The sequence below is a fragment of the Ipomoea nil genome, unplaced genomic scaffold, assembly GCF_001879475.1.
Source record: "Ipomoea nil cultivar Tokyo-kokei standard unplaced genomic scaffold, Asagao_1.1 scaffold1043, whole genome shotgun sequence".
NCBI classification, from domain to species: Eukaryota; Viridiplantae; Streptophyta; class Magnoliopsida; order Solanales; family Convolvulaceae; genus Ipomoea; species Ipomoea nil.
In genome coordinates, this window is record NW_017617471.1 from 2,206,085 (window position 1) to 2,343,810 (window position 137,726).

General features: G+C 35.6%; 20 protein-coding genes and 1 long non-coding RNA gene across 40 annotated transcripts in view; 8 read left to right on the plus strand and 13 right to left on the minus strand.

Annotated features, from left to right (window-relative positions):
• The first annotated feature begins 10,490 nt into the window (after positions 1 to 10,490).
• Positions 10,491 to 16,691, plus strand: LOC109180981 (transcription factor TGA2.2-like). Of its 4 annotated transcripts, XM_019330715.1 has the most exons (12): positions 10,491 to 11,220; positions 11,393 to 11,492; positions 11,788 to 11,791; positions 11,850 to 11,929; positions 12,192 to 12,335; positions 12,421 to 12,498; positions 12,675 to 12,734; positions 13,050 to 13,127; positions 13,222 to 13,294; positions 13,391 to 13,662; positions 14,113 to 14,352; positions 16,306 to 16,691. In XM_019330715.1, exons 1-12 carry the CDS (start codon positions 10,835 to 10,837, stop codon positions 16,453 to 16,455), a joined length of 1,665 nt encoding a protein of 554 aa, XP_019186260.1. In that variant the 5' UTR covers positions 10,491 to 10,834; the 3' UTR covers positions 16,456 to 16,691. The 4 variants fall into 4 exon arrangements, with proteins under 4 accessions (XP_019186260.1, XP_019186259.1, XP_019186261.1 ...); XM_019330714.1 differs by lacking the exon at positions 11,788 to 11,791 and having other exon boundaries at positions 11,393 to 11,496; XM_019330716.1 differs by lacking the exon at positions 11,788 to 11,791 and having other exon boundaries at positions 11,393 to 11,496; positions 11,850 to 11,924; positions 12,190 to 12,335.
• A 7,734-nt stretch (positions 16,692 to 24,425) lies between these two features.
• On the minus strand, positions 24,426 to 25,800 carry LOC109181950 (polygalacturonase inhibitor-like). Its single transcript, XM_019331934.1, has 2 exons — positions 25,258 to 25,800; positions 24,426 to 25,095 (listed from the first exon to the last, which is right to left on the minus strand). The coding sequence occupies exons 1-2, from the start codon at positions 25,742 to 25,744 to the stop codon at positions 24,569 to 24,571; spliced, it is 1,014 nt and encodes a 337-aa protein (XP_019187479.1). The 5' UTR covers positions 25,745 to 25,800; the 3' UTR covers positions 24,426 to 24,568.
• On the minus strand, positions 24,426 to 30,855 carry LOC109181952 (polygalacturonase inhibitor-like). 2 transcript variants are annotated; one of them, XM_019331936.1, is made up of 3 exons: positions 30,308 to 30,855; positions 29,265 to 29,805; positions 24,426 to 24,568 (listed from the first exon to the last, which is right to left on the minus strand). In XM_019331936.1, the coding sequence occupies exons 1-2, from the start codon at positions 30,792 to 30,794 to the stop codon at positions 29,282 to 29,284; spliced, it is 1,011 nt and encodes a 336-aa protein (XP_019187481.1). In that variant the 5' UTR covers positions 30,795 to 30,855; the 3' UTR covers positions 24,426 to 24,568; positions 29,265 to 29,281. The 2 variants fall into 2 exon arrangements, with proteins under 2 accessions (XP_019187481.1, XP_019187480.1); XM_019331935.1 differs by lacking the exon at positions 24,426 to 24,568 and having other exon boundaries at positions 29,128 to 29,805; positions 30,308 to 30,854.
• On the minus strand, positions 26,818 to 35,841 carry LOC109181949 (protein ABHD18). 2 transcript variants are annotated; one of them, XM_019331932.1, is made up of 6 exons: positions 34,944 to 35,841; positions 33,705 to 33,789; positions 33,378 to 33,547; positions 32,999 to 33,276; positions 32,001 to 32,168; positions 26,818 to 26,936 (listed from the first exon to the last, which is right to left on the minus strand). In XM_019331932.1, the coding sequence occupies exons 1-6, from the start codon at positions 35,365 to 35,367 to the stop codon at positions 26,925 to 26,927; spliced, it is 1,137 nt and encodes a 378-aa protein (XP_019187477.1). In that variant the 5' UTR covers positions 35,368 to 35,841; the 3' UTR covers positions 26,818 to 26,924. The 2 variants fall into 2 exon arrangements, with proteins under 2 accessions (XP_019187477.1, XP_019187478.1); XM_019331933.1 differs by lacking the exon at positions 26,818 to 26,936 and having other exon boundaries at positions 31,889 to 32,168.
• A 1,591-nt stretch (positions 35,842 to 37,432) lies between these two features.
• LOC109181122 (protein STRUBBELIG-RECEPTOR FAMILY 2-like) lies at positions 37,433 to 39,407 on the minus strand. Its single transcript, XM_019330876.1, has 9 exons — positions 39,317 to 39,407; positions 39,072 to 39,213; positions 38,902 to 38,973; positions 38,683 to 38,757; positions 38,535 to 38,606; positions 38,352 to 38,423; positions 38,022 to 38,087; positions 37,815 to 37,880; positions 37,433 to 37,526 (listed from the first exon to the last, which is right to left on the minus strand). The coding sequence occupies exons 1-9, from the start codon at positions 39,405 to 39,407 to the stop codon at positions 37,433 to 37,435; spliced, it is 750 nt and encodes a 249-aa protein (XP_019186421.1).
• A 4,259-nt stretch (positions 39,408 to 43,666) lies between these two features.
• On the plus strand, positions 43,667 to 45,244 carry LOC109181123 (ribonuclease-like storage protein). The gene is made up of 3 exons (XM_019330877.1): positions 43,667 to 43,909; positions 44,002 to 44,116; positions 45,189 to 45,244. Exons 1-3 carry the CDS (start codon positions 43,667 to 43,669, stop codon positions 45,242 to 45,244), a joined length of 414 nt encoding a protein of 137 aa, XP_019186422.1.
• A 37-nt stretch (positions 45,245 to 45,281) lies between these two features.
• On the minus strand, positions 45,282 to 47,469 carry LOC109181047 (cytochrome P450 93A3-like). The gene is made up of 2 exons (XM_019330801.1): positions 46,197 to 47,469; positions 45,282 to 45,938 (listed from the first exon to the last, which is right to left on the minus strand). Exons 1-2 carry the CDS (start codon positions 47,106 to 47,108, stop codon positions 45,330 to 45,332), a joined length of 1,521 nt encoding a protein of 506 aa, XP_019186346.1. The 5' UTR covers positions 47,109 to 47,469; the 3' UTR covers positions 45,282 to 45,329.
• A 1,054-nt stretch (positions 47,470 to 48,523) lies between these two features.
• LOC109181023 (3,9-dihydroxypterocarpan 6A-monooxygenase-like) lies at positions 48,524 to 50,539 on the minus strand. 2 transcript variants are annotated; one of them, XM_019330773.1, is made up of 3 exons: positions 49,476 to 50,539; positions 49,250 to 49,381; positions 48,524 to 49,207 (listed from the first exon to the last, which is right to left on the minus strand). In XM_019330773.1, exons 1-3 carry the CDS (start codon positions 50,493 to 50,495, stop codon positions 48,731 to 48,733), a joined length of 1,629 nt encoding a protein of 542 aa, XP_019186318.1. In that variant the 5' UTR covers positions 50,496 to 50,539; the 3' UTR covers positions 48,524 to 48,730. The 2 variants fall into 2 exon arrangements, with proteins under 2 accessions (XP_019186318.1, XP_019186317.1); XM_019330772.1 differs by having other exon boundaries at positions 48,524 to 49,381; positions 49,476 to 50,538.
• A 331-nt stretch (positions 50,540 to 50,870) lies between these two features.
• Positions 50,871 to 52,748, minus strand: LOC109182111 (ras-related protein RABA4d). Its single transcript, XM_019332167.1, has 2 exons — positions 52,019 to 52,748; positions 50,871 to 51,502 (listed from the first exon to the last, which is right to left on the minus strand). Exons 1-2 carry the CDS (start codon positions 52,246 to 52,248, stop codon positions 51,061 to 51,063), a joined length of 672 nt encoding a protein of 223 aa, XP_019187712.1. The 5' UTR covers positions 52,249 to 52,748; the 3' UTR covers positions 50,871 to 51,060.
• A 99-nt stretch (positions 52,749 to 52,847) lies between these two features.
• LOC109182108 (transcription factor bHLH130-like) lies at positions 52,848 to 55,606 on the minus strand. The gene is made up of 6 exons (XM_019332163.1): positions 54,942 to 55,606; positions 53,864 to 54,195; positions 53,590 to 53,763; positions 53,437 to 53,502; positions 53,288 to 53,356; positions 52,848 to 53,218 (listed from the first exon to the last, which is right to left on the minus strand). The coding sequence occupies exons 1-6, from the start codon at positions 55,393 to 55,395 to the stop codon at positions 53,147 to 53,149; spliced, it is 1,167 nt and encodes a 388-aa protein (XP_019187708.1). The 5' UTR covers positions 55,396 to 55,606; the 3' UTR covers positions 52,848 to 53,146.
• Positions 55,607 to 62,249: 6,643 nt separating this feature from the next.
• LOC109182107 (receptor protein kinase-like protein ZAR1) lies at positions 62,250 to 65,375 on the minus strand. Its single transcript, XM_019332162.1, has 2 exons — positions 63,833 to 65,375; positions 62,250 to 63,011 (listed from the first exon to the last, which is right to left on the minus strand). The coding sequence occupies exons 1-2, from the start codon at positions 65,157 to 65,159 to the stop codon at positions 62,377 to 62,379; spliced, it is 1,962 nt and encodes a 653-aa protein (XP_019187707.1). The 5' UTR covers positions 65,160 to 65,375; the 3' UTR covers positions 62,250 to 62,376.
• A 2,686-nt stretch (positions 65,376 to 68,061) lies between these two features.
• LOC109182109 (OTU domain-containing protein At3g57810-like) lies at positions 68,062 to 71,556 on the minus strand. Of its 3 annotated transcripts, none has more exons than XM_019332165.1 (6): positions 71,344 to 71,556; positions 69,363 to 70,021; positions 68,932 to 69,053; positions 68,822 to 68,862; positions 68,558 to 68,656; positions 68,062 to 68,451 (listed from the first exon to the last, which is right to left on the minus strand). In XM_019332165.1, the coding sequence occupies exons 2-6, from the start codon at positions 69,943 to 69,945 to the stop codon at positions 68,277 to 68,279; spliced, it is 1,020 nt and encodes a 339-aa protein (XP_019187710.1). In that variant the 5' UTR covers positions 69,946 to 70,021; positions 71,344 to 71,556; the 3' UTR covers positions 68,062 to 68,276. The 3 variants fall into 3 exon arrangements, with proteins under 3 accessions (XP_019187710.1, XP_019187709.1, XP_019187711.1); XM_019332164.1 differs by having other exon boundaries at positions 71,230 to 71,556; XM_019332166.1 differs by lacking the exon at positions 71,344 to 71,556 and adding an exon at positions 70,363 to 70,619.
• Positions 71,557 to 72,360: 804 nt separating this feature from the next.
• Positions 72,361 to 76,401, minus strand: LOC109181835 (UDP-N-acetylmuramoylalanine--D-glutamate ligase-like). 3 transcript variants are annotated; one of them, XM_019331765.1, is made up of 13 exons: positions 76,262 to 76,401; positions 75,994 to 76,101; positions 75,766 to 75,906; positions 75,359 to 75,475; positions 75,135 to 75,242; positions 74,935 to 74,997; positions 74,729 to 74,855; positions 74,558 to 74,640; positions 74,275 to 74,491; positions 73,942 to 74,066; positions 73,751 to 73,825; positions 73,519 to 73,639; positions 72,361 to 72,614 (listed from the first exon to the last, which is right to left on the minus strand). In XM_019331765.1, the coding sequence occupies exons 1-13, from the start codon at positions 76,358 to 76,360 to the stop codon at positions 72,511 to 72,513; spliced, it is 1,488 nt and encodes a 495-aa protein (XP_019187310.1). In that variant the 5' UTR covers positions 76,361 to 76,401; the 3' UTR covers positions 72,361 to 72,510. The 3 variants fall into 3 exon arrangements, with proteins under 3 accessions (XP_019187310.1, XP_019187311.1, XP_019187312.1); XM_019331766.1 differs by lacking the exon at positions 72,361 to 72,614 and having other exon boundaries at positions 73,523 to 73,605; positions 73,662 to 73,825; XM_019331767.1 differs by lacking the exon at positions 72,361 to 72,614 and having other exon boundaries at positions 73,535 to 73,626.
• A 123-nt stretch (positions 76,402 to 76,524) lies between these two features.
• Positions 76,525 to 78,754, plus strand: LOC109181838 (protein cornichon homolog 1). 4 transcript variants are annotated; one of them, XR_002054283.1, is made up of 5 exons: positions 76,525 to 76,786; positions 76,973 to 77,154; positions 77,626 to 77,748; positions 77,834 to 78,480; positions 78,617 to 78,754. XR_002054283.1 is itself a non-coding variant. In XM_019331772.1 (5 exons), the coding sequence occupies exons 1-4, from the start codon at positions 76,712 to 76,714 to the stop codon at positions 78,451 to 78,453; spliced, it is 471 nt and encodes a 156-aa protein (XP_019187317.1). In that variant the 5' UTR covers positions 76,525 to 76,711; the 3' UTR covers positions 78,454 to 78,480; positions 78,617 to 78,754. The 4 variants fall into 4 exon arrangements, 3 of the variants coding, with proteins under 3 accessions (XP_019187317.1, XP_019187315.1, XP_019187316.1); XM_019331772.1 differs by having other exon boundaries at positions 78,363 to 78,480; XM_019331770.1 differs by having other exon boundaries at positions 77,834 to 78,689.
• A 12,755-nt stretch (positions 78,755 to 91,509) lies between these two features.
• Positions 91,510 to 104,714, minus strand: LOC109181840. 2 transcript variants are annotated; one of them, XR_002054284.1, is made up of 2 exons: positions 104,686 to 104,714; positions 91,510 to 91,776 (listed from the first exon to the last, which is right to left on the minus strand). It is a non-coding gene; the product is annotated as an uncharacterized LOC109181840 (long non-coding RNA). The 2 variants fall into 2 exon arrangements; XR_002054285.1 differs by lacking the exon at positions 104,686 to 104,714 and adding an exon at positions 96,915 to 96,927.
• Positions 91,783 to 97,072, plus strand: LOC109181837 (transcription factor bHLH48-like). The gene is made up of 7 exons (XM_019331769.1): positions 91,783 to 92,637; positions 92,736 to 92,867; positions 92,964 to 93,029; positions 94,932 to 95,000; positions 95,496 to 95,567; positions 96,401 to 96,581; positions 96,672 to 97,072. The coding sequence occupies exons 1-7, from the start codon at positions 92,143 to 92,145 to the stop codon at positions 96,707 to 96,709; spliced, it is 1,053 nt and encodes a 350-aa protein (XP_019187314.1). The 5' UTR covers positions 91,783 to 92,142; the 3' UTR covers positions 96,710 to 97,072.
• Positions 97,368 to 99,638, plus strand: LOC109181836 (probable polygalacturonase). The gene is made up of 3 exons (XM_019331768.1): positions 97,368 to 98,084; positions 98,386 to 98,717; positions 98,983 to 99,638. Exons 1-3 carry the CDS (start codon positions 97,486 to 97,488, stop codon positions 99,468 to 99,470), a joined length of 1,419 nt encoding a protein of 472 aa, XP_019187313.1. The 5' UTR covers positions 97,368 to 97,485; the 3' UTR covers positions 99,471 to 99,638.
• A 632-nt stretch (positions 104,715 to 105,346) lies between the features above and the next one.
• On the plus strand, positions 105,347 to 110,803 carry LOC109182259. 3 transcript variants are annotated; one of them, XM_019332384.1, is made up of 9 exons: positions 105,347 to 105,614; positions 106,821 to 107,009; positions 107,178 to 107,893; positions 107,977 to 108,244; positions 108,577 to 108,786; positions 109,230 to 109,403; positions 109,621 to 109,818; positions 109,914 to 110,027; positions 110,133 to 110,803. In XM_019332384.1, exons 2-9 carry the CDS (start codon positions 106,845 to 106,847, stop codon positions 110,481 to 110,483), a joined length of 2,196 nt encoding a protein of 731 aa, XP_019187929.1. In that variant the 5' UTR covers positions 105,347 to 105,614; positions 106,821 to 106,844; the 3' UTR covers positions 110,484 to 110,803. The 3 variants fall into 3 exon arrangements, with proteins under 3 accessions (XP_019187929.1, XP_019187927.1, XP_019187928.1); XM_019332382.1 differs by having other exon boundaries at positions 106,821 to 107,893; XM_019332383.1 differs by lacking the exon at positions 105,347 to 105,614 and adding an exon at positions 105,994 to 106,178 and having other exon boundaries at positions 106,821 to 107,893.
• A 14,502-nt stretch (positions 110,804 to 125,305) lies between these two features.
• On the plus strand, positions 125,306 to 128,907 carry LOC109181124. Its single transcript, XM_019330878.1, has 4 exons — positions 125,306 to 125,391; positions 125,492 to 126,187; positions 126,359 to 126,493; positions 128,304 to 128,907. The coding sequence occupies exons 1-4, from the start codon at positions 125,306 to 125,308 to the stop codon at positions 128,905 to 128,907; spliced, it is 1,521 nt and encodes a 506-aa protein (XP_019186423.1).
• A 5,578-nt stretch (positions 128,908 to 134,485) lies between these two features.
• On the minus strand, positions 134,486 to 136,815 carry LOC109182331 (zinc finger A20 and AN1 domain-containing stress-associated protein 8-like). 4 transcript variants are annotated; one of them, XM_019332482.1, is made up of 3 exons: positions 136,650 to 136,804; positions 136,481 to 136,498; positions 134,486 to 135,381 (listed from the first exon to the last, which is right to left on the minus strand). In XM_019332482.1, exon 3 carries the CDS (start codon positions 135,369 to 135,371, stop codon positions 134,841 to 134,843), a length of 531 nt encoding a protein of 176 aa, XP_019188027.1. In that variant the 5' UTR covers positions 135,372 to 135,381; positions 136,481 to 136,498; positions 136,650 to 136,804; the 3' UTR covers positions 134,486 to 134,840. The 4 variants fall into 4 exon arrangements, with proteins under 4 accessions (XP_019188027.1, XP_019188026.1, XP_019188024.1 ...); XM_019332481.1 differs by having other exon boundaries at positions 136,481 to 136,501; XM_019332479.1 differs by lacking the exon at positions 136,481 to 136,498 and having other exon boundaries at positions 136,650 to 136,815.
• Positions 136,816 to 137,618: 803 nt separating this feature from the next.
• The window catches only part of LOC109180943 (chaperone protein dnaJ 6-like), a 2,992-nt gene continuing 2,884 nt past the window's right edge, over positions 137,619 to 137,726 (plus strand). Inside the window, exon 1 of the mRNA XM_019330666.1 lies at positions 137,619 to 137,726. This exon is cut by the window's right edge and continues 135 nt beyond it. The gene's annotated coding sequence lies outside the window, so the exon portion shown is untranslated.

Consider the following 137,726-nt stretch of genomic DNA (forward strand, 5'->3'; position numbering starts at 1 on the left):
ATACATAATTTGAGTAATTATGTTAAACCAAGTTGAAATTAAGAAAAGCATGGCAGACTATATGAAATTAAGGGTTTATTACAACTTGATTATTGAAGCGTAATCCTTCTCAACTTTGACCTAATCCCTTTCTAGAAAAATTCATTTGGTCAAATTTATTATTGAATTCAAGATAACCCTCAAATAATGGTGAATTTTAATTGTTTTTTCTCAAGTAAATTATAGTAGTTAATATAATGAATACACATTGTAAAAAACAAATTGAGATTTTTGACAAATGAAAAGTGATTAAAAACTTAGAATTTTAAGTTGAAAGTGATATTTTTGGCCAACTTTTTGATCACTTTGGGGATTTAGAAAAAAATTTGTTGATATTATAGACCACCAATAAAGATTATTGAAAAACTTCATTGGTTAAACCTTTTCGAGTGCTTTCTGGTAATTTTCAACCACCAGCAGTTTTTTTTTTTTTAAAAAAATTAAATAGTCATGATTGCGAGAAGTTCGTTTCTAGGCCATTGGGTTGATGTTTATGCTTAGGGTTGTGTAAAAAAAAAAAAAAAAAAAAAAAAAAAAAAAAAAAAAAAAAAACCTACACTTCTAAGGTTCTACTTTCATCGAGGGGTTGTTGAAATTTTAAGCCATCTTTATTAGTGGGTGTTCAAAATTTTCGATCATTCTCTAACCACCGTCAAAAGTTGAAAGTTATAATAATTTTCGTCTAATTTTTTGGTTGGTCAAAAAAAAAAAAATGATCGGTAATACTTAACAAGTTTTTCAATAATAAGTAGTAGCATCTAATTACATGTTAATTAATTAATTAATACTTTTCTTAAATATAATAGATAACTATTTTCGTTTAAAATAATGAAATGAAATTACTCAAGAATTAATATGATGATTAAAATACTTCACACCTGATTATTATTATCTACCGATTGACTTTTTTTTTTTTTTTTTTAAAACCATATTTATTAATTAGTAATTAAAAACAAGGGCGGCTGCAGGTTACCCAATTTGAGTCTGATTATATACATTCAAGCCAATTGTAACTGCTCTTTCAGATCTATCTGAACATTTCCTTATTCTCCCTTGTGCTTGAATTGAAGAAAGACAATTAAAGAAAAAAAAAAGTTTAAAGACTTTGACTTGATGAGAAAGAGGGGAATTTTTTGTTTTTGTTTTTTTTTTTTTTTTTGCTTTTGATATTATAATAATAAATAAATATATAATAATAATAATAATTTGGGGTTATTTGGGAGAATACTTCGGTTCCTAATCCCCTCTCTTTTTGGGGCTATTAATTTATTATTATTGTTATAAATAAATAAGCACTTTTAATTAAAGCTCAATTTACTATTCAATGGAAGATAGGCAGTTGGGTAACCTAAATTTTGTGATGTAACAACTAATAGTATTGGATAATAATCGCAATTATAATTTATATGTTGTTTTACATAGAGTTAAAATTTATATTTTATAAATTAGAACCTTACAAGTTAAATTAAAATGAGTTAATTCCAACAATGATCCGCAGACTATTGTGATTTTTCAAAATTAGTCATCGTCTTTTAATTTGAATGAAATAGACTATCAGATTTGTTTCACCATTAGAGAAATAGAGTAAAAAAAGGGAGTAATATTTATTTGTGATCCGTATATGTAAATTTAATAGACTAACTAGCTTAGATTAAAAGCCTGCAATTTAAAAATTGATAATTTGGACCATAATAGACACATGCATTCATAGAAGATTTTGTTGATATACCTAATCCAAATAATTTGTTTTCTTCATTAAATTTAATTCCACACAAAAGCCTCTTTTGAAGAGAGAGGTTGAAGTGGGGCTAGCTAGAGGCCTAGGAAAGAACACTCAATTTTATTTATATTATAAATAAATATTTTAAAAGCTGAATTCAGCATCTTACCATCACAATGTAAAAGTAATTACTACTTAAATATAAAGAAATAAAATTACACATTTACTTAATTATAGATTTCGGTATAATTGTAAGTATTTTATCCTAATAATTTAATTTTTATTTTTATAACAAGAATGAACTATAATTAAATTTACATTTTAATTAGATTCTAATAAATAATTTAATTTAAAAAAAATGATGAATATATGTTTCTTCCCCCACTAGCTAGTCTGCTTTGCTTATTTTAAACCTAATAAAAAAATTGATGATAATGACGGTTGAAATTTTAAAAATATTATTGCTATTAATTTATAATAATTAATTATAAAATAATTGCTCATATATAGCCTAGTGTTGTTGCTGTGCCATAAAGTTATTTGCTTTCATTTCCTTTTATAGTAATTAATTCATTTAGGTCAATTGATATAATATATGCATTATATTGTGTGAATCTCACCCAATAAAATTTATATTGTATATTATTAATTATAATAAGTTTAATTATTAATTATTAATTAATTAATTAATTAAGGGCAGACAACATAGCACAAGTGTCGATTTCATTATATTAAAATTTGTGGCTGCGCATGACATGTCGACCATGGTAGATTAATATTAATGATAGTGTTTACCTTCAAATTTTCAACTTTAGAATTAATACTAATTGTTCACGAATAAGATAATGCTCAAAATGCCTAATGATTATTTTAAATAAGTATTTCAAAGTATATGAATATAATGTATTATAAGAGATGTTCATGCATATGTAATTAAATGTTAAATTTGTTTATTTAAATCAGTAATTTAATGTATATGAATGCAAGATAATATATGAGAGATTAATTATAATTATCACTAAAATAAATATTTATAACTTTGTAATAATGCTAGTTTGATAACAATAGTCTAAATAAATACTACTTTTGGTTTGAATTTTCCTAAGTCTACTTAATTCTTTTTTAAGTAGCATTGTCATTGACTTAATCTTTAGTAATATTCTTAAAATAACCCAAAAAAAAAATGTAATATTCTTAAAAGAACCCTTAACCTCTTCTAACATGCATCTTTTAACATTTATAAACTTAAATTTTAACAGAATGAGAGAGATGAAATTTCATCAAGTAATTCAGCATTTATAAATCACTAATAATCACGGTGAGTACCTTATGAAATTACAAATTTTCCAAAAGGCTGAACCCCAACCCTAAGGGCCCCCACACTCTGGCCCGACAGAGCATTTGTGAGGATGTAAATCATGGTGACTCAACTGAACATGAACCATAGAGGCTAGATCGGTGCTCACTGCGCACAAGGAGCCCCCCTCACTTTGAGAGGTTACTCTATGAATCAACATTAAGAATAAATTATTTATAACATTTACCACATTTAATTAAAGTCCAAAGATTATTATTTTTCACATTGCAAATGCGTTTTTATCACCCTAAAAATAGAATAATTAAGATTATCACCACAGCATACTATTGTGATCCGCAGCTGGCCTGCAGGCCGGTAACTATTGCTCTCGGAGTTGTTGAAACCGGGCAGTTAAAATAACGCGAGAAAGGTGGGGGACCGGTTTGGCGTGGCCCCACAATCGGAGTAAATTAAAATAATGTAAAAATAAAAAATAAAAAATAAAAATCCACAGCCCAACAGCATAATTAAAAATAATAATAATAATTAGTAGTAAATCTCACTTAAGGGTCCCACCGCTCAACTCCCAGTGGAGATGACGGGAGCTCGGAAACTGTATCGGCACGTGTCCTCCGGCGAGGATTTCGCTCGTTTGGTCACCGGACAAAGCTGCCCCGGATCTGCCGGTAACGGCTTCCGACCCGCAGGACCCGGATGATTTGAGTGTTCGCTGCCGGACTTCACAACCGCCGTGAGTTGACCCTAAAATGGTATATGAATTATGAACCGACTTTATTTTATTATAATTAAAAAAAAAAAAAATTGATACAAGAGAATAAAAGAATACACAAGTCGAAAAAGTGAACGACTTTAAATTTGATAATCTTTAACATGTAAAAAGGGTTAATCCTTTCGGGAGGAGTCTCGACTCTCGAGAAATCCAAGATTATTGTGTCAAATTTTTAGTATAAAATAACATTTAAGTGACAATTTTTTGATACAAATATATGTAGAGTTCATTTTTTATTTGGGTAAAATAAAAGTGGATTCATGTTAGATGAAGAAACTAATATATTGTATGTTCAAAACGGATAATAGGTGAATGAAATATTGATTCTTAAAATAACTAGATACATCTGAATTGGAAAATGAACGTGGAAAGGTTTGGAAGAATTACGTGTCCCACATTAGTTTGGAAAGTAAATTTGCACTAATATATATACAAGGCCCTTTTAAAAAGTGGTTGAATTGTATAACATCGAGGTTCTTTATCGCATGCAAGAGTGTTACTAGTGCTTGGAGTATTTTTATTGTTGGATTTTGAACACTAAAAAACTAGTTGTTTTTCTCTTGCTCTCTCTCAAAATCTTTTTTTATGTATTTCTGCCAACACTTTTATAAAATAGTTGAAGTGTTCTCCTTTGTTATAGTTCACTGGGTTTATTCGTTTCGATCAGTGCTCAAACATTAAGTTGTGATCCATTTTATCCTGAGATATATATATTATATCGACTTATTCACCACCTACATATTGTTGATATGATCATGAAAGTTCGTCAATTATAATTAATATAAGTGTTAGTTTCACGATATAAAAATGCTTTATCTTCCACACTTTTTTTCTCATAATGTGCGTCTCCATTGATATCTATGAATTGACTAACCACACAATTAATTAGAAAATAAAGTTAGTACTCAAAAAAATAATGTCATGTAATGAGGGACAGATTCAAATTAAAGGAAAAGAAAAAAGAGAAAAGAGATACATCCTGCAATTACTTATACCATCAATTTCATACTATGTATATGTAACTCTTTTATAGGTTTATAAATTTAAGAGTTAATACCCAAAATGGTCCCTCGACTATGCCATAATTATCAATTTGGTCCTTAACTACCATTCTTACCCAATTAAGTCTTCAACTATGTAACTTTTACTCAATTAAGTCCTCAACTATACAATTCTTACCCAATTTAGTCCTCAACTATACAATTCTTACCCAATTTAGTCCTCTGTATTAATTTGACTGTTTGTTGACTGTCAAAAGTCGGGATAAAATTATAATTTTACAAGATTTCTCCTTCCTCTCCATTTAGCAGTGCCAAACCATGCAGCAATACACTCCGATCAGATTTCGATCGTCAAAAAATCGTTGAAAATCAAATTCATGGGCTATCCGATGCATAACCACTACTTCGATACTGACAGGTTTAGAACCCAATCGGAGCTTATTGCTACATGGTTTGGCGCTGCTAAATGAGGAGGAAGGAGAAAACTTATAAAATTACAACTTTATTTCCACTTTTGACAGTCAACAAACAGTCAAATTGACAAAGGACTAAATTGGGTAAAAATTGTATAGTTGATGACTTAATTGGGTAAGAATGATAGTCGAGGACCAAATTGATAATTACGACATAGTCGAGGGACTATTTTGGGTATTAACTCTAAATTTAATTTTATATTTGTCAATTGAGGTACATCCCGTAATTTTTTTCATCTATCCATTTTTTTTTAGGTATGAACGGCGAGTGACCAATAGGTTTGGAGCATAAACTTATTAAATTTAATAAATTTAATTTTATACCTTTTTATATTAATAGTAATTTGAATTTAGTATGATTGCCAATGACCTTGTGGTTTAATGGCACCAAGTTGCTCCCTTATTATGTGAGAGGTTGTGAGTTCTATATGATTATTTAAATTCAAATAATATAATTGGATGAATAAATTAGGTTGGTGAATGCATGCATATGTTTATGATGAATTGAAGTATAAGGTTCTAAGTTCAAGCTAAGCTTGTGTTATTCATGATGTTCATGGATGCTAGACAAAATATGAATTTCAGTTCCAACTTTTTTTTTTTTTTTTTGGTATACTTAATTTCAAGATAAATGGAAATTAGGGAATTTTATATAAATATTTTTATTTTAAATAAAAATTAATATTAAGAGACCACATGTAACTTTATTATACTATTATATTACACAAGAAATACGCACCTTACGATACTTTTTGTGACGTTAATCTCACACACACACACACACACACACACACACACACACACACACACACACACACACATATATATATATATATATATATATATATATATATATGCTAATTACTTGGTAAATTAGATAATATCAATCAAATTTATATGTGTGAGTCAAACTTTATCTCCGTCAAAAGTTAAAACGTTTCAAGAATTTGGTCAATTAGATAATATCAATCAAATTTATACGTGTGAGTCGAACTTTATCTTCGTCAAAAGTCAAAACGTTTCAAGAATTTGGTACCTTTACATGTCTTTAAGGCGAGAATAGGGGGTGAGATTTTAAGCCGGCCTTTTGCTCGTGTTTTCGCTTTTTGATATACAAACAAACAACAATCTAAACAAAATAAACAAAATTATTGAAATTGTGGATATAGAATTGTATGAATTGATTAAATTAATTGAATGAAAATAAACAAAATTATTGAAATTTTAGTTGAAACAAATATATAGAAAAGTACTTTTGATGGCAAATAATCATATTTAATTTATTTGTAATATTTTTTTTCTCAACTCTAGCGAGTTAATTAGTTTAAGGAAAAATTACAGTTTTCGTCCTTAAGTTATAGTGTAATTGTAAAATTCGTTCCTAGTGTTGGTCATACTCACTTTTCGTCCCTAAGTTATTATTGACGTTGCATATTTCGTCCCTTTACCAATAAAGCTGCCAATCTCGTCATCACGCAAGCGTCCCAGAATGTTGTGCAGGGACCTGGATCAGTAGTTGATCCTCACAGTGTTCGTAGTTCCAAAAAGCTGTCAATCTCGTCATCACGCGAGCGTCCCAGAATGTTGTGCGGCGCATGTTCAATGATCCGGTGCTCCTCTTCCTGATGTAAAACTTCGTTGGCAATTGCATCAGCAACCCTGTTCTGTTCCCTAGGATGTGTGTGTGTGTCTATATATATATATATATATATATATATATATATATATATATATATATATATATATATATATATATATATATATATATATATATATATATATATATATATATATATATATATATATATATATGGGTGCGTGCAGGTGAGAACGACCGCTTAGGAGAGGAATGAGAACTAATCACAATCGTCCATCTGTCAAGATCTAATGCATCATATGTAATTTTTTTTAAAAAATACGGTGACATTTTTGTAAATAATAATTCAAACTTTAGTTCAAGTAACATATGTTAAAAGTACAAGTAACTGATGCATGTGTGCAAGTAAAATCACTTAAAAGTGTATTATTTTCATTTAATACTCTAAGTAATTTACCTTTTCACATTGGTACACATAATGATAACGTTATATACACTTAATACTTAATATTGTTAGCTAATCCACATAGAAGCTGCCAGTTAGCAACTTCAAAATTTCAATGGTTGAAATTTTAAGTGTCAGATAAGCTATGTAAGTGGATAAAACCAACAACTTATCCCATATAGTAAGCCAAAATTATGTAACTTGCCTAATATATATAGCTTCAAAAAAGTTGGTCACGAGGTTGCGATAATATTGGCAAGAAAATGTCGAATAGTTTCCTCATCTTACGTAGGAGGCAATGTTGATGAATTTGAAAACAAGTTGTATGTCAGATCAATAGCTAGAGCATTCACAATAGTTGGAGATTTTGAGGAATTTTTGCAGGTTTAGAAAAGAGAAGTTAGGAGGGAAGAGAAAAAGAAAAAAAAAATCAAAATCTGAAAAAAAAAAAAAAAGAAAGGAATATTGTCAAATTAACGCGCCCAACGGGCACGTGGATTGCACACGTCCGGTTGGGCGCATTCTGTGCACATCATGCGGTAAATGTGGCAGTTTTTTTTAGGTAAGTCTTACTTTGTAGACAAAAAATCAGGTCTGTAGCTACCCAGCTCCTTCTCTCTCTTTCTTCCACATAAACATTGTCTCTTCAGAAATCATCCCAAATATTACTATTGTGATTGCCCTAACAAATTTAACATTACAAATTTAAAGTGTCAGATATGCCATTAAACTGGATTAGAAGATATTGGAGGCCATAAAGTTCTCTCCCTTGACATAGGAAGCAACATTATTGAGTTGCTTTAAAATTCAAAATCATAAATTTAAAGTGTCAATAATTTATTTAACTGGATTATAGGATATTAATTGGATTACATGATATTATAGACTACTAAGACAAGTTTCACAATTTTTGCACCCTAGATGCACGTGGTCTACTTTTTATAAATTCAATAGTCTAAATACACTATTGTCCTAATATAGGATGCCGTGTTAACAAATTTGTAGAGAAGTTGTTTGTCAATTGCTTTAAAAGTTAACATTATAAAATTAAAGGTGTAAGGTATTTAATTAGATTACATAATATCACAGGCTATTTAACAAGTTTACAATTTTTGCACACTAGATGTGGTCCACTTTTTATAAATTCATTAGTCTAAAATTATACTATTGTCACTAACATAGGATGCCGCGTTAAAAAATATGTACATAAATTATTTGTCAATTGCTTTAAAAATTAACGTTATAAACTTAAAGTGGCAGGTAAGGTATTTTATTGGATTACATGATATCATCGACTATTTAGACAAGTTTCACGATTTTTGCACGCTATATGTGGTCCACTTTTTATAAATTCAATAGTCTTATTACACTATTGTTACTAACAAAGGTTGCCGCGTTAACAAATATGTATAGAAGCTGTATGTCCATAGTTTCAAAAATTAACATTATAAACTTAAAGTGCCATGTAAGGTATTTAATTGGATTACATGATAACACCAAATATTTAGACAAGTTTCACGGTTTTTGCACGCTAGATGTGGCACACTTTTTATAAATTCAATAGTCTTATTACACTATTCTCACTAACATAGGTTGTCGCATTAACAAATATGTAGAGAAGCTGTTTGTCAATAATTTTAAAAATTAACGTTATAAACTTAAAGTGCCATGTAAGGTATTTAATTAGATTGCATGATATAACACCGACTATATATTTAAACAAGTTTCACAGTTTTTGTACACTAGATGTAGCCCACTTTTTTATAAATTCAATAATCTAATTGCACTATAGTCACTAACATAGAATGTTGCATTAACAAATATGTGGAGAAGTTCTATGTCAATAGTTTTAAAAATTGATGTTATAACATTAAAATGCCAAGTAAGATATTTAATTGGATTACATGATATTACCGAATATTTAGACAAGTTTCACGATTTTTGCACGCTAGATGTTGTCCACTTTTTATAAATTCAATAGCACTAATTACACTGCTGTCAGCCTGTCACTAACTAACATAGGATGCCGCATTAACAAATATGTTGTCAGTCAGTAGTTTTAAAAATTAACATTATAAACTTAAAGTGACAAGGTATTTAATTGGATTTCATGATATCACCGACTATATATTTAGACAAGTTTCACGATTTTAGCACGCTAGATGCCCGTGATCCACTTTTTACAATTTCAGTAATCTAATTATGCTATTGTCACTAATTCAATGATTTATTCAACCAATTTTCTCAACTTATTTACACAATTTGAAATAAAACATCTTACTTACAAGAATTAAATTCCTTATATCAGTAATCTAGTTACACTATTGTCACAAATTCAAAGAATTAAATTCCTTATATCAGTAATGTAATTACACTATTGTCACTAATTCAATGATTTATTTCACCAATTTTCTCAACTTATTTACACAATTTGAAATAAAATATCTTACTTACAAGAATTAAATTCCTTATATTTAGACCAGAGTTTGTTAGTGTGTATACAAGGAAATTAAACTAAGCATGCCAATACAAAATTCTCTTAGAATTGTCAACAAGCAAGGTAGAATAAAAGACTTTTAAGTGCAAAATATTTCACCTAATATCTGCCAAGTAAGTCCTAAGGCAAATAAGTAAAAATAAATAAAAAAAACCTACTCCTATACACACAATAAAATTTTCCCCACTAGATGAAAAGTATTACTTAAATTTATTTTTAGATACATGATCCCAACCAATGATCTTGTGGTCTAGTATTCTCTTAAATAAGAGGTCATGAGTTTGAGCCTAATAAAAACGGGTATTGATTAATTGTGTTTCAGTAAATTGAGAAAGTAACAGATATATGATCCAATTATTCCAAAAAAAAAAATGAAAGATTAAAAAGGGGAAAAAGGAGTCGCCTCGTCACTGTTGTACGTGTAAGTTCAAAAAGCTGCATGAACTTGTCAATGGTAATAAGCAAGGGAGAGCAAGGGCTTTCTCGTCATTTCACTATCCTTAGACTGAGATGGTCGGACAAGGAAGCCAGATGTTAAAGATGTTTTCTTTAAGGAGATTATAAGCATCTCTCCCTCTCTCTCTCTCTCTCTCTCTCTCTCTCTCTCTCTCTCTCTCTCTCTCTTCCAGTCTTGGATGGTTTCGCCGAGGGGCCGGAACCGTTTTCTTATATATTCTTTCTTATTATAGAGCGAGAGAGAACAAAAGTCGTTGCAGCAGTGGCTAAGTCTGCACGTATTGAAGTCTCTCGATTATCTTTTTGTTATCTCTGCTAGCTTTTGCTGTAATTCTTGTCTGATCTGATCTCCTGCAGCTTTTAAGCTATGGTGTTCTTCTTCTTCTTCTTCTTCTCCGTTTCGTTTCAGACGGCGGGGATATGGTCGTGAGGAGATTCTCGACGCCGGCGACGAGGGGTAGATAGAGTAGGTTTCATCAGTTTTGGTTGTGGGTATCGTTTTTGTTAGGGGTTTGATATATGGGTTCTGAGAGAGCTCTTTTTGAGCTGCACAGCGATCATCATCACCATCACCATCACCATCACCATCATCAGGATAACAGTGGAGATAAGGTGTTTGTTGGAGTTCCTCTAATGGCTTCCGGGAAAAGCAGCGATCCAACGCAGCAACAGCAACATCATCATCATCATCAGCAGCAGCAGCACAGTAGCGTTGGATGCAGTAATCAGATTTCGTTTGCTCAGCCGGCGGCGGTGGCGCCGCCGCAGCTTCATTTCCAGCTTCAAGATCACCACCACCACCAGCCGCCGCCGCAGCCGCAGAGTAATCAGATTTCGTTCGGAATGCTCCACTCGCCACCTTCTTCTTCATCCGCTATTCCTCCTCCCCATCCTGGGAATTTCATGTAATAAAATCCTATCTTTCTTCCTCTCTCTCTCTCTCTCTTGATTTTCATGTTTTTTTTTTTTTTTTTCCACAAACTATTTGACTTACAATCCGAACTAACCATTTGAAAGTAACATCTGAATTATTCTCAGTATTCTTTAATGATGTTTTTTTCTTTTTGTGATCATCAGAAGCAAGGACAGCAGTGGAGCATATGACCTGGGGGAGTTAGATCAAGCCCTTTTCCTCTACCTTGATGGCCATCAAGAATCCTCATCCATCCAAGATCACAGACGTTAGCTCTCTCTCTCTATCTCTATTTTGGTTTTGTTCAAATTTGGGTCTGGTCAGATGAGATGAGATTCTGTGGAGGAATTCTTGTCTGGCTCATGAGAAATGAATGTTTCCTGACAAACAAATATCTCACAGTACTTTCTTATTTGACCAGATCCTGATTCTCTCTTCTCCAGAACCCAGAAAAAAAATAATTTTTTTGTTTCAAGAATTGATTCTGTGTGTGTTAGTTTCTTGCACTCCTTGTACCATGAAACAAACTTGATGCCAATCTTTATCGTACTAACGACTGTACGGTTCACTGTTTTCTGTAAATTTTGTATGAATATTTGGCTCTTTTTGGGATATTTGCAGAGAATTCTGGGATGAGGCCACCAACTCTGAACATCTTTCCTTCACAGCCCATGCATGTCGACCCATCATCGACCAACAAGGTATTATACTATTTATGTATGTATATATGTACATGAATCTTTTTTTCTTTTTTAGTAACGAGAGAAACACTACTAAAAGTGTAATCTATAGGTAAATTCCGTCTTGTGATCCTAGCCGGATTAGGTTGTGCAGCTATGTTATATATGTATGAATATATATATGAATCTTGGGATGAGGAGTCGTTAAGGATGTTTGGTTTTTCCAAATGATTGTTAGAAAATTTTGGATTTTTAATTGAATTTTGAATGGGGGGTTTGGTAGGGGAATGCTGGGTTAGTTTCGCTGGAGACCGGGAGTTCCAGGAGAGCATCTCAGCCGTCCATGGAGGTGTCAGCCACCCCTAAAAACGACGTCGTTGCCGGCGCTTCTGCGTCTTCTACTCCCGAACCACCCAAGCCACCTAAGGTATGTACGTGTAAGAATTAGGTTTGTATATTTTGTATTTATCTTTCATTATTATATCACCTTAATCGTAATTGTATATCTGCAGCGGGAAGGACACCGCCGGAGTTCCTCTGCCGGCACCGCCGCTGACCCGTCCGACGGTCCAAAAACACCAGATCCTAAGGTTTTCATATTATTATTATTATCAACAGTTGTTATTGTTGTTGTTGGGTATATATGATTGTATGTATAATGGAGTAGTTGTTGTTGTTTTTTTTTTTTTTTTAGTAGTTTTTATTTATTTTAATATTTATTCTTTTGCAAAATCAATTTGGATTTTACTCTTGTGTATATGTGCAGACACTCAGAAGGCTTGCTCAGAATAGAGAGGCTGCCAGGAAAAGCAGACTTAGGAAAAAGGCATGATTTCTTTTTTTTTTTTTTTTAATTATTATTATCTGGTCTAGTGACACCAAATGACTCTCTCAAATAGGAGGCTATAAGGGGTGTTTGTGCTTTAGTATGTTGAAAAAGTAACTATAAACAGATACTACATTATAACAGAGTCAGTAGTACTGCATGTCTGTTTATGCCAGATATTGCAGAGACTAAGTTGACTATATCAACTATAACTAAAATAGTATATATAATTGTATTTGATAAAAAAGCATTTGCATTTCCGCGGTTGTTATTATTATTATGAAAATGAAAATTTCTCACTCAATATCATTACAGGCTTATGTTCAACAATTAGAGACAAGTAGAATCAAGCTGACTCAATTAGAACAAGAACTCCAAAGGGCCAGGGCTCAAGTAATTTAATTTTCATTATATTTATATATACATTTCATAAATTAATTACTTTGTGTTGTTAATATTGGGAATATGTATTTTAAAAAATTTGTAGGGAATTTATTTTGGTGGGAGTGCCATTATAGGTGGAGAGCAAGGGCTTCCCGTGATGGGCAACATAAGTTCAGGTAAAATTATATTTAATCTTATTTCCAATAATAATAAATTTAAATAACATTGGTATTTATATATTGTGCCGTTACGATACGTTTTGGGGGTTTCAGATGCGGCGGTTTTCGACATGGAGTACGCGCGGTGGCAGGAGGAGCACCACCGGCTGCTGTGCGAGCTGCGGAGCGCGGTGCAGGAGCACTTGCCGGAGAACGAGCTGAGGATGTACGTCGACAACTGTCTGGCGCATTTCGATCAGATGATCCACCTGAAGAGCATCATCGCCAAATCCGACGTCTTCCATCTCGTCTCCGGCATGTGGAAGACTCCGGCGGAGCGCTGCTTCATGTGGATGGGCGGTTTCCGGCCATCTGAACTTCTCAAGGTATGCACATTGCATTACATTACATCATATCGCAGAATTGAAAACCCTAATTTACTTCCTTGCCTGTATCATTGTATGCGATCAATTCAAAACCGATCGGGAAATCAATAATTAATGAAAAATGGGGGAAAGATTAAAAGAGGAAATTGAAATGCATGTACGATTTGTCGGAGAGTGAGAAGATCAGATAATTGAGTGTTATGTAAATCAATTGAAGCTAGGAATGACGAAACGGGTCGATCATATGCTGAAACTTTCTGTAATCGGATCCTGTTAGGTATTATTCCCCGCCCCATCTTAAAGCCATGTCTGTTACTACCCTCTTTGGTTTGTTCATGTCACTCTGCATCCCTTTTGCTTGTACACATACAATTAAACTAATAATTGATATATAATCGCAAATTAATTAGATCTGATTGAGTTATGATTTTTGGTTATTTTTTGTTATAGGTGATTGTGAGTCAGATCGAGCCGTTAACGGAGCAACAATTGATAGAGCTATGTGGGCTGCAACAATCCACACATGAAGCTGAAGAGGCTTTATCACAAGGCTTGGGAGCTTTGAATCACTCACTTTCCGACACCATCGCCGCCGATTCACTCAGCTACCCTTCCAACATGGGCAACTACATGGGTCAAATGGCTGCCGCCATTACCAAGCTCTCCACTCTCGAGGGTTTCGTTCGACAGGTACGCCCCTGACCCTATCCAACTTATTATCTCACGTCATCATATAAGATATTACTCACTAACTATACGTGTCAGTGTCATAAATTTCTGGTTACACGTGTATGTCTATACCTAACCTGTGCCGCGAATGTTATACCATTTGTTCTTCTCACTTGCATGCTTCCCAAGTGTCGTAACACACACGCACATATGCACACTCGTAACGCACGCAGATATTACTTGACAATAAATATATGTAGACCCATGAATTCCGGATACGTTAAATTTATGTAGACCCTAAAATCAAGCATAAAGTGCCACCATTTAGTCAAGGCAATTAGTAAGCTTTAATAAATCATAACTACATATGAATACACACTAATTAATGTAAATTTATAGTTAGAAATGTATATATATGCATATGCATATAGAGTATGTATATATATAAAGTGAAAAAGGGAATAAGTGGGGACAAGGAGAACATGAATTTGATACTCCAAAGTCCTAACTGGGGTTGGGAAACCTACTCCATCATATCAGATGACCTATCTCAGCTCCATTCCATCTCCAGCTCACAGTCTCTCTAGTGAAAATAGCCAAATATAACAGATAAAGTTTGTCATGCCATATTGGCTTTCACATGTGGGTCCCATCATATCAATCGTATGTTGTTGGCCCCACTAATATTTTCTTTTGTGTTTTTTTTTTTCATAAGAGTGGTCCACCAAATAACATACATCACCATAATATATTGCATGAGTTTCTGGGGAAGAATTGAAGTCACACCAGCACAAACTTGTAGAAATGGCACTTCCAAATTGGAGTGGAAAGCCACAAATACATCCCTTTCATAGTTAATTTTATGCCCATATTCCCATGATGTCATAGTCGTCATAACCATTTGACTTGAACAACTCCTTTATCTTATCTTATTTTATTTTTAGGAGCCCATCCAACCCATCTGTAAAAGTTGCTTGCCCATCTTCTAACGATTTGATATGACTTCATTTGATTATGAAAAATCATAAATTTTCGACTAACTTTTGATACTATATATCTCAAAAAAATTAAGTATATGATCAGGTCAAGAGAGAAAGACTTTTATCTTTAGTAAACTTTCTCTAGTAAAGCCAAAGACGTTCCAAGACAAGATAAAACTATTGAAAAAAATGACATTTTTCAAAATTTCCAACCACCCTTGATGATGGCCCAGAAGTGGTCAAAAATCCTAATTTACATTCACTTTTCAGATTTTTTTAGATCCCCAAATTAGGTGGAAATGTCATTTCTGACTGAAAACCCTAAGTTTTCAATCACTCTTTGATGATTAAAAATCAATTTTTTTTATATAGTAGATGTTTCATTTGATTAACTCACAATTATTAACGATTTGTCAATGGACATTATAATAATTGTAATACTTAACTTAAACACATTAATTAGATGTTACAAAATTTGATGCTAGCAGCACGTATCATACTTCTGTAAGATCTCATGAAGTTCATATAACTAGTCTAGATTATGTCATTATCCGTTCTCTAACAACGATGAAAAATAAATTTTAATTAAGTTGGGTTAATCATGTTTTTAGTTGGTTAACTGTTGATTATTATATCTATTAATTAAAACTAACTACTTTTAATTATTTATTTGGTTACTTATAACATTTATTTAAGCTATCCTATATAGATATCTAAATTAAATTTCTATATATATAATTTCTTTGGTTGAAACAGAACCAGACGATGTACAGTGTATCTCATAGTTAATTCAAATAAAGTATAAACCAAAGTCAACAGAATTATGTAGAAACCCCACCAAAGTCAACGATAAAATGCATGAATAATTCTGAGAAGTCATCGATGCTATTAACGTTTTTAATTATGTCTTGTTTGTGGAAGAAACAAATTTGTTTATTTATTTATTAGGGTTTTAATTAATTAATTAATTAATTTAATAATATTATTATTGCAGGCTGACAATCTGCGACACCAGACGATGCATCGGCTTCATCAGATTCTAACGACCCGTCAGGCGGCGCGGTGTTTACTCGCCATTGCTGAGTACTTCCACCGCCTCAGAGCTCTCAGTGCTCTCTGGTTGGCTCGCCCCAAGCAGGAATAAGGACAAAACCCTAGTTTATTACTGTGTATACATCTGCTGATATGATCTTCACCTCCCAAAATTACTTGTCTTTTTTTTTGGGGTTTTAGCCTTTGCAGCCCCCCCTTTCGATCTTCACAGATGTTTAGATTGACGAAAAATACTAGTTAGATTAAAATGATAAATGTAGAAGTTGAGTTAATTTCCTGACTTATGTGTTAGGTTTTGGTGCAATGCTAAAGAATTAACATTTGATACTAATTAACAACTTACGACAGGTGGCATAAAAGGATTTGTGTTTTTTTTTTTTTTTTTTTTTTTTTTTTTTTTTTTTTTTTTTTTTTTTTAACATAGTTTTGGTAATGAAATATAAAGGTGTTAGGAAAGAACGAAATATCTTATTACGGGACAATGTTCTTATTTATAGGACAGACATATGCTTATTTTAGTTTTATCTTCACTCTTATTAGGACTCAACACTATTTTACCTACCCTTATTAAAGTGTTGTAAAGGCATGTTTATAAGGAATAAAATAGGGTTGTAGACTTTCTAGTAAAATTGTCCATCTGTTATGAGAGGGGGTACATGGATTTGCTTGGCCTCTCCATGGTCTCGTGAAGATTAGTTTGTTCCTCTTAAGTTAGTTTTAGAGGTGGTAGATAGGTTTACTTAAATTTCGTTTGCGCTTTTATAGATTTTCTGTCCAATTGATGCCAAAAAATAATTATGCCTACTCCTTATCAAAGTGTTGTAGAGACATGTCTATAAGGAACAAAATAGGGTTTTAGATATTCTAGCAAAACTGTCTTTGAGGGAGAGGGAGGCGGAGGGGAAGGGGGGGGGGGGGGGGGGTGTTAAGTGTGCTTGCCTAGCCTCCCCATGACCTAACAAAGATTTTGTTTGAAGACTAATTTGGCTTTCCTAAGATTCATAGGGTGGTAGATAGGTTTAATTAACTTTTATTTATCCTTTTTAGATTTTCTCGTTCTACTGATTCTATAAAAGGAAAATGGTCAAATAGATTCTTGAACTTTACCTAAGAGTTCAATTAAGGCATTTCACTTTAAAAAGGTGTATTAAACATTCAAATGTGTCAAAATGGGTCAAATATGCCATGTTTACCAGTAACTAATAGGTTATCAGTAACATTATCGTTATTCACCGTTGACCGCCGTTAACCAATAGGTTTACTTCAATTTCATTTTCTCTTTTATGGATTTCACGTTCTGTCTAACTGATTCCAAAAAATAACTATGTCTACTCCTTATCAAAGTGTTGTGGAGGTACGTTTATAGGGAACAAATTAGGGTTGTAGACTTTGTAGCGAAATTGTCCTAAGAGGGGGTTAAGTGTGCTTGCCCTGCCTCCCCATGGCCTAACAAAGATTTTGTTTGAAGACTAGTTGACTTTCCTAATAAGTTTCAAGGATGGTAGGTTTAATTAACTTTCATTTGTTCTTTCTGAATTTTCTCGTTCTACTAATTCATAAGGGGAAAATGGTCAAATAGACCCTTAAACTTTACCCAAGAGTTCAATTATGCCTCTTAACTTTAGGGTCCGTTTGGAAAACAGAAAAATGACTTCTGAAATATGTTTTCTGAAAAATGAGTCATTTTCTGAAAAATATTTTCCTTTCATGTGTTTGGCAGCACGACAGAAAACAGTCTTTGTGTGTTTAGTTCATTTTCTGAAAAATGAGATAGAATTGTATAATTAACCATTTTATATAATTAATAATTTTGTTAACAATAAAAAAAAATTATAATAAAATTTATTTTTTAAAATAAAATAACATTAATTATTAAAAAGTTAAAAAAAAATTTAAAAAAAAAAAGAATACGGAAGAAACCAGAGAGAAGGACTTCTCTCTGGCCTTCTCTCTGGTTTCTTCCGGTGAGGGAAACCAGAGAGACTTCTCTCTAGTTTCCGGCGAGGGAAACCAGGGAGAAGTTCTCTCTGGTTTCTTACGCCCAAAGAGAACTTCTCTCGTTTTTTTTTTTAATAAATGTTTTCGGCGAAAACTAGTGATCTGGTTTTCGCCGGAAACCACAGCTGTTGTTTCCGGCGGAGGTTTCCATCGGAAACATTGTTGGTGGAGACGTGGAGTTGTCTATGCGTTGAAGGAGGAGGGGGAGTTGAAGTGAAGCAAGTGTGTGGAGAAGATGGAAAATGATTTCTCCCAAAAAAAGGGGAAGTCATTTTCCAGAAATCTGGGCTCATTTTCCATTGACATCTCTTCATTTTTCTATGACTATTCATTTTCAAACCTAGCCAAACACTCAAAACCCGGAAAATAATTTCCAGAAATCATTTTCCGGGTTTCCAAACAGACCCTTAATGGAGAATACAATTGGATTCTTCAGTGGCAATGGCAGCGGCGGCAACCGACAACCGTTCGTCGATCGCTGAAATTGTTGACAAAATCCTAATAACCGATTATTCCAGGTGATTGACTGGTTATTGGATTTAATTTAGATGTACCAAAATGACAAGTCTAAGTGTCTAATTGCACTTGTTTAAATTTCAAGAAATTAGTTGCACTTTCAGGTAAAGTTTAAGGGTCTATTTCACCCTTTTCCTTTCCATATATAAATAACTATGTCTACTCCAATGGTTCCTATCCCAATTATTATTGTGTCGACCATGGTCCACACAAATTGTATGGACCATATTTTGTATAGTGTAAAATAATATACATTGTATTCAGGGATGTACATTATATTGTATAATGTACATGTAATACAAAAATAATGTATATTTAGTATATTAAAAATATACGTTTTGTTATAGTCCATATAGATGATGTGTCCACACAATAACTTGCCTTCCTCTCCTTTGCCGGCCTATTACCGTGCAAATTGGGAATATTCCACCACCACCACCCATGCATTCTAGGTCGGCTGATGCCACACCCCTAGCTAGCTTAACCCTAATCCCCCGGTTTATAAGCATGTTGTTCCAATCCAATAATACGTTTCGAGGGAGTTTTCTTATGAGGCCATTTCATAGATCTTTTTCATGAGACTAGTTGGATCAAAATGAAAATGTAATACTAAAAGAAAAATGTGATACTTTTAATGAAAAATATAATACTTTTAAATCAAAATTTAATAACAGTGGTTAAAGAGTTACTTACAGAAAAAATTAAAATACCTATAAGAGAAAGTGTAATATTTATTGAAAATATGTACTATCTCAATTCTTACGGATGAGGATCTGTAAAACAGTATAATCTTATAGGAGATTTTGCAATATGCTTAACCCAATGTCCCAAACATCATAAAATCCAACACCATCAATATGATTCAGTATGTTATATAAAATGAAACATTTTTTCGTGAATTAAATATTACCTCAAAACCAAGTCATGTCCGGGCGTGCGGCAAGTCTAAATTGCACGAAGATAACGAGGAACTCGACTCATCATCTTGAGATTAGGTATTTCACATGAATTAGGTTGCAAAGAATAAATTAGCATACAAAGTCAAACGATTATCAAATATTTTAAACGACTAAAATGATTGGTTATGACTTGTAGCCCACCCCCCCCCCCCCCCCAAAAAAAAAAAAAAACATGATTTTATATATGCGAGAGAGAGAGAGAGAGAGAGAGATGAAGTGTAGGGCAGTTCTACCCATGATTTTGTTGATGGTGTATAGTAGTTGGTAGTTGTTGTTATGCAGCACTCAAAAGGGAATCATTTCAGCAAACTCTTCCTCTACTCCCTTATTTTTCTCCTTCAATTTCGTTCAAAACCCGCATGCTAGCTTGAGTGTTTACTTTTGTTTCCCCTTTTATTTTTTAATTTTTTTTTAATTTTTGAGTGATAAGGGAATTGAAATCGCAACCACTATCTGAGGTGTGCATTGAGTAAATTCCACCATCCACATAATTTTAGTCGAAAAATGACAACAAGAAGGTAAAACAACCTATGTTTACTCCATAAACCACACCATCCAATATCCATGTGATTTTAGTCTAAAAATAACAACAAGAAGGTAAAACAGTTTCATTTATTATTTTCCTTCTCCCAAAATGTTGAATCTCCAAAAGCTCCCACACCCTGACCCAACAGAACATTTAGGAGGATGTAAATCATCAGGAATCTGTCCACTTTGGGCATAATTCTCACACTGCCGCCACTGAGGTTCAAACATTGGTCTCTTCTCTCAAATACTGCCTACTGAACCATTAAGCTAAGCCCGTGCGGACTTTTATTTATTATTTTATGATTATTATGAAATGTATGATTAAATTGAAAGTTGAGGATATTATTACTTTTTTTCTTTTTTCATATATATGGGATGATAAGCTGCTCTAAGAGGACCTAATGCGACAAACTCAGCCAAGAAAGTATAGGCAAAAATTGAACGTGTAATTATCAAATACGAGAATCATGCTTTATCTACTTGGCCACTGTTTTTGGGGTGAAAGATCAGATTAGGATATAATTTATTGCATTAGAGAGAATATTGTCAATGGCAAGATTTGTTTTGGTGCACCAGCCTAGCTACACTAGTACACAAATAATAAGAAAAATCGTGGAACTCTTTGCCTATTCGATGGGATTATGTAATGACACCAAGATGTGTGTTCAGTGTTAATTACGGTAAATACGGATATTATGTTTTAATTTGAAAGTGAATGTATTATTCAAAAGTAATTAATGTATAATATAAAGTGTTGAAGTCAAGAATGTCATTTAGTCTATTAAGTCCGACACTATAAAGAAAACATTAAAAAAAATGTTATAGATTTAGCTATGAATTAAATAGTTTCAGGTTAAATACTTACAAATTTCAATGTTTTACCTACGAAAATTCATTGACAAATTGATTACCTACAAATTTTAATAGTTTAACTATAAATTTCTTATAATGCAAGACTATCTTTTAATTTTAGAGAAGACAATTCCCTTCTAATTATTTCATATGTAATGACGATTAATAAAAATTAATATGAAATTTTAGACAGTTATGTTGTTGTTTTAATGGCCACTAGTAAAAATATTGATTTGTGATGAAAATATAATAGCAACGGGAGGTAAATGGTGACGAACTCTCACATAATTGAAAATATAATCTTCAATTAGTGTGTACATACTCACATAATGAACTTTATGCACACAAATAATGAACCCTCAAGTTGTTTTCATACTGTTTTGTACACATTCAAATAATGAACATTATGTATACATATAATGCACCTTATGCATAGAAAATAATGTACCTTATGTATAGAAGTAATATATGAATATATCCTATGCATGATCCACCTAATAAACATTGCATGCTTCGGCCTAACACCTTCCGTGATTACTTTTGGTAATTAGTTACATATAAATGTATATAGTGAAGGTAGTATATATACACTATATATATGAAAAATTCTAAAGTATCTATTGACACGCATGACTTTTATTTTCAATACTGCATAAATGTTAAGACTTTGAGTTTATACCAAGTAGAAAGTTAACATTATTTCCATACTTTTTGACTTTAAATTTTTTTTTTTTCAAGAGTCACTGATACAAATCAACACTGTTATATATATATATATATATATATATATATATATATATATATATATATATATATACACAACATACGTTACTACAACTACAATGTAGAAAGTAATTTATGCTTACAACTACAAAGTGGAGAACATTATTGAATTGGGCTGAACTGGATGGAGATGGACATCAATAACGTATGGGCTACATTCAATCTGAAAATTATATATGGGCTAAATAATTGCCCAATACAAATCCCATGGCCCAATTTTCTAATGAAAGAACATATATAAAAGATTTCCTTGAACGTTGAAAATAAATTTAACTTTTTATTATTAAGAAAAAAATGTCAAATACATATTAAACTTTACACAAATAAGTACTTATGTGTTTAAACTTTTAAAAGGTTCAATTAAGCATTTTAACTTATACGAAGTAAAAATAAGGCAAATAAATCTTATTTACGGATAACCAACATGTTACTGGTAAAATTATGATGATGTGACCGCCGTTGATCATTGAATGTCACGTTGACCACCGTAAATTGGCATTGCCACTGGCTAGGGAAAAAAAAAGTGACCAAGGCGACCAATGCTAGTCGTCTTTTCCAGTGCACCAACTAAGCTGCCCATGTGAACTAAAGATTTAATTATTGAATTGATTTGATGACCGACTCACCTTTGACAAATCAAGTTTAGGCTCGTAAGTTTTCGAGCATCCTTTAAAGGGATCCTTGTCATAAATATGGTGTTGCTAAGACAAATTATATTGTGGATCATGGTCCATACTGTAAGATAAATCATGTTCATTTTTAAAAAAATAAACTAAAAATAAGTTTGTATTACTCTAAAAATGAACTTATGTCAAAATATAATGAAGCTAGTTATTAAAGATGAGCATATATAGTATAGTAAAAATGATTCAATAAATATGCAATGGAGGCTACTCCGGATAAGTTTGTCAGGTTACGTTGTTGACTTCATAATCACAACGTTACAAGTTTAACTCGTAACGAAAGCTCTTATTATGATGTCTTTTGTCCACTTCATAAGCCAAAGTTTAGTTGATATTCTTGTACACATTCGCAGTTAGTGACTGTAATTTTTTTTTCACCAATAATAGATCTGCAGTATACTAAAAATAAATCCTCGGAACCTTTTTATAGCATACACGAAGCTTTACCGGTCTCGTGTTCGGCTGTCCCAACGTCAAAAAGGGCCTGTCATAGTCGTCGGAGCCGCCGCGTCGGCATGCCGCTTTACACGCCGTGAACAGTGGACACGTGAGGAAAATATGCATGGCTCCTATTATTAATTACTTCGTATAACATACTTATCCATATGTGCTGGCTTTCTTGTCTTTATTCACACCTTAACTTCGAAAATAATAACGTTGTAGTTTGGACACTTCATAATTGCCAAATTATTCTATATATGGGTGGACCCGAATTCAAAATACATCATTTATATATTAAATATTTATTAAAAAGAGTAAATTGTGAATATTTAGTATATAATTTGTGTATGTAAAATGTAAATTGTAAACCTTCAGTATGTAAATAATATATTTTGAATCTGAGTTTACCTTACAAAGTGAACCTTGATCCATGGTATGATTCAAGTTCATAAATAGATCAAATAGTTTTCTTCTTGAATATAGAGTACATTGACTTGAAAGAAATATCTAAATACAATATATATATGATACCTGACAAAAGATTCAAGTTTCAAGACTTATATTATAAGTTTAGTTTAATAAAGGGGTAATACGGCCTTGAAGGATATGATGAGTGGGTAGGAAATGATGATTTATTATGAATTTGTACGGTTCAAAGTCTTCACAATTAATGGCTAAATTTTGATCTATTATTTACCCCTTATGTATAGTTTACAGGTGATGAGGATACATAGAACGTATATGATAATTACTAGTTATATAGGACTTCAGTGTTGTGGTAATTAAATGTGCTTCCCGGCCTTTCAAGTCGGGGGAGTAAACCCTACCCTAACCAACAAGCAACATGTGAAGCGCCTTCTCAACCATCACACTCGCTCGAGTATCTTTAACATCATCACATAGCATCTGTAGGCCAGAGGACCACATGCACTAGTCAATTTGCTCTACAGAGAAGAGGGGACTTTGTTGAAAGAGCCGAGTATCTTTAGTATTTTTTTGACCCGCTGAGAACATTTCGACGTTATAAACTTCATCAGAACTTTGTGTACTAAAAATTATTTATATACACTATAATATTTCATTCACAATTACACATTTAAACTTAACATTATTAGCGAGAACAAATCGGTCAATGTTGCCCATCACAAGTGTTGTAAAGATTAAAATTGAATACTGAATTAGTAATAAATGATTTTAGTTGTAATCATTAGAATTAGAATTGAATACTTCTTAGTAAAAGTATGTTTTGGTTGGGGAGTAATATAATTAAACAAGTAGAGAGACATAAGTAGTCAAAAAAATAGAGTGCAAAAAACATACCAAACCAAATTAAACTTGCAATTCTTGCTCAAATGGCTACCATTACTTCACATGACATGCAATTCAACCCCTTATTACATAGATATTAATGCACTCTTATTCTGCAGCAAACCGGAAAAAGACACTAACACGCCGGCAATGGCGGACCGCACAAGCACTTGTTGTGAAGGTAGACGTATTTGTCGAACCTCTGAAGCTCCCCACCTTGCGGGATCTCGCCGCAAAGTCTGTTATAACTCACGTTGAACTGCTGCAAGTGTTCTATCTTCGTCAGTGCCGCCGGCAGTGCTCCGGTGATCTTGTTATGGTTCAGATCCAGCCAGATTAAGCTTTTGGAAAACCCCTTCACTTTGGAGAAGTCGAATTGGAACGCGTTTCTTGACAGGTCGATAATCTGGGCAGTCTTCTTTTTCCCGAACAAGAAGGACGCGTCACCTTCCAGCTTGTTCCGGGACAAGTCTATCCTCACGAAATCAAGATTGGCGAAGGACGCCGGCAACGTGCCGGTGAGTTGGTTGTGGGAGAGATAAAGATCCGGCGGCGGCGAGGGGAATTTCCCGAAAGATTCCGGGATAGTTCCGGTGAGTTTGTTCCTGTCTAAGTGAAAGGCCTCCAGCTTTTTGAGCTCACCTAGAGACTCCGGGATAGAACCTGTTTAACGAGAACATAAATTAATACAGAGTAATAATTAGAAAATGTGTGACAGTATAAAGAAATACTAATAGTTTGATTTTAAGAAAAATATTTAAATAATTAGACAATGTAAAAGTTATTTTTTTAATATAAATATGCAACCTTAAACATGTAACGTACCGCTAAAATTGTTGAACGACAGGTTGAGGTAAGTAAGGTTCTTGAGCTGGCTGAGGAACGCCGGAACTTCGCCGGAGACGTTCGTCCAGCTAACCTCGAAGAACGTGAGGTGGGTGAGCTTCGTGACGGAATACGGAATGTTTCCGGTGAGTTTCGCGACCTTGTGGAATACCAACGTCTTGAGATATGTAAGGTCCCCGACGGACGCCGGAATTTGGCCGGCGAAATCCGCGGTGATGACGTTGAGGGTAATGATCCGGTTGGTGATTTCATCGCATTTCACCACGTACCATTCGCAGCAGTCTGTTTCGGGGTCCCAAGAGGCAAAATGGTAGGGGTTGCCTAGATCCTTCTTGATTTTCAGGAGAACTTTCTTGTCGTATGGGTGGCAACGCTCGCCGGCGGCGGCCGGGGAAGGGGACAGTAGAGAGAGAAAGAGGATGAGAGAGAGAGGAAGGAAAGGGAGACAAGAAGAGATGATGTTCATTATCAAAGTACTGTGTTTGCAAGCAATAATTTGTGTGTGGATACTAAATGGAAAAATTGATTGTATTTATAGCGTAAAAAAGTAGTCATAGTAACATGCACATGGAAAACGCAAGATTTCTTCTTTTTTAAAGAATACTTTTATTGGTAGGAGTAAATCATATCTGAGTGGTAAATTACATTAAAAAGATATAAGTCGGGTACAAGAATTTTACTCTACACTCCACTTAATCAGTCATCATTTTTGAAACAATCCAAGTCAAATCAGTCAGCTTGTTAACTTGGTAGTCGCTAGGTTTCATGTGTAACAGACTAGACTAGGAGAATATTGACAAAAACACGAGAGTTATGCTCACCATTCGATAACCCTTTTTGCGTCGCATTTTGGACCCCACCCCACCCCTTCCTCCCCAATCTCATATGTTAGAGATATATATAAGATAAAGAACAATTTCAGTCAAGTTGGATAAATTATTAATTTGATAATCACAATATTTTAAATTTAACTTCCGGTAAGAGTTGTATATTGACCTTTTTGATTTGAATCAATTAATTATGTACAATATAAACTGGTTTATCTTGAGCTTTTCCGTAATATATATATATATATATATATATATATATATATATATATATATATATATATATATATATATAAAAGTGCTTAAAGAAGGAAAAATGCTTGGAGTGATGATGATGATGATGGGGGCTGCCAACACTACCATGGTGGGGATGGGGCTGTGCAAATGAGGAAAAAGGAAGACAATAATTTCTTCCCTTTAATTTGTCTTCTTCTTTTCCATTCCCCAAAACCCCAAACCAAATGCCCCACAAAAGAAAGCCTTGACAGCCAAGATCCCATGCCACAATGCATATCATCATACACACATTTCAGATTTGACAATTACCCTGAAATTTACATTTGTTCAACACAAGAAAAATTATTCAAATCACTGTTATGGACCAATCAGATATCTTCGTGAACAGGCCAATTGATGAAAACATGGGTACAAGTTAATTGACAGTTTTGTATATATCAACATCTCCAACTCATCTTTAATTTCAGAGTTTCAGTATCATCTATCAGGTGGTTTCAGGTATCAGCAGCCATGATCCAGTATACACACAAGGGTTAACTAGTCATTACATGAAAACGTGTCTTCTTACCGAGTTTGTTATGGTCATACGGGAGATTTTTTCCACAGTAACTTGTGTCAAAATATAACGAACTTATTAAAAATAAACATATATATATATACTAGGGTAAAAATGAATATGCAATGGGGGCAACTTCGGACAAGATTGTTAAGCTATTGACTTGGTAACTACAACGTTACAAGTTCAATTCCCAGTGGTAGTGCCTATTAGGAGGTCCCTTGTTTGCTAAAGTCACAAGACGAAGTTTACTTGATAGTCTGATACACATCCGCAAATAGTGATTACTAAATTTTTTTCCCACCAAAAATAGATATGTAGTATACTAAAAATAAATACTTCATCTGTCCTACTTACTATTCATCAGTATAATTTCTAAATATATCAATTTTGTATACTAATACTAAACTTAATATTATGAAAAATTATATTTAAAAAAACTTCAGTCAAACCTCATCAACCGAATCAAGACACGGAGGAAGTACTTTTATAGCATACACAATAATGTATATTAATTATAACCTTTGATGTGGATAAAACCACCGTAGTTCAGTACAGTAGAATTCTAGGTTGACCGATCGAATAACGTGACCGGAAACCTCTTAAATACCAATTCTAAGGTAGGTAAAAAGTCCTTCCCTAAGGCAATAAATGCAGTATTTATAGGAGACCTAGGGAGCTGCGCTCGGCCTTTCGGCATGGCAGACACGTGGCGTTCATGCACCGGGTCTTGAGAAGGCGAGCATGCAGCCGTGCACGTGGCGTGTGTCTTCCGACAGTTGCGGGAGCCTTTGACCCGAACGGTCACCGGCCACCACCGGTGGAAGACTCCAGAACAACGGGTACGATGAAGATGACCAGGCAACCGGGCACAAGCTAGAGCATGCCGCTGACCGGGCAAGATAACCCATAAACAACAGGTACAGAAATAGACGAGCGGGTGACCGGGCAGAGTCTAAGGGCGCACATTTGACCAGGTCGGATAACCCGTACGTGCAGACCGGGTATAATCCCCATCACCTTAAAAAAAATCTTTAATGCTTTAAATTTTCGCTCTGACTTTGATTTTTGACTACGCTCTGACCGTATTCACATGTAACAAGTGGAATCATTAATGGAAGACAGACAAAGCTTTACCGGTCTCGTGTTCGGCTGTCCCAACGTCAAAGTGGGCCTGTCATAGTCGTCGGAGCCGCCGCGTCGGCTTGGCGCTTTACACGCCGTGAACAGTGGACACGTGGGGAAAATGATGGCTAGCTCCTATTATTACTTCGTATAACACTATAGTCTATAACATACTTAATCCATATATGTGCTGGCTTTCTTGTCTTTATTCACACCTTAACTTCGAAAAATGATAATACGTTTTAGTTTGGACACTTCATAAATAGATATTTTTCATCTAAATACAATATATGATAAATTTAAGGTTTAAGACTTATATTAATTAGAAGTTTACTTTAATAAAGGGGTAACATGACTTTGAAAGATACTTAGTGAGTGAATAGAATATGATGATTTTCAATTTGTACAGTTTAAAGTTTTTACAAGGTCTAAATTTTGATCTATTTATCTCTTATGTATAGTTTGCTGGTGATGAGGATACACAGAGTGTATATGTTAATTACTAGCTAGTTATAAAGGACTTCAGTATAATGATTCACTGATTCTCGACCTTTCAAGTCGGGAAGTGAACTCTACCCGAACGAGCAAGTAGCATGTGAAGCACCTTCTCAACTCTCACACTCACTCGAGTCTCTTTAGCATCATCACATGACACGATCAAATCAACTTAACTGACCTGTAGGTGAGCGCCACATGCCCTAGTCAACTTGCTCTACAGAAGAGGGGACTTTGCAGCTGAAAGAGTATCCTTAGTATTTTTTTAACCCGATGATAATATTTTGACCTTCTAAACTTCATAGAACTTTGCTTGTGTACTAAAAATTATCTATATACACTATATATTTCATTCACAATTACACATTTAAACTTAACGCAACAATAACACAACTAATTAACATTATTAGCAAGTTATTACACAAGAGCAAGAATAAATTTATCGATGTCGTCTATCGCAATTGTTGTAAAGATACCCTGATGGCCCCCACGCCATATCTAGGAATGATGGTGTAAATCATGGTAACTTAGTTGAACACAAAGGCTAGACATTTGCTTACCCCGCACAAAAAGCTCCTCACTTTGAGCGATATAAGTATGGAAATAATAGAGTGCAAAAAACATACCAAACCAAATTAAACTTGCATTGCAATTCTTGCTCAAATGGCTACCATTACTTCACATGGAAATTCAACCCCTTATTACATAGATATTAATGCAAGCTTATTCTGCAGCAAACCGGAAAAAGATTTGCAGATCGACACTAACACGCCGGCAATGGCGGACCGCACAAGCACTTGTTATGAAGATAGGCGTATTTGTTGAACCTCTGAAGCTCCCCACCTTGCGGGATCTCGCCGCAAAGTCTGTTATAACTCACGTTGAACAGCTGCAAGTTTTCTATCTTCGTCAGCGCCGCCGGCAGCGCTCCGGCGATCTTGTTATGGTTCAAATCCAACAAGGTTAAGCTGTCGGAAAACCCCTTTACCTTGGAGAAGTCGAACTGGAACGCGTTTCTCGACAAGTCGATAACCTGGACAGTCTTGTTTTTCCCGAACAAGAAGGACGCGTCGCCTTCTAGCTTGTTCCGTGACAAGTCTATAGTCTCGAAATCAAGTTTGGCGAAGGACTCCGGCAACGTGCCGGTGAGTTGGTTGTGGGAGAGATAAAGAGCCGGCGCCTTGGGAAATTTCCCGAAAGATTCCGGAATAGTTCCGGTGAGTTTGTTCCTGTCTAAGTGTAACGCCTCTAGGTTTTTGAGCTCACCTAGAGACTCCGGGATAGAACCTGTTGAGATTAAAGAGAACATAAATCAATAATATAGCTAAATTATTTTTTAAAATTGAGAATTTGGTAAGGATGATAGTTGATAATTAAATCGGTAATTTTACTATAGTTAAGGACCAAATCAGTTATTAACTCTTTAAAAAAAAAAACAAGATTCTTGGGTTGAGACGGCCAAGTCCAACAATCAAGGCAAATTATTCCGTGCACTCGGGTCCATAGATACAAAATTTACATACTAAATGTTCACAATTTATCTTTTAAAAATTTATAATTTGTGATGACACTGTTTTCAAAACTTAGAAACACAATTTATATTCTAGAACTTTACAATTTCAATACTAAAAATATATAATTTAGGACCAGGGTCCACGGTATAACAACTGAGCAATCAATGTTTCAAAAATGTGTGACGATATAAAAAAAATAAATTTAAGTAATTAGACAATGTAAAAGTTGTTCTTTAATATAAATATGCAACCTGTACATGTACATACTAACATACCGCTAAAATTGTTGAACGACAGGTCGAGGTAAGTTAGGTTCTTGAGCTGGCTGAGGAACGCCGGAACGGCGCCGGAGACGTTCGTCCAGCTAACCTCCAAGAACGTGAGGTGGGTGAGCTTCGTGACGGAAGACGGAATGTTTCCGGTGAGTTTCGCGACCTTGTGGAATATCAACGTCTTGAGATATGTAAGGTCCCCGACGGACGCCGGAATCTGGCCGGCGAAATCCGCGGTGATGACGTTGAGGGTAGTGATCCGGTTGGTGGTTTCATCGCATTTCGCCACGTACCAATCGCAGCAGTCTGTTTTGGGGTCCCAAGAGGCAAAATGGTAGGGGTTGCCTAGATCCTCCTTGATTTTCAGGAGAACTTTCTTGTCGTATGGGTGGCAACGCTCGCCGCCGGCGACCGGGGAAGGAGACAGTAGAGAGAGAAAGAGGATGAGAGAGAGAGGAAGGAAAGGGAGACGAGAAGAGATGATGTTCATTATCACAGTTCAGTGTTTGCAAGCAGTAAATTTTTGTGTGAATACTAAATGGAAAAATTGTTTGTTTTTATTGCGTAAAAAAATAGTCACAGTAATGGTATGGAGAATTTTCAACAGTAACATGAACATGGAAAACGCAAGTTTTTTTTTTTTTTTTTTTTTTAAGCATCTTTTCATTGGTCCGGTAACCATATTTGATAAATTACATTAAAAAGATATTCTTTTAAAAGTATTTGACAAAAATTAAGTCTTTGACCTTCAAGACATGAGAATTTTACTTCACCCTCTATTCAATCAGCCACCCCTTTAAACAACCCCGGTCAAATTAATCAACTTGTTAACTTGGTAGTCGCTAGGTTTCATGTGTGATAGACTTGACTGGGAGAATATTGACAAAAACACGAGTATTATGCTCACTATTCGATCACTATTTTTGTGTCACATTTTGGTATTGTGAACCCCACCTCACCCCTTCCTCTCCAATCTCATGTGTTAAAGATATATAAAATAAAGTTGGTTGAATTATTAATTTAATAATCACGATATTTTAAATTCAACTTATGTGAGAATTGTATATTGACTTTTTGATTTGACTCAATTAGCTATGTACAACCTAAACAGATTTATCTCGGACTTTCCCCTTTAAAAAAAAAAAAAAAAAAGTTAAAATAAGTGCATAAAAAGGAAAAATGCTTGGAGTGATGATGATGATGATGAGGGCTGACAACACTACCATGGTGGTGATGGGGTTGTGCAAATGAGGAAAAAGGAAGACAATAATGATATATTCCCTTTAATTTGTCTTCTTCTTTTACATTCCCCAAAACCCCAAACCAAAAGATACCCTTGACAGCCAAGATCCCATGCCACAAGGCATATCATCATATACACATCTCAGATTTGAAATTTACATTTGTTCAACAGAAGAAATAATTATTCAAATCACTGTTATGGATCAATCAGATATCTTCATGAACAGGCCAATAGATGAAAACATGGGTATAAGTTAATTGACAGTTTTGTATCAACATCTCCAACTCATCTTTCTAGTACAGAGAGTTGGAGGGTAGCTCACTTTTCAGAGTTTCAGTATCATCTATCACGTGGTTTCAGGTATCAGCAGCCGTGACCCAGTATACAGACAAGGGTTAACTAGTCATTACATGAAAACACGTCTTCTTACCGAGTTTGTTATGGTCAGACGGGAGATTCTTTCCATGGTAACCGGTTAAGCCCGTCCACTATTGCCCTGCGGAACTCACCATTATGGAGCAGGAAGGACGAGACGTGCCCTCCAGTAACCCATCTCACTTCTGAGCCAGGCCACGCCTTTTGAAGTTCCAACACAGAGTGTTTTGGGATATATCCATCGTCCTGTAATAGTAGGGATCGAAACAGAAGATTCAAATTGGTTAAATTCTCGTAAGATAAACCCTCGAAGGGCTAGCAGAAGGCTGCATTCGAGTCATTTAGATGGTTCTAAATGCCTTTGACTCGGTGATTGTCAAATTGGCAATGCTAGCATAGGCCAACATGTGGTCCGTGTTGTGCCAACCCAGGTTGTACCGGCCTTAGAGGGTGGCCCTGCACCAGGCAAATTATACCATGGACCAGTGGTTCACCTTGCATTATGGACCATGGTCTAAAATGGCATTCAAATTATGTGTCAGCAATTAACATATTATATATCGTAATAGAAACATAATGGAGGTACATAGCCCTGTTTGGTAAAATAGTTAGCCTATAAGCCAATTTTGGCTTATTTGACCACTATTAGCTTTTGGATTTGGTTAAAAAATCAATATAAGTGTTTGGTTAATTAGCTTTTTGTAACTCCAAAATGCTAAAATTCAAAAAGCTGCTCAAAGCAACTATTTCAATTAGCTTTTTGAGAAAATAAATTATACCAAACAGCTATCAGCTAACAGCTAATTTACCAAACACATTTCTACAATCAGCTAATGTTATCAACTAGTTATACCCTCAAATTAACCCAATCAACTAACAGGTAACAGCTATCAGCTAATAGCCATTTACCAAACAGGGGCAATATGTTAACTGCAGATACGTAATCTGAATGTCGTTTTGGACCAAGGTCCACAATGCCCAAGTACGGTAACATGTGGATCTAACCCACATTGTCATTTCAAATTCAACTCTCCACAAGAAACATATGCAGACACATACGAGGATTCAGAACTTACTGTAGCTGCTACGAATATAACAGAGCTTGGATTCTTGGGGATTGGAAACCGTGTGACATCTGTTAGAGACAACACATTCCGCATCCGTTCTCTTACTTCCTCGAGTGTCATGGCACTATTATCCTGCACATCAAGATCTTTTCTGAGTGCTTCCCAGGCCGTGCCATACTTTAATATCCCTTCACAAAATGCCACTACAGCTGAATGTGGAGAGAGAAAGGGGAATATAGCAATAGGTGTAGGGTGCAAGGATCCGACCATAGCTGCATGTACTCCGCCTAGATACACCATAGAAGATAAACATACTTTGAAATGATAATTGTTTTCCAGTTTTATTCAACATGTTCTGTATGTATGCATAGGTACGTGTTTGCCTTACCCATACTAAGACCACAGACGCCCATTTTCCCGAATCCAGCCTCATAGTCTAGCCAATGCAATAGACTACGGGCCTCTTCTATAGTGACTCTTCCTAGCAACAGCAGATCACTCACGCACAAAAGTTTTGCACCACGCTGCAACATTGGGCGTCTTTTCCCATAGAAAGGGCTGCACAAACACCACATTTATACATAGGTCAGATGTCACTTAATCTTTCTTCCCTTCTTCTGATAAACTGATGAGATAACACTTGATCACGAAATCATTAAAAACTCGGGCATTTATTTCTTGAAGATACTATTTGTTTGCAGAGTTGGCCCGTTACCTCTCAAGGACCATTGTTGCAATATTCTCTTTCAGTAACGGTCCACCTAGGCGTAATCTTCGCTCAAATGTATGATCTCCTGTACCTGTAAAAGCAAATCCAACAATTCAAGAATTCTTTTTGAAACATTTAACCCGCATGTTGACTGAAAATAAGGGGAGGAAAGGGAATCACAATAAAGACAGTGTCCTTGATCAAGAACCCATTTCCACCATTTGCCAAAGAGAGTAGTAGGTAGGGATGAATGAAACAAGAAGACTGCCTGAACTTTTATTTATAATTTATTTGAATTCCTTTATAATGTGCCCGAACCATATCATTCTTCTTTTTAGTAATTGAGGTCCATCTAATGGGAGTAAGGATAGAACCTAGACCTCTTACACAGTCTCAAGCCAATACCATTGGACTTATAAAGAAAATAAATTTCACTATATACTTCCAAAACTCTTAATAGGGTGAGGCTATGCATTAAAATGAGTGAAAGGGAAAAGTAAAAAAGAACATGAAGCCCAAAAACTAAACCAATAACACATTGTTTATATCATTCTTACAAGACCTAAAGAGACAAGTGTTTCACTTACTAGGGAATAGTCAAGGCAGTTTTTGTGAATTGGAATGTGCAAGGAAAAGGAAGGAAAAAAGGTTCATAAAGATTGCGTTTTTAGCACATCACTAATTAAAGAATTCACTGATGTGTGCTTCTGATGTCGGGAGCTATAAAATATTAAAATCAATTTAGAGTTTTTCTTTCTTTTTATGGATGCACCTACCACATATCCTTGAGAAGTCAGTACTAAGTGCATCTTATCCTATCTATAAGTAAACAAACAACAATAGACCACCACAAAAGAATTCAACCTTATCTAAACAGAACTATATGTTGTACAAAATGAAATTTTCATTTAGGATCTTGTTTCTCATTACTGAATCAACTGCCAAGCAACTAAGTTACCAACTAAACGCTTCACAATTTATGGCATGCTTTCAAACTTCAATTCTCAAACCAGGTAGCTTAATTTGGGATAGGATAGTTAAAATAGTGAACTACAAACTGCTACTAGTGATGAGAATTCAACCCTAGAAGGCTAGAAAGCCATCTCAATACAATTATACTGTTCTTTAAAAGCTGCAAATCAGAGAACAGGAAATTTCTACTAAATAAACAGATTGAGAATTAAGTCAATTAACCAAAATTCAGCATCAAATAAAGAAACCATAAAAGTAATTCAACTATGCTACCTGCTAGATGTACCACACAGGACATTCTATCTGGAGGCACACATTTGGGCACAAGAAAGGCAACCCTGCCAGTATGACTCTCCTGAGGCAAGGCACTAAGAAGCTGCTCATCACAGGGAGTCTTAAACACCCCTTCTCTCAGACAAGCAGACTTGGACTCCCAAACTGTTTTCCAACTGGGCTGCATCAATGTGGGGGGCCAGTTCTGGCCTTCCACACCAGGGAAGAGCTGCTTTACCATTCTTTCTATAAGCTCAAGCTTTGAGCCACCCCACCCTCTGGAAAAGAAGGGAGGGCTAATATTTGTTCTGTGCACAAATGCTCCATACACATGATCCAGCACATAATGGAGCATCCCAACATTCACACTAACCGTCTTCAATCCAACCATTTGATCCAACCACCCAAGAAACCTCACAGACATTGATTCTTCCTATCAATTTACACCAATTCCAAATATACCCAGATTAGAAAACCTGAAATAAAACCCAAAGTATCGATATTTTTTACACCTTCACACAAATACCACAATTCCAGGCAATTTTATTTGTTTTCAGCCTGTCAATTTCAATTAAGCATCAGTAGAAGTTAGATCTAGGCTATACAAGGTTCAAAGGATAGCCCACAACTAGATGCGCGAATCCGCGGTTCCCAAAGGATGATTTAGTATAAATAAACAATGATGGAAAACGAAAAGGTTTGTGAATCTATGGGTATATACATTGAAACTGTGTTGGATTGGGAAAAAAAAAGGAATTGAAAGCTAAAGAAAATTTGGAGAAATATGCGGGAAGAAGAAAGAAGGAAGGAGATAGCTTTCGGATTTGCGGAGAAAAACAGTGGGCAGAGAGGATACCGGTGTGGAAGACAGAATAGTAATCCGTAGATTATAAGATTATTGGGTTCCTAATCCTATAATTTATATCCAAAAAAGTTATATTCCCACTAAATATATTTAATATATAAATTCATGTATAAATTTGTAGCGTTTTCACAAAATAAATAAATCCAATTTGTTGCGTGAAACATCCAAAAACAAAGGATACGGATAAGGATGTGAGGAATGGTAACTAAATTTGAAATTACCACCAAAACAATGGACTTTCAGTGGAATTAACTTTTAAAGTTAACCCAACAGGGTAGTTCAAGTGGTAAATGAGCTCTCTTTGTGGGGGAGAATTCTGGGATAACTCGAGTTTTATTTTCACAAGTGACGATTCCTTTTGGGCCAACTTCTGTGCCTCTCGGAGCAAACCGAGTGGACCTGGACCGTTAAACGGACAGAGAAAAACCTGGACCACAAAGTGTGGTTTACACCAAAAAAAAAAAAAACTTTTAAAGTTACTACATACGTAGAATTCGAACTAAGTGAATTTGAAGACCCATCTTTCAATGTTCATGACCCATTCCAAGGCATCCACGCAAGGGAATCCTTATCCAATTCGTTCCATTTTCATTAAAGATGAATGAAGATTATATTTATAATTAAAAGAGTAAATACCAAAAATGGTCCTTCGAGTATAGCTAAATTCATAAATTGGTTATCGATTTTTAATTTCAATTAATTAAGTCCTTAACTTTGTAATTTTAACGCAATTTGGACCTCTGTCTATTTGATCGTTTGTTGTGATTTTTGAGGATATATATGTAATTTCATGGTCCATCATCGGTTTTTTAAGGTTCCGGTTGCATTTTCAGACCGCACTGTTACATTCGAATCTATTGCCGAAAGCAATCTACCAAATCCGGTCGCCTTTCTTCATCCTCCATTTGGATTCAATGTATTTAAGTTCGTACCAGAGCAAAGAAGACGGTGCAACGTCATCCTAGAGGCCTCCACGTGCTCCGACGAGAGCTGAAGGTTCTTCTGGAGATCGTCGATCACGGTCAACAAATGGTCAAATAGATGGAGGACCAAATCGTGTCAAAATTGCAAAGTAAAGGACTTAATTGATTGAAATTGAAAATTGAGGACCAATTTGTGAATTTAGCTATAGTCGAGGGACCATTTTGTGTATTTACTCTAATTAAAATTTGCATGTTTGTTTTTTTTTAGTTTTTTGTTTTTTTTTTATTTAAATGAAATGCTTGAAAATTGATTATTTTGATTGTTTAATGTTTGAAATCTTGTATTATAAATTATTTTATTTTTTAAACATAAAATTCGTCAATTCGATCCACATTTAATCCGCTAAATTGTTATTATCAGATTGAATTGGATCCACACCCTTTGTAACTTTACAAATGCCGATGAGATTTTTCAAAACTGTCTTTAGCGAATGGGATATGAATCCTCCCTAAATTTCACAGTACACTTTAATTTCCAGCAACGGCTTCCGAAAATTAAAGAACACAGTCACAGCAATTCAGCAAGGGCAAAGAATGAAGCATCATATGTCATATATGTAAGGAACTTTAATTTGTTAGAACTATCTTCTTCAATCTTTCAAATGTTCCCTTCTTTGCAAGATCTACAAATCCACACACCATCAATGCCCACAGCAACAACTACTCGACTGCTGCTTATTCTTTTGAATCCTTTCTTCTTCTTCTTCTATGTCATCAAACATATTACCCCCAATCCTGCAAATTGATTGATTAAAGAAGACAGACAGGCAGGGAAGAAAGCTCAGCTCCTTAAGTGGAAAATGGAATAAGGTTCAAATTGGCCACTGAACTTAACCTGAAAATGCAATTAGGCCACTGAACGGAAAAAAAGTGCAATTAAACAACTGAACACTCTAAATGTATGCAATTTCACCTGATAGCAGGTTACCATCAATTTTAACAGGTTACCTGCTTACGTGGCAGTTGAGTTCGCATTTTAAGATGCCTACTTAGCTAGTAGCTAGCTACAAGTCTACAACTTACCATGAGTGAATAAGGTCTTTAAAATTTTCTGGAATCACACCACTGAACTGGTTATCTTCAATGTTGCTGCAGGCCAGGAAAAGTAATAAGTAAACAAATAAACTCCTCCTCGTTACGAAATTCCCAAAGTTATTAGCTAGCTAACTAATTAAGCTTAACTTGCTTCATATATATATATGGAGATGGATCATATCAAAATTAACTCACAGAACTATTAGTGGGAGCTTTGCCAAAATAGTGACCGGTCCATTAAGTGAATTGCCCTGCAGAAGCCTATGCAATATAATATAAGAGAAACATACATACATACAATTCTTGCATGCATGCAATTATATATATATATATATATATATATATATATATATATATATACACATATATACACACACACACACACATATATATATATATGTATATATATATATATATATGTATATATATATATACATATATATATATATATATATATATATATATATATATATATATATATATATATTATATTGTAAATAATAAAAAAGAGACATATAAACTTACAAATTCCTCAGACTTTTCAAAGCACCAAATGAAGTAGGTAATTCTCCGGTGAGTTTATTGTGTGACAGATCCCTGCAGGTCAGACCGAGATATATAATTAAAAAATACTTTCAATTTACTGATTAATAGTTAGTCGGCCTTAGCTTGAAAATAATATCTGATTGTTTAATTTTGTACACATACAGCAATGCCAGATTCTCCATGTCACTAAAAAAATCTCCCACCCGTCCAGATAATCCGTTGTGGCTCAGATTCCTGCAATAATAAGTGTCTCTAAAATTTTATTAACACCAACCATACCAGCATATATACATAAAATATGTGGGCTTACACATATCTAAGAAGTTTGAGAGGTCGAGATAAACGATGTGGGATTTCACCTTGAATGTTATTGGCGCTCAGGTCCCTAATAAATAACCACAAACAGCAAACTAATAAGCAGCACGTACAAGATAGATATTGATTATATATATTATTCGATCCACGCATATATGTGCATTATTAATTGACAGAATGATAGATAAATGATGATTTCAGTGATTAAACTTACAGTTTTATCAAATTTTGAAGATTTCCTAACTGGAAGTCCAATGTACCAGTAAGGTTGAAACCGCGAAGGTTACTGCAAATTAAATGATGATCGAGCTTAGCTAGAAAGATAGAAGTAACATTATATTATCAAAGGAATATATATTATATTATATATACATATATACATACATGCCAGTCACGGTTGATCGTCCCTTTGATAATGTTACACAGGTAATTCCTACCCACATATCCTCGCATGGGTTACCTTTATACCAGTTTAACATCTTCCACGGGCGGTTCAGGGCTGTGTACATATCGCTCAGAGTTTGAACTGTAATGGATTATATTATGGCAACCAAATTAAATAAGGAAACTCATCTTCTTATTCTTAGATTAATATAATCAAAGAGGTGCATACATAATTACATATATACCTTCAAGATCATAATCAATCGCGCGAGCAAATGATAGAAAAACCAGAACACACAGATTGAGGAGGCAAAAAGATCTGGTCTTCTTAGACATTTTGAACGATATATATGAAGTGTATCAGTACAGAGAATAGCAGAATTTTACTTACTAGGGTTAGTTAGTTCTACAAGGAAGAAGAAGAAGGTGGACTTCTTTCAATGGAGGCCGTTTTACACTCGGAAAAATAGGGAGGGGAAGTGGAAGAATGGGGAGTTATGCCATGGAACCGTGTTCACCATTTAATAAATATTTTACTTTTATGGGATTATGAATTTTCTGTTATGAGATTATAAATTTACATTACATTCATAATCTCATAACAGAAAATTCATAATTTGATCAAACGCGCGCCGTTAATTTCACATCCGCGAAATTTTATTTCATTTTTTTTTTTTTTTGCGTAAAAACGACGTCGTTTGGACTTGTGTTCACCATTCACGGTGAACACGTTTCCAGGGCATAATTTGCCCAGCTTAATTGCTAGACAGTTATAAAATTGTTACGAAAATATGTGGACTCTCAATTTTTTAGGCTCATTCTCATTTTCTTCATGAAGATAGTTTTCATGAGAGATGAAAAGAAATAAATCATCAATTCTTATTTGTCACATTATTGATTAAAAATAAGAGTGTACATAGAACTTTGGAGTATATATATAATAGAACACCATGTCCTAGGGTCTAGTTTGCATTGTGGACTCCGGTCCAAAACAATTATGTCACGGGTACCGTTAATATAATGTGTCTTTAGTTAATAAATTATGCACCTATAAATAAATTGAGAATTATACTTGTGTAACAACAACAAAGAATATCTCAATTACATTATAAACTATCAAGCCCAAACGCCCATGCACCCCTAGTTGTAGCAATCCTTTATAATGTAATTGAGATATTCTTTGTTGTTAATAATGTTGTATTCATCATGTCTTAAAAAAAAAAAAAAAAAACCGAAATAGATAGAAGTTCTAAAACTTTATAAACTGAGATAAATTGGTAGAAAGCTACTCTTTTCCACTCAATGTCCTTTATCTTCACCTAATATTGTTTGCCTCAACTTCAATCTTTCTGGCAAAATTTATTTGATGAAGGAGTTTCCGGCATTTAGTACAACCAGAAACTTATTTTGGGTTGATAACTTAAAACTTTATTTTCAGTAATTTAATTTGGTTGTTTATGGAAAGTTCTAAGGCAATGTGTTTCACATTGTTTTACAAGGAGGAATTTGAGAAGATTGAAGCATTCACTTCCAAACTACCATTTGAGAGTTGGAACTGTTGCAAGCCGCCGGTGTTAAACAGACCAGGCCATTGGCTCCTGTACTTGTTTCTATTTAAAAGATGAAGGCTTCAAATTATAACTGACAGGGACAAACAGATATTTAAAGATCCCTTAATCTTAATCAGTTTATTAGTACAACCTAAGCAACATTGGCTCTTATATTATTTAGTATAGTATAGTAGATAATCTTTATATTTTAATCCTTAATCTTATACTTTTTGGCAAATTATACTATACAAAACATGTTCTATCATTTTACCTATCAGCCAGTATGACCATGTTAGAATTTTGGTAGATAATGGTCCAAGAAAAATCAGCAATTTGTTAGTTTCTGGGCACTCTAAGACTTATTTTTACGGTAATAGTATGAAAGGGTTTTAAGTACTTTATATTTAGGCCATGTTTGGTAAATGATTGTTAACTGTTAGCTGATTGGGTTAATTAGAGAGTATAATTAGTTGATAACATTAGCTGATTGAAGAAAAATGTTCGGTAAATTAGTTGTTAGCTGATAGCTGTTTGGTATAATTTCTTTTTTTTTTTTAAAGCTAATTGAAAAAGTTGTTTTGAGTAACTTTTTGAATTTTAATATTTTGGAGTACAAAAAACTAATTAATCAAATACTTATATTGATTTTAAACCAAGTTAAACAACTAATAGTGATCAAATAAGTCAAAATTAACCTAAGGTAATCATTTTACCAAACGGGACCTTAATCTATTTTGTCTTAATTAAAATAGTTCCACACACAGTGTTTTCTGGTGTACTATTGGAGGTTGATTTGAAAAAGTAGTTTGAATGAAGATAAATACCATATCACCTACTGTTATATAGCATAAAAATGTATGTGCTTGGTAGACTTTGGACTTGAATATATATTGCTTTAATTAAAATAGTTGCACATAAAGTGTTTCTTGTCCTATTAGCTAGGTTGATTTGCATAAGTAGTTTGGATGAAGATAAATAGCATTTCCCCTAGGGGCGTTTGCTTTACGAAATCTTGGATTACCCCAGGTAATAGGATTACCATTAGGGGGCGTTTGGTTCATGGAATCTTGGATTACCCCAGGTAATAGGATTACTTCTGGAATGTATTGTAAGATTTTGGGAATGTAAGATTACCTTGTGTGTTTGGTTTGGATGGTGTAATATAATATTACCTTGTTTGGTTCAGGGTTATATTTTAGGTTATATGGATCAATTTACAATAATGCCTTCAATAATATATATATATATATATATATATATATATATATATATATATATATATATATATATATATATATATATATATATATATATATATTATGTGTGTGTATTTATTTATATCTATGAATGTATATCCAAGCTTAAATATTAAAAAAAAAAAAAACTACATATATAAATATACACATGTATATTTGATTATATAAACATATATTAATGAGAAAATGACACTTTTTGCCCATGAGTTATATATTTAAAAGCACTTTTTCCCCCTCAATTATTCTAAAAGTGGTGTTTTTCCCCCTGATATATTAAATTGACATTTATACCCTTAAAGTAAACATTTTATTTATTTTACTACTCCAACAAATTATTGCGTATACGTAGGGATGACCACGGATCGGTTTGAATTGAACCAGATACTAAAGCAATCGAATTAATAATCTTCGGTTATAATTCAAATCTAGAACCCAATATTTTAATGTCAATTTATTAAAATTATGTATCAAAAAAATTGAATCTTGAACCGTGAATCGGCGGTTCCGGATCCGATTCGCGATTTTGAACCGTCGTTATTTTAAAATCTTATTTTTTATTTTAAAATAGTATAAATTCAACAATAAATGTATTTTATTTTTTTAGTTCGGAACATGAATCGTCCGTTCCGGTTCACGATTTTAATAAACTCTAAATATCGAATTTCGATTCTAAATTGTAATTGGAATATTTCGGTTTGGTTGCTATAGTGTTTGTTTAGTTTGAACCAAATTATGGTCATAATTTATTAGAGAAAAAAATAAATTAAATATTTAGTTTAAGGGTAAATATGTCCATTTAACATTTCAGGGGGAAAAACAACCACTTCAATAATTTAGGAGGAAAAAATACTATAGGTATATAACACAGGGGGAAAAAGTGCCATTTTCCCTATATTAATTTCATTATTATTATTATTATTATTATTATTATTATTATTATTATTATTATTATTATTATTATTATTATTATTATTATATAAGGATTAGTTAACAAGGGCAAAATTAGAATAATTCAATGTAATCTAAGATTACCTAAAAAAATGGGAGTAATCACATTACCTTGAAACATTACCGCCACATCAGCTTTCAGGTAATATAATATTACCTGGTAATCTCATGACTTGAACCAAACAAGGTAATATAACATTACCAAACTCAGATTACCTAGGTAATCTAAGATGACCTGAACCAAACGCCCCCTTAGGAAGGTAATGTGAGATTTTGAGAATGTAAGATTACCTTATGTGTTTGGTTTGGATTGTGGAATATAATATTATTTTGTTTGGTTAAAGGTTATATTTTAGGTTATATGGATCAATTTATTATAATGTCCTCAGTAATATATATCAGGTTATATTTTAGGTTATCGCCACATCAATTTTGAGGTAATAGAATATTACCAGGTAATCTCATAATTTGAACCAAGTAATCTCATAACTTGAACCAAATAAGATAATATAACATTACCAAACTCATAATCCTAAACCAAACGCCCCTAATGTAACAGCCGGCGCTTGTACCTTTTTTGCTTCGAAGACTGCAGATCAGAGTTACGCACCATACATATTGCATGCAAATTAAAGCTGCGCTGTTGCCACCAACTCCGCATGACCCTCTCCCGGCATATGCACTGCTCAACCACTCCGATCCGCCCAACTAACACATCTCTCCTGCTGGAAGGCCTGCTTCCTCTATAAATTCTCTCTCGGTGTAGTTGGGAGAATTCCCTCACCTTCCTCCAAAAAAAAAAAAAAAAAAAAGCCCCAACACTACTATACCTACGCCAAAAATGAGGATACTACTTGTTGTAATTTTGCTCATCTTTTTTGGATCTATTCCAAAAACTTATGAGCTACCATGGGATGAGTTTTACCTATCACTATATTGGCCTCCGGGCTACTGTTTCACTGCTAAAAATTGCTATTACCATAGAGTTACAGAAACATTTACCATTCAAGGGTTCTGGCCTATCGATTATGCTGACCGAAGTCCACCAATACCATGGAATGGTCACAAATACGACCATAGTCTGGTGAGTTTATTCTTCCTGTTGTTGTAAATAAATATAATATTATTGTTATAACTTGCTAATTTTGATTTGAATTTTTTCTTTTAAATTTATAGATGTATGATGAATTGATAGTCCAATTGAGTACATCATGGCCAGATTATCAGGTGAATAGGCTGAAAGAAGCTTTTTGGGCCGATGAATGGAACAAACACGGCATCATTTCAGAAAGTTTGTTAAATCAAACTGAATATTTTGAGACGGCCATAAAACTATACTACAATTTAGACATATCTCACATACTTTTATATATGGATGTCCTTCCTAGTCCTATTCCACAAGATTCTACTCTGTTATATATGGAGCTCATGAGAAGGTTAAAAATTGGTCCTTTGTTTAGATGCCATGGACTCTACTTGATAGAAGTTAGGATATGTTATGATCAAACAGCTACAACTTTAATAAGTTGTAATAAGATGAACTATAATTGTCCAGAATATTTTATTATTAAAAATGCTTAGCTTAATTATTGTAATCAGATGGACTGTAATTGTACGTCCACATGCAGTATTTTATTTTGAAAAATGCTTAGCTTAATTAAAACATGTTTTCATCTACGATATTACATTCACTTTTTTTTTTTTTTTTTTTTTTGGTTGGGATTAAATAACGCGAATTCAATATAATTAACTTTATTACCTTTTTATCTATATTATACATTTATACTATTAATTAATAAAAACAAGGAATAAGTGCCAAATAAGCCACTCAAGTGCACACTAAATTGTAATTAGGTCATCAAATTCAAAAAAAAAATACAATTAGGTCCTTGAACAACACAAAATCATGCAATTAAATCCAAAATAATGATAATTAAGAATTGCAATTAGGACTAAGCTCTACCTTGCATTGTGAACCATGGTTCAAAAATTATGTGTCACTCAAATATTTTGTGTCTTCAGTTAATAAATTTTATGCCTATAAAAAATTGAAGGCACATAATATGTTAACCCCATATTATGTGTCTATAGTTAATATATCATATGCCTCTAATTTATTTACAGACATATAATATGATAAAGACAGACACATAATTTGAATGTCACTTTGGATCAGGGTCCACAATAACTTTAAGTGACTCGAGCTATCAGGTTAATCCGTTTAGACCACCAAGTTAATCCGTTTCAGACTTATTGAGATATTTTTTTTTATCAGATTAAAATATTTCAATCTTAACACTAAATTTTTTCTTGTCGGATCATCAGTTTCAGGCTAAGATTGATATTCCTTGAGAATGATGCAGGCTTGATGTCTACCATGGCTGCAATTTTTAAGAATGAAGACTATGTATCACCTTAGTTATGAATCTTTTATGAAGTGGTGCAACTATTGTTTATTTCAAATATTGAAACTTTTAACAATACTAAAACACTGAAATCTGAAACTATGAACTGAAAGGGTTGATCCTAGCCACTGGGAGACAGACTAAAGGGTGAGCTCTGGGGAGAGTAAGCCCAGGCCCCTCTTCCATGTCCACTCTACCTTCATTAACTTCCCATTTAAAGCACTGAATCATGGCAGCCAGGCTGGTTTGAACTACTTGCAGAGCTAATGAGGTTCCAGGGCAGCCTCTCCTCCCACTTCCAAATGGCAAGAACTCATAATGCTGCCCTCTAACATCCAATTCTCCACTCAGAAACCTCTCCGGTTGAAACTCGTGTGGGTTTTCCCAGTGCCTCGGGTCTCGGTTGATGGCCCAGACGTTGACGAAAAGCCTCGTCTTTGCAGGTATATTGTAGCCTCCGACGATGCAGTCCTTGGTTGATTCCCTCACTATCATTGGCCCTGTGGGGTGAAGCCTGAGAGTTTCTTTCACAATGGCCTGAAGATAGGGGAGATTCGAAATGTCTGATTCTTCTACTAGTCTGTTGGTTCCAATGATAGAGTCCAGTTCTTGTGATGCTTTTTCCATGGTTTCTGGATGGTTTATTAGCTCTGCAAGTGCCCACTCTACTGTAATGGCTGATGTATCAGTTCCTGCTGCAAAGATGTCCTGCAATTCAGATGTTCAAAACAATGTTTGTTTATAAGTTTTTGATGTCATCTATGAATTAAGAAAGACATCATGGTTATAATCTAAGACTGGGCTAGTGTCTGATATCGCTCAACTGGGCTATAATGCACATGGGCCAAACAACGCTAAAAGACTGAATCCAATCAATTAGCTGGTCTAATCCATGACCTACAAGAACCTTAAATTATTCAAAAATCAGTTTTGAAATTTGGGAACTTCTAAGTAGTTAGCATTTACCAGAGCAAAAGCCTTGATGTTTTCTCTGGTTAATTTCATCTCTGAGCTTTCATCTTCTGCTATATCCAGTAAGATGTCAAGCAGATCCTTGACTGCTTCATCTCCAGTAATATTGTTTTGTTGCCTTCTCCTTTTAGCATCTATATGATCATGTATGATCTTTTCCATCATTTCATCGAATCTCTCGTGCACGTCCTTAAGTCTCTTCCTCAGCCCCTGCAAGTCCAGATTCTTACAAAACCAAATGAAATCTGAGAGGTTAAACTTCCCTGTCAGTTCTGCAGTTTCTTTCACCAGCATTCTTACACTCCCAGCTTCATCTTCATCCTCACAGCACCTCACACTCATAAGCATTCTTGATATTACATTGTTTGTTACCCTTACGAGCTCGGCTCCAACATCGACTTCTTCACCAGCTTTAGCCTTCTGTGAGAGGCGTGCCAGAAAGCGCCTTATCTCATCGCGCCTCACAGGAAGCAGAAGGTCTAGTGTTCGGCCTCCTAGAAGCTCAGACATGCAGAGCTTTTTCATGAACTTCCAGTAAGGTCCGTAGGGAGCAAACGAGAAGTCCTGTGAGCCATATGTTAAGTAATCCACAGCAGCTGATGTGGGGCGATCGGAGAAGGAATGATCGTGAGTTTTCAAGAACTCTTTGGCCATTTCAGCTGATGAAGCCACCACACAAGGCACAGAGCCAAGCCAGATTTGCATCAAGGGTCCATACTTGTTAGAGAGGGTGTGAAGTGCTTGGTGAGGTATCGGGGCGAGGAGATGGAGATGGCCGATGATTGGGAAGGCTAGCGGGCTTGGAGGAAGACGAGAATTGGTTCTTTTTCTGAATAGAACTCCGAGTAAGATGGTGAGAATTAGGCAAGAAAAGAGAGGAAAGATGAATTCTTGAAATTCTTCCATGCCTGTCTTTGATCTTGGTTCTGCAGCTTATGCTTGGGCCTATTTAACCATAAAATTGTTTGATTTTTGTGTCTGTTTGATTTCAAAGGACCTCTCTGATGTGGTTTTAGTAGGTGCAGGCATTGACTCAGTATCAAATGAAGACAAGTTGGAGTTTTATAGTTTATGTATGTAATGACAAACAGATAAGTTGTGATGATGTTTTCTTTTTACTAGTCCTAAGGTTTATGTCTTCTGTGGTTTAATGTCTGCTTCAAAACCATTCCTGGAGAATAAGACAGATGGAAAGGGACAAAAGAGTGGCATAAAATTTGAAGTCATATATGGGAATAGGAATCTAATCATATCCCTTTGCAGTATTCAAGAATCCATATCGACTTTGACCCGATCCAAATCGAGGGTGAGTCCAAGTGAAAACATTGCTTCAAAATGATCACTTTAAATGTCATTTTTAACTAATTTTTTTTAGCATACTATGATTCTGTAGTTGTAACATTTTTCAAACATTTAGTACTATTATCTCTATTATTGTTAGTTTGTTACATATGCAATAGACATAGTGATTGCCTTTCTGCTGAAAGATAACATTCTTTAAATTTTTTTCAGTGACGAGAAAAATCCGTAGTTATTATCAGAGTTTGCGCGTAGGGTAAACCCGCTCCTGTATAGTAATTCGCAAACCGCACAGGAGAGATGCTAATGTCATGCTTTACCCACTTTGCCACCTCTTTCGGGGCTGAAAGATGGCATCATTTATCTGCTGTTTTCTATGTGAGATTAAGATGTTATTGTTTAGCCGTTTGCAGTATCTGTTGTTTTCTATTTACATCACTCTTTGCAGTATCTTTTATTCTGTATGCAAGATGAAGATGCTAATGTTTAACAATGATTTTGCTGTTTGTAGCATCTGTTATTTTCTATGTAAGATTAAGATGGCATTCTTGTTTGTAGTTTCTGTTACTGTCTTTGGAAGATTAAGATAAGATACTATTTAACCAATGATTTTGCTGTCTGTTTTCTTTCTGTCACCCTCAACTTCTCATCTGTTTAAGAAAAATGGGATCAAGATATCAAGAACAAAAAGCAAAAACGAAGAAAAGTTTTTACGGGGTTCGAATAAAAGGAGTTTTTTTTTTTTATTTTTTAATAATATTTTGGTGATCCTAATTTTGGTGGACTAATCTCAAATCCACAAGACCTCGCCCTTAAAGTCACTGTAGAAGTAAACCGCAAGTTGCACAATCAGCCCACCAGTCAGACCCTAGCTATTTTTTTACGTGATTCGTTGAGTTGCTTTTCAGTCAGTACGCTCCAACACCTGTTATCTTCCAGTAACATATGAGACTTACACAACATATCCTAAACTACATAGAAGACAGCTAGAACTAATAGCAGATTGATTTGTACATCAAACATAGGAGAAACAACTTCAACTTCATTATTTTTTCAGAAATACACATATGGAACAGATAGCTAGAACCATACCAAATGAGTCAAATTTGCATTGAGCATCTTGCCATATCATAATCATGATGGAAACTTCGCGTTTACTAACTGGAGAAATGAAAAACTGGGGAAAGGAAAACCGGAGAATTGAAGTAAACGCATGCCAAATCACTTTCCTATGCAATTTTCAGCGGATTAGCACGCGTGACAGGATAACAGATGAGGGGATGAAGCATGGCAGCAGAAAATCCTACCCCTTCTTCCATGTTAACTCTTTCTGCACCTTTGATCTTCCAATCGAAGCACTGGACCGTTGCCCCGAGTGTGCTATGCAACACAGCTGCTGCAAGAGCAGCCCCGGGGCAGCCCCTCCTCCCACCTCCAAATGGCACATAATCGAAAGTTTGGCCCTGCAGACCCTCCAGTTCGTCGGGCTGAATCAACAGATTCTCCTCGGTTGTGTTCGCCAGATATCTCTCGGGCACAAACTCTGCAGCGTTCTCCCAGGCCTCGGGGTTCCTGTTGACTGCATAAAGATTCACCACAAGCCTGGAGTTCTTGGGTATTTTGTACCCATTTATCATGCAATCCTCCCTGCACTTTCTGAAGACCAGTGGGAGTGATGGATGCAATCGCAGTGTTTCTTTGACGACGGCTTGGAGATATGGAAGGTTCGGGATGTCTGAATCCTCGACTAGCCTGTTTATCCCCACAACCCTGTCTATCTCTTCTTGCAGGTTCTTGAGTGTTCTTGGATGGTTCAGGAGCTCTGCAAGTGCCCATTGCAGTGCCACACTCGTCGTGTCGGTTCCTCCCAAGAAAAGATCCTGTTTTTTGGCACCAAATTTCAAGAATTTGAGTTAGAAATAAAGATACAGAATTGCAGAAACAGAAGGGGTTTTGAAATGGTGAATGGCATACCAAGAAAAGGCCTTTGATGCCATTTCTAGTTAGCTTCATTTCTGCATTAGGATCATCTGCAATTCCCAGAAGAATATCCATCATGTCCTTCTTTTCTTTCTTCCCAGCCTGCAATTCGTTCTCGTGCTGCATTATAATCCCCTCCATGAACTTATCAAATCTCAGCAGCAATGCCTTGATCTTCTTCCCAGCCCCAAACAGATCATATTTCTTCAAAGGACCAAAGATCTCACCTGCACTCACCTGCCCAGAAAGCAGTGTTATCCCCTTTGCAATCTCTCTTATCTCTGAACTCTCATTCTCATTCGTAGAACACCTAGTGCTCATCATCAGCCTGCAAACCAGATTATTCGTCATCGCCATGAACCGAATCCCCACATCACAAGACTCCCCCTTTTCTGCACAACCCAGAAAACATTCCAGCAGCTTCATCATCTCTTCATGTCTCACATCACCAAACCTATTGATCTGCTGGGGTGAAAGAATCTCCACCATGCAGATTTTCTTCAAGAAAATCCAGTACTTGCTGTAGTCCAGAGTGGAAAACAAGGTGTCTTTGTATATCTGATGCTCTGAGGATCCAAATTCAGGCCTGGCTGCAAAGCTGATGTCATGGTGTTTGAAGACTTGTTTAGCTATGGCGCCATTAGAGACGATGTAGGACGATGACCCCCCGGTCTTGAGCCATATAAACGGCCCGTATTGGAGGGCTAGTTTCTGAAAGGATTGGTGCCATAAGAAACTGAGCAAATGCAGATGGCCAATTATTGGTAATGCCGGTGGGCTTGGAGGAAGATGGGTGTTTGGGGTTTTGTGTTTGATGATGAAGGAGAGAGTGATAAAGGTGATGAAGAAGAAGAGTAAGATATAGAGAAGACCATCCATGGCTGCTTTGACGTGCAAGAAACTTAACCCACTCTGTGTTTTTATATACACAATTGTGAGTAAATTCAACTTAGTAGTTAATTCATCAATAGTGTTGGCATCAATTTTTTTGACTATTTTTGTTTTTACCTGCATTTTGCTAGTGGTCTATGGTTCTATCCTTGTTTTTATCTTCATGATGTAGTTACTTTGGATAGAGATGTCAAAACGGTCCATCTTGCTAGGTTGGGCCTGTTTAACCCGTTTTAGGTCGAGTTAAATTTTTTGTTATCTATTACAAGGTAGTATATGTTCTATACTTTCTCTATCTGTTGCAGACCAAAGAGTCAATACCCCACCACCGAGGTTCGATCCTGTGACCTTTCCTCAAGGAGAGCCACAGAGGTGGCATCTGAGCACAAAGTGCTTGGCACGCCGAGTTAAGTTAGAATGGAAAAAGCTCAACAATATTATTATGCAATATGTATGCTATAATAACATGAGACATGAAATTAGAGTTTATGATTTATTCATGACATCTGAGCACTTCCAATGAATTTGTTTTACATACAAACTAGATTGTATATCAACTTACAACACTCTCTCTATTTTGATCTGTCTTACAAAATCATGTTCTGTTGGGAGTAACATTCTTTTACTAACAAAAACCTTAACTTCCTACAATGCAAAACAGTCTTGTGTTGTTCCAAAGGGATGATGATCAGCCACCACAACAACCCCCGCCCGCTTTCGCAGCAGAATTCGAGTCTTGATCCGCAACAATGATCCTAGTACCCTTGAGCGTTCCCTGCCTCCCAAGATCACCATCTGCACTCAATGTTTTCTTGCTTATAATCCTATATATTTCGGTGAGGATGTTCATGAATGCGGTCTCCACGTTGGTGGCTTCTAGGGCCGACGTTTCCATGAAGAACAGGTTTTCCCTTTCGGCAAACTCCTGGGCGTCCTCGATAGGTACTGCCCGCAGGCTCCCGAGGTCACACTTGTTCCCTATCAGCATTATCACGATGTTCTTGTCCGCGTGGCTCCGAAGCTCTTCCAACCACCTCGCCATGTGGTCGAACGACTGGCGCTTTGTCATGTCGTATACCAGCATCGCCCCTACCGCCCCTCTGTAGTACGCACTCGTTACTGCTCTATACCTGACACAAATATAAACATCATCAGACATCACCAAAATATATAGTTGTTGTTTAGAGTATGTTTCAAGAAACTGAAAGTTGTTTTTCTTTTTTGAATTTTGAATACTATTGACTCTGTTACAATGTAGTATCTGTTCATACATACTTTCTCAACCTACTGAAGCACAAAGAGTCTGCCCTCACACTGGGGTTCGAACCTGAAACCTCTCATTGGAGCTATGCCGCTCCACCAAGGCCTTTAGTAAAGTTGACGAGTGAAACCCGCAACTACTACCTGAGGACCCTAGCTGGCAAGGACCACCACAAGGAAGTAAACTAACCTAGATTGTCTATAACTGCCCAGCTCAAATCAAGAAAGTCAATAGGTCGCTCCTGTTGGGACAACCTAACATTAAAGACAACCTATGATGTATCAACTTAAAGGCAACCTAACCTTAAGCTTAGCATTGACATAGCCAACAAGAATGAGAAGAAAAATATGAAATAATCCTGGAAATAAGAAGAAAAAGGGCAGACCTTTCTTGGCCAGCAGTGTCCCAAATCTGTGCCTTGACTGTTTTCTGATCAATGATGAGAGTTTTAGTCTGGAATTCAACCCCAATGGTGGCTTTTGAATCCAAACTGAACTCATTTCTTGCAAACCTAGCCAGGAGCTGAGATTTCCCCACCGCTGAATCCCCAATCAACACAACCTTGAACACATAATCTATCTGCTTGTTGAACTCTCCTCCATACAAATTCGTCATTATCGCGAGATCCCCTAATCTGATCCAATGATGATTTCTTTTTCCTCAACCCACGCCCTTCCAAGATTTGGATTTCAACATCTGATTGAGGAAAAAGGGAACCACAATCTGCGACGATTGATGATGACCCAGATCCCAATTTCTCATGAAATTGGAAAATGATGGCGAGAGTGTCAACGGGAAAAAAAAAAACAAAACAAACAGAAAAAAAACAGGAAAATGGGAAGGGATCAAATGATGTTTTGAATGGATTTAGAGCTAGGGTTTGTGAAGAATGAGGATAGAGGGAATTTGGGCATGCTGATTTTTTCTTTGTTTGAATGGTGTTTTTGCTCCTGAGGAGAGAGAGAAAGGTTAGAGAGGACCAACGGCCAGTGCGGGACCAGTTAACCGTTTTTTGATGAGGTTAAGGTTGTCTTTGTTTCAGCCTAATATTTCTAATGACTACATTTTGTAATTGTATTTATTTACAAGTCCCTCCTCTATAGTCTTAGTAAAAAAAAGTTAATAACTTTGCTTCGCTATTCTTACCAACGAAGGCACGAAGTTAGCCATGTCATATAAACAGAGTACAAACACTTTATAAAATCTGTAAACTGTTGAAACTCGTTAGACAATTTAAACTATAGGGCAAAAGTAATACATGATCGATCTTTCTCTCTTGCATCTAATCTATGCTTCTTTCCTACTAATTCTATGCTTATAACATTGTTACTTTGTGGCATCTATATGTATCATCTTATAGGTATAACTAATCACTATCCCATTAACATGCTAGTTATTATCATGGAAAAAACAATACAATACTACAAGAAACATAAGTTCTAACTCTTGTATATTTCCTTCCCTCTTTCTGTGTCGCGAATCCCATTCTTCTCTGCTCTACAGAAGTGTTATGTCAGACTCTCTGATTCAAACCCGGTTTTTTCATAGCCGAGCATTTGCATTTGTCTCGACAGTCTGCAAGGGTCTGCATCCAAACGAGACGAAATCTGTGAGGAAATGTTGATGAATATATATCAGTATCGTTTGCTTGTACCTTGTATTGTCTTTGCAGATCTTTAATGTACTCGACCGCAAAATCTAGCATGTCTGCTGTGTTGGTTTGCTGCAAGAAGAAATAAGCACAAAAAACATGAGAGAAATCGAGAAATGCAGATGAAGAGAAATGAAGAACAGCCTAGCTACCTTGTCCATGTTTGGGACGAGGTCCTGTAGTTTCCTCATTCTTTCGCTAATTCGTGTTCTTCTTACCTGAAACATAGTACGAAACGAACATGTGTTGTGTGTGTAGGTTTAATATCCAAGAATTATAAGAAAGATCATATATTCATATCCTACCCTCTCTGCAATGCTTCTTGGATGAGTAGCACAGCCACGTTTAGCCCGGATGTTCCAGGGAACAGTATCTGGGAAGTTTGATAGCTTCTCCATAGCAGATATTGCAGAAGAATCAGTCTTTTGTGAACTTAAAGGGTGTGACAAACTTTGGGGTTGAGTTCCCATGTCCCCAACCTGTTTAAACGCGAGAATTCTAGTTTAGAAATCAAAACCAGAAACTGATCTAAAAGACTAAAACCAGTATTTAATTTGCATATCAGATTCATTGCCATACTTGAGTATTAGCAGCAGCAAATAGGTTTGTGTCATTATCCAGCTCCCTTTTAAGGCCATTCAGGTTCTCTGCAAAGTTTGGAGGATCACTCCACGAGGCAAATGGAAACCCATGGCCAAAAAATCGAGTGTCTGCATTGCCATTCCCGGGTTTCTCATCATCATTCTCACAACTTTCTGCATTGCTCTCATTCTCAACTTCTGTGATTTGAGACAACATCCCTACACAACCAGATGAGTAGCTCAAAGGACTCTTCAACTTGTTCGAAGATAGGCTCGTGTCTCCATGACCACCATGCACCGCCATTCTGTATCCCTTCATCGCGTCATAACCTGCAAATAGATAATCATTCAAATCCAGGAATTGGGGCTATAGCAAGAGAGAAAGTTTGGTTCAGTATTTCACTATTTTGCCATCACAGATCTTCAACAAGCTATTTCAAGAAACCAGGCCTTATTGATACTGTGTTTCAATGATGTGGAATCCTAAGATTTGATCTCTAGCTGTTTAACTTCCCATCAGCATTAAGAAATCAACTGAGCAGACAATGGGATGAAGATAAACTCCACCCAACAAAGTAGATGCAAAGCAGGACTTATCAACTATAGTAATTATCTGTATTTCATTGATAACTTAAACTATTAATTTTCCTATATGATACTATTTCCATGAAAATAACTAGCACTAAATGAATGAAAATGAAAACAAAAAACCCATTATTGTCATTGATTACACCACAAACCAATAACAAGGGCAACTAAGAGCTAAATTCCAAGCTACTCTTTCATATATGCTTTCTCAGAAAGTCAAATCACGGTTAACTGAAGGCAACTCCAGTCAAGTTGGTTACTGAGAGAGGCCTATTGACCTTCTTAGTTTGAACTGTGTATACCTGTGTAGGCTACAAGTTTCCCTCGTTACTCAAAAAAAAAAAAAAACATGCTCAACTTGCATATGTTGATCCATATACACAACTACACAAGTCAAAACCACTTTCCATCAAGGACAAAAACAAAAATGATAAAACACAGAAAGCAAATGTAAGAGATGATGACTTCAATAAGTTTCAGGACAGTACCATTTTGAGGGGTGAGATGTGAGAATAGGCCAGGAGGTGAACTGTTCTGTCTCATGAGATTGGACCCCAATAGCCCACCACCATCCACCAATTGGGCACTTGAACTTTGCCTTGGATACTGAGGAGGCAAACCAGAAAACCCATTAACAAAACCTTTATACCCACTGTCCTCCAAATTCAGACTACCCTGAGAGACCAACCCCCCATTTGAACTGCCAAGATTGAATCTTGAACCAGACCCATCACTCTTTTCAACCCCATGAGTGAAATTCTCAAGCACAGAGCTTGGGGCAGAGCGAAACCTGAGCAACCCAGAGTTTCTACCAAATTCTGTGTTACCAGAAGGGTCCATGAACACCTCCCTGCTCCTTGGAAACAACCCTTTTCTGGCTCTGGAATTCTGGGAAAAAATCGAGCCGGAAGAAGGAGATAACTCCCGGGAATCATCAAACATTTCTTTCAACTTTTGTATGAACAACTGCTTGCTTGTTAAGCAGTGTGTCTTCAATCACAAGCAAGAAAGAATAGTTTTTTCTCTTCTTTTTTTTTTTGGTTTTCTTTACATAAAACTTTTTCCCGTTTCACATAAGAGGTGAGAGCCTTAAATCTATGCTATTTTTAGGACCTTGACATGGAAATATGGAATCAAGTGTTGTAATTATGGTAAGTTGATGGAGAATTTGGATTTATTTATTTTTCGTAGTAATTAATGAGGTGGGTGGGGGCTGGAAAAGGAAGCATACAAAAATATGTTAACTTTTCTGGTTTGGGGATAAGTAGAAAAAGACTATACTTTTGCGTGCCTGTGGGGTTGGCGGCTTGGCGCCTTGCCGTCAAAGGTGAGGTGAGATTTAGTGAGAAACCTATGTCCTATGTTTGCTTGTTTTAAGATTAACTATCATAACCGAAAAGACTAAAAATGTTATTTTTCTTTAAAAAATAATGATACTTTTAGGCCCTGTTTAATAAAAAATTGGCTTATAGACTAATTTTGGCTTATTTGATCACTATTAATTGTTTAATTTAGTTAAAATATCAATATAAATATTTGGTTAATTAGCTTTTTGCAACTCCAAAAGGCTAAAATTCAAAATGTTATTCCAAGCAACTTTTTCAATTAGCTTTTTAAAAAATAAATTATACCAAACAACTATTAGCTAACAGCTAATTTACCTAACACTTTTTCACAATCCGCTAATGTTATCAACTATTTATACCCTCTAATTAACACAATCAACTATCAGCTAACAACCATTTTACCAAACAGGGTCTTAATCTTTTGAATGTGATGAAATATAGACGATAGTCTTTTGAACATTTGCTTTAATAAAATTTGTGTCGCAAATACTTGAGAAATTAAATCTACGCAACGATTATAATGGATGAATTAAAAATACAGACGTTTTACACTCCCACATGATTGAACTAATATAATTCGATCAACCGTTTTAAACTAAAATATTTCAATTAAGTGAATGATTGAATTCAATGCCCATAAACCCCAGCCTTAGTTGGTCTCTTTAGGAAATCTTGCAGCCGCTACCCTAAAAAATGTGTTATGGGTGAAATCTGTATTGTGATTCTAGTCTACGAAAGACCACAAAAATTTAAACCAACATATGTTAGCCTTAGCTTATCAGTTCAAATCGAGAAGGTTAATAAAGAGTTCCCACGTAAAATCAAACTTAAAACTTTATAATTACCAAACTAATTGTCCAACTAATTCGACTTTGGTTGCGTCTAATTGCCCTAAACTTATTAGGTATTAATCAGTAGGTTTATTTCCCTTATGAAATATTGCAAAAGTTTCTTTCTCTTTCGTCATTGATGAGGTTTTTACAATTTAGAAGGAGGCCATGGGGGATATTCACCTTTCCTCTGCTTCTCTATATATGCAAGGATAGGACCCCATCCTCTCTAGATATTTCATAAAGTTGACCTCCTTTTGGTTATACACAAAATTGAATTTGTTCTTTATCCCTTTGCCCTTTGAAAGCTTATTCGGATGCCTCTAATCAACACTATCAACCATTAAATAATGCTTCAATAATGGCTAATGAAGAACATGAATCTATAAAGCTAAGCTAGTCAACAACAAAATTATTAATTTTCGTTCTATTATCATTCTCTAACTAATTTTTACTTCTTAACGTGACCAACTGTACGTGTAAGTCTTTTAAAATTGACCATGAATTAGTTGATCGCACCACAAATTAGTAAAGATCAGTAGTTAACTGGTGAGTACCTCATGAGCCTGTTCTGAATTGTTTAAGAGTGTGATGGAGCATCAATGCATGAGAGATCACTTGATCAAACACTATTTCTGTGAAACTCGTCACACATGGTCTATGGTCTTCCTAGTTTGATATATATATCTCTCGTGTGTGGTTTGCTAGTTATTATACGTGACTGAAGTATTACCCAGTGCACACTCTTACAAAATGATTGCGGTTTTTTATCACCCGAAAAATATATATATCACTCGAGAATCAATTATATTACCAATAATGCATATCATGATGAGAAGAAATCGCAAAAGAGAAATGGAATTAAAGATAAGAAAAGGGAGGAGAATAAGGAAAGATTGGGCGATATTATTGAAAGCAAGAATCCAAGTAAGTATATATGAATATGATGATTCCCGATGGTGTTTAGACTTTAGATGGAGGAACATAATATATATAAATCTTTGAAGAATAAAGTTAGTTGTCGGAATACATAGGGGGGTTTGGTCGCTAAATTCAATCCTATGCCGTTTAAGGATACATTTGATTAGCAAAAACTGTTTGGATTTGTGCTCCCCTTTCTTCAGCACGCCACGTGAATCATATCTCCTTTTGGATCTCTGCTGTCTGCCTACTCTAAATATTATATTAAGATTTGACAACTTAATCAAAGGTCTTGGATTTAAATTTTGAGGTCTAGTAAAATTAGTTTTAACTATTATACCTTTATTCCAAATGCATCTTAGATGGATTGAAAATTAATATTTTATTTTTTGATTGACATCAAATATCGTAGTTTCGTCAGAATAATTTTGATCCTTCAAGTTCTCAACACATATTGTATATTTTTGCGCACAAGAGGCTTCCTCTATTCGGATTAGTCATCTCTTTTATTGAGTCTCAGGGTTGATTGGGCATCCAATTTGAACATGAATAGTTGAGGCGAAAATCAATATTTTAGACAATTCATAAAAGGGAAATATTGAATTAGTTTTGTTCTTGACAATAATGTATAAGCATTTTAGGAGTTCTGAGTTAGTTAAGATACATTTCGCTATTCACTTTCTTCACTAATACTTTAAGATAAAAATACTACTTAAACTTCAAAAATCTACTCTTAAACTTTTACTTTCACTGAATGTTCAAATTTTATTGAAAAAAGAATGAATAAAAATCATGAACCTTCTTATATTAAGTAATCAAATCATCAAAATGGTACAAGTGAAAATAACATTTTTACTGTTTCTTTTCAGAAAAAAAAAAAAAAAAAAAAAGACATTTTTACTCTGAGTGCTCACTTAATTCACCCGTGATTGTGGTGTTGTGTGGAGGGAAACATGGACACGTGATCCCACATCCCCTTCCACGTCCTATTATTTATTTACTTATTTCTATTTTCATTTGTATTATTATATTAAGTTTGAACTTAGAGAAAATAAAATGGAGGTGTTTGGTAAATAGCGATTAGTTGATAGTTATTAATTGATTGGATTTTTAGGTTTAATTAATTGATAATATTAGTTAATTGTATAAAGATGTTTGGTAAATTAATTGATAGCTGATTATATGCAAAATAACTATTTTAAAAAACTAATCGAGAAAATTGATTTGAGCAATTTTTTGAGTTTTAGCCTTTTGGAATAATAAGATGTTACAAAAAGTTAATTAACCAAACACTTATATAGTTTGTTTAATCAAGTCAAACAACTAATAGTGGTCAAATAACCCAAAATTCACGGATAGGTTAACTATTTTACCAAACATAAAATGGCTTTCTCAAAAAGCTGATCTAAAAAAATATTGTTTTGAATTTTTATTGTTTTCGAGTAGTAAGTTGTTACAAAAAGCTAATTAATCAAATACTCATATTGTTTCCAAGTCAAACAGCTAATAGTGGTCAAACAAACTAAAATTGACTGATATGTTACATATTTTACCAAACAACCTATATGTACTCCATTCTCTATTCCCATTTTTATTCTCATATTTAAAATTTTGATGTAAACACTTTTACCGGGCTCACATAAAGAAAATAGGCAAATTATGCTATGCATCCGTATGCACCATGGATGGTGCATACGGATGCAAAAACGACGTCGTTTTGCATCAAAACGCGCTTCTTACTTTTTTAAATTCGATTCCCAGCAACAACATTATGTTATTCATTTTTTAGTTCATTCATTCAGGATTTTTACTTATGAAATTCTGGATGTATAGTTATGCAATTCTGGATGTGTAGTTATGAAGTTATTGATGTGTTGTTATGCAATTCTGGATTTATAATTATGAAATTATGGATGTGTAGTTATGCAATTCTGGATGTATAGTTATGAAGTTGATGTGTAGTTATGCAATTCTGGATTTATAGTTATAAAATTATGGATGTGTAGTTATGTAATTCTGGATGTATAATTATGAAATTATGGACGTGATGAAATTATGGATGTATAGTTATTCAATTCTAAATTATTATTTTTTAAGTTAGACGTCAAAACGACGTCGTTTTTTGCATCCGGATGCACCATGCATGGTGCATACGGATGCACAGCATAACGGTCCAAGAAAATAACATATCAGCGTTCGTCACATCATTAAGTAAATTTGAGGGAGTAAGATTTGGGAGTACATGGAGTAAATAAGTAGAACTGTAAACTTAAAGCTCCTTATCACTCTTAGGTGCGGTTTAATATACTTGGCTTGAAGTTAAAAGTTGAAAAGCTAGTAGCTAATAAATTAATTAATTGAAATTAAAGTATTTGATCAAATTAATTGTTGAATTAATTGATAAGTGTAAAAATACATAAAAAGATAAACTAAGATATAAAGAATTTGATTAAAGGGTAGATGATGTTATTTTTATAAATTAATAAGGATAAAAAAAAAAAAAAAGAGTCAAGTATTTATTTTGAAACGATACATGGGATAGCGTATCAAAATAAATTACAGAGTATTATTTAAAATTTCCTATGTTTTACTAGAGCTAAATAACGTATTTATAGTTTAAAATATATTATAAGCTCTACCAAACAGAGCATTAGTCATTATAAGCTAACAAATTATTGAATTAAGTAAATCATAAAATGTCAAATACCTTGTTGTTTAGTGACATTAGTGTTGTTTTTCACTATTGAAATAAGAGTTCATGTAGTATTTACTTTATTATATTACTCTTCTTCTTTTTTTCTTTTTTCTTTTGTTGCAAAATCCTTTTTTTTTTTTTTTTTTTTTTTTGAATACTAGAACCCGGGTTTAATCTTGTGACCTTCTTTTAAAGGAAGTTATAGATGTGTCATTTGAGCCAATCGTTATGCTATGGATATGTGTCCAGCATGCATGCTGGACACGGTAACGATGCGATTAGTGGCATCGTTCTCTTCCACTTTTTTTTTTTTTAATTTTATAATTGTATATCACTTTGTTATATGAGTATATGTTCATAATTTTATCATTATATGTTCATAATTGTAAGTTTATAATGTCAGAGCTCTGTGTTCATAATTGCATAACTGTACATTCATAATTGCATAACTGTACATTCATAATTCAATAACTGTAAATTCATAATTTCCGAAACTCTTTGTTCACAAGTTTAGAGCTCTATGTTCATAATTTTATCACTATATGTTCATATTGTAAGTTCATAATGTCAGAGCTCTGTGTTCATAATTCCATAATTGTACATTCATAATTGCATAACGGTACATTCATAATTCCGTAACTGTACATTCATAATTCAATAACTGTAAATTCATAATTTTTGAAGTTCCATATTCACAATTTTAGAACTCTATGTTCATAATTTTATCACTATATGTTCATAATTGTAAATTCATAATGTCAGAGCTCTGTGTTCATAATTTTATAACTTACATTCATAATTTCATAACTGTACATTCATAATTCCATAACTGTACATTCATAATGACACAAACAAATAACGACGAGACAAAATTAATTTTTTTTTTAAAACTAGAATGACGTGTTTTTCCTGAAAATGACGTCGTTTTGGACTCGTGTCCATAATGTATTGTTGACACAGATCCACAACATAATTTGCGCATTTGACAACAAAGTGCATAGCTGCAAAATTCTTATTATATTATTTGTTTACTTTTCCTCAATATAGGGTCATTCACACGTGACTCCTTTCATTAAAGCCTAGTGTCCTTGGAATTCGTGGGTCTACCAGCCTGGACTATTGCTGTGAGCCCAAATCGTGTTTATTTCCAAAACATTTTCATAGTTTATTGGGCTCCAAAAATTTATACCATTTGTATTTTAACTTATTTTAATTGTTTATTATTATTTTTTTATTTTGTTATGCTAATTCTTTTTCTATTGGGAATTAATTATAAAAGGAGTAAAAATGAGGAATAATATATACAAATTTAATTCAACCCTTTGATTATCTTTTGGAATGGATCAAGTAATCTTCTCTTCAAGGATGTGGTTAGAGTGACTTTTTGGTGGACATGTAGTTGCTTTTGTGTATCTTTCTTTAGGTTACCAGAAAATCCAACAAACATAACTTGAAAATGTGGATTAGGTAAATTCTTAAGTGATCAGAAAAATATATAACCATTATCCAAGAATGTGTATTGAGTAAACATGCTCATGTTTTTTTCTCATGATTATATAATTGCCCACTTTGAATATTTGCTACTACCACCAAGATCTGCATCGATGGCCGTTCCGCCCAGGCTCGCACCCAAAGTTTTGCAACAACCGCTGCGCCATAATTCTTGAAGTCTTGAGTGGAGTGGAAGTCCGATTGTCGCTTCAAGATTGGAGACGTAGACAAAAGACCTAGGGTTTCTGTCTCGATTGGATAATGAAGTCTGAGTGGAGTGGAAGTCCGATTGTCGCTTCAAGATTGGAGACGTAGACGAAAGACCTAGGGTTTCTGTCTCGATTGGATAATTTGGGCGTCTGCTGCCTTCCATGGATATTGTAGCCGTTTCTCAGGCCCCCTCCCCGGAATTAACCCTAAATCTCCGTCCATGTTTGCCCATTTCAGTCAAGATCCTGCTGGGTTATTGCCAAGATTTTCTCCCCCCACCCAAAAAAAATTGAGTCTTTTCAATCCAACCAACACTAATTCAAATCACCATTGATGTTTCAATGTAGTACAAACAAGAATCACATACATCCTAGGAATACCTATAAACATTAGTTGCCAGCAAAAGAGAAAGGCCAGTTTCATGTTCTTCTTATTGCAAACCGATGCGTTCTAGGCTTTCAGCAACTGTTCTCATCCTAGGCCGACACTCCGGATCAAACTCTGTGCAGTTTAAGGCAATGTGAAACGTTGCGACAACCTGTTTCTTGGACTGAACCTCGTGCAGGAGCGCGGGATCTATGATCTCCGACAGCGGCCTTTCGTCCTGGAAAACCTTCCTCACCGTGTCCTCTAGCCCCTTGCCATCCTCCTCGGGACCTCCCTCTGGCACTCGACCGGTCAAGATCTCCAGAAGCACTACCCCGAAGGAGTAGACATCGCATTTCTGTGTCAGCTTGCTGCCCGAGACACGGGCTTCAGGCGCCTTGTATGCAAGGGATGGCGAGGCCGAGCTTCTCGGGCTTACCGTGACCTGATTGCTGGAGTTCATCTTTTTCGAAGCTGAGCTCGTGAGCCTCGAGGCATTCGACACAAGACGGGTTAGCCCAAAACCGGAGACGTAAGGCTGCAGCTCGTCGTCAAGGAGGATTTTCGAGGATTTTATGTTCCCGTGAACGTATCTCTTGGGACTGCACTCGTGAATGTGCACCAGACCCCTAGCAATGCCTTGGGCGATCTTCAATCTGGCCGGCCATGACAGTGTTGGCAAGGAAACCCCAGGTCCTCCTGCAACAGTTAAACACGAACATAAACAAACAGACAATATGTCGGGGGAAACAAAAATACCTCAATCTTTAATTCTTTATAGTACAATACAAAGATAAACCGGGATTTCAAGAAAACATTTACTCTACAAGGTTTATATTCCTAAACTATACACGCAAAGTCATCCCATAACCATAACAGAACGAATACTTTGTCAAAAACGGAGTACCATTTTTTCCACTTCCAGCAATACTCCCATCTCATAGCCATTTTCTAATTAACTTACCCTCCCAGAGAATACTTTGTCTAAGGTACACAGGTAGTAAATGTCAGCGGTCCGACAGGCAATTGATGTCCCATTATGAGGCATTAATCTAAAGTTCCAAACTATACAAGATGTGGGCACTATGAATTTAATATGCACCTCTACGAAATCTTATCTCGAATGCCCAGAATCAACAATGATGAATAACAATGCAGCATTCTTCGAGATTTCAAATAATGAATACAGAACAGTTAACAGACATCAAAACGCATTAGTCTTATATCAATCACAATGCAGCATTCTTCGAGATTTTGAGTAATTAACACAAAACAGCAAACAGTTAACACACATCAAAACGCATTCTTGGAGATTTTGAGTAATGAATACAGTCCAGTTTGTTTAACCATTAATGTGCAATTCAACTATGAGCTTAGGCTTTTTTAGTTGAGATGGAGCACATGCGTTCAATTTGGTTCAATTTGGTATCAAAGCCAGATCAAAGGTCATGAGTTTGAATCTCTACGTCACCTAAGAGCGAATGTTCGAAGAACAAGAAAGAAGAGGAATGATGTTTTACCATGTAAAGCATTGTGCAGGCTTCCATTGCAGATGAAATCAGTAACCAGAAGCTTCTCATCACTGGCATAGTAATATGCTCTGAGTCTGAGAATGTTTGGATGGTGGACTCTTCCAATGGCTTCAACCTCTGCTTCGAACTCTTTGAACCTCCACGTGGCGTCTCCTTCGCTCAGCCGTCTCACTGCGACCACGGTGGCGCCGCCGCTCGCCGCCGTGGCCCTCCCGCCGCCGGACACCACTTTGTAGACTATCCCACTCCGGCTCTTCCCGACTACATACGCGGATGCCCTCAGCAAATCTTCTAATTCCAACGCGAACCCTTCGTCTACGGCGATGTATTTCCCCTTTTGCCCTTGTTCGCTCGCCGGCGCCTCTGTTGTCATGCCCAGAGTCTCTTTCCGGATTTTGCCCTCGGTGAGGTTCCATTTTTTCCGGAATACCCAGAGTGAGACAAACGCCACGCCGATCACGATGGACACGCCGGAAATTAAAGAAACCGTCGCCGACCTGAGTCTCTGTTTCCCTCTATCTGCATGCCCATTTGGGGAAAAATCCGGGTTTTGTGGGTTTTCCGGGTTCGGGAAAGCTTTTGGGTTTTGGGCTTCTGGGTCTGGGCATGGGGTCGCCAACGGGAATCCGCAGAGGTATGGGTTGCCGGAGAACGCGGTGGGTCCCTGGTTCAACAGCGACCCTTCTGCCGGTATCTTCCCGGTGAGATTGTTGTGACGGAGGTCCAGGCTCAATGCTACAGGGAACAGTCCGTACGACGCCGGAACTTCCCCGGAAAACCTGTTATACGAAAGGTTCAAAGTTCCGGCGAGGTTGGAGAGGGCATTCAGCTCCGGGGGGAGAGACCCGTTGAGGAAATTGGAAGAAAGGTCGAGGTGAGTGAGGTTAGTGAGGGCGGCGATCTGAGGCGGCAAGGGCCCGGAGAAACAGTTGTGGGAGAGGTCAAGGGAGAGAAGAGAGGAGGCGTTGAAGAGATTCGCCGGAATGGGGTCGGAGAAGTTGTTGTAGGCGAGGGAAAGAGAGGAGAGAGCGGAGAGAGCACCGAGCTCCGACGGAATGTAGCCGGTGAGGTTGCCGTTGGATAGGGAAACGGCGGTGACTCGGTGGTTATGGTCACACGTCACCCCAGCCCACCGGCAAGGAGACGAGTCCGATTCCGACCAGCTCCCTAGAACCTGAGATTCGTCGGAAACAATGGCAGCTTTCAGAGCTAAGAGAGAAAACCCATCTGAACTGAGAGCCGAAGATACAGAAACACCCACCGCCAAAAAGAAGATTACACCCAGAAATGGGGAATCCCCACTGAAATTCCTCATATCAGTGAATCAAAGATTGAATCTTTCTCACACCATCGAATTAAAAAAAAGCGAAAAAAGATTCAATCTTTTGCATGGGAAACCAGATTTCTAGGGATTTTCTGCAACCAAGAGCAGGTTACTGCGGAAGAGAAGAAGAGAGTGAGAGTGAGAGTGGGTTATTGTTTGTCCTAACATGTGACGTATTATGGTTTTTTCTTGAACTGACTACAAAGATTTTGAATTTGGTTCTGTCTGTAATAACAGTATTATAGGCTTAATGCTTGTTTCTTGTTGTTTATGATGTTTGGTTTAAGATTAAAATTAAAGATTAAAGATTAGTAGTTCTTTAGTTATTAGGTGTTGTTTTCAATGCTATCACTGCAGGGTTTTAGAAATTGGTGAGACTATCTTTGCTTTGTTTCATTCATTGTCTCAACATGCTTAAAGCCTGTTAAGCCTGCCATTTCCATACACTTGTTCAAATTTCCTTACCTTTTTCTTTTATCAAATGAAGCATTTTTGAATTGATAAGACAGTTTTTTTTTTTTTTTTAGAGGAAAAAGATAATAGGTTAAATCAAGAATTCTAAAATAGAGTTAGTAGAGACAGTGTCCCACTATAAGAAAGAATCCTGTGAAATTAAATTACAAACTTTCGCTAGAGTATGAACCATAACATTCGAAGTACGAGGAATGGAAAAAATGGAACAAAGTTCAAAAGAAATCATCAAAGACTTGCAGTCCATAATAGCAAAACCAAGATCATCAAAGACTTGCAGTCAATGCTTATGGGAAAGGAAAAAATAAAAGAAATGATAAAAGTATTTTTGGTGATTGTTATTATTATTATTACATACAAACATTTTAGTCTTTATACCACTTTTTTTCTTCTCATCTCTAATAATTTTTACAATTCTTTCTTTCTCCCAACCAAACATCCCATCACTTTGCTAATACGTAGAGATTCGAACTCTCATCTTACCGCTCAAAGTGAGTTTTAATTACAGTTTTTTAATTACTGAATAATTGTATTATACTCCATCTAACCCATTTTACTATCATATTTACTTGATCAAACTAACTTTCTTTTTCTTTGCTTATTTTTTTAAGTAATTTTTAATTATTTTTATTTTTTTATATTAAATAATATTTTTAATGTTAGTTTTAAGTATATAAATTTTATATGCTAATAATAAACTTAATATTATGAATAATTAAAAATTACACAGGATATTAGTAAATTTTTGGTACAGTAGTGTACCAAATCCAATGGGAAGGACAATAGGGTGGTGACTGTCTGTATCTAATCCTTTTGTTTTTTAATATGTCTCATAAAATTTTGGCTGTCTTTTGTGAAACAACTGACAATAGAAACCTGCTCAAATAAACTAACAAGCTAACTTTTTGCTTTTTATTATTTATTTTTAAATTAGAAAAATATTTTTAGAAAAAAAAAAACCATTTTTTATTTCAAATTGTAGACTGCAACTCGAGTGCATGGAACTTAAATTATTAGTAATCGCTGATAATTATACGACGAATAAAATGTCTTTGTATTATAACAATAGTAATAATAATAATAGTATTTCATTGTTGAATTACAATTCTATAAATTGTGGAATTGCAATTTATAGGGAATTCTAAGAATTGCAATTCCATGATTGCAGACAATTCCTTCCAACCAAATCATGAAATTTGGTAGAATGAAATTACAATTTTATCCTGCCGAACAGCTCGTTAGGCATTAAGGGTTTGGGATCTTGTTCCGCCTTGTATTTGTGATTTAGTTTTCTCTCAATCAAAATCAACCAGGAATTGGACTTACATGAAAGTTGGTGCAGTTGTATTTAACCAAAAGATAAAAAAAATACAGTGGCAGAAACCACACATTGATGGGAAAAAGTTTCACTCATTACTGCCTTGTGGTCCATTCAATTAAAGATAGGGTTTGAGCTCTTTTGAGCTGCATTGCACATAAATAAACTCCAAAAGAAACATGCAAAAAGGCATCAAGTCAACTGCTAAACTACAGCAATGAATCAAAGTGCTTAATTATGAGACCTGATAAATGTAAAATCATGGGGCTTTTTTTTTTTTTTTTTTTGTTTGTAATGGTAGGGTTGAAAATTCAAGAAAGACACATGCTTTGGTGCTGTTTTTCATAATGTCCAGTATCCACTAATGGCAATTGTGTATATCTAATCCTCTTTTAATGGTGGGACAGCTAGCCTGACTGAAAAACTTGCTTCACAGATTTTGAAATTGGGACTTCCTTACCAATTTTGATGCTATTGATGGTGGTAGTATGACCATTATGTGGAAATGCTCCAATTTGGTGTTTCTTGAGATGAAGCATTCATCTTCTTGGCCTTTTGGAGATTATGCATTCACAAATTTTGAAATTCGGAAACTCGCAGCCACTATTCGTATGCATTGGTTAAACTCCACCTTGTAACCCTAGCAGGTAAAGGATCACAAGGAGGCAAACCAACCTAAGTTGCCTATAGCTGACCAGTTCAAATCAAGAAGGTCAATAGGTTGCTTCCATTGGGAGTCGAACTTAGAACCTTGTGGTTACCAAGTCAACAGTCCAACCAACTTGGTCGGGGTTGCCTCTTTTTCTACCAGTTTTGGTGCTATCGAGTTAAACTTATAATCTTATAGTTACAAGTCAATAATCTGACCAACTTGACTTTGGTTCCCAAGGACTATGTAGTTATAATCTCATGAGATATATGCTTTAAACAATGATAAGTTGTTTCCTTTCTAAGGACATTTTAAGTGGACCAGAAGAGAAAAATGGTCCAGGAGTTGCAATAAGACAATCAACCACTACATATACACTGAGAAAGCCAAGAAATCCCCCAAATCAAGTGCATAGTTTTGGCATAATGTAGAGATAAAATCAACCAAACATGTCATGAAATGAAAAACATCATAGACAACCATGCATTTGTCTGAACTATCACAGAATTCACTCTTATTATCAAAGAAGATCTGACAATTACTGATATGATTGGCATTTGTAAGGCTATATATATAATAAAAATGTGAAAAAGAAACATATAACTAGTCAGCCAGCTTGGCTGTAAGGTCTTTCACGACTTAAAAACAAAACGGGGTGTGCTGTTACATCTTACAGTTTCGATCTCGTGCCTTTCGTCCCAGGAATCTGCAGTGCATCGTAATGACCAGAGCCATTATACAAGACCTTGATAGGGTCGTCTTTGCCATACTCTTCTTGCCCGTACTCTGCAATTGATATTAGGCCGCGGGATTTTTGGTCATAGATGTACACTGTGATTGGCATCCTACAATTGTGAAAATCATTGGGATTAAGTTCAATATCATCAATCTTTTCGGTTTTGCTTGTGGAAATATAATTCATTTCTAATCATAATACACAAACGAACTTACTGGAGAACATGAGAAGCCATTAACAATTCAGGTTCACCTCCCCATACATGAGGTTTCCTCATTTGTGCAACGTATTTGTCGAAATCACCTTCAATGAACCTGCAAGATTTTTGAGTTTGAACTTTGAATCTATACGTAATTGGCAAAGATTTGTATATATTATAAAACAGAATCCTTTGTAACAGGAAACTTAATTATAAAAGTTGCATAAAAACAGAATCTTTGTAACAGGAAACTTAATTATAAAAGTTGCACCATACTAACCATTCTGTCTCTTCCCGTCTCTTAATAAATTCATCTGCCACCTGATCAGAGTGAAGGGCACATTTAGATTATGAATTGTTAATCGTTAAGTATATGAAGAGCAGACATACTTTTTCTCTTAATTCATCTGCTAATTGCCTTTGAAGTTTTTCATCAGGGGCCGCCTTTCCTGATCTTAGACAAGCTCCATGAACAACAGATCGAAACATGCATCTTCCATCCCCGGGTATACCTGCACAGGATGGAATAATTATTATTAATTTTATAAGTTGACAGATAACTAAAAAATATATATTTTGAGCTAAAAGCCTATGCCACGTGGACTGTAGTCGCTTATCGGGTGACGTAGAGATTCGAACCATGACCTTTGGTCTGGCTCTGATACCAAATTGAAACATGTGCTCCATCTCAACTAAAAGCCTAAGCTGATAGTTGGATTGCACATTAATGGTTATATGCTCAACAATGAACACCATCAAAGACTCATACTTTTCCCTTCGATAAATACAGGAAGTATAAAAGTTTTGGAACATGAACTCACCAGTCACAGAATAGTCAGTATGAACCTCCTTTCCATGTGAATAAGCGAGAAACGAAGAATCGGACCCATCTTCCTTATTTTCAATATGGTCAACGGATTTGGCATGCACCCGTCCAGAATTCGAACAGCAAACCAGCAATCCACTAAACAAACCAACAGAGGTAAAGAACTGCGGCCAAGAATTGGGTCCCAAATTAAATTTGATACCGTGACTCTTTGCTTGACTAGGTATCAAAAGCTTCATATTCATGTTTTGGGTCCCGGTTGAAATATCAAGACAAGTCTTCCTGGAACCAGCGGAGTTAACTGTAGATGTAAATTTTAAGGACTGATTGCCATCCTTCGACTTGGAGATGGTCGGTCCAAAGCTTCTTCGGAACGCTTGAAAGGTGATTGGTGCACTGCAGTTGGGCTTCGATGAAGAAACAGTTGCATAGTTAAACTTTGGATGCCATACAGAGATACGGAAACAGCATGAACTGCGAGCTGTATCACAGAATTGGCTGTTCATCTGTCCCTCGAGGCACCCTCTTAAGCAGACTATACTTTTTACACAAGATTTGATAGAGGAGCAGATACTCATGTTGGCATACCTCCCGTAATAGTAGAAGTCACAATGGTTGATCGGGTTTTAGTACAGATGCAAAGTATTATATAGCCTGCAAACACACATTGGAGATTAGACCAAATTCAGAAAACTATGCATCTCAAAAGCCATTCCGCTTACAATGAATTTGATTCTCATTTTGGTATACTAATTCTAGAAAGAGAAATGCAAAATATATATAGAAAACTCCTTGTTGATCTATCAACAAATGCCATTTCAGATCAACAATAGCGTGTAGATCTAATCTAAGCGGATTGCTTTTAAGACATTACTTGCCAAAAAAATACTCATTACAGCCACCGTTAAAAAAACAAACACAATTCTTTCACATAACGCAATCCATCGGAGCAAAAGCAACTTCTAGCGGATCAAAAGCAGCTTCTTGCGGATCACCTAATCAAAAGGAAACTTTGATTCATACGCATTTGCTTGTTTTTCTTGGGCGTGATGGGCACTTGCGTGACGGATTCAACTGAGAGAGCATTGGCAAGAATCAAACTCTTGACTGGACCTCAATGTAAGAGAATCGTGTTTCACCCAGTCATCACTTCCGGGGAGTATTTTCTTGTTTATTTGGGAATTGGAACCAATAACAGGACCTCTAATTACACTGTTAATCTGAACCCTGCCAGCTCTAGAGTACCCCCCAGATACACTTTCTCCTCCTCATCAGCAAAAAATCTTCTTTCTTCACCCCTCCCCCCCCCCCCCCCCCCCCCCCCCTCCAATTCACTGCTGGAAATTCTGAAATTTCCGACCACCTGAAAGTGATTTTAAGTCGAAAGCAAAAAGTGATCGGAAATAGCAACAAAGATTTTTCCGTATACCAAAAATGGTCGGAACAAGGCTTTCGGCCTTTCGACTTGATTTAAATCACTTTCAAGTGGTCGGAAATTCCATAATTTCCAATAGTGATTGTACCTATTTACCCAATTTTTAAATGCATCATGACCATCTATGAAGAAAACCAGCAAAACCCTTATAAAACCCTTAACAACAGAAACACAATTACCACCTAAATGACATTCATTTAAGGTATCATCATTTCTTTTTTAAAGATCATCAACTGAAACCAACCACTCATAACTCATTGCATTCAATTAATAACAATAATAAAACCAGACAGAATCTTCATATACATATAAAAAAGACAGATGGGCACCACAGAAACATACAATTAATTAAAGAGGATTACGTGAAAAATAAAAGCAGCTGAAGCTCCAAAAGGATATGCATTAGACACAGAACAAGAAGACATACCCGGGAAGAAAAGAAATGAATGTAGAGCAGTAATAGAATGTTGGATCAAACATCAACGAGGTTAAGGCGAATATCACAAGTAAGAAATGCAACGTTATTGAAGCAAAGAATCACCGGTTCATATTCGGAATATTGATTGTTGAAGCAGAAAGGGATTTTTTTTTTTTTTTTTTCCGTTTTTCGAGTTGTACTCGACAGTAAATAGAAGATGAAAATGAAAATAAAAAAATTTCTACTGGGAGTTTCTTCAAGCTTCTTGGTCGTCCTAATCGGTGGTTGAAGATGATGTGGCTTTCAGTTCACAGAAGACAGTGAGATGGAAAACTTCCAAACGCTGTCGTTTTTAACGGGAAACCCGAAATTTAAAAAACCATCTTTTAGATTAGGGTTTAAATTAAAAAAAAAAAAAAAAAAAGTCAAATTCATCACTAAGTCAAGTGGATAGTGCAATTGGATATTTTAAGTACAAAAAGTTTCATTCAGATCTCTGTAAAATTTTCAATTAAGTTCAAATTAACCTATTTATTTCTTCAAAATTTTGACATGCGTCTTTTTTTACATAAAAAAAAAAAAAAAAATTACAACACCGGCTATCATCGTCGAACTACCGGTGTTGTCTAAGTATGACGACCATGACTGTCTAGAATGAGAGAACTACCGGTGATGTCTAAGGATGATGACCGTGACTGTCTAGAATGAGGGAACTACCGGTGTTGTCTAAGCATGACGACCATGACTGTCTAGAATGAGGGTGGCGGCCATGGCCGTTGTCGCCGCCCTCGTTCCAAATCTGGACCTCAAGTTTGATCTAGATCTGGAAGACGGACGACCGTTGCCGTCTGCCCGTCTCAGACAACAATTAAAAAATTAATTATACAATTATACATATTTTTCAGAAAATGAACTTAACACACAAAGATAATTTTCTAAAATGCAACCAAACACGAGAAATGAAGATGTTTTCTAAAAAATAACTCATTTTTCAAAAAATATTTTTTTAAAGTCATTTTTCTAGTTTTCAAGCACACCTTTAAGTGATCTCACAATCGTCTAAGTTTTTCAACACCAAATGTTGTGTATAAACAAAACTTCCAAATTATGTAATATATTATTGTAAACTTTAAAAAAATAATGTATTTAAAAACAATGAATATTATAGTAACAAACAATTTTTACATTGGAGAATCATGATATGTTCTCAAATTGAAACCATTTGATACTACAAAAGACATTAGATTAGTGGCAATACAAGAACTTGTATATGCAAATCCCACAAGAAAATCACTGCAATGAGAAAGCCAGTTCTTGAAAGGTCTCCCCTCTGTGCTCAAAATTTCTAAACTCATCAAAGCTAGCACAACCTGGACTCAGTACAATGGCATCACCTGTACTTGAACCAAGAAGATGCAGTTACATTGAGAAACAATCTGGCATTCATCTAGAGGTAGATAAATGTTCAAGATTCAGGTTAGCATGTCTATGCGTTTTTTTTTTTTTTTTTTTTTTTTTTTTTTTGCGTATAACACCCGGTTTTCCCACTAAATATTAATTCAGGTTGAGTTTGACTCTTACTCGAGGGTAAGGCCTAATTCAGGAGTTTTTAACATGACGCACACGTACAAGAGTCGATCCTCTGATCTTGCAGTTGCATTAGCATTGTCTAGTGACCATTGGGCGAGGGGAGTTCCTTCATGTAGCTGGGTACAATTGTACAAATAAGCCAGTGGGGTATGTAAACGAGGACAGGTCACATTGTTTTGTACTGGTTAGCTTTGAGCTGTCGAGTGAGGATTACTCTATCTCTTAAGAAAGCGGCTTTGGACAACCCTGCTTTAGTAAGTGTTGGGCCAACCCCAACCAAGTTGGTCATGCAAGATAGCCACAAGTTGCAAGTCGACTCTCAACGGGAGCTGTCAATTGGTCTTTTTGGTTTATTTGAGCTGGTCAACTATGGGCAATCTAGATTAGTTTACCTCATAACAGTGTTGCAAAAATCGCGCCTAGGCGCCGACGCTAGGCGGTCGGCCTCCTAGGCGCCCGCTTAGGCGCCCTAGGAGGTCGGCCTCCTAGGCGCCCTAGGAGGTCCCTAGGCGCCTAGAGAGCGCCTAGCGATTTTTTCAACATTGCCTCATAGTGCCCTTTGCCGGCTAGAATGACAAGGTGGGATCTACCCGGTGCACACCTTCAAGTAGTGGTTACAGGAAGTAATCTCTGATGTGCACTCTATAAGCTTGATTTGGTTTAGAAGCAGACATTAGAACAAAGGGGTAGCAGAGAAAAAGGACAGACCTTGTTGGGCAATTTTCTTTGCCAGGCACACTGCATCCTTGAGATGTTTAGTGTTTAAACAAGGAATGGTTACACCATTAGCATAGAGTGTCTTCTGAATCATCATCCCTGAAGATCCAAACTACAAATGAACCAAAAACTTCTTGTTTATGATCCTCAAGCAATCATTAAAAGCAGAAGTGAATTGCATACAGTATTCATAAACTGATAAAACCCAAAAGCCATTACATACAGTGATTACGCCTCTATGGCGCTTCAGAGGCTCCACCAGCTGTTCGAAGCCATCCAAACCTTCCATTTTCGTATCCTAAAAAGAAGGAAACGAAAAACGAAAAACGAAAACATAACCTTTTAGGCACCAAACATCATAAAAAAGAAACGCATTTGGTGTAACGAGTGACTAAACCAGCAAAGTTACAAAACCTTTGCAACGCCACCAAGGAGAAGAACCGCCTTCTGGTTGACACCCATCACCCCAGAATACATAGCTTCAACGTTCGTTGCCTTGCTATCATCAATCCAGGTTACGCCATTGTTATCAACATGAACTGCATGGCAAGACTGATAAATTTTCCTAACCACAAAAACTTCAGTTTGGGAAGTAAAACCTGTGGCCTGGCTCTGATACCAAATTGAAGCATGTGGTCCATCTCAACTAAAAGCCTAAGCTGATAGTTGGATTGCACATTAATGGCTATATGCTCAACAAGAACTACTAAAGGCATATAGTATAAGAGAGAATGCTCTCTTACTTACCAACTTGCATTCGGTGACATGGAACCCGTAGTTTACTAATAGTTGAAGCTATGGATTTCGCATTGATACCAATATCCAATCCAGTAACTGATAGTGCAGCAACTGCAGCATTGATGTAGTTGTGCGTCCCGATTGCCCTTAGTGCACTCAAATCCACCTCTGAATCGCACCCTATTGCTGGAACCTTTAACTTGGCAACCTTTGCCTCCATGCTTACCTGCATCATCAAAGTTAAAACAAGATTCAAGAACAAAAAGGCATTGTGTTAAATACAGTATCTTACTTTGACACCAGGGCAAGTGCCAATCCAAGCAGGATTGAAGTCGTGTGTATGAGCCCTTAACGCTTCTAACAGATATTGATTTCCTGAAAGATGCATCGGTTATAATGATGAACCAGAAAAATGGAAAATGAAAGAAATAATAATTACTGAACAAGAACATTGAGTGTATACCAGGTGGAAGAATGCCAATCTTGTTCCCTTTCATGTGTGAAAAAACACGGCACTTGGTCATTGCATAGTTCTTCATTGTTTTGTGCCTCTCGAGATGGTCAGGAGATAGATTTAAGACCACAGCGACCTATATACGCTTTCAACAAGGCGAAAAATATAAGAACAGCTTTCTGGACGTACATTGCACCTTTAAAATGTGGACTTACCGATGGGAAAAAGTAACTGTTTGGGACTTCTAACTGATAGCTACTCACCTCCACAACTGCCACCTGAGAAAATTTCATTAAATCATTGTTAGCATTTTCGAGAAGTGGCAAACTGGAATGATCAGAAAACTAACGATAATTGACATTTTGAGCATAAACAACTGTGAAAGATGTGAAGCTTAGTTAATTCTCCGACTAACCTGGAATGGGCGTTGAGGAGAAAGAGTTAAGTACTCAAAAGCAGCATCTGAAAGCGGGACTCCTAGGTTGCCCCCAACAAATGTCGGGATGCCCAAATGGTTGAGCATCTACCTTCACAATCGTTGAAAACACCTATCCTTAGTAACGAGAAACCAGCTTAGAGGCATTTTCTTCATCTGTTTCATACAGCACTTTATAAATATAACAATTAAACGAGAATAACCTGCCCAGCAAATGTGGTAACCGTAGATTTTCCATTAGTTCCTGTAACTGCTATGATCTCGGTGCATGTTGGAAGAGCTTGTGCAGCAAAATCCAACTCAGACATCACACACTTCCCCTATATTTGAAACGAGAGAATAGTTTAGTTCTTAGTATTACGATTCAAGATATATTTGTGTTTACTCAAAATGGATTATACTATGAAGATTGTGGAGTTTCTATCATCCGATTAGCTAGAGAACAAGAAAGAGTGGCAACATGAAAGATGCATCTATATCAACACCCTCTAAATTTGTAATTTCCTATTGAACAAGAAAGAGTGGCAACTCGAAAGCATCATCTATATCTACACCCTCTAAATTTGTAATTTCCTCTATTGAACAAGAAAAGGCTTAAACCATGCTTTACCAAAGCTAACAGCGAGGCGAGACCATAGTTTTGCAATGGAACCCCGGGGGAAACGACTACAATATCTGCATCTCTAAGCAGCTCGGTGTCAAAATCACCAAGAATTGTCCTCACACTATCTTTCCCAAAGGCAACACTTTGCTGCAAACAATCACAACATTAAAATCTGCAGAAACACCTTAATAAAATTAAGCTTCATAAATAATTTCACCCCCATGATAATAATACCTCAAGTAGTGAACCCACATTCAGATTTTGATCAATGGCCACAACAGAAGCCCCCCTTGCGAGAGCTAGCCTTGTGGCCGCTATTCCAGATTTTCCAAGCCCTATAATCTGCAACTCATTCACAAATGCTATCCCCATAAGGCCATGAAAGCTTTATCTTAATAATAAGCAAATAAGACCAAAAACAACAATGGGAATTGGTTGAATTGAAGGAAAATCAAGAAAGGAAGCTTCTTTTTTTCTTTTTTTTTATCCTCCTTGCACTTACAGCGACGGTTTGACCTCTGAGATCTTGTTGGCGATGGCAAGATTGAATCTTTAGGCATGAAATAGCAGTGCCTTTCAATCTGAAAGATTGAAGCTTCATCGCTTCCGCCCTGCTCAACTACTATGGAGACCTGAGTAAATCTATAAATAAATTAAAAAATAAAATAAAATAAAAAAGAACCTTTTTAATTAAAAATATTGAATAATAAATTTTTTTTCTTTAAAAATAAAAAATTGGGAAAGTTCCTTTAGTTGCCTACTGTATCTGTATGTTCTCTGTCTATAAAGTCGCAGCAGCAACTGGGCAAGTTATCACTATCACCCTGTAAAAGTAAAACCCTTTGTGTTAGGGTGATAAGTTTTTGACCTAACTGTATGTTTATGTAAAAAAAGCTTTCAATTTTCTGGGAAAGATTAGACAATTAATAATTAAACTCCGAAAAGCAAGGCAATGGCTTGGGAACCCATTCTCTGGCTAATCTTCTTCCTCTTGAACATCGCCCTTATCGCCTTGATTCTCTATCAGGTACGCCTCTTTTCTCTCGTTTTCCAAAAGTTATCATGATTTGCTGTCAAATTCTTTGATGAATTATGTTTTGCTCATCAATATAGAATCTTGAGCTGCTGCTTTGTTCGATTTTATGCTAATTTGAACATCTTGATGAATTGTGTGTTTATTTTGAACTGCTTGGGTTTGAATGGTTTGCTGCAGATTGTATGTTTATCGGATTTGGAGGCAGACTACATGAACCCTTATGAATCGTCGTCTAGGATAAACAATGTGATTCTCAAAGAGTTTGTGTTGCAAGGTGCATTCTGCATTTTGTTTCTTGTGACTGGGCATTGGTTCTTGTTCTTGCTCACAGTACTTCCCAGTTACTATAATGTAAAGAAGTAAGTAAGGTTTCCTGCCATTTTTCCTCTTGATGAATAATGTTTCTTCAGTATTCATAATCTGCAATTCCTGTCTATGATGAGTATGTTGTGAGTCTGTGAATTCGGTTTTCTTGATGCTGTGTTTCAAACCATTTAGTTCCACTCTAATTTTTTCCTCCCTCCAAACGTTTTGATGATAATGTTCGGGCTTAGCTCACTGGTTCAGCAGACAGTATTTGGGAGAAGAGGAGAAGATAATGTTCATTTAGTATTTATAATCTGCTATTTCTGTCTATGATGAGTATGTTGTGAGTTTGTGAATTCGGTTTTCTCAATGCTGTGTTTCAAAGTTCAAACCATTTAGTTCCACTCTAATTTTGTCCTCCCCCGACGTTTTGATGATAATGTTCGTTCAGTATTCATAATCTGCAGTTTTGATGTGGTTGCTCGGGTTTTCTGAAGCTGAGTTTTGACTCGAAAAATTTGCAGGTTCTTGTCACGGCAGCACCTCATTGATGTGACTGAAGTGTTCAGGGTCATTGATTTTGAGAAGAAGCTTCGGATTGCCAAGCTAGCGTTCTATTTAATTTTTTTCATCATAGTCCTAGTCAGGTCAGTTATGCACTTAAATCTACTGGAATTATGGGCTTATATTTTGGATTAGGCTAATGTTAGACTTTATTTGATCTGGATATAGATTTTCCAAAGCGGGGGCATTTTCTACTGTTCTTTCGGTTCTCAGATCCAATAGCAAAGATTTAGATGTTCGCTCCTCGGTTCTTGAATTTTAGAAGCACAACTGTTTATGCATATCCCACCGAGACTTCAAAAAACTCTCCTTTTTTCTCCCCATTTCTTGAACCAAACAAACCATGCTGTTTTTATATCACTTTGAGAGTACATTGCATATCATGCTAGTGATCTTTCGTTTTTCAAATACGATTGATCCAAAGTTTTCATGCATGCTGGCTGCAACCGGGATTAGAAGTGATGGGTTTCTGGTAACTTTCTGTAACAAGTGAAAAAAACATCTTTGTCTGCTGTAAGCCTGTAACGCGTTTTCATCAGTCAAATGTAATGTTTAGAAGGGAATTCTGTGATTCTCCCATGAATCTTGATGGTTTTTGTTTGATGCACTTTGCATGCTGTTCCTAGAATTCTCTTCTCTGTCTGTCTCTCTAACATCATCATCATCATCCTCGTCCCAAATGGCAAATGTTTGGCAGGCTGGTGATATCTGTTATCAGATGTCTAATCGACGATGAACATGAAGATCTGCATTTTGGTATATTTGGCAGCAGTCCTGTTTTCAGATGAATGTCTGTTCTGTTCCATCTTCATTAGGTATGTTTTCACTTTGGAGCAGAAGCCTGATCAACCAACATTGACCACCCCCCCTCCCCAACCAAAAAAAAAAAAAAAAAAACCTAGTATTTGAGGCAACATAGTTCAGTTTCCACTGATCAATTGTAGTATGCAGGAAAACAGTATATCAGCTTGCACACTCTATGTTTGTCTTGTGTGACCATTCTTTTCAAGATGAATTTGCCAAACTAACATTTTCAAGATTTGGGTTTTTTGTCAATATTCTTTTGTTAAAGAGTTGAAACTCAAAATGGTGTTTTGACTAGGCCTTGTTTGGTAAATGACTGTTAGTTGTTAGCCGATTGTGTTAATTAGATGGTATAACTAGCTGATAACATTAGCTGTTGTAGAAAAGTGTTTGGTAAATTAGCTGTTAGCTGATAGTTGTTTGATATAATTTCTTTTATGAAAAAGTTAATTGAAAAAAGTTGTTTGGAGTAGCTTTTTGAATTTTAGCATTTTGGAGTTGCAAAAAGTTAATTAACCAAACACTTATATTGATATTTCAACTAAATCAAACAATTAATAATGGTCGAATAAGTCAAAATTGACCTATAGGCCAATTTTTTACCAAATAGGGCCTACGTCATACTTCTCAATTTGTTCCTTGATTACTAATTCTGTAACTCATCCAAAATGATATTGTTGCTGTGCAAAATTTATTCAATTTAGTCCTTTGTTGTACTATTTGGATAAATTTTGCTTAGTCGATAAATATTTTGATTGAATTAATAGTTGATGATCAAATTTCTTAAAATGTGGTCTGTTCAAAGTTCCGATTGAATTAATATCTCTTGTAAAATAAAAATAATAATATATGAAGTAATATTTAAAAATATTAAAAGTGAAATAAACTCATGAAACAACCACTTTGGTACCAATGGGTTAGATATATCTCTCCAATATTGAGCTATGGTGAGCTAAATTATTTTGGGTGACGGGGAAAATTTAATCATTACCTATGCATTAGGTAAATCTATTAGTATATTTTCAAGTTTGAGCCAAGGTGAACTCTATTCAGTTGTTACTTGTTTTACCATGGACTAGGATTTACATTGCAAGGTGGACCCTAGTCTTAAATTGTGTATTTTTAGTATTGGAATTATGAACATTTAGAATATAAATTGTGTTTTTAAGTTTTGAGAATTTGTGAATACAATACAGGGCTTTCACTAATTGTGAATTTTAAAAGATAAATTGTGACATTTAGTATGTAAATTGTGTATATTTAGACTCGGGTTTACAAAATAATTTGCCAGCTCTATTACTTTGGACGACTGGAAAATCCATAACCATTATTCAAGGGTGTATTGTGTAAACTTTATTCATATGTAATAGCTCGCAAATCACACAAGAGAACTAATAAAACCTTATGTGACAAACTTGAACTAGAAACTATTTTCAAAGATTGAAAATTTAAGATTTTTAAGTATAAAAATTATGTTCTATTCACCCGGCAACTCCTTTTCGGACAAGGTGTGTTCTTTTGTCTATATAGAGAGTTGAGAGCAACATATAGTGGGCCGGAATGTGGGTTGGGCCTGTACGAGAGAACAAAACATAGAGTGTCTGATATGTAATTTGGGCCAGGATCCAACAGCAGCGGTGACAGCGACAAATGTGTTGTTTTGGGCCCCACATTATCTTACAATTGTCTGACAAGTGAAATTCAACACACACCCCGACATACGATAGGATACAGCACAGCTGTGCAGGTCAAAATTGGAAAATAATTGTCAGTATGGCCCATTCGGGTCATCATATACCCGGATTGAGACATCTGGCTTTCTTATGAGTTATTGCTTTCTTACTTCTTAGGCCATCTTCAATAGAAGTTTTTGGTATGATTTTTGTGAAAGCAATGCTTATATGAAGGAAAGAGGGTGAGAAAAAAAAAAAATCTTCCTGCAAAATATTAATTTTTATCATAATGGTGGGACCCACCAAAAAAATAGATTTTCGTGTCTTGGTCACGTGAAGCGCAACACAGCGCCCAGTCGGGCGGGTTAATGACGCTTTTCTCCTCTTTTTTTTTTTTTTTTTTTTGGTTTTAAGCTTTGTTTCGCTCCCCCCCCCCCCCCCCCCCCCCCCCCCCCTTTCTCTTCCCTCCCATCTTCTCTTTCCTAGTTATTTCTGCAAAAACTACAATTATTAGCGATGCTCTTAGATACATTATTGTCAACAAACTCATCATGAGGTTTTGGATCAGGGTGCATTATGTGCATCATAATTTTATTTAGATTTGCAATTAATACATTAGACATAAGGTTGGAAGTTCAAATTAATATATTTGGAAAGTTATTCCAAATGGAGTCAAGTTAATACTCAATTTAGTCATTGACTATAGTGATTTTTCTCAATTTAGTGCTAAACAATTTTTTGTATTTAATTAAGTCCTTGACTTTGATGGCTTTCCCAATTGAGTCATCTGTTAAAATAATTTGGTAATTTCACCTCTATTAATACCCAATTTAGTTGTCAACAATAGTAGTTTTAGCCAAGTTAGTCTTCGAATATACTGAATTTCTCAATTTAGTCCTTGATTCTAATAATCAATGACTCAATTGGGTAAAACCATCAAAGTCTATAACATAAATAAGCACAAAAAGTCATTTAGAACTAAATCATAAAAAAAAAAAAAAAAAAAAAAAAAAAACTATTATAGTCAATGACAAAATCAAGTATTAACTCAAATGGAGTCCGATTGAAAGTTGATTGGATTATTATCATATCTTAAGAAATAGATTCTAGAACAATATATCTGATAGAATAATTACGGAGCGAAGCAATATGGAGCATATCACACCCGGCACCGAGTGGACTACACACGCGACCGGACAGACCATGGAGGTCTACTTATCACGGGGTCCCCGACTACTATGCACACGGAGTGACGAACCACCCCGGGGTCGACCGGCACACCCGGTGTCGTCCGACCACCCCGGGGTCGGCCTGGCGTGAGGTCAGCTTGCCGTCGAGCCGAGCTCCGTGCTCGGCCAAAGACCGGGTCCTCGCGTGGAGCGAGTCCCGCGGCTCCTCCCACGTGACCCGGGCCTGATCCGGCCGAACGTATAAAAATACTCCTCAGTGTCCTATTTAAGCATCTTCTACTTTTCCTATAACACTTGTATCGTTATTACACGTCTCGAACCTCTGTAATAACATTATTTCATCCAACCAAACACTTTCTATGTGTAAGTATTACTCGGTTAGGAATGGGCTCTAGATGAGTGTGGCCTTTTGTAATGGGCCCACAGATTGAGACAATTATGTCCACTTGAAGGACCATATGAACCTTGAACCCCACCCCATTGCCTCATGTTGGGTCGCTGTCCCAAAGCTTGGGCTAGTCTGGAGTTGTCTTTCCTGTTCCCTTGGTAGGCCATGGGCCTTAACTATTAATCACCATTTTTGTAAAAAAAAAAATAAAAAATAAACAAAGTGTTAATTAATAATGGTACCATTTGCATTGAATATAATCACTTATAGTATGTCTGGTTGTATCATATATTGTATGTGTAGCAAAGTGCATGAGTGTACTTGTACAATATAAATAGGAGACATAATTATATCCGATACAAAAGACACCAGTGAATCAACACAGTATAAATTCCATATGAATTAATATAGATAGATTAAACTTTTAACCTACTTTGATAGAGGGTAAACAATAAACTAAAAGCAAATTATATATACAAAATTTAACTTAAACTCTTCGTGATTTACTGAATTTATCTGGTGCATACTTTCAAATAGTAATCAATGGTTTGAAAATCATGCTTAATTCGAAGTACTATAGAAATAAGGCTTATTTGACAATCAACGGTTAACGGTAAAGGATTATGTTAGCAGTTATCAAACAGCGGAGCGGATTGTATTAGTGGTTGGAAAGGATTGATATTTTGTTGGCATTAAGGTATGGAATAATGGCTATGGCGGCGAGTATTAGTGGCAAACGAGAGGTGGTTGGCTATAGAAGGTGAAAGTATTAACTGGTAGATGTGGACTATTAATTAAGAAGTTTGGAATAGGTGGTCGCGATTTGCAATTTATAATGCACGAAAATTTGTAAGCGTGAATATTTTCATATTTTGAAGATGTTGTTTTGAATCCCTAAAGCCAATGGCCCTCACGTTCTGATCTGACAAAAATCTACACTGATGTAAATTATGATAACTTAGCTGAATACAGAGACTAAACATTTGTTTACTGTGTACAAAGAGCCCTCTCCGTCGATGAGACTCGATTCGGGTCATTATTATCAAACTTCACTTATATGACCAACTGGGCTGTTCATGCGGACTCCAAATTTTGTGTCATGGTTTTGTGGTAGCTAGGTGGCTAGTGCCTAGTGGGTGGTAGTAAACTAGTACTCCGTAATAGAGTAGCAGTGGTAAATGAATAGATGCTTCTCCATAAATGGAAAGTAAAATTGTTTTTTTTTTTTTAATTGAAAAAACAGTATACTTAACAATATGGAGTATTTGATTAACGTGTTACGAATACAATTGGGAAAAGTTAGAGGTTAAAGAGTTCTTATTCGATTTTTCTTCGAATAAGAGATAAATTCTGTAAGCACAACTTAAACCAAATTCATATTAATTTTAGTTAATTCATATTAACTTAATTTCACATATAGCATGATTATGAAACTCCAATAGAATATGTGGCTAAAAGAGAACGAACGCCAAATAATTACAAAAGTTCCTCAAAATTCAAAATCTAAATTTTGAACAAATACCGACTTTCAATCGATATAATAATTTACTTCATGATAGATATAAACAAATTTATACTCCAAATCCCTTCACAATAATTCTCAAGTTGCTTCCAAAATGAATTCACTATATATATATATATATATATATATATATATATATATATATATATATATATATATATATATATATATATATAATTGCAACCTCCCAGTATTCAATAGTCACCTACAGAATATTCATTTGATGAATTACTCCAATTGAAGTTTGAAGTAAATGTTAATGTAGTCAGGACCATTCTACGGACACGTGAAGAGCACGTGGATTACGGTCCACCACGGTGGCTATATAAAATTTTATTTATTGATTTTCTTTTTAGGAAAATTCTTTTTATTGTTGATTAACATTCAAGAATTCATAAAATGTGGCATGAAATTTGTGGTTCAACCCCTTGAAAATGATGTGTGGATGCACCCTGGCAAAGAAATAATAATAATAATAATAATAATAATAATAATAATTATTATTATTATTATTATATATTATATATATAAATAATATATCCAATTCCTCAATTAGTGATTGGGTTGGCAAGCCTATAATTCTCTTGAGACATTGAATGACATATTTGACATATCTATTCCTCTCATTTGAGAGGAGCTAAATGATAGCAATATGTATGTGGCATAGTTCACACTACTTTTTATGATATTTCAATCAAACAATTATTGTTTATCAAACTTCCATCTCCAATTAAATGAGAAAAAAAAAACAGTTTAAATGAATTTTGAGAAAATAAAAATTAAGCTTTCGTCCAAACTTTTATTGTTTGAGTTGAAGTTTAGCTAAAATTCAAATCGTATTTAAAGTGGTTGCGTAAAAGATTAGACAAGAAAATCCAAGAGAATATATTTCCATATGATTGAAGTAGTTATAGAATTACGTGTTGATTTAATTGTTGTTGAACATAAGGGATTGTATAGATATATAATCATGTGAGAACAGTACTATAAGAGAGAAATAGGAATCAATCTAAGTCTTACATCTTGAAAAATTGGAGGGATCAAATAATTTTATTTTTTATTTTGTTAAATGTGGTGGCATTTTTGTAATTATCATCAACTTTACTATGCAAACTTGAACAATAAAATCTGTAATTTTCATACTTTTCTAAGTTTGCACATTTTGTATTAACATTTTTCACATTTAGTATTAAAATATTGCAACTTGAAAAAAATGCAAGGTTGCAAAAAACGTTAGATCGGCGCCTGATTTTTTTTTATTGTAATTTTTTATTTTCTTTAAATTAAGTTTAAAAATTATGAAATTCACTAATAAAATATAAGGTTCCTCTAGTTTTTTCTTACAAATTATTTACATAAGTGGTTGTAAAATCGTTTTGAATATTGTTGAAATCATCTAAATACATAAAAAAAATAAAATTAAGAGCAAAAGAAGTATTTTTTGGAGAAATTAGAGGGCCAAACCGCCTTTGGAAAAATACGCGATTTGAAAAAAAAAAATTGTCCAAAACGGACAACCGAGCCAAAAGTTATGCCTTCCCAAACTTTTAACACTTTAAAACTAAAAAAAAATAATTATATTAAAAAAAATAAAAAACGGCCGAACCGGCCGGCTAGACGATCTAGGTGGCCGCCTAGCCGGCTGGTCGCGGAGGAGGCCGATTCCGGCCTTCCTCGCGGCGGCCGGCGGCCGCCTAGCGCCTAGGCGCGATTTTTGCAACCATGAAAAAATGTGAAAGTGCATTACACTTAGGGGGCGTTTGGTTCAGGTTATATAACATAACCAAGGGAATGTGACATTCCAAAGCTCACATTCCTCTGTTTGGTTCATATTATCCCAGGGAATCTAACATTCCCAAGGAATGTCACATTCCCTCCACACAGGATTTTGAAGGGAATGTGATTCCCTTCAATTTCTAAGGTTATGTAAGATAACCTTGGTTATGTTAGTTTATTACACATACACACACACACAAATATATAAAATTATTTTTGTAATTATATATTTTTTATTTTTATTATGTTATGTTAGCATATAAAATACTCCTAATTTTGTTTCTCAAGTTCAAGATTTTAGTTAATATTTTAAAATCATGTAATTATATATGATACCGTTTTCTTATTTATTTATTTTAATTTTTAAATTTATTAAAATATATGAAAATATGTTAAGGATATTATAGTGTGTGGATAAAAGATAACCATAAACCAAACATGATTATATTACATACCCCAATTTTAACCAAACACAATCTAACATTCCCAGCAATCTAACATTCCCTAAGGTAATCTGACATTCCGTGAACCAAACGACCCCTTAGAGTTTTGATTTTAAAGTTTATGGTTTTTGATTTTATTTGGTTTAGTGGTTCACGTTTTACTGCTTAGGATCTAGCATTTACGGTTTAGATTTAAAATTGAGCTTTTTCATTAATTTTTTAAAAATTTATCCATGTTTGCATATTTAGTTGTTAAAGATTGCATATTTAAGTGTTCAAGTTTGCAAAGTAAAATTGACAATAACTATGAAAATACAACAGTGTTTTTTTTTTTTTTTTTTAATATGATCTAAGATTTCAATTTAAATTTTTAGTTGAGATGGAACATATCATTTAATTGGTGTGTTTTGTTAAACATAATCACGAAGAGGCTAACACAAGTGCCAACCCCAGCTGAATTGGTGGGGCAATCGGCTTGATAACCATAGAGTTTCAAGTTTGGCTCATTGTGAGAGTTGTCTATTGATCTTCTTGGTTTGAGTTGTTAAGTTATGAATAGTCTAGCTAGATTGGTTTACCTTATTGTGGTCTATTACCAGCTAGGTTACAATGCAAGCGGGCCTCAACCAAATGCATCTTCCAATACTAATAACTATGAATTTTTTGTCAATAGAATTCAAAGTCGATACATTAAAATTTATTGATTCATCAATAAGGTTCAAACTCAATATCTTACTTACAATGAATAATGTCCTTTTCACTTAAATCACCTATTATTGACATTCAACATGGGTATTATTATGTTTCATGTATATATATATATATATATATATATATATATATATATATATATATATAATTTCATTTGGTAAGAGCCTTGTGGGCATTGTTCGTCACATTCTTGTACCAGATTCATTGTTTATGACTCATATATATCAAGGAACTAGCTTGTTTTATTTATAATTATAAGTATATTTTATCAAATTACTTATGTCGTTTGTCCACCAAAGACAACTTTGAAGCTTATGCCACCAACTATGTTTGCTAGTACTAATTAAATTGCAACAATCAATTATTCATAATTATAAATATATTTTGTAAACACGATATCATAGATGAAGTAATTGGAATGATATTGAATGATTTATTTTATCATGTTAAATGTGATAAGTATAAATCTATCATAGTTTTTTTAGTACGATTTACTCTCATGTGTACTTGTGTAGTTTGCATGTAATTATACATGACTATGATTTACTCTGTGCACATCATAGAGTAGTATAATTATATACACACACGTCTTCTCATATGTGTTGATCAAATGCTTTTTAATGGGCTATATGCAACATGTGAATATAGTGTCTTTTTAACCGAGTGTTTCTGGTACCAACTTAAAAGATGTGTTCCGTTTCAACTAAAAGTCTAAGTTAATAGTTAGACTATACATTTATATTTTATATATATTGTATATTAGTAGTTTACTTACAAATTATCCTAAGTTTTTTTGTTATTTCTTTTTTATTTACGAGAAAGTTCACAACCTGACCGTTCGTTTGGGTGAAATTTTCATTGTGACTCTAACTAGCAAGGATTATAATGAGGGAAACTAGCCTAGGTTGTCCATAACTGACCGACTCTCTACCCAAATTTTAAACCCACAATTATTTTTATTATTGATGATTTAATTCAATTATATATTGCTGTGTTTTTGGTTTTTTAAAAAAAAAAAAAAAAAAAAAACTTTTTGCATGATTGCAAAAAACCAAAATTCTGGGCAACTTCTGCCTCTTTGCTCCCACTGTCGTCTGTGCTCCCTCTCAAATTCAAAATGTCCCAAAAAAATTTTGAGTCTTATTGTTATTTAGTTTTTTGAGGGTAATTTTTTTTTTTTTTGTTATTTCTAGTAACTTGTGTAGTGACATATTCTAGGTTTGAGTTCTGAATTTATATGATCAAATTCCAATCATTAATTGATTATTTGAGCTAAAAAAGTTTGTGAAAATATATAACATATATTATCTTGTAAATAATCATAAGTGTTTCAAAAATAATAATATTATTATTTCTTTAGAAAATAAAAAATTGGGTTTGAAAATTTATTGGCTTTTGAGAAAAAAAAAAAAAAGAAGAAGAAGAAAATCTGGTTTAAAGTTCATATATTAATTTTTTTTTTTATTTACTTCATCTATCGTTATATGATTGGACATCATCTGAATTAACATAATGAAAGTTTGAAACCTAACTAATTTTTCGAATTGCGAGTGAATTTGATTAATTATTGGTTCAAATAGTTTAATTACGATATATTTAAATATAAATGTTGCCAACTATTATTATGTAGTGTAGTGATATCTCTCTGTTACCATTTTAATTGGATGATCACAAGATCAAATCTCGATAGAATCATGAGTGTTTAAAAAAATTATTATTTTTTGTTTGGAGGTTGAATGTTAAAATTTCACCTACGATAGAATCATGAGTGTTTAAAAAAAATTATTATTTTTTGTTTGGAGGTTGAATGTTAAAATTTCACCTAGACTTAATTAGATCCAAAACTTATTTTCAAAAAAAAAAAAAATTAGATCCAAAACTTGAAATTATATACTCCGTAGTTTATAAATGCATATAACAATAACGTATATATTAAATGAAAAAAATAATCAAAATAAAATTCCAATATCACTCATTCAACCTAAAATTTAAGTTAAAAAAAATTAAAAAATAATAAAAGGGGAAAAATCCATAAAACAAATATATATGGGGTGTTTGGTAAACAACTGTTAGCTAATTATAGAAAATTGTTCGCTAAATTAACTATTAGCTAATAACTGATTATATGTAAAATGACTTTGTCAAAAAACTGATCGAAAAGGCTGCTTTGAGCAGCTTTTTAAATTTTAGCATTTTGGAGCAATAAGCTGTTACAAAAAAGTCAATTTATCAAACACTTATATGAATTATTTAACCAAGTCAAACACTTAATAGTAATCAAATAAGTTAAAATTAATCGATAAGCTAACTATGTTACCAAACAGAGATAATATAGTTACATGTCTTAATCAAAATGAATTAGATCATGGAAAATTCAAGTATGACTTCTTCTTTTATATATTTGGAAACTAGAAAACTACTTTAGCATGCAATGAGAGAAACCAAAAGTTGCTGAAGAAATGATCCGATATGTGAAACATGATTTCGTACTTAATTATTACGAGTTTAATTTTATTAATATCATTTTGATCGAGTATATCACATAAGGTCTTTTTAGTACTATTAATGTTTTTGATGTGATTTGTAGATTATTACACAAAAATAAACTTTATTCAATAAATATCATCACATAATAGTGTACACGCTTAAATAGTGATTGCCAATTTTTCATTTAAAAAAAAAAAGGTGAAGCAAAAGTATCTTACGAAGAATCTTTGGAAATCGTTTTTCCGCAGCCTGTATGTGTAGGGTGTTGCTATTTGCACCCCCCTTTGACTAAAATGGGGTAAAAAGTGCATTGAAAATATAAAAAGTTAAAAACTTACAATAAATACATAGGTGGTGCAAATAGCCTAATGGGTGGTCAAAATGCTATTTGCACCACCTTGTCAAACTTGCATTTAATACTTTGATAATTTAAAATTTAACTAATTAATAAAAAAAAAAAAAGAAAAGAAAATACTCACCTTCTCCGGTGAAAAGGCAACTGCCTTCTCACCGGAGAAGGTAACTGGGTTGCCTTCTCCGGTGAGAAGGCAGCCCAGTGGGTCGCCTTCTCACCGGAGAAGGCGACCCAGGCAGATTTCTACCTGGGTTGCCTTCTCCGGTGAGAAGGCAACTCACAGTGGGTTGCCTTCTCACCGGAGAAGGCAACCTAGGTAGAAATCTGCCTGGGTCGCCTTCTCCGGTGAGAAGGCGACCCACTGGGCTGCCTTCTCACCGGAGAAGGTGACGACAAGTTTTTTTTTTTTTTTTTTTTTTTAATTAATAATTTGATTGTAAAATAAAAATAAATATAAAATAAATATTAGACTTTTGACCACATTAAATGATGGGGTGTAAATAGCATTTTTTAGTTAGCACCACCTATAAAGTGGTTTGACCTATTATATAGGTGGTGCAAATAGTAAAAATGGGGGTGTGAATAGAATTTCCCTATGTGTAGCGTACACGGTACACGGACATAAAAATCTTTTTAAATCCTTTATATTTGTTATTTAAAATTTTATTTTATTGAAATTTTACATTAAAAAAAAAAAAAAACTGTTGGTATGAATGTATGATAATGATAATGTTATAACTGCCATACCAATGAAAATAATGATTAGTTTAACAATATTAATTACTATCATTCATTTTATTAATTTTGGCTATTTTTTAAAATAAAAAATAAAATAATAAAATAACAAATGATACGCTCAACATTCACCTAAGCATTATTATAACATGCTAAGTCTAGTTATCGCCACTTTAGCGATAACTTGCTAAATATGTAATAACAGGATTATAACATGTAATGCGCTCAACATTCCCCTAAGCATTATACACATGTATTATTTTTATTAATTTAAAATACTCCATTAAAATTTTATAGTTAAGAGATCAACTGCACTGTTTATTAGATTTAAGTAGAGGTGACACAGATTGACCATGACTGAATCAACCTTGAAACATATCAAAAGAAAAAAAAAGTTTGCCCTTGTTGACGAACGTTCTAACAAAATCTTTAATCTGATGGGCTTACTCTAAGTTGATATTGGTCCTAGTCTAAGTGGGCAAATTATGCTGTGCATCCGTATGCACGTGCATACGGATGCAAAAACGACGTCGTTTTATTAAAAACGCGTGTCTCCCCTTAAAAAAAATATCAGGTTCGATTCCCAGCAACAACATATGAACTAAAATTCCAGAATCGATGAACTATAATATCAGAATCGATGAACTATAATTCCAGAATCTATGAACTAAAATTCCAGAATCTATGAACTAAAATTTCAGAATCGATGAACTACAATTCCATAATCGATGAACTATAATTCCATAATCAATTAACTAAAATTCCATAATCTATGAACTAAAATTCCAGAATGAATGAACAACATAATGTTGTTGCTGGGAATCGAACTTGATTTTTTTTTTAAGGGGAGACGCGCGTTTTTAATAAAACGACGTTGTTTTTACATCCGTATGCACCATGCATAGTGCATACGGATGCACAACATAACTACTCGTCTAAGTGAGTCTAACCATTGGAAGGCCCGCAAATTATGCCCTGGAAACGTGTTCACCATGAACGGTGAACACAGGTCCAAACGGCGCCGTTTTTACGTAAAAAAAAATAAATTTCGCGGATGTTGTGTTAACGGCGTGCGTTTGGTCAGATTATGAATTTTCTGTTATGAGATTATGAATGTACTGTAAATTCATAATCTCATAACAGAAAATTCATAATCGTATAAAAGAAAAACATTTATTAAATTATGAATTTTCTGTTATGAGATTATGAATTTACAGTACATTCATAATCTCATAACAGAAAATTCATAATCTCATAACAGAAAATTCATAATGTCAAAACAGAAAATTCATAATCCCATGACAGAAAATTCATAAAGCTTGCATTACAGAGGAACAGTCATGGTTTCGGACGGGAATGTGTAGGCATGGGTCCAAAGTGAATGTGCAGGCAACAGTCATGGTTTCGGACGGGAATGTGTAGGCACGGGTCCAAAGTGAATGTGCAGGTATGGATTCATAATTTATGAATGTCCGAAATCATTGCTCACCTCAAATTAAAGTGAAATCGCGAAATGTGAAAATGAAGAAGAAAAGTCACGCGATTAATTTAAAAAAAAAAAAAAAGAAGAAAAGATAAAGATGCAATAACACCGTTGGATGGATAGTGAACACGGTTCCATGGCATAACGATTGTGGAAGGCCGGTTTAGGCCTAAGATCGAGAAATTTGAAACATATTTTAATAAAAAGATTTTGTTACGAGATCAATTTGATAATTTTTTTCTTAAATTTATTTATTGTATAAAAAAGAAAAGAAAAGTACGGAGTATCATTTTTTATTTGAATGAATTTTATGCCATAAAAAATAAAAGGGAGGTGGTATATGCATAAATGCAAAGAAAATGACGGATCATCCGATTTGATGGAAACAGTGTCGGGGCGAGTACGTATCGGGGCCCCAGTTGACTGCCCCACCCGTTTCACATCACTGTAGTCTGTAGGTAGCTTCTTCTCTCCCATATTAACTATACGCAGAGAAGAAAGAAAGAACGTTGGTTGCTTTCACCATCTCTCTCTCTCTCTCTCTCTCTCTCTCTCTCTCTCTCTCTCTCTCTCTCTTATATATATATCTATCTTTAATGCAAAAAAGAAAAGAAATATCGAAAACCCCTTTTCGGAGCATACATAAAAACAGAAAAAATATATGTGCACTTGACCGACCGCCATTGAAGCTGTGTGTACCAAGCAGTTTGTGCTTCTGACAATGATAATAATAACGATAATATAATAGTTAAAGAAAGTTCACCTCCTGTTCTCTCTGTGTCTCCTGGTTCATTGTCTTTCTGGGCAACTGTTTCTCTTCAATAGTCAGTTCCTTCAAGTCGAATTGGTTCAGGAAGTGGAAGTTTTCGGGGTTGGGTTTAAGGAAATAGTGATATTGGGGATTGAAGGAATGGAATCGATTGAAGGTGCTCAGGTTAGATCCATAATATGCGGAACGGAGCACGGAGAGAATGGTGTTGGGGCCCAGCAATTCGGCGACGACGGGGGGCTTCACAGCATGATGACTGTGCCGCCGGAAACAGGGAGTTCGTTCACTGCACTGCTGGAACTCCCGGCGAACCAGGCGGTGGAGCTCCTGGTTCACTCGCCGGCGACTAAGCTACCGGAAATTGAACCTCAGAGGAATTTCTATCCCCGTTGTCCTCCGCCGCCGCCGATTTTCCCTTCTGACATAGCACTGATTGACCGAGCCTCGAAATTCTCGGTATTCGCCGGGAATTCCCCGGAGACGACCTCGATTCCTTCGAATTCCAGCTGGAAACCGAATTTCGTGAAGCCCGAGCCCTTGGATTCGGATTCAAACCCCAACTCTTCTCCGGGCGTTTCCAATCCCACTGTCAATCAGAATCAGAAATCAACCAAGCGAAAGGACAGGGAGAAAAAGGTAATCTAACATTCTAACGAATTCCACTTCTCAGAAACGGAAATTGTATGATCAAAACTCATATTCTTATCTATTTTGATGATGAAAATGAAAATTAGGTCAAAGAATCAAGCAAGAAGAACAAGAAATCTGCAAACAATACCTCAGAAGACGGCGACGAAAGGTGCCCGTACGTCCATGTCCGAGCTCGCCGGGGCCAAGCCACCGATAGCCATAGCTTAGCTGAGAGAGTAATCCTAATCTCATGATTAAGCTCTACCAACCTTGTTATTTATGGTTAAGTAATGTTGTTTAAGTGGCTAATTATAGTGTTTGTCTATGTATAGGCTAGAAGAGAGAAGATTAATGCAAGAATGAAACTGTTACAAGAGCTGGTCCCAGGATGTAACAAGGTGAGCTGTCAATTCCTCATTAGTACTAAACAATGTCATAATGCTCTCAATAATTAGATATTCTCTTGCATACCGAACACGTAATCTACTTCAGTCGCTTTATGTCAAGATAAAGAAATAAAAAAGCTGATTGCTTTTGCACCAATAGAAATGGTCTCCTTGTCATTCTTGCTGATGTTTCAACTTTTTGCTTGAGGAGCTTATAGTGTATTAGTGTAAACATAGGCTTGAACCTCGAGGGGTCTTAGGTTTAATATCCGTTACTTTTTGCTTTACATGGATTCCCAGCTTTGTGTCATCTTGGAAGCCATTATTGTCAATTCAGTGACATATGAAATCTTGTTCACACTTCTTACTCGATGTAAACCAAAGAGAATTCTGCAGTCGTTCCTTGTTCGAAAATGGACTGATGCTTTTGGTTGAATAGGTCCCTCATCTGGTAAAACATAATAGAATTAGATAATCTTTATAGGAATTTGAAAGAAATTATGGGGAATTGTTACGGTGAAAAGGGATTAGTCAACTAATCTAGACGGGTAATCTTTGGGGCTCAGGCTGTTATCCATATCATTGATTGTTGCCCATATCATTAGGTGATACAGCAGGTTTTGGTCAGGCCGTGCTCTTAAATTTGGTCAAACATAGGTTGAATAGTTGTAGTTGTAGCCCGGTGCTCTTAAATTTTGAAGACCTTGCTTGTAGATATTGTTAGCTGGCATTCAAATTAGATGTAAAAGGAGGTTAAGTGTGAAGAAATTTCACTCTCTGTGGTCCTGTGGAAACACTCTTTGGTGTATAAGATGTGTGACTGTGTGTGTGGGCCCCAATCCTACCTACAGATGGAATTAAACTCCTTTTTCTTATTATATATAATCATGATACGTTTAATTTTAAAAACAAATGTGTTTGGTTTAAATGCATAGTTAGAATTTTATTGTGCGCTGAGATAATGTAGTGGTACCCGTAAAGAAACCTTATGTATGAAGTTTGGCAACATTAAAGAACCCATGCCTAGAAGGGGCTTTTCTTCTCTTGATTAGCTGCTAACTAGTTATAGAATACTAAGACTGTGCCTACCTGAGCCTTTTCTTCGTTCTGATTTGCTCTGAAGTCCTTTATTAATTGAATATAATGCTTTTATTGCCTCTATTATCCTCAGTCTTTTTTATTATGTGAAACCATTGCAAAGAGAGGGACGCTTCCCAATGATGCTACAGAGATAATCATTGCATGCTATCCAAGCCATTTCTAAGGCACCAACATGATTTCTCAAGTCCATTGATATTTAATGAAAGGTTTCATTGATCAACTGCAGTGATATTTAATGTTAGTACTTATTCCAAGAATGTGAAAATACAATTCGATGCTTGAATTGTACTTTTGTGTAAAAACATCACTATTTTGTAGGGCAGAATCTTGGTCAAAAATAGTAAACTAAATAGTATAGAGTACAGCCATCTGTCTTTAGTAGGTAGAACAGTGTTTCACTTTGGAAAAAAGCTTAGTTGAAGGAATCCTGTAGTGGCTTGTGGTTCTGCATCTCCCTGGTGAATTATTGCTAGGTCTCAAACTATGCTAAGATTCAAATTCAACCTTATAAGCTATAGTTCACAGCTAAAGTATATTCCATTGTTTCTCCACCTTGAAAGAAGCTTTTAGTGGCCATTCCATAATAAGGATCAACTTGGTGTAGTACCCAAGTGTTCATCCCTGGGATCAAATTCTTGGAAACCGGTTATGTTGCATACATTTTCTTCCACAATCCATGCATGGGAGTCGTATACACCATCTCTGACCTTTATAATAGGTCTTTAGGACTTGCTGAAAGTCATTGCTCCTTTTTAAGCCTATAAATCCATTTCCCTTCTAAATTGCTAATTTTGTGATCATTTTTTTTTGCAGATTTCAGGTACTGCAATGGTGCTGGATGAGATCATTAACCATGTCCAATACCTACAGCGTCAAGTGGAGGTTAGACTTAACGGATCATTCATCTAATTTATCATTGATGAAATGTGTCTTCACTAAAATACAACTGTCTCAGTTACAAAATTGATGAAATATGAGGCTTTAAGTATTCATTTTTGGTGAGTTTTTCGATAGTTGTTACTCTTCAAGAGATGGTATAGTTGCTGTAATGCTATAACAATCCTTGAGTTGTAGTGGAGGTGGGTGGTGTTTCTATATCATAGATGGTTCAGGTAATGCAAAATGATGGAGGATGGGGGGATATTTGATGCTAATAATCGGGAAAAGAATATAACGTCATTTAGTTAGGCCTCATTGTTACAAATCTACTATCATCTAAGGCTACAGTGTTTATTTCTTCGTTCTTTTGATAAGTGGCTGTTGCCTGTTGGTAATCCTGCTCATAAAATTTAAACTTTACCATTGTTGGGTCGTATAGTATTTAATGCTTTGTTGCTTTAAATTTGTTTTCCTGATCGAATGTTTATTTGTCTACAGTTCTTATCAATGAGACTTGCAACTGTTAACCCAAGAATTGATTTTAACGTTGATACTCTCTTTGCTGCTGAAGTAAGTACGATGAAACTCTTTAGTTGTAATAGCTATTTAAGAACTCCCGATTTTAGATTAGATCAACGACACCATTTGTGATGATATTTCACTATGTTAGCTAATATTGCAATTTTCAATAAGCACACTGGAAATCGTTTACACTTTAATATTAAAAATTATTTTAACTAATCAGGTGAATTGTGGACCACCTATTGCATCAGCCATCTGTAAACATTTACACCCTGACATGTTCATATGAATATCTCTCACCATACCCATACTGTTGCTTGCCTTTGGAGTTACCTTCCGTCAGAGTCTGAATAGGTGGGTCCCTATATTCATAAACCGCAATACAGGAAAGATGTAAAACATTATCACGAGTAAAACTATATTCAACTCGTGAACATGCCTAGGACTGTTGTTTTTCCCCAACAAACTTACAGACTCCCATCCTCGTCTAATTGGAGATGGATGTCTAGTGAGCATCATTCTGCAGTTTCTGTCTAGATGCTGGAGATCAGATCTCTTGCAAATGTAATTGAGTTTAGTGCCGTGTTTTTAACTTATAAGCATGATAACCAAAAGCAACATAACCTGATTTTTCTATGTGCATAGTGTTGAGCATATAACCATTAATGTGCAATCCAACTATCAGCTTAGGCTTTTAGTTGAGATGGAGCACATGCTTCAATTTGGTATCAGAGCCAGACCAAAGGTCATGGGTCCGAATCGTTGAGCAATCCAACTATCAGCTTAGGCTTTTAGTTGAGATGGAGCACATGCTTCAATTCATATTGCATAGGTTCTATTGATTTCCATGCACTTTATCGTTTGTGTATAAACATTTGCAGACTGGTTCCCCAGTAGAAAGTAACTTTCCGGGCATGATCATGCCATCGATGTGGCCTGAGGGACAAGCCAACGGAAACAGGCAACCTTATCAACAGCTATGGCATTTCAATGGACTTCATCGACCTGTGTGGAGTAGGGAAGACGAGAACTCACTATTAACTTACGACTCAACAAATCCAGGTGCATACCAATCTAGTACCACCATATCTTAGATAGCAAATTAAAGTATTCCAGACAACACTAGTAATTCTGTATTCTTTATTGGCACAGCTTCTTTGCATGCAAATCAGCTAAAGATGGAGCTATGAAGGTAAAACGCGAAGCTTTTGGCTGTAGTTAGGCATGTATATATGACGACGCAGTAGTAGATTGCAGGGAATTTGAGAAAGGTGGTCACAACTCACAACAACTGGAAATCGGGTTTCCATGATCTCTAAATTGCAGCGACCTGGAAATCCTAGTATTATCTCGCCTGAAGGGATGACTGCTTGCTAGTCTTGATTACATATATACCCATATATATATAAATATATGTTTGATATATATATATATATGTATATATACACTGGTGTTTTGCATCTCTGTGAATACTAACAACTTGAGAGACTCGTTCAATCTGATATTGGGTGCATGAAATGATTGATTGATTCATAGTTGAGACTTGGGAATTATATTAGACCAGAATCGCTGCAGATTATAAGTGATTACTTATGATTATGGAAGTCTGTTTTCTGTTATTATTTAAAACTTCTTTCAAACTATTTCGATTGCATCTGGTGTTAACTGGTGTCAGATAATAAATTTAATGTATAGTTTAAGTTAAAATATCAATGAATTTTATGCTAACTTTAATTTTGGACAAAATTAATATCTATTTCAGAATAAAATAATATGAAAGTCAGTTATAATATATTTATAAAGTTTGTTACACTGAAGTTATATATAGTAAGAATACAATGAAGCCAGTGTAGTAGAGTCGTATACGGCAAATTCTTGACTTATCCAAAGATTATAGGTTTGATAGTTCGATTCTCTTACAAGTGACGAAGTCACCGCTGTTCGCCGAAGCTTCACCGGTCGGAAAATGTTGTCAATCCGGTTTAGTTTTGGTGTCCTCGTTCTCTCCCTCGCCTTCCAATTATATTCAGCCACGTCACGCTTCTCCATCCTCCAGGGGTCCCACCTGCCGCTTTCCTTCTCAGTCGTCCAGTTCGGAGCCACCGGCGACGGAGTCCACTACGACACCGTTGCAATACAGAAGGCAATCGACGAATGCTCTGCTGCCGTGGTGTCCAGCCGCCACCGTCCTTGCCACGTCACGTTCCCGGCGGGGAAGTACTTGACTGCAACGGTCCACCTGAAATCGGGGGTCGTTCTGGATATTAGTAGAAATGCGACGATTCTGGGAGGTTCGAGACTGAGGGACTACCCGGAGGAGCAAAGCCGGTGGTATGTGGTGCTGGCGGAGGGGGCAGACGATGTCGGGATCACCGGCGGAGGGGAGATCAACGGACAAGGGCTGAAATTCGTGCAGAGGTTTGATGAGCGGAAGAATGTGATGGTGAGCTGGAACCAGACGGGGGCGTGCTTGGGGGACGAGTGCCGGCCGCGCCTCGTCGGATTCATTGGTTGCAGAAATGTCAAAATCTGGAATGTCAGTCTCATCGAGCCTGCTTATTGGTGGTTCGTATTTCCTTCAAATTCCTCTAATTTTGCAACAATCATAATCCATAAGAACTGAATCTGACTGCAAATGAGTTCATATTCCCGTTTGAAGCTGCATCTTTCACCTGAACCCTAACTGCTTTGACTAGCTTTACGCATTCTAACTCAATTCTTTTGAGTGATGAGGAAACCACAATCACTATCCATAAGAACTGGAACTGGTTGCATATGAGTTCATATTCCTCTTTCACCTTGAATCCTGCTTTGCATTTACTAGCTTTCTGCATTTGTCTCAATATTGTGTTTCATAATCTTGTAGCCTGCATCTCGTACGAAGTGACAGCATATCTATCCATGATGTTACAATCTACGGGAATTTCAATTCGCCTAATAACGATGGAATTGATATAGAAGACTCGAACAACACGTTGATCACAAGATGCCACATTGATACAGGTGATGATGCTATCTGTCCCAAGTCATCCACTGGACCTGTGCACAACCTTACTGCTACCAATTGCTGGATCAGAACAAAATCATGTGCTATAAAATTTGGCAGTGCGAGTTTTTACACTTTCAAGAACTTCGTCTTTGACAATATAACAATCGTGGAATCACACAGAGGTCTTGGTCTGCAGATACGAGATGGAGGTAAAGCATTTCAATCCGTTCTTAGTCAATTTGAATCCTAGTATGTCTAGACAATTTTGTTGAAAACTCAAGTAATTTGGTGGTTTATCTAATTGCTCATAGTATACATCTCAGTTTAGTAATCACTAGTTGTGACTAGTTGGAACCAGTTATTGTTTCTTGCAACCTTCTCCAAAACATAACCTAAAACCTAGTCAAAATGTTAGCCCTTGGTTCATCAAAACTAGCATTTTGAGCCTCTACTTACTTTCATCGTTTTATGCAGGAAATGTTAGTGACATTACCTTCTCAAACATAAACATAAGCACGAGATACTATGACCCGTTGTGGTGGGGAAGAGCAGAGCCTATCTACGTGACAACGTGCCCGAGAGATGCAAGTTCAAAAGCAGGCTTTATCTCCAACATGCAGTTTGTTAACATCACAGCAACCTCTGAAAATGGCGTGTTCTTATCAGGATACGGAGGTGGACTGCTAAGCCATTTAAAGTTCACCAACGTGAACCTCACGTACAAAAGATGGACGAACTACTCAGACGGAATGCTGGACTACAGGCCGGGATGCAAAGACCTTGTTAACCACCAAACAGCGGGGTTCATGATGGAGCACATTGACGGTCTGGAACTCGAAAATGTGTCCATGAGGTGGTCCAAGGATCCAGCACTGAAGTGGAATAATCCCTTGGATTTCAGACCTTCAACTGTGAATAATATTTCTTTGCTGAATTTCGTCTCGAAACCATTCCAAGAATGAAGATGACCTCCTGCAGGGAATATATAAGCTGTTGTTGTGATAATGATTAGATGACTCATGAACCTTTCTTCCCACTATTGAAATTCCCAGTGTGTTAATATCCTCAATAAAGTAGAGAATAAGAAATTTGGAATTTTTTTGGGGGGGAAAAACTGTGCTTTTTATCGTTTTCTGGCAATTGTTGAGTATATAGTATGTAAAATATAAATGTGTTGTGTTGAAAAATATTTGATACATTAATTGTGATTGAGAATCGATCTTTTCAACTTTGTGGTTATGAATTATTATTATTTTATATTTTAATTTTAATTACTGTTTTTTTTTTGTTTTTTTTTTTTGGGATTATAGAATTTTAAAATTTCAGTACCATATATAAAACATAAACGGGATCGCAAGTTCACAGCTCTGTTTTCGCAGTTAAGCAAAGATGCCGTCCGCGAAACCCTTCGCGACCGCCGCAGGGATGCTGAAATCCAGATTGAGCTCGGGCCTTCGAACCCGAGGAGGGCATGGCCCGAACCCATTCCTTACTCCCGGCCACCAGGAGCGCCCTAATGGCTACCTCTTCAGCCGTACGCCGCCGCCGCTGGGGCAATCCCGGAAATGGGAGGACTGGGAGCTGCCGTGCTACGTCACCAGCTTTCTCACCATTGTGATCCTCGGCGTGGGGCTCAACGCCAAGCCCGATCTCACTATCGAGACCTGGGCCCATCAGGAAGCCATCAAACGGCTGGAGCTTGAGTCCGAATGACTGATCGGATCGATCTATCTATCTTGGTATGCTTTTGATTCGCCCTTGTTTGGAAATTTTCTAAGTTAGGGTTTTGGAAGAGAAGACGGGGAAGTCTTTGTTGATATTTTCTGGTGCAGTTGTTGGAAAAATAAGCATTGCTGTTTATTAACTCGTGATTTGAATTGGTAGCTTACGACTTTTTTCCGGAATAACTTCAATTTCTTGCAATGTTTAACCTGGTAATATTGTGTTGTTTCAATGATAATACATTAATACATTTCCTCGGTATACTACGAAAAGTTGAAAATTTTCCCATTTCCTTAAGTTGGTTGTAGTGAGATTCTGCAAGAGCTTAATTAAATTATCCAGTATGTGTTTCATGAGGTTAGAGAGTGATCTTTGTGGTTGGGTATGTTTTGAGCCCAAATGCTTTGCATAGGTTTAAGTCAACCACATTATTTAGCAGGAAAGTGAATGCAATGTGTTCATTCATTGGTTCTAGTTTAAAAGCCTAGAAGAGTTGTTTGCATAGGATTTTGAAGGCTTAATTATGAAATGATTGTTAGTCTGGTGTAACCTTGTCCCATTGAGATCAGCTATTTCTACTCTTTGCAAACCCCTTCTGCTTTTGAGCTTTTCCTATGACCTCAACCAAAAGTAGAGCAAACAAATTTGATTTTGCATAATAATGGGGTAGTATATCTGCTGTAATTTTGGTGTAATTTCCTTCATGTTACTAGACCTTATGTATGATATATTGATATTTTGCCATATTGGTTGGTTTCCTTGACCATTTAAAATAATACAAACAAAATGGCATTGGAGAGCGTGTAAATAATAGAGCTTCACGAACTTCAGTCTGACAAAGAGAATTGAACTTGATAATTGTTGTTATTATTATTATTGCTTTGTTTTTAGTTATTTATTTCTTTATTTTATTAATTTTTTAGAGGTGATAGTGCTCAAATTGTGACATCAACTTCATGTGTTTTTTTCCCTGTAAATTTAACTTTAATGTTTTCCCTCTCCCTCCTTGATTAAATATATTTGTTCAAGGAAATGGACAATCTAGGGTAACTCCCTGCACTACCTAATGTTCTGTTACCATTAGGTCTTTAATTGAATGTTGTTATCCTGCAATCTATGCACATAATCAATGTCTTACAATTTGCTTATAAAATTTCTCATATATAGTAGTGTTTTGGTTTATGAGGGGTGGGGTAGGATATTAGTGATGATTGATGAGAATATTTGTTCCTTGTGTAGTGCAAGGATAAACAAACCCTTCCCCTCCCCACTGTTTAATATAAACTTAACTTTCGAGATCGGTCGAGGACCACGATTTACAGTTTTACTCCCATTGTAGCAAAGTTGAACCACAGATGGGAGTAGTGGAAATTTCTAGTCCAAACCCCTCTAATCCTATGAACTAAATGAGCCTTCATTTCCTCAAGCCTAACCATGTGTTTTGTAGAGAGTTACCTGAAATTAGCATGGTTAAACAACTGGGTGTCTTCTAGTCTTATAGATCAGACTATAATTTATAAGGCTTGATCAAGATGGATCGAACTGCTGGATGGGCCAGTGGAGAAGTGTTCTACAAGCGATGAGACGTATGTTGCACACATTGTTCACTCTTCCATCCAATGGGTGCATTGAATTCTACTAACCTAGTATGAGGAAAAGAACATTGTCATTCAGGTGTTAAATTATTTGTGTTCATGTTGTGAGATTTAGTTTCTTCCAGTCTTGCGAAGCCAGTCCTATTTTCAGGTCTTCCTTCTGAAACGCGTTTTAGCATTGAAATATAATGAGTAGTAGTAGGTGAGAGTGCATTCATTTTCAGCTTATCTTTTAGAATATGCACTTACATACAGTTTTACTTTGTTTGAATTGGCTTATGAGATTTTGAAAAGTTGTCTTGACCTCATTTCCATAAACCAATTTAAGGAGTTGATTAAAATAAGCTGAAAACAGCTTTTAAAGAAGATGTCAGTTTCTGAACTTATTTAATCTATTTTGATCTTTTCTTATGGAGAGTATTTAAAAAGTGTCCATCATAAAAACACTTATGTAAGATCTTTATCCAAACTTGGCCTTATTCAAGAATATATCAATCCAGACCCTAAAACAAAGCAGTTTGCTACTTTGCTGTTAAATATTCCAGACTATAAGCTTTATCTAATGGTTTTCACTGAATTCTAGCTGCTTAATGAACAATCTGGTACTATGCACAGGTCTCTGATTCTCCACACATTTATTTCCTCTTTTTTTTTTTTTTTTTGGAATTTCATTGTGGCATCATGTATTGTGTTAATACTATATACAATGAAATGAACTTTATTCCTCTTGGCATGCATTTGTACTACTCACTGAATGTGAAAACATGTCAGTCCCTCATTCTTTTGGGTGTAAGTAAGCTGTAAGGTTATCATTGCAGTCTTGCATAGTTGATATTATTTGTTTGAATAATTCATTTGAGTTGGCTTCATCATTGGGACTTGTAGGCAATGTGTGGACCTGAAGCTACTTCTTTCTGAAGGAGGAGGTTATATAAGGAATTCCTTATTTGTTACTCCTTCATATTTGAGTATATCAAGTAATCTAGGGATAAAAGTCTCCATCTTTTTGAGATTGTTTAAAGTGATCTAGTCAACAATAACAAGAGAAATTCTCCTTTTTGTTGGAGAAATGAAAAACTAGAGAAAGGAACCTAGCAACTTGTAATTATATTGATCTTCTTCGAATAAGTGTCAAATTACATAAACGTGATATGAGCCGAATTCAAATTAATCTCATACTTATCCAAATTAACTTTGTTGTTGTTATTGGAGAACTGGAGTAAATACAATCAATATACTTTATCCTATGCTGGTAATAATTTAAAAAGAAGGGCATCATATTAAAGTCAAGAACGGCATTTTCATCCCAGCAAAACAGGTCCCCCACACAGAATACATGAGGAAAGCAATACACACTATAATTTTGGATGCCAACCAATACATGATGACATGATGTACCTACCCATTGTACTCTGAACAATCCACAAATCATATTGATGAGAAGTTTCCTCTTCACTCATTCATTCGACCCTTCAATGTATTGTTTTTTTTTTTTTTTACAACAAGTTTCTTGATTTTTGTTGAATTATATTATACACTTTATAAACCCACATTCAGGCTCATAAGAAAATAAATCAATGTTAGTTTAACTTCGAGACTCTTACCCCACACCTATGAAGAGGTAAATTGAATCAATCTAATTTTAAAAAGTTAACATTAAACTATACACTTTTATGCAGAAAGAGTCCAATCTAAAGGCTAAAGCCAAACCTTCCATAGTCATAGCAGGAATTGAACTTCCATCTTAGTGCTGAAAACAAGTATTTAATGAAATTTTTTATTCACTAAATGAATGTCATGATACCAAATAAATATGGTTATTGATTTGATATGTGGGGAAAGATTCTCTTAGTAATTAGGATATTTGGTGGGTAGTAATGGGCTGTGCAGACAGGGCCATGGTTGAAAGGTGATTGGGAAATTAAAAGAGCAGTCTTGTGACGGCAATGGCGACAAAGCTTAAAGTCACAATCAATCATCCTGTGATCAATACATTTTGTATTATGGCGGTGGACATCCTATCCTTGTTTATGCTAATTCTATTCACCACCCAATCATCCATAAATCTATACCAAATAATGTCCTCATGGACAGCTCAGTTGATCACTCAAAATCGAATCTTACCAGTAATATTGTGAGAGCATCCTTTCAAAGTGAGGGACTCAATAGTATTTAGTTGAGTTACCATGATTTATATTTTCCTAGATATTCTATTGAGACAGGATATAGAGCCCTTAAAGTTAGAGATTTAACATTTTAGAAACAATTTATACCAAATAACTTTTGTGAGAGATATAATAAATAAATAAATAAAAGATAAAGCATGTTGGCTTTCACTGTTTGTTGGTCAAATATGACCGGCGAACTGATAGCCTCCACCGGCAACGCAATTACTCCTTCCTCTTACCGACATGTTTGTCACTCTGTTTTGCTCTCATAAACATGTTTAACCAACTAACATGAGATTGGGGTTCGATCTTCACCTATGTGAATAAAGCAAATTATTTGGTCAGTCCCTTATTACTTAGTATACTGACAATAAGAACGGTAGATTAATCTTCTAACTATCAGCTGTAGGGATACCTTTAAGCAACTAAAAAAAATAAAAATGTTTAACCTCAATCTCTTAAAATGTCATCACCATATTCCGCTATCCTTGATTTTAAGGTACTTGGATTTTTTAGTACAATACTAGAATGTGAACATTTTAATGGAAGTAATAGTAAAGTTGAAGAGTTTGGAAAGGTTCATGTGGTGTCACATGTGGTCTGGCTGCCTCCCATATTTTATTATGATGACTCTGAATTCTGAGAACGTGAGCACCAAGCCACCAACTTCACTTCATTCATCCCATCACCACCAATATATATATATATATATATATATATATATATTTTCAACAAAAAAAACAATAATAAAGAAAAATTGAATTAATGTCAAACATTCAATTACTCAACAATAATAAATAAAAAACCCGAACCGAACAAACAACCAATAATGGCTTAAAATAGGAGCGGACAAGACATCAAATTTAAGCCGTAAGATCAATATCAATTCACAATTCTTATCTTCAAATTAAGATAAGATGAGGAGAAGGCATGCCAATTGTGATCGATCTTAGGGCTTAAATCCATTTATTCTATTTGGATCTTAAAATTGAAAATGATAAAAATACCCTTAAATTTTTAAAATTTCAGCACGTCTTAAACAGATGGGTGACCATAAATTTTGACACTAAAATAATATTCCTGAATGAAAATTGATAGAAATTAAATATGTGGACAAAAACTGTCGTTTTGTTAGTACTCATGAGATCAAAATTGGTATTTTGCTCTAAAAATATATACGGAGTATTAAAAAAAATTGCACAACCACTTATGGTTTGGGAGTCAAAATCCATTACTGACCTCCCACCTCATGCACTTAACCACATCACATCAGCCGCGTAACGTAATTAACCGGGAATCGCCGGTCACTATCCTCCACCGACAACAACGTAAACCCCATGTTTAACTCCTTCTAAGTTCTAATCCCATTTTTAACATCATTAGCTCATTACTTAGCTGCTCTTTCTTCTTCTTCTTCTTCTTCTTCCTCGCACCACTACACTACTCCCCGCATTGCATTCCGATCGTTTCCCTCAACTACATATTTGTTTATTGAGGAGAGAGAGAGAGAGAGATAGATAGAGAGAGAGAGAGGAAACGTTTTTTGTACGAGAAGAAATGGCGGCGTTTTGAAGTCGGATCTCTTTCGAAGTTTGCGTCTAGGGAAAAGCAGGATTGCTCTGTAAGTCCACGTTTCCATTGTTGTCCTGTTAACTAAGCAGTTTTTTTAGCTCATTGTGTGGATTGTTATGCATAGTTGGATTCGAATGTGATTGTAGAGAGTGCGTTTTTTTGTCGTTTCTATTGGAGTTTTGGAGATCGGGATTTAGCATAGCCATTTGGAAACATGTGGATCCTTGCTCTTTCTTTATTCTCTCGTCTTGTCGTTTTGGCCTGCAGTTTTCGCTATCGTCTTTATCACTTTCTCTGCTTTGCCCTGTTCTCAATGGCAGCATTCTTTTGAATTTTTTACTGTTTTTGGACTTTGAGTTTCTGTTTCCGTTTTGCTAAATTTACTGCAGTTCTGGTTATTTTATTTATTTTTAATTTTTAATTTTAATGAATTGAATTTTGGAGATACGGTAATTTACAGTTACCCTTTTGCGCTCTGTAACCGTTTTGTTATCCTCAATCTGGCCTCTTTTTATTGAACCGCCTTTCACACCCCATTTTGTCTCTGGAACTATTGCCTTGGTAATGCTTTGAGGTTAGAGGCAGATTTATCATTTTCATCGAAAATTCTAAGGTAAAATTCAGTTTCCTGCTTGTTGATGGATGATGTTTTTGATGCTCTATGTTGATAGATTAATAGTATTTTCTGTGTTTGTAAGTTATATTTGTATGCTGTGTGTTCTGTACATTATATGACTGATTAGATATTCCTGTCTGTCATTAACAACAATGACAAGAATAGGATTGATGAATTGTCTTAAAATGTCTATGATCGAAGTGGAACAGAATTGATGAATTGTCTTAAAATGTGCATGATTCTAGTGACTCTGACTTGATTTGATTTGATTTCCTAATGGAGTGGAGATGAAACTATGAAAGGGAAAAGGAAAGAAAAGTAACTAATTCAATTCTGATCTGCAGTTTGTATGAATATGAAAATATGGTAGCAATGGTTTATGACACTGAATCTTGCTAATTATGGCTTCCTTATGGATGCTATATTGTGAAAAGTAAAGGTGAAACATATTAAATTCTGTAATTTATTTAGTGATTGATCGGAATTAATGATGTTAATGTGATGTTGTTTCAGTAGAAGGCTACTGGCAACATACCATTTCACGTTTGATATAGTTATCATCTCAACATTAAGTTGGTTCAAGTGTGCATTTATTCTTTGAGTGATTCTTGCTAATTATGGCTTCCTTATTTGCTTCAGTTTATAAGGTGAAATATTTTCAGCATGAGGGAAACTGAACGGAAGCAAGTTCAAAAGACTAATCAAATAAAGCGTGCTTCAAAGCCTGATAAAAAAGGTCAGAAACCACAAGAGAAGAATGGTGGCAGAATCTTGAAAGGGAAAGAAACAGATATTAAAGCCACATCTCCTACAAACTCCCGTACTTTAGTAAGTGATCCAAACACGGGCCCTGAACCCCCTGAAGTTTATGAAAATATGGTTATACACTATGTGGATGATGCCAATAGATCTGGTGATACAATTCAAGATTCAAAAACAGTTAAAATGGTTGAGAAGGAGAGTAAGAATAAACTAGAGGGTTATTCACGTGAACAGGGAAATGATTCAAAGGAGGAAGTGGAAGAGGAATCTGATCCTGAGACAGTTAACGATTCAGTATCATCTCAAGGAGATCCACAAACTGTAGAAGACGAAAAACTAGAAAGAGCTTCAAGAATTTCCAGAAATGGATCCTCTGACAGCTCTTCGCATGCATTGCGTGCAAATTCTGATAACGGTGTGCAGATAAAGACATCAAAAAGTGCACCTAAGAACACTACTAAGCCCACAAAAGGTCCATCTAAAGTGACAACAAAAAGTGCACCTAAAAATATGAAAGTCCATCCAAAAGCAATATCAGAATCCTCAGAAGAACTGGATGATATACCTCTTGAAGAGGTTAAGCAAACAACAGATGAAGCTTCAAGCAGTGCCCAAAGTTTTGGAAGTGATGATGAAACCGTCAACACTGCAGAACATTTTGATCATGAAGACAGGGCAGCTTTAGAGCAACAAGTCCAGGAAATGGAATCAAGGATTGAGAAACTTGAGGAGGAGCTGAGAGAAGTTGCTGCTCTTGAAGTTGCACTTTATTCTGTGGTACCTGAGCATGGAAATTCAGCGCATAAGGTGCACACACCAGCAAGGCGCCTTTCCAGACTCTATATTCATGCTTGCAAATACTGGTCTCAAGACAAGCGAGCTACAGTTGCTAGAAATGTTGTTTCAGGCCTTGTTCTGGTTTCCAAGTCATGTGGTAATGATGTTCCAAGGTGTGTTTTAGCTTAATGAATATAGATGTGAGGTTTTCTTCTTTACTTTGCATGCTAACAGTTGTCTTCTGCTCTCAATTAAGGTTGACATTTTGGCTATCCAATGCTGTCGTTCTGAGGGAAATCATCTCACAATCATTTGGAAGTTCTTGTAGCTCAAGTTCTCTTACGAAAATACTTGAGTCCTCTGGAGGAAAGAAGGGTGATGGGAAACGCCTGTCACTCAAGCCGAGCAGTAATGGTGTATTGCATTTTGTTGATAATTGGCAAGAATCAAGAACTTTTACGGCTGCCTTAGAGAGGGTGGAGTCATGGATTTTTTCTCGGATAGTTGAGTCAATATGGTGGCAGGTAATTAATCCACAAAATAATATTTTCATATGTAGAGGAGGCCAGGAGCTCATGTATGTAAAGCTCATGACAGACCTTTATAGTTTAACTAGTTAATTTTACCTGTCATGTTTTGCATGGTGAAATGGTTCCTGATAGAACTGCAATCAACAAATTAAGCAATTGAGTACAGCTATTTTGGAATTCCTTAAATATTGGGAGTTTATAAGGCAAACACTTATTGTAGACATAGAGGCTGCTAACTCTCTGATACCATTAATAGCAAGGAAGCAACTTTATGAACTTTTTCCTTTAATACTCTTCATTAATGCTGGTTGATTCTTTATGTGCAGGCCTTTACTCCAAATATGCAACCTCCCATTGACAATCCATCAATTGGCAAGGCCGTGGTGAGATTATCTGGACCTGCTTTGGGTGACCAACAGCAAGGCCGCTTCTCAATTGATCTATGGAACAATGCTTTCCGAGATGCTTTTAATAGATTATGTCCTGTTCGTGCTGGTGGGCATGAATGTGGTTGCTTGCCTGTGTTGGCAAGAAGGGTACGTGCCCTAGTTACTTTCATTGTCCATTCATCTCTGTGACTTCATTCTAATTGTTAATTTCTCTTAGTTCTTTTCCAAGTTCTGGCACAGATAATTAAGGAAAGATGACTTTCTCTAGATATTTCATTTTAATTTCTTTTTTGGGTTGACGAGGGAAACCCACAGCGACTACCCAAGGGTGTGCACTGGGTAAACCCCGCCTTGTGACCCTATCTGGCAAAGAAACACAAGGAGTTAAACCAGCCTAGGTTGCCCATAGTTGACCGGCTCAAACCAAGAAGGCCGGCATTTGTACTCGTGACCTTGTGCTTACAAGTTTGTGTCCTTAGCTATCTTGGCTGGGGTTTCATTTTAATTTCTTCATTCTATAGTTGGCTGTCGCCTATTTCTTTACGTGTGGTGCAATAAGCTTTACATCTTTCTACCTTTTGTGCTATCAGGTCATGAAACAATGTGTTGCCAGACTAGATGTGGCAATGTTCAATGCTATTCTTCGTGAGTCAGCTCATGAGATCCCGACTGATCCTGTATCTGACCCAATAGTTGACTCAAAAGTTTTGCCTATCCCAGCAGGGGATTTGAGTTTTGGATCTGGTGCTCAACTAAAAAATTCTGTAAGTAATGCAGAATCTTTTTTTATTAATATTTATTTTTTAACCTATTTTTAACATGGATCATGGGCAAGATGTTAGGCAACATCCTCATTTGGTGGAATGTTATTCATTGATTGCAACAGAACTATTACTTTCAATTCATAAGTGTTGTTTCCAATTCTGATTTTGGTCTTAACACCTTATTTGATGCTAATAATAGACTGGATTTTCTTCACAGGTTGGCAATTGGTCAAGATGGCTAAATGAATCATTTGGCATGGCTCTTGATGATTGTGCAGAAGATGGCCATGGCAACTCTGAGAATGATGATCGACCACATGGGAGTGAAAAAAATCATTTCAATCTTCTCAATGCCTTGAGTGACCTTCTAATGCTTCCAAAAGACATGCTTATGGACCGAACAATCAGAATGGAGGTAAATCAACTACAGAGCAGTTCTGCATATTTAGAAATATATATTAACCGTTGCTCATTCTTGTCACTATGCTTTAACTCTTATCATTGTTGCAGGTTTGTCCATCAATCCATCTTTCATTGGTCAAGAGAATACTATGCAATTTCTCTCCAGATGAGTTCTGCCCCGATCCTGTCCCAGGCACTGTATTAGAGGCACTTAATGCCGAGGTTTGATTGTTAACTTTCATATATATCTTAGTAGCATTTATTCTTTACCAAACTAGTAATATGAACAAAAAATTTAATTTCATATCCTTTCTTTCCTATTTCCAGTGTATCATAGAGCGGAGATTATCGTTGGCTGAATCAACGAGCAGTTTCCCTTATCCTGCTGCTCCGGTTGTATATACTCCACCTTCCTCTGCCAATATTGCAGAAAAAGTTGCAGAGGTGGACAGAAAATCCCAGTTTTCTCGAACCCCTTCTTCTATACAGAGGAAGGGATACACAAGTGACGAAGAACTGGATGAAATAGATTCTCCTCTCGCATCCATAGTCGACAAGACATCATCTGCACAGTCTGAGAATGGAAATGGAAACATCAAAGACAACGAAAATAAAGGTAGTTTGGGATCCAATGCAAGATACGAACTCCTCCGGGAGGTTTGGAGAGCAACAACATAGGTAATAAGGTGGATGAATGTTTCTGGGTTTGGTTGTGTTTGAATTGCTGGAATGCATGGTAAATAGAGGAGAAGTCCAAACTTTACAGAACATTAAACTATGATCAGTGTTCCTAGGTTAGATGGAGCATCCTTACTTTTGTGTTTTTTTGTTCCCTTTTAAGGCGGGTATATGTGAATGAAATATAGTAACCAAAGTTATGACACTTGAATACAAAGCATTGCACTGTTTTGTGCAATATTTACTGTACTTGTATTGTACAAATGTACAATAATAGATTATTACATCACCAAAGTAACATCGACTCTTTTCTTTTGAAATCATGAGTTATTATCATTGAATTGTTTATTGACCTTCTGTGGCTTGTGGGCTATTTTTATTTATTTATTTTTATTAAATTAGCTTGGCCTGGGGTCACCCCGTGCGGGTTGCGGGCCATTGCTGGTCAAACCTGTAGGCTGGCATTTTCACGGACCAGCTTTCTTATAGCCTTAACCCGCTTCATTGTGAGGCAAGTGCGAGCTGGCCCATTAGCTTAGATCTACTTTGATATCTCTAAATTAAATTATGATAACTAATTTTACCCTCATCTCCAATAATACACTATGTAACTACATAAACACATATATTTTTTTTGCACCATAAAAGCATTTGGAATTGATTAGTATAGATAAATTATGCTTCTTCAATGGTGCTAAAGAAGCAAGAAAATTTGATCACAAAAAGTTGTTCTGTTTTGGGTAGACCCATTGTCCAAATTCACAACAAACATACAAACAAACAAACACTTTCAATTCAATTAGCAGCTGGTGGCGGTGGCGGCGACGGCCCCTGCTGGGACGACGACGTCTGAGTCTGTCGAGACATGTTGTTGTTATATTCTTGCAAGTTGAGGAACATGGCCATCCTGAGATCATCATCCCCCTCATCTGTGTCGTCGTCATCATCGTCGTCGTCTTCTTCTATAACCGGCAGCCTCTCCTTTCCTTTCCTGCTCCGCCCTTGCACGCCCTCCGCCACCTTCTCTTTCCCCTTACTGCTCGCCACCTGCACGGCGGCCTCCTTCCCTTTTCCTTGCCCTTCTCCGGCGGGCCTCCCTCCCTCATTGATGGTCACGCCAGTCTCCCGAGGTCTCCCTCCCTCGTTAATACTGACCCCGGTGCTCTTCTTCTTCCTCCCTCGCCGCTCTCCTCCCTTATTCCTCCCCGCCTCCGCCGCCGCTCCTCCTGGAGGGGCGGCGACAATGTTTGCAGGTAGCTGGAACGTCCACCTCGGTCCAACCTCTCCCTGCACACGCAACAAATTAAATTATAATCGGATCAGTACCTTTATAAATAAATAATTAAGTTTATATAATTGAATAAACAATTAAAAAACGAGTAAACTTATAAATAATAAATTAATTATTATTATTTCAGTTTATATAACAATACTTACAAAACATAAGCAAAGCTAAATATCTTTTTGAGTTAGAACAAGAAATTAAAATATTTCAAAACACGATAATAATATTTATAAAAAATAAAATATAATTATTTGGATAAAATAGTTTGAATAGAAAGCATATTATAAATCACACACCTTTTATATTTATATAATTTTTATAAATAGTTTTTCCATTAGCTAGATAAATTATAAACTTTTCTAGATTAATTTAAATACGATAACACATAATAAAAATTGAAAATTAAATTAACTAGATATTTATTTAAAAAAAAAAAAGTAAATTGTCTTCTTTTTAAAAATGATATATGTACTCTCATGGAGTATAAACTCCCGCCACGTGTACCAATAAATTTAAGTGAACGAAGAAAATTTGGGGCCCACTTTGTTAGTTAAATCAATCAATTAATGACACTTCAGCAGGGAGTACAAAATGGAGTAGAAAGTGAGAGTACATGTAGTATTACTCGATTTTAAAATATTGTGTAGATATTTTAAAATCCATAATGGCATAAATGTCGGGAACCCTACAGGTAAAATTGACATCCCTAAATTTAATAAACATTTTGCTAAATTTAATAAACATTTTACTGTGGACTATGGTCCATGTAGTAATGTGAATATGTGATCCATGAAGTAAGTATCATTCTTTTTTTGAAATAAAGTATCATTCTAATTATATTTTTATTTCATTTGACAATATTGCTATGTTTTTTAGTTTCAATTTTTACACATACTAGTTTCATTATAGCAATACCAAAGTATCATTTTAATTATACTACAGTTTCATTTGACAATCTACATTATTGTATGAGCTCTATTTTGTAGTTTCATTTTCCACACACACTAGTTCCATTTTAACAACATTAAAGTATCATTTTAATTATACTACAGTTTCATTTGACAGTTTACATTGTTGAATGAGCTCTATTTTTTAATTTCATTTTTCACACACTAGTTTCATTTTAACAATGCTAAAATTTCATTTTAATTATACTACCGTTTATTTGACAATCATGGTCCACTATATAACAACCCTGTCTAGGACCGATCTTGAATGGAACCAATAAGCTGTGAGTTATACTAAATCTAATAAATTAAAATTAGTGATCTTATAAACTCATATATTTTCTCTTATTTTTTTCAAGTATTCCTAGTGTTGAATATACATGGAAACTTAAGCAATATAATGTTTGTGGAAATGAAAATAAGTGCGGTGTATGTATTACCTGCACGTCCGTGAGAGGGACACTAGCCAGGGCAGCCTGCAAGGTTTGCTCGTCGATCATAGCCCCTCTGGCCGCCGTCGACCTCTGCTGCATCCCCACCGTCGCCGCCCCCTGCTGCATCCCGGCCGCCGCCGACCCCTGCTGCATCCCCGTCGCCGCCGCCATCCTGCTCCCCCTATCAACACCACTCCCCGCTATGAGAATGCTGTCAAGAATTGCATTTCTCCAGCTGTGTCTGTTACAAACATCATTATATTGTTAGCATTTACATAACACATAATCCTAATTATAAAAATCCATCTCAACTAAAAATCTAAGCTGATAGTTGGATTGCAATATGCTCAACACATGTATAGTATTATATTATTTCCTTTATATATATATATATATATATATATATATATATATATATATATATATATATATATATATATACATTGCACGCTGTATGCACACACTGCACATACACACGTATGTGTATATATACTTATAAAGAGATAAGATAACATATATAAACATATAGAAAAAGGATAATATATGGACGAACCTAGAATGGCCATATGGAAAGGCGCCACGACCAAACCCTTTAGTGATACTGAGGTAATAATTATACATGTAATTAGCTCATAATTAATCATTAATCACCCAAAAAACATACATATATATATAGAGAGAGAGGAGATGATGCCTGGTGCTCAAAGCTTGGTAATGACCTAAAAGCCCTTGACCAAACAATTGGATGTTGGATGCCAACAGGGCCGCCGCCGACCGGCTGCTGCTTTTTAGTAGCCCTCCGACGTCCACCCTGCATCATCCTCACAAGTCACAACACAATAACAAAACATGAATGTAAATATGTAATAAATGTAATATAGTATTATATTTATGAATATATTTTCCCTTTATTACATCTATCTCACCTTTAATTTATGTCTACAGTTAATATTATGATATTACTTTAATCATTAGCGTTTGACTATATACCCTATTAATTATAAATTCTAAACCCCAATTAACACATCACTATATCTTTTTTTTTTTTTATCTGATCTTTAATGAAAAATGATATTTATTATCAAATTAAAACGGAACTAATTTTACTTGTTGACTAAAAAACGAAATTTCCTTATCCCATGACCCACACCTTGACCCGACAGTTAGTAAAGAGTAAATCATAGTTATTTAGCAACCAATTAAGTAGGAAGATCAACGGATTATATATATATATATATATATATATATATATATATATATATATATATATATATATATGTTGTGTATTAATGGTGTATGCATATCACATGTACTAAAATATATAGAACAACCAAGTAATATAATTGTGGTAAGTTGTTGACTAGAATTACAAGGTAGTGTAAAGGTAACAAATAACAAACAAATATATCAAAGAACAATCAAGTAATATAATGCACAAATATAAATAAATATTAAATTAATTAAATTTGGGAGAATTAAATATGATATGAAACTAACCTTGGAGGTTGAGGTGCGACGGTATTGGTCGGAGCTCCTGTCATGGTCTTCAGCAAAAAGTTATAGTTGTTGTTTTGGGGCATAACCGGGGAGGGTTGGACCATGTTAGGGTTTTGTTGGACGTCCGTGGGGTTGTAAGAAAACGGCACGGAAGTTGCACCGACAGCTTCACCCTGTTGGGACGACTGTTGTCTTCCTTGAGCTAGTGGATAGTTGAAGGAGTAATCGTCTCTCTCATTAGGAAAACCTAGAAGATTTTCATTTGGGTTGTTAAAATCGTGGTTTAGGGAGACTGACGACTCTTGATTTAATGGTTGAGAGGTGAAGGTGAAATTAGTCAAAGGGTTGTCATAGTTTTGAGGGGGCAAAGAATACCCTTGATTTAGTGGTTGAGGGGTGAAGGAGAAATTGGTCGAAGTGGTGTCATGGTTTAAGTGGCGCCACGAAGACCCTTGACTTAATGGTTGAGGGGTGAAGGTGAGATTGAACGAAGGGTTGTTGTGGTTCAAGGACCATTGATTTAATGATTGGGGGGTGAAGATGAAATTGGTCGAAGGGTTGTCATGGTTTAGGGGGAGAAACGATGACCCTTGATTTAATGGCTGAGGGGTGAAGGTGAAATTGGACGAAGGGTTGTCCTGATTTAGGCGGAGCGACGAGGACCCTTGATTTAACAGCTGAGGGTTGAAGGAGAAATTTGTTGTAGAGTTGTCTTGGTGATAGGATAGATCGGGCACTTGACCCAATGGTTGAGGGGTGGAAAAGAAGTTGGTCGTAAGATTGGCCTGATATGAGGGCTCATATTCTTGAGTAAATGGTGGAAGGAGGGAGGAAAAATTATCAGTTACAAGATTAGGTTGAGGATATTGGAGGTTGAGACCTTGATGATTCCATGGTCGAGGAGTGGAGTTGAAATTCCTCGAAAGATTATCCTGATAATACGATGGATTTGATGACTCTTGATTGAATGATAGGGAGGTGGTAGAGTCAAAGTCGGTCAAAGAGTTCCAATAAGATACATCAGCCCCTTGATTCGACGACTGAGGGTTAAAGGCAAAATTTGTCGAAAGATTGCTTTGTTGGGAAAAGAGATTGGACCCTTGACTTAACGGTTGGGTTTGGATAACATGGGCCAAAAGATTATCTTGATAATATGGGAATTGTGACCCTTGACGACCAATCGGTTGAGGAGTTAAGGTCAAATGATCTTGATACATATGATCAGAATCTAGACTCATCAATCGGGTAGCACCCCCATAATTTAAAAAACCTGACCCTTGACTCAACGCCGACTCAGACATTGTGGCAAAATTAATCAAAGGATTACTACTTTGATCATATGACGACATGAAAGAACACATGCCATCGTTCTGCATATATTCATTACCACTTGGAATTGGCTGAGTGGGGAAGGTGAACTCTTCTTGTTCAACCTCATTTTCATTCCCCACATTCTCATCAACCAAACCATAATCACCATTTTTATTTTGCTGGATCCCCTTGTCCATATCCGGCCTGCATCATCATTAGCACGCATGTTACACCAACAAAAAAAAAAAAATACAAAAATAAAATAAAATCATAGATTTGTTACCCACAACCAAAATCTATTAAAAAAAAAACCATATATAATGATATATAGGACTCTTTACTGATCTTCTTTATCATCCCTATCAATCGTCACGAATGTAAAGAAAGATCAAGTCCAAGTACCGAAAAAAAGATTTAACTATAAAAACAAAACTCGCATAGTTTACTCACATATGGAGTGTTAATTTTGACTAAAGAAACTAAGAGAGTAATGCTTCAATACTCTAAGATAACAAAGGTACATATAAGAGTTGAGAAATGAAGATTGTTGATGGTGTGGGTTTGTCTACTAGTATCATGATGTATTTATACTAGTAAAGTAGAAAATGCACGGGCGGGTGATGCAACGACAGCTCTATTATAACATTCAAACATATCATTATTCCCGCCATAATTTTATCTAATAATTAAACGCGTGAACACGTGTTAATTTATTTTATATTTATTAATTACTTATTATGAAGTAGTTCAAGGACAAATTAATTGTGTAAAATCATATCAAGCGGTAAAAATATAATTCTGACGTGTATATATATATATATATATATATATATATATATATATATATATATCATGAACACATTTTAATTTAGACAGTCTGCGTGCTTTCCTATTAGGTTACAAATTAAATGAGAATCAACAAGCCATATATGAATTAAATTAAATTCCTCTCCCGCTCCCCCCTCCCCCACTACCATAAAATAAAAATTTCCATACAAAGCATGTAATTAATACACCTGCAGTAAATGAACTTGCCAAAAAAATGTTTACCAGCTCATCAGAAGTAAAATTTTCAAATATTATTTGGATGGATAATTGCATAATGATCTTTTTATTATTATTATTATTATTATATATATATATATATATATATATATATATATTAAAGTGCAATTAGGCCCTTGAACTAAAAAAATATTCTCATTAAACCCTTGAACTTGTTAAAATAGTGCAATTAACATATTTAACAAGTTACAGAAAAGTAGAAAAAAAAAAAAAAAGTTAGCCGAGGCCGAATGAAGCCGCCTGTTTCTTCGTTGGATCAGACGAAGAAGCCTGGCGTGCTTCACTGCTTCTCCATCCATATTGAACGGAGAAGCCAGCGACTTCTCCGTTAAATTTGAATGAAGATGCTAGCTAAAGGGTTCTCCGTCCGAACTGAACGGAGAAGCCATGGCTTCTCTGTTAACCATGGCAGCTTGCCAAGCTGCCATGGCGTTGCTGCTTGCCTCATGTTTTTTTTTTTTTTTTTTTTTTTTAAGATTTGAACGGAGAAGTCATCGGGTTTCTCCGTCCAAACTGAATGGAGAACCTCACCGGCTTCTCCGTCAACCATGGCAGCTTGGCTACTATGGCGTTGCTGTTTGTCTTTTTAAAAAAAAAAAAGATTTGAACGGAGAAGCCAGCGGGTTTCTCCGTCCAAACTGAACGGAGAAGCCCACCGGCTTCTCTGCAACCACGTCAGCTTACCTCTTCTTTTTTTTTTTCTAAGATTTGAACGGAGAAGTGAACTTGGCACCTCCTTCGCCGGACACCCATTTCCTGGGACGGCGACGTCACTCGCTGGCGTTAGAGCAACAGGATATTCACTTGTTGCCGCTCCGTTGTTCATCGTCGTTGAGCAAGAAGCCTAAATCGCCGGCGTTACAGCTCAGCAAAGACTCCGGCTTCTCTGTCAACCATGCGTTGCTGTTTGCCTTTTATATATATATATATATATATATATATATATATATATATATATATATATAATAAATATAAGATTTGAACGGAGAAGCCAGCGGGTTTCTCCGTCCAAACTAATCGGAGAAGCTCACCGGCTTCTATTCACCTTGGCTACCATGGCGTTGTTGTTTGCCAGCTTCTGTTTTATTTATTTTATTTTTTAAGTTTTAATTTAGATTTTAACGGAGAAGTCAGCGGGCTTCTCCGTTTGAACGGAAGGGAGAAGCTCGTCGGCTTCTCCGTCAACCTTGCGTTTCTATTTGCTATTTTTAGTATAATAATAATTATTACTTTTGTATTTTTTAAAAAATAAATTTAAAAATATTATTTCACGTGACGTGGCATCTTACATGACATCTTGGGTGGTATGTAATTTGGTGATAACTTGCTATTATAGGCTAAATAGGTTAATTGTATTTTTTAAACAAGTTCAAAGGTTTAATTGAATGGTTTTTTTTTTTTTTTTTTAATTCGAGGATCTAATTGCACTTTGATATATAGTTTGTGGGTCTATTTGACCCTTATCTTTTAATTTATAATTATTGCAAATGTTCAAACTTTTAACATTTATAAAATTGACCTCACTTTCTTTCTCTTTATTTTTCAGGAACCCTCAACTATTGATCTATACATACAAATGGATAGATAAAATTAATCATTACTTGTTACACGAAGCGTGTTTCACATAAACATTCTCCTATATATTATAGTTTGTATACTTTAATGTAACTTTTATAATAAATTAGTAATTATTGATGAGTCATTTAATTCATGAGAAAAATATAATAATGATATATGACTATATGTCATGGTACATATTAAATGGTATAAAATTTTAATACTTTTCTATATAGAAAGTGAGGAATTATATGAAAATGGTGCATACTTGTATTATTATTTTTATTACAAAGGAAGGGGGATACCCATACAATCTATGCCTACACTGAGGCTCGAAACCTAGACCTCCCACATAGGGGAACAATCCGATACCAGTGGACCACAAGCCACCGGTATTATTATTGGTTACGATTTTATCTAGTTAACTGGCAAGATACATTCAGTATGCAAAATTAATAAAACAAAAGAAAAGCGAAACTATGAATAATTTTAATTATAAATGAATACAATTTTATAGTTTGGTTCGTTATATAAAATAAAAATAATTATATTTCAATTTTGATTGGTTTACGTAGTTATATTTGGAAATTAGTATATAATAATTAAAATGAAAAACATACCCACATAGTGTAATTAATGTGTGTGTGTATATATATATATATATATATATATAGTAAATTCATTATTGTAGAGAGTGAAATTCAAACAAAAAAAAAAAAAAAAAAACATGGGGGAAATAGATGGATATGAATTGAGAAGTCTAGAATTTAGAAGCCCGAAAAAAATTGAGAAAAAAATAAGAGCTAGAAAGTGATGAATTATATGTAACTTTGTTTGATAAATTTGTAATTGATGAGCCATTTAATTCACGAAAATTAATGAATGAGAAAAGTAATGATATATGACTATATGTAACGGTACATATTAAATGGTACAAGATTTTAAACGAATAATGGTATACTTTTTGATATAGAAAGTAATGAATTATATAAAAATGTTACATATATTATTGGTTACAATTTTATCTAATTAACTCGCAAGATAATAAAACAAAAGAAAAAGTAATTTGTTAGCCCCCGGGTCCGTTTGAATTTACAATAATGAATTTTATATATATATATATATATATATATATATATATATATATATATATATATATATATATATATATATACATTAATTACATTATGGAATTTTTGTCATTTTAATTATTATATATTCATTTAATTCTCTAATATACACTCCGTAAACCAATCAAAATTTATACATAATTCTTTTTTTTTAAAAAATCATGAACCAAACTATAAAATCGACCAGGACTATGTGGTCCAATGGTATCCGGGTTGGACTTCTATTTGGAAGATTATAAGTTCGAGCCTCAGTGGAGGCGTTATTGGTTCTTTGTGTTTCAGTAGGTTGAGAAAGTATATGAACAGATACTACAATGTAATAGAGCCAGTAACTTTCAAAAAAACTATAAAATCGTATTCATTTTAAATTAATATTATTATTATTATTATTATTATATAATTAAAAGTAAAATCCTTCTTATACCATTTTCCCGCCCAAAATTTGATGACATTTTTGTAAAACCAAACTCATAATTATTTTAGTTAAAATTATTAATTTTATTGACTAACCATATATATTTTCATTAAATTTATTGCCTAAGAAATTATTTTCACTAAAATAACCATATATAGTTTTACTCCTATTTTCTTTTCACACACACACAAAAAAAAAAAAATCATATATAATTTTACTAGAATAATTATTACAATTTGTGCTATATATTATTCTTCCCAAAAAAAAAAATAATAATAATAATAAGAAGCCGACCATCACTTCCAGCAAGATCCAGACCGGCGTGAGATTGGTTCTTCCTGGCGAATTGGTAAAGAACGTTGTCTCTCTGAAAGCACTAAAGCATTCACCATATTTACAAGCTCTTAGATGAAATTATTTAAATATATGTTTTCTTTTGATATAATCTGAATTTGGGTTAATAGATGTAAAGTAACTTGGATTTGGTTTAATTTCAGATTATACAGTACTGTTATCTATCTTCAACTATCAGTGAATCGATTAGCATTCTCCAAAAAAAAAAAAAAAAATCTTGAATGTCTAGGATAAAATGAAAACAAAAAAAAAAAAACTTAAAATTCAATATATATATATATATATATATATATATATATATATATATATATATATATATATATATAAATAATACTTTAGAGGAATAAGGCCATCGAACTTTAAAAAGCTACAATTGGGTCCCTGAACTAACCAATTCTATTCAATTAGTCCAATTTGTAGGTTTTTCAAGTGGTTAGCAGGTCACCAATTTTCAAAATATTTTTTAAAAATTATTATTTAATATTAATAATTAAAATTAAAAAAAAAAAAAAAAAAAAAAAAAAAACAAACAAACAAACCAGATCGCCGGAGACGAAGAAGGTTTCTTCGTCTCCGGCTATGGAGACGAAGATAAGTTATCTTCGTCTCCATAGCCGGAGGCGAAGAAGTTATCTTCGTCTCCATGGCCGGAGACGAAGAGACTCTTCGTCTCCGGCCATGGAGACGAAGAGTTTCTTCGTCTCTGGCCGGAGACGAAGGAACCTTCTTCGTCTCCGGCCAGAGACGAAGAAGTTAACTCCGTCTCCATGGCCGGAGACGATAACTTCTTCTTTTTTTTTTTCTTTTTTTTTTTTTTAATTTTGAATAATTATTTTAAATAATAATTTTTAAAAAATATTTTAAATTAGAGGTGACCTGCTAACAACCTGAAAAACCTACAAATTAGACTAATTGAATAGAATTGGTTAGTTCGGGGACCTAATTGTAGCTTTTTAAAGTTCGGTGGCCTAATTGCATTATTGAGTGTAGTTCGATGGCCTATTTGACCCTTATTCCTACTTTAGAATATAATTCAGAATTTAATGAATCGTGAGCCACGGAGAGACTTCTTTTGCAACAATATTATCTAGAAAATAAATTTAAAATAAAATAAAACAAAATCAGACAATTAATTAATAAATTCAAAAAATTAAAAAGATTTATACAATTAATTAATTAATTGTAATTACAATTATGATTATTCTAATTAAAAAATTAAAGAATTAATTGTAATAATGGTTCAGACCTTCATATTAATACACTAATAATAATTATTCGAATTAAGCTACTAATTATACATTATATTATACATATATTATTATTTTCCAAAATTAAGGAATTAATTAAATATATTTTAATATAATTAAGGAATTATTACTTTGCTAAAATTAAGAAATTAATTTTGTATTAAAGGTAATAATGATTAAATTAGTACACTAATAATTGTTATTCTACTTAAGCTAATAATTATTTATATTACTATACAATTATTACTATTTTCTAAAATTAAGTAATTAATTGTATTAAAGTTAATAATGATCAGATTAGTATACTAATAATTGTTATTCTAATTAAGCTAATAATTATTTATATTACTATACAATTATTACTATTTTCTAAAATTAAGTAACTAATTGAATAAATTTTAGTAAAATTAAGGAATTATTATTTTGTTAATTATGGAATAAGGTAATAATGATCAGATTAGTACACTAATAATTATTATTCTGATTATGCTAATATTTATTCATATTATTATACATTTATTATGTTTTTTTAATATAAGGTAATTAAGTCAACAAATTAGTAAAATTACTATACATATATTATTCATTAGTAATATTTTTATTCAAGTATAATAAAAATCCTAATTTTAATTAGTAATAGAATAAAAATCATAATTGTGACCTGCCGTCTTAATAGGTAATATAATAAATACCATAACAATAACCTACTTTTAATTGGTAATAATCGCATATTACTATTTTCTCACCTATATTAATATTTCAATAATAATATTATACATTATCAATTAAAAATGGAACAGAAATTAAGTAAAAATATCATTGCATATGATATTATAATTGACTAATTGACTAAAAAAAAGAAAAGAATAATTGGCTGAAAATGAATCTGATATTACTAATTGACTTAAAATATAAAAGGATCGCTAATTGACTAATATTTTACCATTATATATATATATATATATATATATATATATATATATATATATATATATATATATATATATATATATATATATATATATATATATATATATATATATATATATATATATATATATATATATATATATATATATATATATATATATATATTTCACCCGAGTCACACATCCTGAAGGACTGAAGGTGTTAGCTATAGGCGATGATGGATGAGATTGTGTTGCTACTACCAATGTCGTCTACAAAGAGATTTCAATAATGTATAAATACAATCGTTGATATTATGTTTTTTTTAGAAGGAATTAATTCATTAAATCAGCTTCAAGAAAGCTTACAAGAAAAGAAGGTGGAGAGTCTAACCACTCCCCGCAATCTGACATAGAAAAGGCCGCCCTAGCAAGAGTATAGGTTGCACTATTCGCAGACCGCTTAACACAATAAAATTCAAAATCACCTATGACGGAAGCTAAATTTTTAATATCATCTACCAATAAGCCAAAAGCAGAACTAATAGGAGAAGAACGAATGGCATGAAAAAGTACTTGAGAATCCATTTCAATATCCATTTTTAAATGACAAAATTGCTATACATCTAGACAAAAAATTATATCTTCCATATAAATGAATTAAGATAGCAATTCATTCCTATAACTGAGTTGCTAGAGAACGAGCGCATTTGCCTAATTTATAAAAAATAATAAACAATGATAAATAAAATCTCCAAAGTTACAGCACCGCATGCATACATCTGCACATTAGCTATTAATTTGAGCAATTATTTGCTCAAATTCAAACAATAATAACATCAAAACACACAAATGATCGAACATTTTCAATTGCATTATATAATACAGAGTATTTGATGCTCTATTTAAATAATTATATATGCATTCAAATATTCTTAATATATTACAACAAATTCATTATGTGTATCGCACGGCCGAAATACTAGTTATTCATAATTTCAATTTCTTTTGTTTTATTTTGCATACAAATGTATCTTGCAAGGTAATTAGATAAAACCATAACCGGTATCATTTTCATATAATTCTTTACTTTCTATATAGAAAAGTAGGTAATACATCTTGTATGATTAATATGTACTGTCACATATATCATAACCTTTCCCATTTAGTAATTACTCATGAATTAAATGACTCATTAATTACAAATTTGGGGAAAAACGCTCTCGACCGTTGACCTATTTTTGGTAAGTCTGGAGCGATCCACCTTTTACGTTCTTTCCTTCCGCATGCAGACTCCGGCGGATCCTCCGCCAATGTCCGGCGCCCCGCCTGATGGCGACAAAGGGAGGAATTTCAAACGGTTTAGGGCGACGAAGAGATCCTTTGCTGATGCAGTAACGGCTATTCCGACAGCCAGTGATGATACGATGATGGAGGCTGACAACGATGATTGGCTCAGTGACGAGGTGTTGGCAGTCTTGAATGAAGAAGTTGTTCCTCCGGCGAACCCGTTGGGCCTCCCGGTGGTCACTTTCTCAAAGGAACTCCGCAAAGAGATCGTTCAGCCATGGAGAAACGCCCTAACTCTCAAGTTCCTTGGTAAGCGTATTGCGTTCAATTTTCTCCTCAATCGCCTCTCCAGGATGTGGAATACTGAGGGGAAGTTCCAACTTATTGACTTGGGATATAACTGGTATGTCGCCCGGTTTGATCGGGCTAGAGATTGCATGAACGTCTTAGTCGGCGGCCCCTACAAGGTAGCTAACCACTATGTAGTGCCTCAACGGTGGACACCGAGGTTCAAACCTGCGAAGGCCACAGTGGAGAAGATGATGATATGGGTAAGGTTGCCGGAACTCCCATTGGAATTGTTCCGTGAAGATTTAATCCGACAGATCTTGACTCAAGTGGGAACTCCGGTGAAACTCGATAAAACCACCACTGGAACAGAAAAAGGACGGTTCGCTCGCGCTGCTGTGGAAATCGATCTCAAGAAGCCACTCGTGTCCATGATCATCGTTGAAGACATGATTCAGCAGGTGGAATTTGAAGGGCTACACACCATTTGCTTCGAGTGTGGTGAAGTAGGGAATAGGTCTAATGCCTGCCCAAAGAACATGCCGGTGACTGCAGTGCAGTCGGAACAACAAGTCGATGCCCCTATGGAGCAAACTGCACAGCAAACTCAGACTCCGGTCGCCTCTGCTACGCAACCTCCAACTGAGATGCAGAGGTATGGCCAATGGATGATTGTCCAAGACAAACGTGCAAATCAGGGGAAGCAAGCCAAGAAAGCTCCTCCAAAGGCCACGCAAATGGACAAAGGGAAGTCATCAGCTAAGCCGACTAATATGGCGCAGAAAGGAAAAGGAAAGAGCCTGGATCAACCTTCCAACATGTTTTCAGCGTTGCAAGAAGTCTCGGAGGAACCCCTTACGAGCGACACAGTCCCGCCGGCGCAATCGAACGACTAAGGAATCACCAAAGCACCCGCTGTTATGTCTGGTAAGGATACGACCCCCTTAGCTTCGAACCAGTCTAAGTATATTTTTGCCATGCAGGAGCAACACGTGTGGAAAAGGACTCTGGAAAACAGGACAAAGTGAGCTCTTCTGGAAGAAAAAAGGGACCTCCCAAGAGGAGTAATAAGGGTTCATATAATGCAAACACACATGGCGAAGGCTCCATCACTGCGACATCGAGGCTTGCTTCGTCTAGCACTAGCACATTCATCTTTGGCCATCCCTCGCCTGACTTGGTCCAACCTATGGACTTGAATAGCGCTCCGGAGGAAAGCGGTAATCTTGATCCCTCCACTTCTGTTATTGCTCAATGATTTTTATCGCCTGGAATTGCAGGGGTGTGAGGAGTGGGGGTACTAGGCGGCATGCTAGGGATCTCCTGAAAATGCCGGATGTTGGCGCGCTTTGTTTCTTGGAAACAAAAACTAAGGCAGCTGATGGTTTACTAAAAATGGCTGATAAGTTTGGCTTTTGTTCTTCCTTTATGGTTGATCCTCTCGGTTTTGCGGGAGGTTTACTCTTAGTTTGGAATAAAGACCGTGTTCCACTCTTTGTGGTCGAACACAATTCTCAGACCATCCACACTTTGATTCCGCAGCGGGATGGTAAAAACATTCGGATTTCCTTTGCTTATGTTAGACCCAATCGTAGGGCGAAAGAAATTTTTTGGCAGGGTTGCAAGGACTACTCTACTTCCTTTCAAGACCCATGGGTTGTCCTTGGTGATTTTAATGACATCTCAGGGCAAGCAGACCAATGGGGTACGGGGGAGATCGTTGTCAGTTCAGTTGACAAGTTTTTGGACGCGATGAATGACTGCGGCCTCATGGATCTTGGGACTTCTGGGTCCAGATTCTCATGGTACAGGAAAGTGGGGGAGAGGGTCACGCTCAGAAGGAAGCTTGACCGGGTTCTCTGGAATATGGAAGCACAGCTGTCCTTTCCTGAAGGAAAAACCCACATCTTGCCTTGTACTCATTCGGACCATCATCCTGTCCAGTTTGATAGTGCCGCGGGTACTCCACCACCTAAGTAAGAGAGACCGTTCAGGTTTGAGGTGGCTTGGCTCTTGAGAGATGATTATCGAGGAATCTGGCATCAAGCCTGGAGCTCCTTCTCAAATAATATCCCAAGCGCCATTGATCACATGGTTAAGTTGTCTAAAGATTGGAATCACAAAACTTTTGGGAATATCTTTCACAGGAAAAAAAACACGCTAGCAAGAATAGTGGGGATCCAGGCTTCGCCCAACTACAGTTCTGATAGGGGGTTGTTAAGGCTCGAAAAAGCTCTTCTTAATGATCTCAACAATACCCTGAAACAAGAGGAGGTTTTCTGGTACCAAAAATCTCGTAAGGACTGGGTTCAGGATGGTGACAAAAATACTACCTTCTATTGATAAGTGCTTATTTGTCTATATTTTCCTCCCTTTCACTAAGTCATTTTGCCTATAGTTCATTCCAAATTTCATGAGATTATGATTAAATTGTATTATTTTGCAAGGAGTTTTGTTTGGAAACAAAGATGAGTATTTTCAGGCATTTTGGTGGACATTGGAGTCAAATGGAGCATTTTGGATGCATTAGGAGTCCATGGGAGCCAATGAGAAGTTAAGAGGATGGACAAAATACTTCCAAGGGAGCCTAAGAGTGGTGTATTCAATGGTCTTAGTCATTTGGGCAAACCAAAACAAAAGAGGAGCAAAAGATCAAGACATTGTAATTTTCTCTCATTTCGGACACTGTTCGGTTTTCTGACCATATCTCGATCTAGGAATGTCCAAATAAAGTGATTCTTGCACCATTGGAAAGCCAACTTAAAGTGCTACAACTTTGTTGAAGACCACAAGTGCAAATAAAATGATTTTAGAGGAGAAAAATAGCATAGAATTCAAAACAAGTGCACAGAATTCTGTTTCCAGAAGCATCGTACGCCCTGCCGTACGCCCATACGCATGCCAGTACGCATCTCTTCTCCCTGATCCAGTTTTCACTGGAAATGCAACAAAAATCGTACCCCATGGCGTACGCCCATCCCTGAGGCCATCCCAACCTGCTCTGCCTCTTTTAAACCCTGTTTTCTCTCATTTCTATTCGGTTTTGACTCTTGTTAGAACCCTAGACACTCTCTTTCACTTCCTTTCATATTTTAGTGTTAGATTAGGCTTAGATTTAGGTTCCACAACATATTTCAAGCTTGTAATCTTGGATTTGAAGCTTGGATTCTAACATTTGAAGATTCTTCTTCCATTTTCAATACATAAGTTCTTCTTCCTTTTGTCTCTTTATTTTGCAAGATTTATGTTTCATGCTATTTAATCATGAGTAGTTAGTTTTTGGACTTGAGTTAGGGTTGTATTATCTATCTTGATGCTTGATTTGTGATTATTGCAAAAAAGGGGGAAGAACTCCAACCTAGGGTTCATGTGTTTGTGAAGGTTTTGTATTTATATCTTGTTAATGTTTGATGTACACATTCATTAGCTTGTTTTTGGAGGATTCCTTGCCTCAACGAGAGTTGGGTGATGAATCCAAGCCACCCCTTGCATAGACCCGATTTCTTCCTACGAAAATAGGGGAAATTGGGGGCTTTAGATGCTTTGTGTGCTTGATGGGCTTGGAATTGATTCATCACGAAAGTGGGGCAATTCCTTGTTCTAATCCTTGTTTATTAATCATGAGAATGGTTCGTAGACTAGGATACCTACGTGCATTCCCGCTTGATTCCTTGGTTACTTATTCTCCCTAATCCCTTAAGTTGTTAAAGCATCTAGATGATAATGCTCCCTAGCTTGAGTCCTATTTCTTTATTTCGTGTTTTCATCTTGTTAATATGTGTTTGTGTTACTTTGTTTAGTTACCGTAGCCTCAATCTCGCTATGATTTGCTTAGCTTCTTGTTGATTTCCTTATGCTAGTGTCTAGTTTCTTGTGATTGCATATTGCGTGCCATAACCCCCAATCCCCTGAGGACGACATAACACACCCGAGCTCACATCTTATTTTTGCTACAATCATCTATCATAGGGCGACCTTGGTTAGAATGAATCGTTCGAGGGTCACCATGCTAAAAATTAACGGTGAGTGGATTTCCGATCCCCAAACCATTAAAGACCATATCACTAACTATTTTAAATGCCTTTTTAATAGGAACCAAGACACAACGAAGGAGACTCCTACCCTTAGGAGCGGGCGTAATATCAATAACAGGCAGGCACAAAGTTTGATCCGGTATGCTACGGTGGAGGAAGTCCGCCACGCTGTTTTCGGCATGAAACGGTTTGGGAGCCCGGGCCCGGATGGGATCCAAGCAGCCTTCTATCGGCATTACTGGGATATCGTTGGTGACTTGGTAACGAATTTCGTTAACTCGTGTCTCATTTCAGGTACCGTTCCAACTGGAATGTTGGAAGCTTACATGACTTTAATTCCCAAAAAAGATTGCCCAGAAAATGCAGGGGATTTTAGGCCAATCACTTTGCTTAATGTGATCTTCAAGATTGTCTCCAAAGTTCTTGTCAACCGGCTCAGACCAGTCATGAAGAAATTGGTGGGGCCGTTCCAAAACAGCTTTCTCCCGGGAAGATCTACTCTTGATAATGTTGTTATGACCCAAGAGATTGTTCACAATATGTCTAAAGCCAAGGGCAAGAAGGGCTTCATGGTTCTCAAATTGGTTATCCACAAGGCCTACGACAGCCTGGATTGGGGGTTCCTAGAGTCGGTCCTTTGCAAATTTAACTTCCCGAATTGACTGATTTCCCTGATCATGTTCTCTCTCAAAGAAAGCACTATATCTATTAATTGGAACGGAGGTAAGCTCCCCGTCTTTGGGGTGGGTAGGGGGGTCAGACAAGGTGACCCCTTGGCCCCCTATTTGTTTATTCTTGCTATGGAAACCCTCTCTTGGGCAATTCAAGAGGAGGTCAGTGCTGGAAGTTGGAAACCCTACAAAGTGGCACGTGGGGGCTCGAACATCTCTCATCTTTTCTTCGCAGACGACCTTATCCTCTTCGGGGAAGCTTCTGAACAACAACTCAAAATTATTCTCTCGGTGGTTGACAAGTTTTCATGCCAATCAGGTTTGTCTATCAGCTTTAATAAATCTATTATTTTTTGTTCCCCTAACACCTGTGATAGGGTCAAGCGATGCCTAGGTGAGATTGCGGGGATCCCGGTGTCTGACAACATGGGAAAATACTTGGGAATCCCTATTCTGCAGAAAAGAGTTACGAAAGATACTTTCAGGTATATTCTGGAAAAGATGAAGAAGAGACTCTCTGGTTGGAAGCGTGACTCTCTTAGTCTTGCGGGAAGAAGAATCTTGACCCAATCGGCCTTGGCGACTATCCCTGTTTATACCATGCAAGCCCTGGCTCTACCGAAAAGTACATGCGATAGTATCGATAAGATTTGTAGAGATTTCTTGTGGGGGCATACGCAGGAAAAAAAGAAAGATACATTTGGTTAACTGGAACAAAGTGTGCCAACCACGTGACTTGGGTGGGCTCGGTCTTCGGAAAGCAAGCCACTTCAATGAAGCTCTTCTTGCTAAGCTCGCCTGGCAGATGTGTGGTTAGTCTGATAAACCTTGGATACAAGTTATGAGAGACAAGTACGTCAAAAACGGTGACTTCTTCTCTGCCACGGTACCTGGAAATGCTTCGTGGGCTTGGAAAAGCATAATCAAGGGAAGGAAAACGGTCATCTCCAATGCGGTATGGAAAGTTGGCGATGGTCACTCGATAAATCTTTGGAAAGATTGGTGGGTTGGAAGCATGTCGATCGGCCTGGATCAGAATATCGATATCCCGGAGGAGCTCGGGTCTTGCATGGTAAGTGATTTCATCCTCCAGAATAGAACCTGGGATCTTCCCAAGTTACAGGAGATTCTCCTGGAAAACATTATTGATAACATCCGTGCGATCCCGATTTCGCTCGATGACAGAAAGAGAGATTCAATTGGGTGGACAAATAGCGACACAGGTAAGTTCTCGACGAAATCTGCTTACACTTGTGTTGCAGGTATTGAGGAAGATAGCATGGACTGGTCTTGGCTCTAGAAGCTGAAGTGTTGGGAAAAAATCAAAGTCTTCCTCTGGCTCATTCTCAAAGGACGTCTGTTGACTAACACAGAACGGGCGAGGAGACACCTTGCGGACTCCAGCTTGTGCTCTTGTTGCGGCTTAGCAGAAGAATCCATCAGACACCTTATCTGGGATTGCAGCGCTGCACAGACGACATGGCGCCTCTCGGAGACTCCAATAAATTTTGGCTTCCCTATCCACTGGACAGTTGAACAATGGATCAGAAGAAATTGTTCCATCCATCAGAATAGCGGCTGGCCTTCCCACTTTGTGTTCAATCTTTGGGCAATTTGGAAAAACAGAAATGCATGGGTCTTTCAACATCAGCGGATCAACCCCCTATCAACTGTCGAATGGACTAAATCTCAGGTTAAAGAGCCGTTTGATCTTTCAAAGATAGGGGAAGTGGTCAAAGCACGGTCAGATTGGGTCCAATAGCTCCCGCCGACCCAAGGTTGGTACAAGCTTAACACGGATGGAGCAGCCAAACGTAACTCGGGCATTGCATCCGCAGGCGGACTGGTGCGCGATTACTTGGGAGGCTTGGTTTGGGGATTCACCACTAAAATTGGTAAAGCCAATACCTTCGTAGCCGAGCTGTGGGGCCTAAGGGAGGGTCTACGGCTCTGTCTCGAGAAGAGGATTCGTCGGGTCACGGTGGAGATGGACTCTAAAGCCATCATTGACCTCTTACATGGCGATATTGATATGGACGATAATGGCTGTACTTTGCTGCATGACTGTCTTGCCTTGGTGCCCATTTTTGAGGGGATCTCTTTCAACCATATTTTTAGGGAAGGTAATGCCTGCGCAGATTTCTTGGCTAACTTAGCACAAGCTACAGACTGGGGTACAGGGTGTTCACAGAGGCGATGGAAGATCTCATCCCCCTCTTGGTTCGTGACGCAGGAGGGGCCAGCTCTCGTAGAATCTCTTAATCTGAGGTTTAGCCTCTAGTTCCTCACCAAAAAAAAAAAAATAATAAATAATTACAAATTTGGAGTCAATGATATGGTCCTCAACTATAGTAATTTTTTTCAATTTCATTCTAAATGATTTTGGTAGGTAGTGACCTAATGTAATCCCATACTTTTATGTTTTTATTCAATGCATCATGCATATAGTCTCCCGTTTGTTATTTCATCAAATTGACGTTAAATAGATGAACAATTAAATAATTTCAATATTGATATCTCTTTTCTCCCAGACCTGCGAAGTGCGATATCCATCTTTCTTTTACAAATTACTTCCAGAAAACATGTCTCCATATGTATGTACTGCGCGTATATTGCAATTGTGGGAGTAATTCGTAAAAGAAAGAGGGATTCTGCACTTCGTACGTCTGTGAGAAAAGAAAGACTAATATTGGAATTACTTAATTGTTCATCTATTTAACACCAATTTGACGGAATAACAAACGGAATGCTACATTAAGTAAAAACACAAAAGTCTAAAACTATATTGGATCACCAAAATCATTTAGAAAGAAATTGAAAAAAATAATTATAAATTTAGAGCTGTCAATGCGGGCTGGCGGGGCGGGGCCCGTCAAACCCCGCCTTTTGGCGGGGCGGGCTAAAAAGCCCGCCAAGAATACGGGCCTAGGTAGGGGCAGCCCGCCCCCCCCCCCCCCCCCCCCCCCCGGGCAAATTATGCCCTGGACCCGTGTCCACATTGAATTGTGGACACGGGCCCAAAACGACGTCGTTTTTAAAAAAAAATGCGTCATTTAGTTAAAAAAAAAAAAAAAAAATCGCGCGCGTTTTGCCGTTAACGGCGTTATTATTTTTTTTTGGATTATGAATGTACAGTTATGCCGTTATGAATATACAGTTATGCAATTATGAAATTATGAACACAGAGCTCTAACATTATGAACTTACAATTATGAACATTTTTTTTTTTTGAAAATTACAATTACAATTATGAACATATATAGTGATAAAATTATGACCATGGAGCTTTAAAATTGTGAATATAGAGCTTCGAAGATTATGAATGTACAGTTATGGAGTTATGAATGTACAGTTATAGAGTTATGAATCTACAGTTATGGAGTTATGAATCTACAGTTATGAGATTATGAATCTACAGTATGGAATTATGAATGTACAGTTATTGATCAAATTATGAACAAAGAGCTCTAACATTATGAACTTACAATTATGAACATATAGTGATAAAATTATGAACATAGAGCTTCGAAAATTATGAATGTACAATTATGGAGTTATGAATGTACAGTTATGGAGTTATGAATGTACAGTTATGGAGTTATGAATGTACAGTTATGGAGTTATGAACGTACAGTTATGGAGTTATGAATGTATAGTTATTAACATATAGTAATAAAATTATGAACATATACTCTTACAATGAAGCGGTCTGAAATTAAAAAAAAAAAAAAGAAAAAAAAAGAAAAAAAAAGAAAAAAAGAGATAACAGTGCCTAACGACACGGGTCCAACGCATAACGATTGCCCCCCCCCCCCCCCTAGGCGCGCAGGCCCCCGCCAAAGCCCGCCTCTTTTTTTTTTTTTTTTTTTTAAAAAAAACCATGTGTGAAGTGTCCCTAAAATCTAAACTCTAATGTGACTATGTAAATAACTTAATTGCTATCTACTTAAAATACTTATTCACAAGAAAATAACATAAATTCGTTCATCACAACATGACAACAATAACACCAATAGGAGTAAGTATAATTACCGAAAAATCGATAACCGATAATCGAACCGACAAATAATTTCGATTAACGGTTATAAGGCAAAAAAAAAAATATCAGTTATTCGACTATTCGATTATAAAGGTGTAATAACCGCGGTCACCGAATAACCGATACTATTATATATATTATTATATTATATATATTAATTAATTTTATATATATATATATATATATATATATATATATATATATATATATATATATATATATATATATATATATATATATATATATATATATATTAGTAATATATATATTAGTTACTGTATATATACAGTAACTAATATATATAAATATTAGTTATATATATAACTTTTTTTTTTTTTTTGAAAGTTACTGGCTCTATTACATTGTAGTATCCGTTCATATACTTTCTCAACCTACTGAAACACAAAGAACCAATAACGCCTCCACTGAGGCTTGAACTCATAACCTTCCAATTGGAAGTCCAACCCGGATACCATTAGACCACATAGTCCCAGTAGTTATATATATAACTTAAAAAAAAAAAAAAAAAAAAAAAAAAAAAAAAAAACCGCTAGCCCGTCCCGCTAAGCCCGCGGACTAGGCAGGGCGGGCAAAAAAGTTCGTTTTTAAAACGGGCTTTAAAAACATAAGCCCATCTCGCCTTTTTGGCGGGCGGAACGGGAAAGCTCGGCGAGCTAAACCTATTTTGACGGCTTTTTATAATCAATGACTATTTTGAGTATTAACTCATTACAGATTTATCAAACAAAACCCACATTCTATGCCTTTGCACCTTATTCTTTATACCTTTTTGCATTTTGGCCCCAAACATTTTCCCTTTATTCACTTTATACCCTACCCCTCACCCTTTGAATCATGACACTCTATACTTTAGGGGGTGTTTGGTTGGCATGAATTGCATTGGCATTGAATTATAATTCAATGAAATGATAAATTACATTGTTTGGTTGGAGGGTGTTGAGCATATAATATTACATAAATATAAATGTGCAATCCACTATCAGCTTAGGCTTTTTAATTGAGGTAGAACACATGCTTCAGTTTAAGAAATTATAATTCTCTCAATTCATTGAATATTGAGATGGAGCACATGCCCGCGTGTGGCCCGCAATCGAACTATCAACTTAGGCTTTTAATTGAGATATAACACATGCTTCAATTAAGGGAATTATAATTCCCTCAATTCATTGAATTGCAATTCATAGGGGGCCCTATGAATTGCAATTCAATGAATTCATCCATACAATGAAAAGGGGAAAAGGTAGGAAATGACATATTTGTCCTTGAATGTTATTATTACAGAAAGGTATTTAAGTCTTCATATCACTTCTCCCATTTTCAATATTCTTTCCTACCAAACAATATAATTGTAATTCCTACTTTATTCCCACCGAATTACCATTCCTTTCCCCCTTAATTCTCCAACCAAACCAAACGCCTTGTTATATCTAACTGCATTTTGCCCTTGAACTCCCTACCTACATTTATCAACAAACATTAAATTGAAGCAATACATGAAAAACTGAGCAATAATACAAAGCACTTCATTTTTTTTCCTTTTATTTTTCATTCCACCCTCATAAATAATGGTGCTGCTAATTACTACATGCATGAAGTGAAAGAAGCAGGCCAAGCAGAGAAATTACAAATAGCACGTACGAGGATGTCATGTCCACCAAAGCAATCACAAATAATGATATACACACTGGTAGTTTAAGAATATAAAGGACTTGAGAGAGAGAAGAAGTTCATTGAACTTGCCCCCATTTTCACTGCCTTATACCCCAACAGATAGATTGGTTTCACTTGTCTCAGATTCAGGCACATGAAGAAGATTGCATTTTGAATTTGTGGTTCTCATCAGCTTTCAGGTTGGGGCTGCTTTCTAGATCTTATTAAGCTTTTCTGCGACCACGACAGGGTTGGCCTTGGCGATTGCGTCCCGAGCGGCGTTCTGGTAGTCGAACGGGCAGTCGTGTTTGTCGGAGTAGCGGTGGGTGGCGCAGAAGAGGTTTCCGCACTTGCAGCTGAACCCGGTTAGGCCCACGCGCTTGCGGCAGGCGGTGCACCGGCTTGGCCCTTGTTTGACCTTCGCTTCTGGGGTCTTGCCTGTGGATGGATCGGCGGGTGCTGGCAGTTGCAGAGAGATGGCCTTCGGTTCTGGGTTTCCAGCTTGGGTGTCGATGGCGTTAGGAAGCATCCCCACAGATTCTTTCGCGTTACTGCTTGAACCGCCATTGACAATGTTCTCGATTGATGAAGCAGCGAGCTTAGCCTGCTCCTGCTTCAAGATCATGTCTTTGTGACACTTGGAACACATGTTCATCGTGGCTGCACTCCCGAAGAAGCCACAGTTGTTGATGCAAAGGATAGGGCCTTCCGGAGCTTGGAACCCGGTCTCTTTCGATGACTCCATTTGGGCAATCCTGCACCACTTAGAAACAGATCAGCTTTACACACATACTAAAACAAGCAAAGGGCACAGAAGAGTTTCTCTACATATTTAAGCATGAATAGAAATCCATCAAGAAAAGCATATCTAACTGATCCAAATATCAAACAACGCTAAAGAACACAAATTAACATGTACACATAACAAATTAACAATATGTTGCACTTTAGCACATTACAACACCAAATCATTTCTCTTTCAAACTACATAGCAAGCCTCTATGAACAATCGAGAGGAAAGAACAGTAAATGGGTATACATCATAGAAAAGACGGGATCATTTCATCATGATACTGTGAACCCAATTAATGACCCGACCAAGCTGAAAACTATATAAGGTGAATTACAAAATCAATACTATTCTGGACAGGAAACTTAAGAATGTAAGGATTGAAAAAGGGTGAAAAACTATCAATTGACTACAATTCAAAACAATTATGAATTGACTGCATCTCCAATACAGAATCCAAAATATCAGAATTACCTCAGAGTAATAACACCACCAAAGGATCCCACTCACATAATCTTATCACAAAAAATTGAAGCAAATTGAAAACGAGGATACATATACATATCACCTAATCCATTTTTACTCCCACAAAATTTAACTAATACAATATTAAGAGAAAAAACCACCAACTGAACTAAACATCTGCACATAGAACAAGTTGCTCAAAGCCTCAAATTATCAACTTTTGCACAATACACTTGTACACAACAAAATTTAGCCCCCTCTACTTTTCCCTGTATAGAAAGTTAAAACAATTTGCAACACCCAGCATCATCACAAAGCAATTTGGCCATCAAACTCCAACAGATTACAAAAAGATTACATTTTTCCAACAAATAAACAGCCAAATATTCACAATTACTCATCAAAGACCAATAAAAACCTCATAATTACAATAAATAAATATATAAATAAAACCCTTTCAACAAATAAACAATCAAATATCCATCAATATCATCAAAGACAAAGTGCAACCTCAAAATTAGGGGGAAAAAAGGTTGGGAAGGCGGAAAAAAACAAAACCCTAACTAAAAAAACGACAAAAGCATCAAGTAACTTCGCACCAGCTAACAAACGGGGAACTTCTACACACGATCGAACAAGTAGTTTAACGTTGTAACCCAAAAAAATAAAAAAAAATCAGTACTTGATACAAAAAGAACATAAATGATAACAAAAACCTTGGAAATCAATCGGAACAATTCAGGGAACAAAAAAAAAACGCATGATTACCTGAATTGACGAGATTGTAACCAGAGAAATCGAGAGAGCGAGAGAGATTAGAGAGAGAGAGAGAGAGAGAGGGAGAGAGAGCTTAATTAAGATGATTAGAGAGAGAGAGAGAGAGATAGAGGTGTGGAGTCGTGGAGAGATGAAAGCTTGGAGAAGGGAAGAGGGACTACGGGGTAAAATCGTAAAATCGTCGTTATTTTTTGGTTAGGGGTCTTTTCTTTCAAGGAAAAAAAGTCATCTTGTCCTTATACCAACTAGAGTTACTCAATTTGTTCAACCGATGATTATAAAATTTTATTTTAATATAATAGTGTGGGTTCGATAAAATTATTGATAGACTTTGATCGATTAGAAAAGATAAAAATCTTTTTGTATGTATAGATAAGATAATATCTCTAGAGATCGAGATTAAATTATACTCTATCATAATCTAAGATACATAATATCTTTTACGTCCCATTTTACCTGTCTTACTTATTATTTATTGGTCAAATTAATTTTGTATTCTCTTGTTTATTTTTTTAAATATATTTTTAAATTTAATATTTTTTTATTTAATAATAGTAGTTTTTAAATGTATAAATTTTGCATACTAATACTAAACTTAATATTATGAAAAATTGAATTAAAAATAATTTAATTAAATTTCATTAATCAAATCAGACACAAAATGAGACGGATGGAGTATATATATTTATATAAAAAAAAAAAAAAGTCATCTTTTTCACATGCGCACACCCAACTCATAATTACCATTTTGCCATTCCGTCTATCTTACGCAGGAGAGGATAATTAAGTTTTCTTCTAATTCAAGTTTAATTTCATGATTTTTCTAATTTATTGGGCCGCGTTTGACCCCACTAGGCCCATAGAGTATTCTAGATTCCCATATTATCTGTTCGTAGCCCATCAGCCCATTTCGACCCGAATCATAAAATGGCGGGAACGAAGCAGAACGAAGGCCCAACGTGGCGGGAATTCTTCGATCTTTTCTATATAGACGCTTCTGCAGTTCTGCCGTGCGGTGTTCTGATCTTCAGATTGCGTACGGTTTTGGTGTAAAGCTTTTTCCGGTTT

Bases quoted from the DNA above. Each gene is read 5' to 3' on its own strand.
- LOC109180981 (XM_019330714.1), top strand. From the start codon at position 10,835: ATGGGTTCTGAGAGAGCTCTTTTTGAGCTGCACAGCGATCATCATCAC. The intron at 12,735-13,049 runs GCATGATTTCTT...ATATCATTACAG, and splicing joins AAAGCAGACTTAGGAAAAAG to GCTTATGTTCAACAATTAGA. The intron at 14,353-16,305 runs GTACGCCCCTGA...TTATTATTGCAG, and splicing joins TCGAGGGTTTCGTTCGACAG to GCTGACAATCTGCGACACCA.
- LOC109181950 (XM_019331934.1), bottom strand. From the start codon at position 25,744: ATGAACATCATCTCTTCTTGTCTCCCTTTCCTTCCTCTCTCTCTCATC. The intron at 25,096-25,257 runs GTACGTTACATG...CTCGTTAAACAG, and splicing joins GTCGTTCAACAATTTTAGCG to GTTCTATCCCGGAGTCTCTA.
- LOC109181952 (XM_019331936.1), bottom strand. From the start codon at position 30,794: ATGAACATCATCTCTTCTCGTCTCCCTTTCCTTCCTCTCTCTCTCATC. The intron at 29,806-30,307 runs GTATGTTAGTAT...TAATCTCAACAG, and splicing joins GTCGTTCAACAATTTTAGCG to GTTCTATCCCGGAGTCTCTA.
- LOC109181949 (XM_019331932.1), bottom strand. From the start codon at position 35,367: ATGTCTGTGAGGTTTCTTGGGTGGTTGGATCAAATGGTTGGATTGAAG. The intron at 33,790-34,943 runs GTAGCATAGTTG...TTGCTTTTACAG, and splicing joins CTGTGTGGTACATCTAGCAG to GTACAGGAGATCATACATTT. The intron at 32,169-32,998 runs GTAAGTTCTGAA...CTACTATTACAG, and splicing joins TTATATTCGTAGCAGCTACA to GACGATGGATATATCCCAAA.
- LOC109181122 (XM_019330876.1), bottom strand. From the start codon at position 39,407: ATGTCTAAGAAGACCAGATCTTTTTGCCTCCTCAATCTGTGTGTTCTG. The intron at 38,974-39,071 runs GTATGTATATAT...TTTAATTTGCAG, and splicing joins CGATCAACCGTGACTGGCAT to TAACCTTCGCGGTTTCAACC. The intron at 38,424-38,534 runs GTATGTGTACAA...TCTGACCTGCAG, and splicing joins ATGGAGAATCTGGCATTGCT to GGATCTGTCACACAATAAAC.
- LOC109181123 (XM_019330877.1), top strand. From the start codon at position 43,667: ATGAGGATACTACTTGTTGTAATTTTGCTCATCTTTTTTGGATCTATT. The intron at 43,910-44,001 runs GTGAGTTTATTC...TTAAATTTATAG, and splicing joins ACAAATACGACCATAGTCTG to ATGTATGATGAATTGATAGT. The intron at 44,117-45,188 runs GTTTGTTAAATC...AGAATGATGCAG, and splicing joins ACACGGCATCATTTCAGAAA to GCTTGATGTCTACCATGGCT.
- LOC109181047 (XM_019330801.1), bottom strand. From the start codon at position 47,108: ATGGAAGAATTTCAAGAATTCATCTTTCCTCTCTTTTCTTGCCTAATT. The intron at 45,939-46,196 runs GTAAATGCTAAC...TCTGAATTGCAG, and splicing joins ACATCAAGGCTTTTGCTCTG to GACATCTTTGCAGCAGGAAC.
- LOC109181023 (XM_019330772.1), bottom strand. From the start codon at position 50,495: ATGCAGGTAAAAACAAAAATAGTCAAAAAAATTGATGCCAACACTATT. The intron at 49,382-49,475 runs GTATGCCATTCA...GCCAAAAAACAG, and splicing joins GCATCAAAGGCCTTTTCTTG to GATCTTTTCTTGGGAGGAAC.
- LOC109182111 (XM_019332167.1), bottom strand. From the start codon at position 52,248: ATGACGAATTTGTATGGAGGAGAGTTCAACAAGCAGATAGATTATGTG. The intron at 51,503-52,018 runs GTCTGCCCTTTT...TATTTGTGTCAG, and splicing joins GACACTGCTGGCCAAGAAAG to GTATAGAGCAGTAACGAGTG.
- LOC109182108 (XM_019332163.1), bottom strand. From the start codon at position 55,395: ATGTTTGATGATTCCCGGGAGTTATCTCCTTCTTCCGGCTCGATTTTT. The intron at 54,196-54,941 runs GTACTGTCCTGA...ATCTATTTGCAG, and splicing joins ACATCTCACCCCTCAAAATG to GTTATGACGCGATGAAGGGA. The intron at 53,503-53,589 runs GTAGGATATGAA...ACTATGTTTCAG, and splicing joins CAAGAAGCATTGCAGAGAGG to GTAAGAAGAACACGAATTAG.
- LOC109182107 (XM_019332162.1), bottom strand. From the start codon at position 65,159: ATGAGGAATTTCAGTGGGGATTCCCCATTTCTGGGTGTAATCTTCTTT. The intron at 63,012-63,832 runs GTAAAACATCAT...TAACTGTTGCAG, and splicing joins CCTGCACAATGCTTTACATG to GAGGACCTGGGGTTTCCTTG.
- LOC109182109 (XM_019332165.1), bottom strand. From the start codon at position 69,945: ATGAGTATCTGCTCCTCTATCAAATCTTGTGTAAAAAGTATAGTCTGC. The intron at 68,657-68,821 runs GTTAGTATGGTG...AAAATCTTGCAG, and splicing joins AGACGGGAAGAGACAGAATG to GTTCATTGAAGGTGATTTCG. The intron at 68,452-68,557 runs GTAAGTTCGTTT...TCACAATTGTAG, and splicing joins ATGGCTTCTCATGTTCTCCA to GATGCCAATCACAGTGTACA.
- LOC109181835 (XM_019331765.1), bottom strand. From the start codon at position 76,360: ATGAAGCTTCAATCTTTCAGATTGAAAGGCACTGCTATTTCATGCCTA. The intron at 75,907-75,993 runs GTATTATTATCA...GATTGTTTGCAG, and splicing joins ATGTGGGTTCACTACTTGAG to CAAAGTGTTGCCTTTGGGAA. The intron at 75,243-75,358 runs GTTATTCTCGTT...TTGTGAAGGTAG, and splicing joins TTACCACATTTGCTGGGCAG to ATGCTCAACCATTTGGGCAT.
- LOC109181838 (XM_019331770.1), top strand. From the start codon at position 76,712: ATGGCTTGGGAACCCATTCTCTGGCTAATCTTCTTCCTCTTGAACATC. The intron at 76,787-76,972 runs GTACGCCTCTTT...GGTTTGCTGCAG, and splicing joins TCGCCTTGATTCTCTATCAG to ATTGTATGTTTATCGGATTT. The intron at 77,749-77,833 runs GTCAGTTATGCA...ATCTGGATATAG, and splicing joins TTCATCATAGTCCTAGTCAG to ATTTTCCAAAGCGGGGGCAT.
- LOC109181837 (XM_019331769.1), top strand. From the start codon at position 92,143: ATGGAATCGATTGAAGGTGCTCAGGTTAGATCCATAATATGCGGAACG. The intron at 93,030-94,931 runs GTGAGCTGTCAA...TTTTTTTTGCAG, and splicing joins TGGTCCCAGGATGTAACAAG to ATTTCAGGTACTGCAATGGT. The intron at 95,001-95,495 runs GTTAGACTTAAC...ATTTGTCTACAG, and splicing joins ACCTACAGCGTCAAGTGGAG to TTCTTATCAATGAGACTTGC.
- LOC109181836 (XM_019331768.1), top strand. From the start codon at position 97,486: ATGTTGTCAATCCGGTTTAGTTTTGGTGTCCTCGTTCTCTCCCTCGCC. The intron at 98,085-98,385 runs GTTCGTATTTCC...ATAATCTTGTAG, and splicing joins ATCGAGCCTGCTTATTGGTG to CCTGCATCTCGTACGAAGTG. The intron at 98,718-98,982 runs GTAAAGCATTTC...CGTTTTATGCAG, and splicing joins TCTGCAGATACGAGATGGAG to GAAATGTTAGTGACATTACC.
- LOC109182259 (XM_019332382.1), top strand. From the start codon at position 106,845: ATGAGGGAAACTGAACGGAAGCAAGTTCAAAAGACTAATCAAATAAAG. The intron at 109,819-109,913 runs GTAAATCAACTA...TCATTGTTGCAG, and splicing joins ACCGAACAATCAGAATGGAG to GTTTGTCCATCAATCCATCT. The intron at 110,028-110,132 runs GTTTGATTGTTA...TCCTATTTCCAG, and splicing joins TAGAGGCACTTAATGCCGAG to TGTATCATAGAGCGGAGATT.
- LOC109181124 (XM_019330878.1), top strand. From the start codon at position 125,306: ATGGCGAAGGCTCCATCACTGCGACATCGAGGCTTGCTTCGTCTAGCA. The intron at 125,392-125,491 runs GTCCAACCTATG...CTGGAATTGCAG, and splicing joins GCCATCCCTCGCCTGACTTG to GGGTGTGAGGAGTGGGGGTA. The intron at 126,494-128,303 runs GTACCAAAAATC...CCTTTTTAATAG, and splicing joins AAACAAGAGGAGGTTTTCTG to GAACCAAGACACAACGAAGG.
- LOC109182331 (XM_019332479.1), bottom strand. From the start codon at position 135,371: ATGGAGTCATCGAAAGAGACCGGGTTCCAAGCTCCGGAAGGCCCTATC.